Here is a 144179-nt window from a genome sequence, read left to right as displayed (position 1 = left end):
TCAGTGGTTGAGTGCCCCTGAGTTTAAATCCTGGTAACCCCCTGCAAAAAAAGAAAAGATATTCAAATGGAAATGCTCATTAAGTAGTGGATACGGGTAATATGGGTAAAATGGATACAGTTGTATGCCATTTTACCCATATTGTCATCAACAATAGTTGGCATGCACCATGATGATTCCATAGGATTATAATGGAGCCAAAAATTTCCTATCATCTACTGACATCTTAGCTTTTGTAATGTCATAGCACAATGCATTACTCACTTTTGTGTCAATGTCTATATAAATCAACCCAGTGCACTGCCAGTCATATAAAAGTCTAGCACATGCAATTATGTACAGTATGTAATAATTGAAAATGATAATAAAAAAACAGGCAACTGGCTACTATTAAACTTTTTATCATTATTTTAGAGTGTAGTCAACTTATAAAAATATTTTACTATAAAAGAGTATACCATGAACACCAGCAGCAGCCTCATACATTTTATGTATACTATATCTCTTGATTGATATATTATTCTCTTCTTTGATATAATCTTATATAGCCTAGTTTATAATGAACCTAGTACCAAATAGGTAGTGGTAGGCTATATCATCTATATTTGTATTAATACACACTACAACATTCATAGAAGGACAAAATTGTGCAACGATGTATTTCTCAGATCATAATCCTATTAATAAATAACATAAAACTGTACAGAATTCAAGGGAGAAATCAGAGCCATAAAATTAATGTACATATATTACTTCAAATATGTTAGGAAACTTCAATATAAAAAGTGCCTAAGGATGCATAAAGCATAGTAGGTACTCACCCCTATCCAAAGCAACCTCATCATCTACTTGGGGAATTTCTTCCCTGTAGGAAAGACATGTAGTCTTTGATCCCATTTCCTGGACTCCTAAGATCCATAAATGAGAAGTAGTTGTTTGGATTCCATTTACTATTCAGGCTCTTTTTATTTTTATTTGATCTCCAATGTGTCTAGGGCCATCCCACAGGCCACTGATAATAATGGAAGTTACACAGTGGAGCCTTTGCCAGCCAGGACAGTAAGCAAATAAGAACCCCAAGTTTCATGTAGAAAGTTTCATTGGTAAAGCATGTGTTAAATTCACAATGTTCAAATTCCAAATCACAAAGCAGCATTTTTCAAAAGAAACTATTGTCCTGAGAAACAGTTACATTTTTCATTCTGTGTGCTCCCTCCTTGACTTTTACGAACCCCTAGTCATTCTGGGTTTCTTACATGGTGGTTATATTTATAGCTTGAACACAGCCCTTTCAGAAAACATGTCATTTGGGAGAAAATCAGCCCTAGTAACAAGATACTACTTACCAGAACTCTAGGTGCAAAGCTATTCCCAAGAAAGAAATGTATAGGCCTTTGTTGAGAGGAAGATTTGCTGTATTAAAAAAAAAAAAGAAAAAGAAAAAGAAAGAAAGAAAATACATGTCTCCCCTATCCAAGCTCCAAATGAAGCAAAAACACCTCTCTTCCTCCCACCCACTTCCCCCTAGAGCAGGTTATTATTAATCTCAAGAAACTGAGTAGGTGAGTATATATAATCCATGTTCAGAATTTACAGCATATACCCAAATTCCATATATTTCAATTTAAAAAGAATCTTCAGAAATATAATTCTTGTCAGTCAGCTACTAACTGCCTCCACATTGTTCTAAACACAAGTGGTTGAAGCTTTTATTTTTCTTGGCCTATATTGACTCTTTTGCACTAAAGTGTTTTACCTCTACTGAGAAATGACAAATGATGCTATTTAAGAAAGGCTTGCCATCTAGCTGGATGTGGTGGTGCATTAACCTAGCAACTCAGGAGACTAAGGCAGGAGAATTACAAGTTCAAAACCAGCCTCAGCAACTTAGCCAGGTCCTTAGCAACTTAATGAGACCCTGTCTCAAAATAAAAAATAAAAGGGAGTAGGGATATGGCTGAGTAGTTAGGCAATCCTGGGTTCAATTCCCAGTAATAAATAAATAAATAAATAGAAAGGCTTGAGATCTAAAATCAGATTTACTTAAGCAGAAATGATAGATAATTAGATGGGTAACCAGGTGATTGATAGATAGATAGATAGATAGATAGATAGATAGATAGATAGATAGATAGATAGATATAGATATAGATAGATCAACCTTGTATGAAATCTTTGGGTGTTGTGTGAATCAGCCATATCAAGGATGTCTTTCCTTTTTTCCAATCTAACATTGAATCCACATATAATGGAATCAATTAAATTTTTATGAGACACAAAATACTGAAAAACACAAAGACACTGTAAGGTAAGGAAAATTTTCATTATCTTCTATAAAAAATTTAAACTGAAATAAAAGCACAATCTATTAACCTTATGTCACAGCTCCCATATTCTCTATGATCAAGACCAGTGACAACTTGCAGTGTGCAGAAAGCAGCACAGAATATTAGATAGGCTATTGACTGTGGGACTTTTGGCAAGTCACCTAAATGGAGCCTTTTTTTGCCACCTCTAAATGAAGTGATAATTCCTACCAGGGAAACTATTTGTCACATAGTAAATACTCCTAAATGGGAGCCATTATTATTTATCATTGTTATAATTATTATATATCTTAATTTCTTATTAATATAATTTATTAAACTATATCACATTATTTATTACATAGTCAGTTTATTGCAGGATTAAAAAAAGATGTTCATTGTCAGGAGCCCTTTAAATGCATTACTCAGTAATTAATAAATAGTCTAGGGTGTTTTCTATCAAAATGTCCCAACAAACCTCAAAAAAGTTGATCAGATCATTAGATGTCAAATAACTGTGTTCTATCAAGTTGCTATACTTGCTTACATATTTTATTTTTTAATCTGAAGATGGTTGCATCTTTTGCATACTGGTAATTTATAATGAGAACTAGGGATTTTTTAAAAATAATTTATTTAATTGGATTAATTATACAGAATTATATCAAAAAGTATAAAACTATAATTTGTACTAAACCATTACACAAACAATGTTCTAATGGAGGTGTACCTAAAATGCTGAAGCAGATATTCCATGACAAGAAAAGGAAATACCAACATTTGCAAATGTTCATGTATCCATCTATTTTTTTTTCTGCTTCTGCTTCAACTATACCTAAACTACCCAAGTGTTAGTCAACTTTTCATCATTGTGATCAAAAACCTGACAAGAACAACTTAGAGGAGAAAAATAAAGTTTATGTGGGGCTAATGGATTTAGAGGCTCGGTCCATGGTCAGCCAACTCCATCACTGTGGGGCCGAGGTGAGGCAGAACATCATGGCAAAGGGGCATGGTGGTATTTTTAAATTTAAGAGAATTCATCAGATAGGTTACATGGCAAAGAGAGCTCACATGGCAAAGGCCTTCAGCAAGGAAAGAGGGATTAGGGGATTGTGTTTGGTGAATGTGTGAGGAATGGACATCATTTCTTGAATAAACTAGACAGAGCTCTCTAACCACTATGTAGTCAAGAGAAAAATATTAATTACATCATTGGTGGATGAGACTCAAGTGGAGCTTCTTTTCTTACAATATAGAGAAAGGAGAAAAACTAACACAGGAACTTCAGCTTATGAGAGAGCTCTTCAACCTAGGGAACACTATTCGGAAAAGGCAGGAATTTTAAAGAAATAATTTATTGATCCTCAAGATCTATATATTCTGTCCAAAGCTACATATTCTATATATTCTTCCTTCGGAATCATTGAGGTACAGGTTCTTCTCTTTTTACTCTTCCTTTCACGCTCACCTGCCTTCCATGTAACAAATGAGTCACAGCTTTCACATGGTCATTGCCTTCCAAAAGGTAAACCTTACATAGCTGCAAAGGAATAATTTAATTATTCCATTAATCGAGGTTCCATAGTCAATCCTCCAAACCACATAATTTGGTATATTAAGTTTAACAATTATATGTGAAATTTTGTAATATGTTTATATTGTTTTGATCAAGTGTGTGTTCATAACAATAATGTTTATTCAAGATAGGGTGTTATGGTTTAGATACTAGGTGTCCCTCAAAAATCTCGTGTGAGATGATTGGGTTATGAGAGCCTTGACCAATTAGTGAATTTATCCACTGATGGGGATTAACTGAGTGGTAACTGAAGGTGAATAGGGTGTGGCTGGAGGAGGTGGGTCATTGGGGGCTTGCCTTTAGGGTATATATTTTATACTTGGTGAGTGGAGTCTTTCTCTGCTTTCATCATGTGAGCTGCTTTCCTCTCTGCCACACTCTTCTGCCATGATATTCTGCTTCACCTTGAATCTCAAGGAATGGAGTCAGCTATCTATGGGCTGAGACCTCTGAAACTATGAGACCCCAATAAACTTTTTCTCCTCTAAAATTGTTCTTGTTGAGTATGTAGTCACAGTAGCAAAAAAGCAGACTAAAACATGGGAGGAAAGCTTAATATTTAAAGCCTTTGGATATATGAAAAAATTCAATTTATAAATAATTTTTGTTATAAACAAGTATGATAGGGTGACCACTAATAGTCCTTCAAGCACAAAAGTATATTACATTATACTTTTGTATAAAATTACCAGTTCAAGGAGAAAGAACAACGTGAATTTCCAACTGATTATATTGTCTCTTTCACTCTCTAGTCAGCTTTGCATCACTGTGTCCAAAGTATCTGACACGAACAACTTACACGAGAGAAAGTTTATTTGGCTCATGACGTCAGAGCTTCAATCTGTGGTAGACTGACTCCATTGCTCTGGTCCAAAAATAAGGCAGCATATCATAGAGGAAGGATGTGGTAGAGGGCATCAAGGAAGCAGAGAGATGGAATTACAAGGCAGATGCACCCTTCCAGCACATACCCCGAGCCACCCAATGCCTCCAGCCACACCCCACTGGCCTCTGGTTATTGCCAGTTCATTCGAACTGGGTTGGACTGATTAGGTTTCAGCACTCATAATACAATCTCTTTGCTTCTAAATGCTCTTATATTAACACAATAGATTTGAGAGGATGCCTCATATCCAAACCATACATGCATACATACACACATACACAAACACGCATGCATTACATGCACACATACACACACTTTTCATGTAAATATATAATTTGATGAATGATTATCAAACTACTCATGACTTTTTTGTATTGCTTTGAATACACTTTTTAAAAATGATGGAAATTTTTATTTTTGATGCCAATATGTATAACATACTAGAAATTACATGCTATTTTAAAAATATCTCAGTTGGTTATGAAAAATTATAAATATCTATTTAAAATATATGAAGAGGACATGTTATGGTTCGGATATGAAATGTCCCTCAAAGAAGTCTCATGTGCTCAAACAAGAGGCTTTGGGGATTAATCTATTTGTTGGATTAATCCACTAATAACTGTACGAACTACTGGAAGGTGAGATTTCGTTGGAGGAAGAATGTCACTGGGGAGTGTGCCCTGGAAGGGTTTGGAAGGATTCATCTTCTCTCCAGCCCTTTCCTCTCTTCCTCTCTATCTCTTCCTCACTCTCTGATTTTGTGCAGCCATGAACTGAGCAGCCAGTGTGCACCACACTCTTCCACCATGATGTTCTAACTCACTTCTGGCCCAAAGAAATGGATCTCGCTGATATTGGGCTGAGACCTCTGAAAGTGAAAGCCACATAAACTTTTCCTCCTTTAAGTTTTCCTGGTCAGATATTTCAGCCACAGTCATGAAAATCTTACTAAGACAGTACCATTTATTAATATATATATATATTTCTAGAGATATGTGAGCAACAAAAGAGACCACAGGCTTAGAACTAAAAGGCCTTTGAGGGTACTGGCTACCCCTACCTCTAAAGTAGAAGAAAATAAAGAAAAGAAGCAGCTGTTGCTGGTGAATACACACACACACACACACACACACACACACACACACAGTCTTTCCCTTATTCCCTTTGCCTATCTTCACCAGCTCCACCACTGACACACCTACTTAGCTCCAAGCCTTTTCTTCCCTGGTAAGAACTTCAAATCATGGAACCATAAAGTACTCCAGGACAGTGACCTTTGAGTTTCACCTGGCTTCCACCCTAGACTGAGCCATATACTATAACCAGAGGATGCAGCAAGGAAACTCCCAAGAAAGTGACAGCCAGGTCCTGGAAGGAGCGCCTCTGGATTAAAAGCACAAAGGCTTTTTGAGTGAAGATGGCCTCCGACCACTTCAGAAGTTGAACAATCCCCAGAGACAAGGCTGTAACTGCAGACACTGAACAGCTCCACACATTCAGCCTAAAAGATGAAAGAGTCAGCTTTATAGAAAGAAGCAATGAAACACTTTGTGTGCACTTCCAGGACCTTGTCAGGAAAGAAAGATTTGGGTTCAGTGATAGGGAGTGGGGCTAAGAGCCAGAAGACAGGATGGCATTGCCCCTTGTCCTTTGCTGTTTCATGTTGAAGACCTCTGTGGTTTATGGGCCACACCTATAGATTTTTGTTTTGTGAGCTTTGAAAACCTGCCTTAGAATTGTTGTGACTGTCCTCTTCAATTCTAGTGTCAAAATCACACAGAGAGCTAAGAAAATATTTACTTAATTAAGGTTTAAACATGCATAATTGAGGGGAAAAAATAGCTGGAGATGCTAAAATTTTTTCATGTTGATTTTCCACATTAATCAAATTCTGAAGATAATTACTTAATCTTCCACTTCATTTGCCTGAGTAGATCAGACTGCCTCCACCTGAGGGGAAAACACCAGATCGTGACATTTTCAGGGCCATTTTCAGGCCACAGGATGGCAGATTTAGTTTTGCCAAGGGCAGAAACAATGGGAAGTGTGATCCAAGTGTTTAGTATCACCAAAATATGTCAGTCGCAATGATTTTCTCTCTTCCCCACACATAAATATACACATTTTCACTTGTTTTCCAAGATGTAAATTCACTTCTAATGGTTGGTTGGTTTTTTTCTCCACAAACCATAGACAAGAAAGTAAGCCTTTACAATTTATTTCTGACCCAAGAAAGTCCTCCGAAGTTCCCTTAGATAAATCTTTCTTCATACCTGGGAGCCATGTGCTGTGACTTGGAGAAATGAGCACTCCCTTGGAGTCGGATGACCTCAATTCCAACCCAGCTCTACCATTTATTATTTGTGTGACCTTAGCACCTCCTACACTTTCTCATAAAATGAAGATAGTATCTGCCTCAAGAGGCTTTTAAATAAGAATATAAGTAAAATTGAAGTCAATGTTAATTTTCTTCCTTTCTTTTTGACAACGGAAAGGCATTATCAAAGCATAAAGTGCTTGGCTTTGAATTGGTATCCATTTGAGAGCAGGAGAACAATGTAATGAAATAGAAACAGACAAGTATAAGGACAGATTTGTGGATTCAGCAAAAGGACCAACATTAGAAAAGGCAAAAACCTGCAAATTACATGAAACTAGGTCAATTGTTCAGGAGGTTTCTTTTTTTTCTGGTTATAATCAGCAGTTACAAACTTAAATTGCTTTCATTCATGAATATTAAACCAAATATGTCTAATTTAGCCTACATTGATATCCCAACACAAATAAATGAGTCATATAATGAGTCCCATAAGAATGATAAATTTTTATTTTTATTTTTTTTTTAGGTTTTTTTTTTAAAGAGAGAGTGATAGAGGGAGAGAGAGAGAGAGAATTTTTTAATATTTATTTTTTAGTTATTGGCGGACACAACATCGTTGTTGGTATGTGGTGCTGAGGATCGAACCCGGGCCGCACGCACGCCAGACGAACGCGCTACCGCTTGAGCCACATCCCCAGCCCAAATGATAAATTTTTAAGTGAAAGAAATATCAGAGGGTGATCTTAAGGAACTAATTTTATTTTTTAAAGCAACTAAAGATCATAGGAATGCCCGTTGAAAATATTTTAGGAAATGATGGTGGTGATGGTGTGGTGGTGGTGGTAGTGGTGATGATGATAGTGATAAATAGCTAAGGCTTCCTCACACTGTGTTCCAGGTACTACTAGCTGAGGTCTTCATGTGTTACAGGCATTTATGGGGAAGTTCCACAAGTGTTAATTCCTTTGATTATCGTGACAACCCTACAAAATAGATATCGTGATTACTATCATTCCCACAGTCAAGATGAGAAGTGTAAAGTACAGAAAGTTCCCTCCGAAGGCATGGTGAAGAGTGATGGAGCACCTCTGGATTCTTCATGTTTAATCACTAGCCAGTAATATTTCTGCAAACAGTCTGTGAGAACTAAAGAAACTGGAAATAAAAATAACCAGCCAAAAGAATTATTCCTTCTGACCCGTTTTTCACTCAATGTGCCTAGGTAGTTGTTGGAACCAAAAAGAAGGTGGGAGAAAAGAAGAAGAAGAATGTTCTGTCTAAAATTGACTTTTGACTTTTATTAGTGCAAGTTTAGCTATCCTCTTAGCAGTTTATTGGAAGGACTTATTAACAGAAAAAAATCCTCAGCAGATATTCATGGTTTTTGTTTTTACTAATAAGAAAGACAAAATCAATGAAATACCAGTATAGTTGAGAACTTTTAAAAATGCAGCTACTTTTATTTTTATATGCAGAATAAAAAGGTTAGCATATTATAAAACATATGTTATAATAGGTTCCCATTTACCAAGATGAGACATGGTAATGACATTTTCTATAGGACTCAAACCATGAAAGGGTAGAGATGCCTGCCATGCGTGAAGTCTTGACATCACCATCATCACCATCATCATCACTTTTATTTCAGAACTTGTGAAACAGTAGTTTTGTATGGAACCACATTCTATTTAAGAAAATGAATCCTATTTGTCCCTGGCAAAACAATCATCGATAGTCCATGCCTAAAATTTGACTTGATCATAACATATTCAGCAACAATTTATAAAATCAATTTGCATGATTGTCAAAATTCTACACTAGTACCCAGGAGCCCTATTTAACTTTTGACACCATTCATGCATCTCCAGTGATCACACATGCCTTCGTAGAGAAAATTTTATGTAGAGAAATAAGAAGAAAACTCAAAACAACATAATTTCTGTGTCAGGAAACCAATTCATATCTAATAAAGAATTGCATAACAATGGTAATAACAAAAGCAACAACCAATTATTTAATATAATAAATACTGTTTGAACTTAACCTAGAATTCATAAAGACAGTGCCTTTAGGTCTTGGCCAGATTGAAAATTCTTTCAGGCACTAAATAATTTTGGGTGATTGTCATGTGACTAAGCTTCAGGATGAGACAGAGTTTGTCAGCAGATGGTCTCAGACCTTGTTTTGTAGACTCTATTTCTGTTCTTTCTAATAGAAACTGGATTCTGTGCAGGAGACCAAGGAATGATGGACAGCAGTAAGAATACCAGGTAAAGTGGGACAAAAGGATGGTCAGAAAAAAAAGTATAAGATAACAAAATGAATTCAAGAGTGAAAAGAAAAAAGTGCCTCCAACAATGCCAAATGCCCACCAGTGCATTACCATGGCTCTAAGAGCACCCTGCTTATAACTTTCATGATACCACAACCTTTCCATTATCAGAGCTGCCTTCATGAGGAGAATCGCTATATTCTCAGATTAATATTTATGGTTTCTAAGGCAAATAGTAAGTTCCCATCTTTTAATATATTATATTGTCTCTTCTTTTTCATTAAAACTAACATGCGACAGAGATCAGATCTGATGATGAGGTGATAAAAAATGAAAAATTGTAAATGTCAGGTTCTTAGGTGGCCATAACAGCTTAATGACTGATACCGGTGCAGAAATGTGTACAGATATCATGTGTGCATTAATTAATGTTTTATCAACTGAAAGAATTTTACAAAATTACTTAAAAACAGTAATAAATGAAATTAGTTTTGTTATAAAATGGTTTATTTCTAAAATAGTCTTCGTATTTAAATGTAGATGATACGTATAGTTTCTAAGTCTATATAAGAAGAATATATTTAACAGTTAAAAATCATTATTAAAAAAACATTCTTCAATCATTGGATGATTCTGCCACTCATTCAAAATTTCAAAATATTTTAATGCGATATAATATATATAGTCCCTGCATTCCTTTACAAGATTTCCTTTGATTCTTAATTACAAAGTAAATTCAGTTCCTGTTGTTTATTTGAAGGTAACTATTTAATGAAAATAACTTAAATCTCTGTCTCAGTCAAAAATTTTTACATGATTTACATTGACAATAATTAAGGAAAGTGATCAAAACAAAGGAAAGCAGCTGTAGCATAGAATCTGTGCTGGTGGTTCTATGGTGGACAAAGCAAAAATGCTTGTTGGATCTTAAACAATACAGCCAGATGAAAGGAATATCAAGAGTAAATCTCTATTTTTAGCATTATAAGAAGAACAGAAGTAATTATTTGAAAATAACTTCTAGTCTATAATATGCTACATGCCATTTATGAAAATTTTACATAATACATTATTTCAGCACTATATCCTAAGTTAATATGGAGTTAATTTTACTCCATACCTGGTTCATTAGGTAGTTACTCTATTTCTAATGTGCCCCAGGCTATAAGAGCATTTTTAAATATTCTACTAAGAATGAAAAAGCACTGTCAGTTAATGATGGCACAGCTTTGTTTATAATACACACCCATTTTCAGGAATATGAAATATGCACATCTTTGAATCCATGAAATCTAAAGAAAATCTTAAATGTCTACCTAGTCTTTTCATCAGTCATCTCTCTACAGTGTCCTAGATTTGTTCATTTCCTACACTAAGTGTCAGAATGGTTTGTAGCAAGATTTCTTTACTAAATGCTGAATATTCTCCTCTTTCTGTGATAAACCAACAGAGCCTCTGCAAGGAGTATTCTTAAGGATATTTCTGAGTTTTTCCCATGACTGTTTCTCATGACTATAACACATATCTATACAATTCCTGAGACTGAGGAAATTTGTGGTTTTCTGAAGTGCTTTCTATCAAATGTCTGCTTATCATATTGCTCACCTACTGGACTGTTGTCAAAAAGGAAATGTTAGAGTGACTGATAGAAAGTCAAGAAAGCAAGTAACTTTACTACAAATAAAGGAGGCACCGGGGCTGGGGTCGTGGTTCAGTGGTAGAGTGCTTTGCTTGCACAAATGAGACACTGGATTAGATCCTCAGCATCACATAAAAATAAATAAAATAAAGGTATTTTTAAAAAAAAAAAAAAAAGAATATACTGCAATCCCAGTGGCTCAGAAGGCTGAAGCAGAAGGATCTCAGGTTCAAATCCAGCCTCAAAAAAAAAAAAAAAAAAATGAGGCACTAAGCAACTCATGAGACCCTGTCTCTAAATAAAATACAAATAGGGCTATGGATGTGGCTCAATGTTGAGTGCCCCTGAATTCAATCCCTAGTACAACCGCGCCAGCCCCTGCCAAAACACACACACACACACACACACACACACACACACACACACACACACAGAATATAACAAAGTCTTATATATGCTATTTTATATGTATATTCCCTGCATTCCTTTACAAGATTTCCTTTGATTCTTAATTACAAAGTAAATTTAGTTCCTGTTTATTTGAAGATAACTATTTAATGAAAATAACTTAAATATATGTCTCAGTCAAAAATTTTTACATGATTTACATTAAGTTAGAACAATCAGAGTAGGAAATATGAATTTCCCCAATCCTCAAAATTTACACCAGCTCTTGTAGACAATGATATTACCTGGTTGGAGTAAAAATTCTAGGATTTTCAATACCTTACTATCATCCACTCTGCCTCTATTATGCTAAAGACCCTAGATATATGATGACTACTTGACTGAAAGATTCAATCAGCATTAAAACTTCAGCACGTTCCCAATTACTGCAAAAACAAGTGAAGCAAAGGTCAGTCCCTCAGACACAACAATCCCCTGTCCAAAGGGACAATATTTTGAACTAGAAATGATTTATCCTTGTGTGCATTCGATTTTTCCATTCTGTTTTTTGATTGTTTGTTATGTTTCGTGTTTGTTGGGGGAAAAACACTTTTATTTATGTTGAATGCTTCCAGAAATAATCTCTCTTTCTAAATGGGTATCGAGGGGACTTTGTTATATTCAAAATGACACAAGCAAGCATTGCCTGTTTACAGAAGCACAGGGCATTAATGTCTATATCTTAACTATTTAAAATCTACTTACAAGTGAAAAAACCTACAGAGTTCACTGTGCAGAGTATATTGGCTATTAGAATTTTGATTCCACTGATATTCCAATGGTCCTTTGTTTAAGAGAAAAAAAAAATGGCCATTTGAAATCACAGAAAGTTCAATTCCAGTACCTACCCAGAGACCTGTAAAGTGGCCGATGAGAGAAAATTATGTTTCATAAGGAATACATGCTGCCTCTGAATTCTTTCAGCTCAGTTCTCACATCAAGAAAAATAATCATTAGGGATAAATGCCTACACTGTTTTATTTTTAGCTCTTTTGAGGAGAAACCTATTATTTCCTTCATTCCTTGGATGAGACAGGAAGTATTCTCTTATGTTCTAACATCATAAATAAATCTGCTGATTTTTCAAATTGTGGGAAAACCACTATATTTTATTATAAATGAGGGATGGATTATGAATCATAGAAGTAAAAAAAAAATTATTTCAATTCTTTTAAAACTCTTCTTCAGTTATAAATAAAACCAATGACAACCTACTTCAGCATACAACAACTGGACATGGTCCTGAGACGTCTCTGCCACGGTTGGGGCTAGGGCTTCCTTTTTTATGATTCACTATGGTAGACTGGAGTCAGAGGATATTCTAATTGTCCCAGGTCACTTTCCCACCCCTGTGGTGCGGGGAGAGTTAGCACCAACCAAATTACATGAAATGGGTTTCCCAAAAAGAAATGGGAGAGCTAATACCAGAAAGGATGCTGAGCAGACACATCTTCAGTGAGTTTTGGGGATGCTTGGTTTGTCACTAGGGTATCTTCTACTACGACACTCTTCTGACATCAAGCAATATATTAATATCCCTTCCAATGTCATTACAGTCAGTATACCCTCCATGCATCTCCTAAGATGGGTGGTATATCACAACAACCTAAACATTGAAAGATCATCAGCTTCAACATGATCCCAGTCACAATGTTGGCTTAATATTTATAAATGGTTATCAACTCCTGCTCCATGAAATAGAAACATAGCAATACATTAACTATGATTGACTAATTATTGTTAAATAATAAACATATTAAATCCTGTTTAGATATTTGCCTTAGTTCTTAATTGTTATGCACTCTTACTGTTTCCAGTTTTAGGGAGCTTTATCCTAAGGAAAATATAAAACATCCTTTAGACCAAATGCTGAGGGTGTTTTTAATTTTTGCTCTAGTTAGAAAGATATTTATGGGACATTGAGAATTACTTGACATACCAAAAATCTTCTGAAATTCATACAGACACGCCATTTGCTTGTCTTCTGCAAAAGTTTGCCTAAATGGTTTTATATAGATTAAATATTTAAATAGTTTAACATTAACATTAACATTTAAATATTAAATAGTTTAACAAAAGCTGTTCAAACTATCATTGGTAAATAATGAAATATAAATTAGGAAACACTGAAAATTAACATAATTTCTAAATAGAATTAATTATTTTTAATGGACTGTTTATTTAGAAGTTTAAATCCATTTTATGCAACTCCTTGACTAAATATATTTTTATCTTTGTTATAAGACTATAATAGTTCACTATTTTTCATGTTGATCCAGCTTTTAGGATTATAGTCTGTCTCTACATTTTAAACAATTAAAAATTCCAAATATTTTATTTTATACCTATCTGTTGAGATAGTTTCAGCAGCAAATAAAGAACATCTAACTTAAACTGGCTTGGATACCTAATAATTTGTTGACTTGTCTTCCCAGGATAACAAAGAACAGTGGGTTCTGGCTTGATTTCATTAAGAGATTTCTCTACAATCTTTTACAGGTCAGTGTCGTATTCAGGCTGCAGCATTCTTGTCCTCACATCTGTGTAGGATGACATGTAGAAGATAAATCATTTCCTGGTTTCCCTAAAGAGCAAGAACAACCTTTGCAGAAGTCTTCAGCAAACTTTCATCACAACTGTCTATCCTGAATTGTATCAAATGCCCCGCTGATACACAAACAATTGATAAAAACAAAGAGCTGACCATTTAAACCTCTACAGTTTGGCAGGGAGTCAGGATCTTAGAGTAATAAGCTGCATCAAGTCAGAGTTATGGGAGGGAGAAAGGGACAATGGGTACTAGATAGGCAATCAACTACTGCTGTAGCATGATATTAAAGCAAAATATTTTGCTAAAGAACATGGATGTAATCACATATTTTAGAGAAATGTTCAGATGTTGGCTTTCCCAACATCCTAAATGCTACACTACCCTAATGTGCCATGGGAATCTGCTACAGCCATCATCCTTGCATCCTTGCCAACATTCGGCATAGATCTTCTATCTGGGTAGTATACAAGTGAGGTACAGTCCCCCCATCACCACTTTTTCCATTGATACATTTTGTTTATTTGCACAAAGTACTCTGAATTTGGCCAGTATGGTTCAAAGTCAGGGTATTTCAGAACAATGATCATGCATTTAACTTTTTTGAATTGTAGACAGATTTTTTTTTCACTGTAAGAGTAATGTCATTTAAAATCTTAAAAATCATATTTAAAAATTACTAGTGATTCAACATCTTTAATTTTCCTTTTATTCTCCACTAAGTATATTATAAAACTCTCTACATATTATTAGATAGTGTTTATATCCCTTATTCTTAGTATCTGTATAAAATCATGACAAGAATATGTACATAATGTAATACAATTCACAATATTCAGTTAGAAACAGTAACTCTAAAATATTTGGCTATTTTCTACATTTTTTATTACTTTAATGATTTGAGGAAACTAACTTTGCAACCAGTCCTAAAAATAAGATTAAGAATGAAATACTGAGATATAGTTTTTAAAAATGTACAGAATCTGAATATGAAAAACTATAAAATTCTGATGAAAAAATCAAAGAACTAAACAAATAGAGACAGGAATATTCAATATTGTCAAGATGTCAGTTCTTTCCAACTAAATTTATAGATTGCAATCCAAATCAGAATCCCAGCAAGTTATTTTGTAAATACAAGTATACTGATTCTAAAGTTAATATTGAAAAGCAAAATATCCAGAACACTCAGCTCAGTATTAAAAGAGAAGAACAGTCAGAAGAATGGTGCCACCCAACTTCAAGATTTACTGTAAAGCTATAGCAACCATGAAGACACAAATATATGAATGGGACAGAGTAGAGAATCAAGAAAAAAAAAAAAAGGTCCACCTAAAGAGATTTAACCTATCTTCAAAAAAGAAGCAAAGGTAGTACAATGGAGAAGATAGTTCATTCAACAAAAGGTATTGGGACAACTGGACACACACACACAAAAATATAGACACAGATTTCATGTCCTTCAAAATGGATATTGATAGACTATGTGTGTGGCGGGGAAAGAGAGTATTGGGAATTCTCTGTCCTTTCCATTCAATTTTGCACTGAACCCAAAACTGCTCTAAAAATGGTTTATTAATTATTCAAACATAAGATAATAAGTTATTTGCTCCCATAAGACAGCAATAGCAGTGTGACCGCTTATCTTTCACTTGAATACCATTTTTAAAAACTCTAAATCCAGAAAAAAAGCAAAAAAGCACTTCATGATATCATACAGATAAGGATATATTGATTTTGAATGACAAAAAAAATCAAGAACATCATTTGGAAGGGAAGTGTATTAGGCTATGGATCAGAATATGCACTTCAATACAATGCTAAGGAAATCTCTTAACTTTTCAGATTTAGCCCATCCATGTTTGTCATCCAAGAATAATATGGGAAAAGTAATCACTACCCTCCCTGATGCCAAGAGGTATAGAGATCAAGTTGATAACAACATGTAGTTCTTGAAACTACCTACATTTCTGGTTATAAAAAATAATATATGCCTATTATATATGCTATTCTTATATTCAGGAAAAATATTAAAAAGTAAATATAAGCTACCTATAAAACTACTACTCAGAGATAATTTTGAATATTTCCTTTAATGTTGTTTCTACAATTTGTATTTTTAATAGAATGCAGGTGGAAGTATTAGTATCACAAGTTTTTCTCTCTCCCTTGACCTATTTTTGTAATTCTATACTTTTATCATTCCAGTTGTACACATATGCTTAGTCTGGGTTGCAAGAATTTGGGTTGCAAATTCTTTATTAAATTTGTACTGTGACTGTTCATGAAAGCAGCATGGTAGGATTTGGAATCAGAACTAAAGGCCAATCTTTATTCTACCATTCAATAGTTGTATGACTTTAGATAAATGGGTGAATATCTCTAAACCTCAGTATCCTTGTGTGAAAATGAGTGAATACTGTCAAACCTTCTTGCTTGAGTTACTTTGAATTTTCATGAAAAAATATTTATTAGAAAGTTAACTCACCGGCGGTATAGTGCACTCGCCTGGCATGTGAGGGGCGCTGGGTTTGATCCTTAGCACCACATAAAAAAAATAAATAAATAAAGATGTTGTGTCCACCAAAAACTTAAAAAAAATTAAAATATTCTAAAAAAGAAAGAAAGAAAAGAAAACAGAAAGAAAGTTAATCACTACAGGGCTGGGGATGTGGCTCAAGCGGTAACGCGCTCACCTGGCATGCACGAGTCGCTGGGTTGGATCCTCAGCACCACATTAAAATAAAGATGTTGTGTCCACCGAAAACTGAAAAATAAATACTAAAAATTCCGTCTCTCTCTCTCTCTCTCTCTCTCTCTCTCTCTCTCTCAAAAAAAAAAAAAAAGAAAAGAAAAGAAAGTTAACTCACTACAATGCAAATGTGATCATAGCATCTTTACTTAAAAGTTTGAATGAATGATTCCTCTCTCATTTTGGAATAAAGACCAAAATACTTATGGACACCATTTCCATCCAGCCTTGTCTCCTATGTTCCTCTCCTAGCACTCAACATTCCGTGCACACTAGTTGACATTATTGAGCTCCTTCATTTTCAAATATGAAGTAAGGGAAGAGGTCAATTTACCCATCTTTTCAAAACATTTGCTACCTGAAGGTAAAGCTTACCTCCAAAATGGCCTTTTAGAATATACATCACAACTGTCAAGTCTATTCATGCTATTCTGCAGATACTTAGAAAGATCCTTTGAGCGCCAGAAATATAAAATTAATATCAGTAATCTTGTTATTATGAGTTTATATCTGGCTTTCATAAAACATCATTTGCTTATTTCAAAGCTGTAACTGTTCCTAAATCAACAGGTGTTGAGCCCTGTTTAGCTAATTCAGAGTGGAGTCAACAGCAGACGGAAGAACAGCTTGGCATCTGGCTTTGGCCCTGCTGCAGAATTGCCAAAAGAAGCCCAAGCATCCTACTTCACCTGCCTCTTCTGTTGTCATATGAAAGCCTCATTTTGTGGCTCCAGTAATGCTTGAAATTGGCTGTCTGGTATCACAGAATGCCTGACCCTGACCAGGGGGCAAATGTCAAACCATGCCAGAATGCATGGCTTGGTTTTAAAATGACTAGCCAAATTCATTTCTCAGAAGAAGGGCATTGTGCTGGTTTGGTGCCAACTTATTCTGAAATTAATCCATACTTGATTTAAAAGTTCACTTAGTTATAATTAGGCATTATAAATACTGAAATTATAGAATTGTTCCCCCTACTTCTATCTTATCTTCTCTTTTGTTACTACCATTCATATAAAAATTGAATGAAAACACAAAATATTCAATGTAGTCTGCTTTTGCTGAGCTTATCTTAGATCAAGTTACCTAGAAGAACTTAAAATGTGTATTGTTGAGCAAGTGATCTATTGAGGGAATGTTTTTGAAAAACTGAAGAGCAGACAATAGAGGGGAAGCAGTTGGACAATGGTTTAGTTTCAAAAGTCTCGTCTCAGATTGGTCCCATAGGGAGCAAGGCAACATGAATTGAACTTCACAGGTGATGCCAACCAGAGAGAAAAGGGCTGAGCTGTCACACCTCCGTGGCAGGCAGGCGTTGGCTATGAGCCATTCAGGCACCTCCAGGCTAGTTGACTCCTCTCTATCAAGACTCAATTCCCAGAAAAGGGTGCAGCTGTGAACGCTCAGCAGACAGCAGATACAGAAGCTGGAGATGGAGGCACCAGCCTAGGAGAGAGAACTCAAGCAGGGCATCAAAGATCATGTTCAGTTCACTAGTCACTGAAATTTATCCTCTTAACTCTTGCTATCATAATTATTCCAACGTTATCCTGACCACTGTTCATTGTAAGGAAGCCTATATCCAAGTAAGACCTACCTTTGAGCTCTCAACTAGGTCATACTTATTCTAAACTCATAAAAATGGCAAGAAACTGAGAATTTGAAAAGGATGTAGTTAATTTGTACCTATACAGAGAGCAGATTGTGACCTATAGAAAACATAAAACAAGAGATTAGCCACACTCATTTTTTCCTACACCATTTTATTTTCATTCCCCAGTTGTTACTGCAAAGGGTTATCCTCAGAAAACAAATTAAAAGATAACTTGTCCTTCAAGATTCATAACCTATGATGACAAAACAGTGATTTATCTCACCAGTTGGAATTCAGTAGAATTTGTTTATTTCACAGGAGCCAGCCTGGAATTGCAATCCTGAATATAAACTACAGGACTTCAGATGGCATTTTACTGAAAAATAATTTTATCATTAATGTCCAGTAACTTACAGAGTTTTTAGCTCTGGATTTTCTTTGAGAGCTTTCCAACACCCAACATCTGTTTCCAATGTTCTCTTATACAAATACTCAGAAGCATTTTTTTCCCACTCTTTTACCAGACCGTTTCAGGGCTAAAATAAATGGGCATTTTGGCTGTTACTCTTCGAGTAATGTTTTATTTTATTCAGCATAATATGCAAAGAATGCAAGGACACTAACTGGCCAGCTCCTTTTCAGACACTCTTGATACAACATCATTGCCTGAGGCAACATTGCAAGCATATCATACAGCAGAACTATGTAAGGGAATGAATTAACCACTGAATTGGAGGGGGAGCTAAACTGCTGACGAGTGAAGAAACTGTCTTCATGCCTTCCCTTTTCAAATACACCAGAAACAGAGACATGAATTTCAGTGTCCTTCCTTTGCTTTTTTCCAGACCAAATCCTGGAGAGGGGCCCCTTGATGTTTTCTCATGATCATATTTTTTTTATAATTTTGCAAAAACAATATATTTCACATTCTTTTTCTTAAGACAATTCCCTCATCAAAAAAAATATATAATGATCAATTTTAGGCCCTATTAAGATTTGGATCTGCCAAGCTTACCCATTACCAAAATCACATTTCTTCCACCCAAGTAGCCAAGTTGGGAAGTAATGTGGAACTGATTCTCTAGCCCACCAGAGGTCCACACACCTTCTGAGACAAAGCAGAAGATTCAAAGCCTACCATCATCAATTCATTATCTCTATAATCAAAATCTTCACTTGGAGATGCTTGTCATGAGTACACCCACCACACCTAAGAGAAACAGCACACCGCAAAGCATGGGAATGTGCAGCCTTCCTGGTTTCTTTTGATTTCTCTACCCCATTCACTGTGCATGGGAACATAATGGTCAGGCAAAGGGCCCCCACACATTTATCCAAAGATGCAAGACTGTCTCTGTAATAGTGTATTTGTGGCACCTGAGTTTGCATATGCCATTTAAAATTAAAAGGCCACATTTCAGATTCAATCATAAGGCTGCCAATTGGGGTAGGATTTTTCCTTGCATAAAAATCATTTGGAGGTTGTTTTTCTTTTATGCCAGGCTCTTATTTACTGTAAATTTCCAGTAGTTGGTAATGACCACAGCTGATCAACCTATTTGAAAACTATCCAGCACAGATTCATGCAAATAGATACTAAATAAATACTTGATGATATCAGATGATTTGGGAAAGATTTTCATTAAAGATATTTGACAGGGATAAAATCTTTATGAAAATTCTGGTGATTTGCTCAGAGTCCTGACTGAACCACTTCCAGATTCTGCAGATGAAAATTCCCTCTACTTACACCTACTCCAGGAATTACAGAATACCTCTGAAACCTGAATCCACTCACAGAGTCAGAAAATATGTTTAAAGTATAAGAGGAACTAAAAATGTTTTCTCCTCTAACAGGGAATTAGCAATACTGATTTTGCTCAAAAATTATCCATCAGTGCAAGCTCTTCTTTGCACATTAAATTCTGCTTTTTTGACTATGCATATTCACTTTTTATTTTCAATAAAATCTATTCTAATATTTTAAAACAAAGAAATACATGCTGAGGCTTGGAACAATGAAGTCACTGTAAACAATTGTCATTGCTAGTCAGGTAATGCTTATTCTTATAAAATAATAATGTCCCACTGTTTCTTTTCTCCACCCTAGAATGAGGAATAGGCCTATATTTCCTTAATAACTTTTTCTGAACTCTTTCTTCCCCTTAAGGATAGCTTGGATTTCATTTTGAAGTTCCAATAGTGAAGGCAATATGATTTTATAAAATCAAAGAAGGAGAAACCTGAATTTTGAGTTTCTTTTCCCCACCCTCTGCATTTCTAAAAAGATCTGCTGTTCTGCTTGCACAATCTGAACAGACTTTTCATAGCATAGATCTGTAATCTCCCCCAAAGGCTTGTGTGTTGAAAGTTTGATTCCTAGCCCATGACACTGTTGGGAGGTGATGGAAACTTCAAGGGGTGGTGTATAGTCAGAAGAGTTGAGTGACTGAGGGTATGCCATGATGGGGGTATTTTATGTCTATACTCTGGCATGCTCTTTCTCTGTCTCTCAAACCCCACCCACCATTCCTACTTCAAGACCACCAGGAGGTGAGCGGTTTAGTTCCTCCATCCACCCCATGCTCTTTGCCATGATATTCTCCCTCACCACAAACCCTCAATGATGTGGCCAAGTGATGATGGACTAACACCTTTAAAACTGTGAGCTAAAATAAATCTTTTCTTCTTTAAGTTGATTTTCTTAAGTCATTTTGTCACAATTGATTAACACAAGGCTCCTCCTGAGATGTCCCCCAAAAGCTCATGTGTAAGATAACACAAGAAAGTTTAGTGACAAAATGATTGAGTTTTGAGAGCCTTAACATAATCAGTGAGCTAATCCACTGATATAAATTCATTGGGCAGTAATTGTAGACAGGTAGAGAGTGGTTGGGGAGGTCACTGGGGCTGTACCTTTAAGGTATAATTGTGTCCCTAGTGAGTGGAGCTCTCTGCATCCAAATTGCCATGTCCTGAGCTGCTTTCCTTCTCCATACCTATCTGCCATGATGTTCTGTCTCACCTCTGGCCCAGATTAATGAAGTCCGCTGTCTATGGACGGAGACCTCTGAAACCAGGGGCACCAAATAAATTTTTCCTTTCTTAAATTTTCCTTCTCAGGTCTTCTGGTCACAGCAACAAAAGTTGACTAAGACACTAAGGTTGTTTCCATTTCTTGGCTATTGTGAATAATGCTGCCATGAACATGAGAGTGCATACATCTCTTGGACATATTGGTTTCATTATCTTTACAGATATACCCAGAAAAAGGATTGCTGCATCATATAGTGGTCCTATTTTTAACTTCTTAAAGGACCTCCATACTGATTTCCAGAATGGCTATGGGGATATACATAGCCCCCAATAATGTCATTGCCTATTATTCTAACAAGATACAAAAATGAGAAATTGAGGTATTGTTTTTGTCATGATATCTCAATTTGACCTAAAGTATATGTAAGTGAATTTTAGTAATCAGACTTTTTAATCTATTGTAATCAACTGCTAATTAAGTAGCAAAGGACACCTATTTGGCACCTTTGACCTCTTGGGCACAAAGCTAGGCTAGACAGAAAAATGCCCAGCTCAGCATAGGTCAGTTTCCAGGGAAAGCATCTGCTTACCACTATAATACATATCCCTTACTGTTGCAGAATGGGTCTATCTACAAGTTCAGAAATGCTAAATAAAGGTCAGTTCTTCTTCTCCAGGACTCAGAACTCTGGACAATTATATGTAAAGCAAATGGCACAGAGAGGATGATCAGTCAGACAGTTTCTGGGTTATGACAATCCAAGAGCTTCATAGTAATACTTTGAGGACCAAGTTGTATTTCTCCCCACAGTCCTCAAATCCATGTTAACCCTTCACTGATGACAGATCCAAGTAAGAATATCCTGCAGAAAGTCAAATACTCTAGACTTTGAGGTAGCACTGACACAGAAATACAGGATATCTTCTGTACAAGTGTGTCCAATTTTGAGCTAACAGAGACACTAAAGCATTAGCCAGAAGCTTAATGGGAAAGAGAGCTGTTCATTACTTAAGTTCTCTCCTGAGGAACCCAAAACACTGTTAGGAGTTATATTACCTATAGAGAACATGATTTATGCTGCAATTTAACAGTTCAATGTGAAGATATTTGACTAAGGTTTTCCTATGTAACGCATCAGTACCAAATAACAATGGGAAAGATAACGACAAAAATGTACCGAGAGCTTAGTTTGTGATGGGAACTAGCCTGAGGGCTGCGTACATTTTTTTTGTTTGACCCTTATGACATTTGCATAAGATAACAGAAATACAACTGATCTTGTGACTAGAATATTGAATTAATATCGCCATTTTTCCACTTCTGTATAGAGTGACCCTGTAGAATCTTGTATGACCTTCTTCACCTCTTAGCCTCACTTTTCCAATATAAAAATTGAGTGCCATAAGCTTCTTTCTATATTCCATTAAATTATTATGAAGATCAAAAGAAAATGGAGGAAAGCTTTCTATATAAACTAATAAGTGCACAGGTAAGATTATTATCTGCAAAATAAGATACTAGTTGGGTGCGGTGTCACAAGCCTGTAATCCCAGTGGCTCAGGAGACTGAGACAGGAGGATTGAGAGCTCAAAGCCAGCCTCAGCAATAGCGAGGTGCTAACCAACTCAATGAGACCCTGTCTCTAAATAAAATACAAAATAGGGCCGGGGATGTGGCTCAGTGGTTGAGTGCCCCTGAATTCAATTTCCCGTACCAAAAAAAAAAAAGTATTTATGTAGCCATACTTTGGACATCCTGAGAAAGAAATATTTTAATGCATCATTGTTTGCTTAAATGAGACAGCATTCCTGTTAGTATAAGCCATCAACCTCCCTTAATATAAACCACCAAAATGGAGAATACAGAATCTAGATAGCATATGTGAAGATATCCATGAAGGGGTCTGAGGTTGTGGCTCCATGGTAGAGCACTTGCCTCACACATGTGAGGCACTGGGTTCAATCATCAGCACCACATAAAAATAAAAAGTCTTGTGTCCATCTAAAACAAACAAAAAAATCTATGAAGTATGTAAAAGCTTTCACAAAGGCCAAGAAGTTCTATGAACGCTGCAGGTGGTGAAATTATCTATTCCATCTAGGTTTTATTTTTAATAAGTTCCTTTAAAGATGGCTTTTTATTATGTCCCACAGCTATTTAAAAGGTGTTTTAATAAACACTTCTCTTTTATAGCTGCCAATCTTTTTCATCATCTCCCTATGTCTCACAGAAGTTACCAACATCCACTTGCCATATCTTAAAAGTCTTCATTAACCAGGCTAATTATTTGAGAGTTGGGTCTCTTTTCTACTTCATGTCCTTAATCAATGATTCTGCAGAGAGTTATTTCGTGGTGAAGGGTTTTGTGGGCTGGGCATTTTTCCCCCTCCATTCTGGGTCACATGAGGGCTACTTCTGTGAAATTCAATTAGAACCTTATAATAGTTCTCTATAAATTTTATTACTTCAAAAACAAACGGTAAGATCTTGAAAGGAGCCTACAACTGCTGCAGAGAGTTTATTAACACTTTGTCAGAAAATGTGTTTTTTGTTTTAGGCAGATCAATCAAACCTACTTCAATTGGCAAGTCCCTCAGCTCTCAGTGTGGAAGAACACAGACTTGTCTAGTCCCCTCAAACAGGGTTAAAAACACCCCCATTCTTCACACCCACAACACTATTGAGGAAATTTCCCCTTTCATTTGGAAAAAAAAATGAGTTACCTTTCTTTAGTATAATAATTATCTAGAGACCACAAACAAGTTAGCAAAAAAGAAAAAAAATCAGATTATTTTAGAGTAGGAGCCTTAAGAGAAAGAAAATTCTGTAATTTTAACAAGATTTAAACCTCATTTGCCATACTCTTTAAAAGCAAAGGGGAAGCAAGCTCATCAAATCATTGCAATTATGAACATATTGAAAAACTACCACACACACACACACAAAATTAGGTAATATCAGCATTTAAGATTTATCTCTGAACTCAACAACCTGCTGTTTAATTTTCTGTGATTATGTACAAGAAATAAAGGAGATAATAATTTCATTTAAGAAATGACTATATTTTTAAAACTACAACTTTAAAGAAGCTAGGTAGTAATAACAGCAAGTAAAAGACAAAACAGAATACACACTTAACCTCTACTTCACCAACTTAAAGGTATTTTATTGCCTCTGAGCCCTAATGAGCTCATTCCTTCTGAAATCACTGTAACATCCAACTACAGGTACTTGGGAGTAAAATATTAAGATTGAATGACAACACCCTCTGGGCAGACATAATAACCTGCATGGATGAGAAAGGAGGTTGATAAAGAAATCTGACATGAAGAAGGGATTGGGAACACGGAACCCTCAGATAGTCCTGGAATGTGGGGGAGGGAGTCACTACAGTAGCAATATGGAGACACTGAACAATTATCTTTATGAAATTAAATGCATCATTTTGAACAGCTAGAATTGGTTATGATTATTGGTATATATGTTCCTAATACCCACTAATGGTACTTTGTTTGAGCTTTCTCTTCTTAAATTGTGAACTATTAAAAGAAATACAAGGTCTGTTTCTATTGTGACTAACTCCTTTGGAGCACCTGGTTCAGAGCCCTCACAATGTTCTATAAAATTTATGAATTCATTTGATGGACTAGCTGGCTTAGCAGTATGGGAAAACATTTTTGTTAGTATTTACATGGCAATAAAATCACTAACAATCATTTTCATTTCTATTCACTGTATATGTATGGCCTCTACTTCAAAAAGGTATCACTTTTACTAGCTGAAGAGTATTATTTCTGTCTGCCTCAGGGTCATGCAAATAATAAATGATCACAAAATGAATTTCTCTTTTATATGTTCTTACAATAAATATTTACGTGATGCTTTATAGTTTACAAAGTGCTGTTCTTGTATATTATCCTACTTAATCTTGCTTAATCCCAGAATACATTGTCCAGCTTCTGTTAATTTTTCTCATATCATCCTTGTTTCTATCACTACCCCACATTAACCTTCAAGGGGCAAGAAATTTTTCCAAAGGAAAAAGAATACTCACAAATGTCTTCAATCACAAAATTACAATTCACACTTTAGCTCCACCAGCTAATTTGTAGGTTGTCAAGCTAAATTTAATCCTCTGATCATAAGTACCATTTTTTGTAAGTAAAATTCAGTAAGAACACCATCACAACACCTGAAAATATAGAGCTAAACCATCAGGGGAAAAAAATAAGTGTGCAATGTCTTTGGTAAATCTCTCTGTGTTACTGGATTTTACTGGAATTACCGGTTTTGACTCACAATTAGTCTTTTGCCAAAGTAATTGGATTATGCATTAAAAGAAATTCAAAGTTAAGATCATATTTTGAACTAAGGTTCATAACCTGAGCTGAACCTTTACAAATTTGTTAATAGATCTTTAAGTCACGCATTTGTCCCTATGTCTCTTCCAAATTTTGGTAACCTGTGTGGACGAGCACGTGTGGATGGATGTGTGTATGGACGCGTACGTGTGTACACGTGTGTACATGTGTGTGTGTACTAGCGTGTGTGAGCATGTAGGTGCCCATTTTTAATATTTGAGACCAGTGATCTCACTGCACTCTTAAGATTTAATCAGTCTGAGTCTGTTCCTTTAAGGTTGATCTGAACTGAGTTTCAACAATGAAAGTGTGTTTACATTTGAATGAAGGTTTGCTGATATCTGATGATTTAAATGCAAAGAAAAGACTTTCATAATGGTTACTTCAAATGCACTGGTATGATTGTGTGGAAAACATTGAGGAATCATGCCCATAACACATTGCCATCCATTTAATACTCCAGCTACTCACAAGGTGGTTCTAGCTACAGGTCCAACACTGATGTCATCTATTCATTAAAATGTATGCTGTGGACCCAGCTCTCAAGAATGTTTACAGGCCATATCAGAATTTCTTGGTTGATAATTACCTCGGCCCTCTCTCAGAGGGATTCTAGTATACTATCTAAGATAAAGATCTTGAGTAATATAATCTCAAATAAACTTGAAAGATTCTATTCCAACAAAAACATAATAATAACTTAAAGGAAAATACATAAATACATATGCATATATATATACATATACACAGTATGTATATGTATGTGTATGTATATGTATGTATGCACATATTGATTTGAATGAGTGCTAAGGCAAAATGAGGAGGAAGTACCAATGAAGAACAAGTGATTCTCACTGAAGCATTGAAGAAAGCAAAGAGAGCTTGTAATTTTGTTTTAAAGTTCAAATTTTCTTTGTAGGTGGAGGAAACACTGGAAGTCAGTCCATGAGATGGGAAATGCCTGGCACACTGGAAAATGAGAGTAACTAGGATGGGAGTAGGCTTTGAAGTGGACTGAGGTGCATGGCAGAATGTGATTTTTTTTTCCTCTTTGGTTGAAAATTCTTAGTAATTTGATGAGTTTACGGTCCACTGGGGATTTGCACTGGGTGGGAGGGGGTACAAAGATTCAAAACTGAATTTATATAATACTATAATTTTAATTATACAAATTGAAATCTAGTAAGCTATAGCATGGGACAGAAAGTCAGTCTTACATTTACTAGTAAATGGATGGATCTGGAGACTATCATGATAAGTGAAATAAGCCAATCCCAATGTAGAAGCTAAAGCACAATAAGGGGAGGGGTAAGAATAGAAATTCATTGGATTAGACAAAGGTGAATGAAGAGAAAGGAGAAGGATAGGCATAGGAAAGACAGTGGAATGAACCTGACATAATTTTCCTATGTATGTACATGAAAAGAAAAACTAAGCAAATTCTACCATTGTGTACATCCACAAGAATGGTGTCCTAATTAGAATAAAATACAAATATGCATGTATAATTTTATCAAAATGGATTCTACTGTCATGTATAACTAAAAAGAATCAAAAAATAAACAAAAAAGAAAAGTGAGTCTTAGCAAAGTGATTGGAAGCAATGATGATGACTCTTTCTTTGTGGATTCATGTTCTTAATGATTTTGAAGAATTTCCCTAGGAACACTTAAAACTCAAAATACTGGTTAGGGTAAGAAGTGCTGAAAAGCCACACATGCGCAGAATGAGAACACCCAAACCAAGAGGGAGGGAGAGACTGACTAGCTCTTTTTCACCCCCTCAATACAGAATGGAAGTCTGAAGTAGCCATAACTTAATAGCACTAAGACCCTGAGAAATGAGGCAGAGTGTATGCTGACAGTGGGTGAGCAGAAGCAGACATGGTTTAAAGTCAGTGTTTACTGGGCTACCTTTGGAAAAGAACTACATGTCGCCAATAGTACTACCTTGAGAGTCCTCTACCGAGACAAATTATTCTAATTTACAGCGTAGAGATGAGGAAGGAGACACCATTTCCAGGGTTTATATATCATATATAACTTTTATTTTAGTGGCAGGGTGGAATGGCACATTAGTATGCAATATCATTTCAACCAGTCAAAAAGGCTACTTATTTGTGGTCCTTGGAAGAATTTGTAAGCAACTCCCAAGTCTCTCAGGACAAGGATTTTTGCAGAACCATCCTTAATTGAGCTAGTCACTTTCCTTTCTTCCTTCAACAACCCTCTTCCTTCCTGAAATATTTTCTCTACATGTTCTTGATTTTCTCCTACTTCAATGGTCTTTCTCTCCAAACTACTTGGTGAAATTTCTAAATGGTAGAATGCTCTGATCTCATTTCTTATTCCTCTTTATTTTCTTGATTACAACATCTTTTCATGATTCCAAATTTTCCCTTGGAATTAGAAGTCATGGCATCAGCTGGAGTTATGAAAAACAAAAATCATTGTCCCCATCCTAACCCTACTGAATCAGGAACTCTAAGGTAGGACCTGAAAATTGGTGTTTCAACAAATCAGCCCTCTGCACAATTCTGACTCACACTAACATATGGGAACCACAACTGCTGAGTATCTCAATCACAAATAGCATCATTATATGGTTGTAACCCTTGGATGTCTATCTCTCTTCTGATCCCTCCCCCGGATTCCAGATGGAATACCCAACTGCTAACCTGATATGCCCACTGAGATGACTACCAGTATCTAAAATTTAATATGGCCTAAATAAAAGTCCTGATCATCCACTCTTCACAAGCTTGTCATTCCACTATTTCTCAGTAAATGACACCATAATTTTTTCAGTTGTTCAAACTGTGATTCTTCTCCCTCAACAAATTCATCAGCAAGTTCCATCAACTTTACACCCCAAATATATTCAGGTCTAATTATCTCTATCCCTTCATCTTCACTACTATTACTTTTATTAAAAGCACTATTCAATGGTATAGGAGCAGCAAAGTCAGAAAATGAAACTAGGAAATAGAGATTTTAAGGAAAGAACCAGGGAAAACACACTATCGCAAAATTCAAAGAATAGGAGGTAGAAAGCAACAATCAATAAAAATCTCCAGAAAACTCAAGAAAGAAAAAGACTGCAAAAAAGAAGTTGATGATGCCTGAGAGGAAAATATAGGGTTTAAAAATATAAATTGAATGCATATATCGAGAAATATTTAGAGAAAGAAACAGAAGAAACCAAGGGTTGACGTTGAGTTCAAAAATCAGTGCTAAAGCCAGGCGCAGTGTTACCTACCTGTAATCCCAGTGACTAAGGAGGCTGACACAGGAGCATTGCAAGTTCAATGTCAGCCTCAGCAATTTAGTGAGGCCCTAAGAAACTTAGCAAAATGCTGCCTCAAAAACAAAAGAAAGGGCTGGGGTTGTGGCTCAGTGGTAGAGCACTTGCCCTACCTTGTGTGAGGTACTGGGTTTTATCCTCAGCACCACATAAAATAAAAATGTTGTTTCCACCAAAAACTGAAAAATAAATATTTTTTTTAAAAATTCTCTCTCTCCTCCCTCCCTCTCTCTCTCTCTCAAAATAAATAAATAAATAAATAAATAAAGGCATTCTGTCCATCTACAACTAAAAAAATTTTTTTAAATAAAAAAATAACAGAAAACATAAAGGGCTATGGCTGTGGCTCCATGGTTAAGCACCCCTGAATTCAATCCTGATATCCCTCCCAAAAATATCAGTGCTGAGGACATCTGTCAAGATAGAAGAAATGACTGAGGATTTCAAGAAAGAGATGAAAGTTTGAATAGTCATTGCAAAGAAAGACAAGTACTAAAATAACATAAGAAACAGAAAAAAATAATTTACCCTTACGGAGCACTGCCTTCTGGAATATGTGACCTCCTGTTTCAGGAAAAGTGTCAAATAGAATATTTGTGATCATTTTCTTCATGGTAGATCCCCAGATGGTCAATCTGCCCATGTAGACTATTTAAAAATTGATGTGAATCATCACATGAATTACTTTATTCATTGAGCTTGGCATCAACCACAAAGGAAATTGGGGCACTTGAACTTGTTAACACAGTTTACACCAAAAAATTATATCACAAATAATACAGACTTAGTGCTTAATTACATGAGACTTTCTTGCTTCATTGGTGCCTATTTATTTACCTTGTTGTTGGTAATAACTTACTCTAGCATCATTTCAGAATGATACTTTCTAACTAAATGTAAAATTATATGAGAAAACTACCCTGATCAAAAAAGAAGATTTCCTCATGAGAAGGCAGGAAAAAATTTGCTTATATTGTGCACATATCTATGTACAAGTATAATGTATGAATCTAATATACATGTACATAAGTAGTTTAATGGACTTCTTGGTTGTTAGATTTTAAGAGCATAAGCTGACCCAATAGAAAACTAAATCCACATTGTAGCATACAAACGAGCAACAGAATTTTACTCCATGCTTAAGGATTACTTGACCTCCATCTACAATAGCAAGATAATTGCTTCTTTTTTAAGTTAAACATGTTTTTCTATTTATTTATTTATCTATCTATCTAACTAACATAATTTGAAAGTCTTCTATGTAACCGGCCTTGAGATAGGTGTCAGGCTATGGAGCTGGCACTTGTATCCACGTGGTATACCACAGTCTGAAAGGCAGCAGGAACCAGTACTCTCAGACAACACTGCAGGTGTCACTCTGGATCCAAAGGAGGGGCAGATTAGCCAGATTGGAGGAGCCAGAGATAGAGCTAATTTTTTGAAGGCTGAGAAGAAGTTCTCAAGATGAAAGGACAGGCTACCCTAAATTTGCTATATATATTCTACTCAAAGTGTGGTCTGTGTCCTGGGGCTAGCTATGACTGTTTATGATTCGAGGTGAAATATGAAATACAGAAATCAACAGTACACATTTAGAGATTTTTATAACAATTTCAAAGAGTAATTATAAGTCTGTTGAGTCTAGTAATAAAAAGTTAAGGATTCTATTTGGTATTCATTTGTCTATTTCATTATGTTAGTAATTCATTTTAATTTGTTTTTTAAAAAGTATTGGTCGATGATGATGAGAAACTGGGAGGAAAAAAAGCCCTGAGCTTAAAACTTATGTCCACATATGGGCTGGGGTTGTATGTAGCTCAGTGGTAGAGGGCTTGCCTCGCCTATGTGAGGCACTGTGTTGGATCCTCAGCACCACATAAAAATAAATAAATAAAAATAAAAGATATTGTGTCCATTTGCAGCTAAAAATATTTTTAAAAAACTTATGTCCACATAAATATCTGCAAATGATGTTGATAGTAGCTTTATTCATGACTACTAAAACTTGAAAGCATCCAAGATGTCCTTCAGAAAGTAAATGGAGAAATAAACAGGTACATCCAAACACTGAGATGTTATTCAGTGCTAAGGAGAAATGTGCTAACAGGCTATGAAAAGAAAGATATGGAGAAAATTGAATTGTATATTACTAAGTGAAAGAAGTCAAGAAATCAATACAAAAAGGCCTCATACATTGTACATAATTCCAAATACTTGACATTCTAGAAAAGGCAAAATAATGAGAAAAACATCAGTGGTTTCCAGCAGTTAGCAGGAAGGCAGGGATGAATACGTGGTATACACAGGATTTTTAGGGCACAGAAACTATTCTGTATGTAAGAGTGGATCCATGTAACTAAATATTTGACAAAATTCATAGAACATACAACACCAAGAATGCAAACCAAAAGAAAATTGTGGGCTTTCTGAGATAATGTTGTGTCAGTGAATGCCCATCAATTGTAACAAAGGTACCAATCTATTGCAGGATGCTGATGGTCAGGGAGGTAGTGCATGTGTAGAAATGGGGGCATTGGGTCAATTTCTATATCTTCTTCTCAATTTCACTCTGAACCTAAATGTATCTTATGAACGTACCTTATACTTATGAACCTAAAATTACTCTAAAAAAATAAAGTTTTTTTATAACACTGGTCCTTTACCACAGTTGGTTGGAGAGACACCATTCTAGTCTTATTACTCTTTTATTCCAAAATCCACCGGCTCCTCTCTGACCATCTGAAATATCATGAAAACACCCTGAAAGATCCAAGAAAAAAGAGGGAATGGGGTAATTGTTCACAGCATGCCATGAGGCTTCTTGAAAAACTAATAGTAAAATAACTCAAATATATAGAAATATACAAATCAAAACATGAAATACCATCATAATCCATGTTCCAGAGACAACAAAAATCAACATTACTCTACTGTTTTTATCTTTGGGGGATAGTATTGTGTATACTCACTTGCAAATTTTCTATTTTATTTATCTTGCATGTGCTCCCATGTAATTAGAGAAACACAGTAACTTCATTGAGTTCATATTTATTGAGTGTCTACTACTTGGCAATGTTCTAAATAGTTTACAGCACATTATTTATTTGCTCCCCAAGAAACCCTGTGAAGTAGATATTGTAATTATGCTCACACTAAACAGATGAAAATACTGAGACACAGAAATATAAAGATATTGTGTCCATCTACAGATACAAAATATTAAAAAATATATTAAAAAAACTTATGTCCACATAAATCATCTGCAAATGATGTTCGCTTAAGTTTACACAGCTATTCAGTGGCAGATTCCAGAAAGAAAAATATTATTGATTGCACTTCATTCATTTTATGACTACTTAGCATTCAAATTTTTAAATTTAACAACTTCCATTTTAATAGAAACTTGGACTGTGTTATTTCTTTACTATTAAAAGTAATACAGTAACATGGATGAGACTGAATACTACATGTTCTTCCTTATATGTAGAAGCTAAAAAACTGACTTCACAGAGTACAGAGTATAATAGTGTTTATCAGCGACTAGGAAAGATAGGGAGAGGTTTGTTAATGGATACGGAATTACAATTAATAGGGGAAATATGTCCTAGTGTCTTATAACATAGTCAGGTAGCTCCACTTATAAAAAAACTTATTATGTATTTCAAAAAAGCTGGAAGAGAGCGTTCTGAATGTGCTCACCACAAAAAATAACATATGAGGTGATGGTTATGCTAACTAATTATTATTATACATTGTAAACAGGTATGAAAATATAATGTGCTCTATAAATATGTATACTTATTATGTCAATTAAAAGTAATATTTAAGGGCTGGGGATGTGGCTCAAGCCGTAGCGCGCTCGCTCGCCTGGCATGCGTGTGGCCTGGGTTCGATCCTCAGCACCACATATAAATAAAGATGTTGTGTCTGCCAAAAACTGAAAAATAAATATTAAAATTCTCTCTCTCTCTCTCTCTCTCTCTCTCTCTCTCTCTCTTAAAAATAAAAAAATAATAATAATATTTTAAAATATCCATTACATCTTCTATATAACATTTTATTCACTTAAGTTAGTATTCTATAAAATAAATTCCTAGATGTTGGATACCAAATCAAAATATTTACTATATTTAATTTATAATAGATGTTGAAAAATAGTCCTCTAAAATGATAGCATCAATTGATACCCATGTGTGTTAGTTAACAGTGATTTATCTTTAATGAGCCTCATGTATTATTACTTAACATTATTTTTCAAGTTCAGAATTTAAAATATCTCTTTAAAAATTATAGAGTTTAAAGCAGCATTATTAAGATGTGATTCTTCTCGAGATGGTTGTATATGATATCTGGGCTAGACATCTGAGTCAAATTCTTCTTTCTCATTTCTGCTGAATTTGTTCTGTCTAGGGGAAGAAGTGAATGTAACCTCCCTGAGAAGACCTGGCACTAAGTTATAACCCCCAGGGTTGGCCTGACCTGGACTGGCTCTTAGAATGTACCAACACAACAATCATCCAACTTGCGGCAGTCAACCACCTGTCAGTCCCCCGGTGGCGGGCAGGCAGCTCTAGACTGATAACTCTGCTGAGAGTTACACAGGGAAGAAAACACCCTAAAAGACCACTTGGACAGGCAGTGCTCATTGCTTTTCCTTTTTACTCTCTTCCACCCTGAGTCCAACAAATATTACATTTGCTTGACATTTCTTTACTTGAGATGCTGTTTGCCCTTTAAATAGCATCTTAGCATTTGAGGTCCTCGAGCTGTCTTCTTTCCCTTCTTCCTTGGGCTGACACCTTTCCTGGAAGTTTGTGAAAAGGCTTGACATTCACGAAGTCCAAGGTTTTCTGGTGATACCAAATGAAACAGAAGAGGAAGCCTGATCCTGATCAGCACTGTGCTGTAACGCGGTTTGGCTCAGGTTACAGAACCTGGGCAGCTGTAACAGACAGAGGCTGTGGCCATTTCCTTCTATTTTATGATCATCCCTGTTTCATTACTTTATGCTTTCACTGCCTCCTGGCCTAGCAGCCTGTAGCAGCAGGCTAGAGAGATAAGGCCTTCTGGTAATAAATAAAGTAGAAGGGCAAAACCACAAGAAAGGGGATCTGGGAAATTGTGATGACAAGGCCATATGTTTAGCCTTGGATACGTGCTCTAAGAATAGTTGGGAGCCTTTTCCCTCTCTGAAGAGGACTTCACATTACACTATACCTATCATCCAGACATTCATAAATGCAAGGGCTTCACAGCCAGGGAAAGAGACTCTTTGACAGCACTCATTTCTTGTGACACGTTCTAGAGGACTAAATACAAATGACAGCCACAAGTGCAAGTGGCTTTCACTCAAGATAAAATCTTATGGAGGCCTGGATCGTACTGAGCAAAGAAATTAGAAAAATATCAATTTACTGATGACTAACCATAATAGGATCATCCTCTCTATTTACCTTAGATCTCAAAATCTGTAGATAAAAAAGTTCTGGCAATGGAGTGGTATGAAGAGGTGTGGAGAGAAGAATTCAAATATATTTACTTAATTAAACAATATAACCAACAAAATAAACATGAGAGGAGGAGGAATCCTTGCTAATATACATTATGTTATTTTTGAAACGCATGAGCTTGCATCACATCTGCAGGGAAAAAAAAATTCACATAGTATATGGCACCTAATTTTACTTTTCACTAAAGGCCTTAACTATAAGTATAGATCTAAATTCCATTATTAAGGATATATATTCCCAAAATTGTTTAGTAAATGAGAGACTAATGAAAGAAACATGAAGCCTTCTCCCTATGCACAGGAAAATATTTTTAATACAGATTTAATAATATTAAGAATTTTTTAATATTGTGCAGCTCAATTTTTTCAGATACTTTTTCCTCACCACCTCACTACACTGCTTTTACATGTTCAAGAGAGAAACAAATCAAGGTTGGACAAAAAGCTACAAATGAAAGGAGTGGCCTGGGAAGCATCAGATGTATTTACTAAAGCACGAAAGCTCCCCCTTGTGATATGAAGTAGCCAGCCGGGAGGAAGCAGAGACTTGAGCTGGCTTTCAGGTGTGCATTTGAAATATTACTCAATGGATCTTATTATTGGTTTGTAATTGGTTCAGATATATGTGAGTAATTATAGAACTCCATGAATCTAGATAAAAATAATTAAAAATATAAAACTCCATGAGTCTAGATAAAAATAATGAAAAATAGCTGCAAGCATTTTATAGAAATTATACTAAATTCCAAACAAGTTGAAGATTTAAATGTAATAAATTACATAGTGAAATTTTGAGGGATGATATTAGGACCTTCACCTGGGAAAGACATTCTAAATGGGATATCAAAGTCATAAGTTATAAAAGAAGAAGCTGCTAGATTTTGTAACACAATTCCTATATGTCATCTAACAATATTCCTTAAACTACCTTAAAAGAAAACTAAGAAAAACATAGTTGCAACATGTGTAAAACAGACTGATAGTTAATACACTTACCAAAGAATGAGCTCTTAAAATTTTTTAAGAGACAAAATCCCCATTATGGCTAATAAACACAATAAGATACAACTTCATCAGTAATAAAGAATAAATAAACCAATGAGATAGCATTTTTTTTAAATTTACTGATCATCTGGGATCAGATTTAAAATATGATAATATCCAAGACTAAGTCTATAGAAGTGGTAATAAATTTTTAAAAACTGAAATGTGCATACTGTTTTAACCAGAGATGTAATCTTTATGTCAAGAAATAAATATCAAAAAAATTGCCTATAATAATAAGATATTGTGAGTAATGTTAAGTGTTTGCTATTCCAGATTTGATTTTGATTCGTTTTCACAAGAGAATACCATGCAGCTATATAAAATAACAGTATGATGATGCTGTATGAGTCCATTAAAATAACATATAATTATTAAGTGCAAAGGGCAAATGTGACAGTCTTATTTTCTATGGGGTTTTGTTTGTTTGTTTGTTTGAGCGGGGGATGGGGGTGGTACCAGGGCTTGAACTCAGGGGCATTCAACCATGGCGCCACATTCCCAGCCCTATTTGTATTTTATTTAGAGAGTACCTCACTGAGTTGCTTAGCACCTGGCTTTTGCTGAGGCTGGCTTTGAACTCCAGATCCTCCTGCCTCAGCCTCCAGAGCCATTGAGATTACAGGCATGCACCACCATGCCCAACCATGTTTTCTATGTTTTTAAATATTTTTAAAAATTATCAGCAATTGAAGTTTTAAGGAAAGGTTATCCTGGGCTGGGGTTGTGGCTTAGCAGTAGAGCACTCACCTAGCATGTGCAAGGCCCTGGGTTCAATCCTTAGCACCATATAAAAATAAATAAGTAAAATAAAGGTATTGTATCCTACTACAACTAAAAAATAAATATTAAAAAAAAAAGAAAAGAAAAGTTTTCCTGTTGGAATAGGGAGGGAATTTGAAAAGGGAGAGTGGACAATGAGATTTTCACTTTTTGATAATAGGTTTCTGTTTTCTGAGTTTTATTTAATATGTATATACAACTTTTATAATCATAAAAAGTAGTTTTTCTTATAAGTATAAAATAAAGCAATCCTTAGTTTAGACTTTTTTCACTCACCCTGTTTCTTTAAAGACTTTAGATAATGAACTGGTAAGAGCTAAAGAAATAAAGAGTGAAGGCTTTTAATCTACATTTGACAATTCCTAATCATCATGAAGGATTTGTATTCTAGCAATTGGTCCTGAAAATAGATAACCATAGTGCAAATAAAATTTTAAGATGGAGTAGACTACTGCAATTATTCCCTCAAATTGATCCACTTTATAGATAAAAATTTTGAGTTTGTGAAGATGAAATACATTTGCCAAGTCATAAAAAAATGGGCAGAAAGCCAGAGTGAACACTCAGATACATTCACTCCTGATCAATCTCTCCTTGTGTGACTGAAAACTCACAATTTTGTGACTTTTATTGTATATGAGTTTAGAAACAGAATTTAAGGTAGTTCTCATAATATGCTAGTGTTTCCTTGGACAGTGAAGTAAACAATGAATATTTACTAGTGTTCCCTTATTAGGAAGGACATAACCAAACTATCTATGACCCAAATGTGCCTTTGGTCAAAACAATCACAATGACAATAATAATAGTATCTTACCATTGAGCTATTGCAATGTGCAAACCAGTGTTAAATGCTTTATATACATTCTCTTATTTAATTTTCACAACTTAGAAACTTAGTATTATCTGCATTTTACTGATAAGGAAACCAAGTCTTAGAAGAGTAACCCACTCAAGATCATAGAGCTGATATGACATGCTAGTAACTCCTTGATATATTTTAGTCTAACATTTAAAAATAGAGGACTTTTCATCATTACCTTAAATTGCCTCATAGAGATTGCCAAAGGTTCAAGACACATCACGGTCTTTCTGATAGTAGATTAGAACTAAGCTCCATTCTCATAATGTCCAGCATATTATAATGTGTTACAGGCCACATTGTAATATATTTTCATGCCTCCTTGAAAGAGAGTCCCATAAATAATGTGTTAATCAATAACCAACCTCTACAGTAGACCTAGAAGCAGTGACCCCAAGAAAAAGTGATGAGACTACCAATAAATTACTACATGGCACATATTCAATTATGTTCAGTCACTGATTTAAAATACACAGTAGGTGTAAATCTTTAGAAGATCTCACCTTATTAAATTTTTTTCTATGAATCTCCTTTCTTCTTCATTCATTCTTTTTTATTGCAGTCATTTTACATGTTTCCTCATGACAGAATTTTAATTCTCTCTCATTATGTTTATAATTGTTAAAATCTTAGACTACACTTTTCTTATTTCCCCCATCAATCATATTGTAGTCCGCATGTACCATTCAGTCACTCAATACTTGGACCTATCCCTGGTATAGCAAAGATGAGCATCGAACACAAGCAAGAGAGGGGAACAATTATAGAAATGCTAAACAGGCCAGAATTTAAAGATTTAACCCAATGAATAAACCAGTTGTGGAGTGATGAAGGTAAAGTGCCTGAGTCACCCCTCTCTCTCTCTCTCTCTCTCTCTAAGCTTAGGAGGAGGCATGACAGTGACAGGGACATTCAGCAAAAAGAAAGCCAGGAAGAACTGGAGGCACTTTCAGATCTAGTGCACAAGCATCTCCTTCAGTTTTCTGAGAGCTCTTGTCTTGTTAGTCACCTTTGACCTAGAGAATATGGTGAATGGAACTCAGAAGAAATAAAATAGTATACAACTCACATAGGTCTTGTTTTACACTCAAAGGAAAAAGAGAGAAGTCTTCAAGTCTAATTGATTCACCAGGATAAAAAAAAAAATTAGAAGAGAATGTCAGCTACGACACAATAAGTATCATCCACTTACACTTAATCAGTGTTTTTAACTCTGGGAGGAAGTTGGACTACATAGCCCTGAGTCCAAAGTAGCAGCAAAATGGAACCAAACAGGAGGAGGCAAGTGGTCAGTAGGAGTGAGAGGTAGCTGTGACACCAACACAGGGGACAGCACATGGGACTCCTGTGGCTGAGGGAAGGAAGGAAGGGATGGTGTAAAATGTAATACAGTGTCATTAAGGATCAGCCAGCTGACCTAAACCCAACTGTCTCTCTGACCTTAGCCAGCTGTGTATTTGTCAGAGTGATCTTGGGCATTTCACTGGCATTATCTGAGAGTCAATCATTTTCCTTATGTAAGGGAGTAACAATATTGATCTGGCAAAATAATAATCTGATTAAAATGCCAGGGATAGGTCTTTGGCCTCTAGGAGTATAATCAGATTCAGACTGGGGTTTCCCTGCTGCTCTGGAATCGCCATTTGCATCTAAGGTTGACAGATTGACCAAATAAAAATACAGCATCGAATAAAAATATAGAAAGGCCAGTTCCTTCTTTAGTATAAGCATGTCTTATACAATATCTGGGACATAGTTATCTTTAAAATTGATGCTTGTTTATCCAAAATTCAAGTTTGCTCCACAATTATTTTCTGTCAATCCCCCAAGTTGCATTTAAAGGAAGACTTAAACAGGTCACAATATCCAGCCTTTTTTTTGGCGGGGGGTCCATGAGTGGGTACCGAAGATTGAACTCAGAGGCACTCAACCACTGAACGACATCCCCAGCACTGTTTTGTATTTTATTTAGAGGCAGGGTCTCACTGAGTTGCTTAGCACCTCACTTTTGCTGAAGCTGGCTTTGAAATTGTGATCCTCCTGCCTCAGCCTCCCAAGCCACTGGGACTACAGGCATGCACCCCTGTGCCAGGCATATACTGCCTTTTTAAAGCATCTACAAATAATTAAAGGCCAGAAGTCCCATTTTGGGACCCACAAGGAGCAATTTGGCTCTGCTATTCTAACACCCTAGAGAGTTGAGGAAACTCTTAGAGAGAGTGATTTTCACCACCACCCTCAAACCCTGTGGGAACATCTCTTTCTTGGAGTGGGAGGTTGGTCATGTGCTTAGGTGGCTGGCATACCCTCTGGATTTATGAAACTTTTTGTCATGGAGGAGCTGTTTGAGTTTACTATGGGTGAGGAAGCACTTCAGAAGGTAGAGGACAGCCCAGGAAGGGGATTTAGAGAGGTCCTGAGAGGTAAAGCCAGAAACTTGCTTGCATCATATGCAATACAGCAATGAGGCTCCAGGGAGCCTTCTCAAGATCTCACAAGTGAATCTCATATAAAAGACGGTATTTAAACACCAATTACACAGAAAACAGGGATAGCCAGAGAAGCCTCCAACAGACAAGAAAGAACTACATCCAAACCAGGTAAAATGAAAGACGTTGAACTCTTCTACCTCTGACCTCTGATCACACCAGAGAGACTCTGAAGATGCACTCTATAATTACCTCTGATCACACCCGAGAGACTCTGAAGATGGCACAAAGGAAAAGAAGAGTCTACAACTCTTTTCTTCTCTAAGCCCCTCAAGCTGGCTCCTCACAAGTGCTGAGGGAGGGAAGATGAGGCCTAAACTAGATGCAAGATACAAACTAAATTGTTGAGAATGGGCTAATTTTTCCTAATATCTGGAAGAAAACAAAAAGCCTGGGACCTATTCAAAATAACATGAAAGATGACAAGGAAATATAGATTGGACATTTGGTTAAACAGGTTTATGTTTGAAATAGTGATTGAAGAAAAAATAACCATGTTCCATGTTTGCATCCTCACCACATCAGACTCTTCTAGTTGGCACTCTGGCTGCAAAGAGTAGGTAGTCGATTTGGGTGTTTAAAGTCTAAGACCCCCGCTAAGACCAAGAAATCGGCTCTGAAAATGGAGGCTGGTGAGGTAGATTTTAAAGCTACACTGCAATGGGTATATAAGGGCATACATTTAATTACACTGCAATAAAAATCAGAAGTGCCAGGCCTCAGGGAAAGGCTAGTAAAAATGAGATAGAAGCTGATTTCAGTCACCAGGGCTACTGTTGAGATTTGGAGATCCCAAAGCCCAGGGCATCCTGGTAAGACAAAGCAGTGTTAGATTTTGAATTCTGCCCTACAATTTAGTGTCTCTGAAATATGAAGCTGCTCAGGAAAGGGAACATGGAAAAAACATTTCTAAACTGGTGAATGAGAAAACAGCTCTATACTATTGGGGCTGAGATTCATAGCAACAGGTAAAAACAAATTAGTCGCCCAGTGGCCAGAAGTTTACTGACAGCTTCACTGGCGCTCCCTGAATCCCTTAAAACAAAGAATGGGGGCACAGGTGAATGAGGGACCCTCATTGAGGTATCACAGTCTCCTCGCTCATATCACAAAATTACTCCTTCCTTTTAACCTTTACATCTTTTTTGTTTAAATTCTTCCTTTGACTCAGTCCTATTTACACTCTCAGTACATCTCGGCTCTCAATTTTGTATTTTTTCAGGAGTAGTAGCAATAGTAGGTAGCATTTGTCCCCTGGAGAAAGACTAGCTTGTAAAATGAATGAGGAATCATGGTCATTTCCCCTTGCTATTTTTATTATTTGATATGTATTCAAAACTACCAATATATACCTCAAAACACTATATAATACAAATAATCACAGAATCATAGTTTCACTGGTTCATGAAATAAGATTTGCTGATCTTCAGAGGGAGTTTGTCAAGTGAAGTTCAACACTTAAAATACTAAGCCTTGTTGAAATTTTTCTATTTGATTTGTTGAGTTTTTTAATAAAAATGAAAAATCAATAAAATAATCCCAAAGTCCTTCTAAAATACAGCCTATGAAGATGAAATAGCTAAGAAGGGAAAAAGAAAAAACTTTATTCTAATTCAATTTGTAGGAAAAAATGTACCAATTCTCAAACCTATGTTCGATAGGGGCAGAGGCAAGGATCTGGCTATCTTTATGGTAAATGCACAAGAGCTTAGAATAGTTTTACCAATCGCCTGCTACTTGAAGCACCTAAATAAACGAAATACCCTCAATCCAATTTTCCAGGATTGAGGATTATGTGTGGCAGATAGTGTAGACAGAATTCAAAGATGGCCCCAAGATTCTGCCTCCCTATATAATCCCCACTCCTTGAGTGTGAGCCAGACTCTGAATATGATAAGAGTTTCTCCCATGATTGGTCTATTTTATGGGACACAATTGGCTTTAAGAAAGGGACCTGACTTAATCAGGTTATCCCTTAATAATAATAATAAATTGGGTTCTTCCTGATAAAAGAGATGTGTGAGAGGAATGGAGGTCTGGGAAGAATTGCAACAGGGGAAATTTTCCAATGCTGACCTTGAACAAAGGGTGGGTCACATGGTGACTAAAATTTCAATGAACTGAACTCCACTAACATCTGAATAAGAATAGCAGTGGATTCTTCCTCCAGAACCTCCAGAAACACAGTAGGAAGCCAAGCCAACAACGTGCTTTTTGCTTGTGAGACCCTGAGCAGAGGAAGACCCAATTAACCCAGCCTGGACTTCTGACCTACAGAACTGCAGTCAGCAACATTGCTATTTTAAGCCTCCGAGATTATGGTAATTGTGATGCAGCATAGAAAACTAATACAGGGGACAGTGGTTATCACTTAAAATTGATTTGACAAAAGTAGATGAAAGTGGAATTAACCTAAGAAGAAAAGTCAAAGGATATCAGAACTCTCTCTAGTCATAAGGAGAACAACAGACAAAGCCAAATGGAGGTATACACTACCAAATACCTAAACTGTACTCCTAAAAACTCCCAAAGTCATGAAAAACAAGGAAGAACTATCACAGACCATGGGAGACTAAAAAGACATATGACTAAATGTGATTTCACATCCTGAATGGGATTTTGGGGCAGAAAAAGAACATTAGTGGACAGGCTAAATAATGTCTAGAGTTTAGCTTTAAAATAAATAACTAAATAAATTAATGGAATCTGTAAAACATTATCAAGTATATAATGTAAGTGAATTTAGTAGTTATAAAATGAAACTTAAATATATATTTAACTTAGTTTATCCTAAATGATGTTGTCTTGGTCATACATCAATTTGATAAAATAAGACAAATATAAAGTTTATCATCACTATGTTACTAAATGTACTTTGGATTTAAAAAATAAAAATGAGTGTGTCGTGAAAAAAAAAAAAAGTACAGCTCTGGCATACGGTTCTTTTCTTCAGGGCCTCAATGTGTCCCCAAGGTCAATCCAATGTAAAAATAAGAAATGTAATATCCATATCCTAAGGTTTTTTATATGATTCCATTGCTAACAAAGGTCGGCAATAGTCAGAAGATTATAAGATGTCACCCTCTAATCTGAGCTTCTGATACTTAAGAGATCACTGGAGAACCCACAAGTTTAAAGATTCTCTTCCAGAATGTTTAATGTGCTTTTTAAAGGTGAACTCAAAGATTTACCTGCAGAGGGGATAGAGATCAGGCCCAGGGTCCCGCAGCAGCCTGCATGACACTATTAACATCAAATGCAAGATATTCCTTATACTGCTTTAATTATCAATGCTAATAGGAGAAGCACAGGGCAATAAATTCAGAATTTAGTTGGCAAAGGAAAGCTAGTTTTCATGTTTCATTTTTAAAGACATTATATTCCTATTTAACTTTAAGTGTCCTTGCATGTTCTTTCAGACTACTTCTTGCTATATTCTACAAAGCTTTGACTGAAGCCAGGAAAAGAAGAAGTAGAAGATGACTGGGTTTTAACATTTTTTAATCTTCCATTATTTACTGTCAACCCTCGTATTGAGATTACAGAGTGTGGGTATACTGCCTTAAGATGGTAAGCATTTTATTTGATTTTTTGAACTGTTATTTGTCCATTTGAGTATGTGTACATAACATTAAGTTTATAAGGCATTTCGGATGCTTTTTTTTTTCCTTTGCATTTTACTCAAATCAAGCCTCCCAAGAGTTAGAAAGTATAGAAATCACTATTCCTTATAAACAAACAGAGAAATTAAGTTTGGGACAAATAGACTACAAATGGATTTGAATTCTGACATTGTGACCGCTGGTCCAAGACTGCTTTGTGAATAAATGTGCTTTTGGCTACTTTCCATTTCCCTCTTTGCCACCCACAGCTATATTCAGTAGGGACTACATGTCTTTTCTGAGACCCAGCTACTTAAGTTCTCCACAGTGAAAGCCTTTCTGCTACCATGGCTGACTACCTGGGACCTCTTACCACTCCTCTCCATTGACTCAACAAAACTTCAAAATCCTGCTTGAACTATGTTCCACTACTGGTAAAGCCTTCTGATTTGTTCCAGGTAAGGCCAAACTTACGGATGGTTGGGGAGCCACTTGACCATGGACCTCACACAAAGGGGCCCAAGTTTAAACTTGGGCACTGTCTCTGAATGAGGTTATGTGGACAATCAACAGAGACACTCCCATAAAAATTTAAACCCCAATTCCCAATTGCATGACCTATGTATAGAGTACCAACACATTTGTATCTTTATAAGTCCTATAATTACCATTTGAATTACACAATTACACTGCATTGTATTTGAACTATAAACTTGTTTAAAATGAACATTTGTAAATCACTACCCTTTTTTTCAGAAAAACCAGAAACACAAGAAAGAGAAACGTTAATAAAGTGAACTTTAGCAGAAGAGCAAGTGCAAGCTCTTCGTGCAAACATTTTGCATCTAAAATAATGTGAGTTGTCTTCTAGCCCTTCTCAAACACCCCTATCCTCAGCCAATTCATTCACTGTGTTCATTGGCCCACATGCTCTGTTCCCGCCAAGACAATCTCCAGGGATTCTCCACTAACTTTTCTCATCCATCTTATGCCTACATCCCTTCCAGTTTGTGTCACCTCCTAAGGAATCCCTTAAAGTTCTTTCTTGCATGAACATTTTGTCAGAAGGATAAACAATTACATATGCAATTATGTATAAAATTATGTGTACAATTACTCACAATTATGAGTACAATTGTGTGCATGAAAAACATGATGGCCAACATATACTTAGAAAAAGCAATAAAACTAAGACCTTAATAACTTTTCTAGAAATTCATACATGTTTTATTCAGAAAACTATTTTTCCATTTCTGCTGTTTGTCCTTTCATATCCAGCACTGTTTTTCTTTCTCTGGAAATCAACTGCAGCCATCACAGGTTGAGATTTCATTTGCATTTATCATGAATAAAGGTACATTTCCATTCCCTCCCACTGTTTGTAACTGCAAACATTGTACTATTTTTAATTCTAAGTAATTTGTTTTTCTCTTTTTAATGAAGGAGTCATGCTAACGGTCCTGATTTGAAAGTTTTCCTTTTTGAGGAGCTATTGCAATGAAAATTGACTCCAGTCCTTCTACCTAGAGTTAAAATTAAAAACAAGTGTCTAGACACAAATCCAAATGTCCATATAAGAAACATATAAGTCCATATTCCTACCTTATACCTCTATCTCTCTAAAAACCCGCCCCCCAACAACCTTCCCTCTGTTTTGTTTTCACATGATTTTGTTTGTAAGGAAAGACAGTATGCTTTATATAGGAAGATTTTGCTGCTTTTGTTTTTGTTTTTGTTTTTGTTTTAATCTAAGAAGCTGGAGGAGAAGGTCAAGATCATAAGAGGACAAGTTGGCACAGTCACATGTGGCCAAAGGTAATGCACACTGGGTAGGCCAAATAGAAATTTTTCTGTAAATGGAAAGACTAATTTAGTAAGCCAAATTTTCCCCAGTGCCTGATGTAAGCTCATGAGAGTCCCATGGAAGCAGTAGGGAAATAATTCTCCTTTTTTTTCAGTGATGAGGAAATTAACGCCCAAGAAGGTTTATGACTCAAGTGGCAATCTGTATTCCCAGCCCAGTTTTCCCTCTCTTGGACTAACCTGCCAGAAGTCAAGAAATCTAACAAAGATTTAAGCATTCAAAATATTAAAAATCATTCTAAGTGATTATTGAATCAGTTCACTACCACCTGGATTATTGTACTATATTTAGTGGTGGCAGAAAATCAAAAAGACAGAGAAACCAAAATGTCGGCCAAACAAAAGGATGAGCAGTCACTGATTGCACACCCATGTCATATTTAGAAGCTCAGAAGCCAAGCAATAAGCAAGCATGTACCTTAGGCTAGAAGCAGTAGCAACAACACACATTCGAAGATTATATAAAGGGCAAGATACTCAGAGTCTGCATTGTTCAGCACAAAGAATCCCCAAAAGCTTCAGAGACATGTCCTTTTAATGAGAAACAATAGTTTGCCTCCAGATGCTCCTCTCATTATGAACACTTTCGCACCAGAAAGAGGCACAAAAAGGGGCTATGAGCCCAGTACTTTGAAAATAAAGGCCTCTGTGGAGAAATGTACCTATTAATATAAATGATTCTGAATAGATTCAGCTTCTGCTCCAAACTGTCAATTAACAGCAATAAAAATAATATTTCTATATCATTAAAAAACAAAAATACAAGACATCAAGCATATCCAGAGACACCTAATTTTCTACTGTGATCATATTGCACGAATATAAAAACAAAACATATTCCCTTAAAAATACTGACATTTCTTAGTTTTACACTAAAAACAAAACAGCTGACATTATTCATATTTGCAGCTGTTTTTACTATTGAACAGAAGTACTCTAAATACTACATTTCCATTTAGTAATAGAAATCAGAATATGAGCTTCATAGTAAAATTGTCATAAAAGAAACCTGAGTAAATGAACTAATGATATCACACTGAACTGGCAGTTTCTCTTTTCATACTGATTTGAAGAAATGGCAGTTTAATTGATACTTATCTATGAAATCAAAATCAAGACAAATATGTAATTATGATACAGTATCATCAAGCTATAATACTATCAAAGAATTTAGAGTCAGATTGCATGAATTTAAATCTCAGTTCTAATACTCCTTGGCTTCATGACCTTGACATGTGATCCCACCTCCCTAAACCTTGGCTTCTTCAGCTGTGAAGTGGGCATAGTACAAAGGTGTTCATCATGGAGTTGTTATATGGAGTAAATGACATAATCCACATGAAGACCTAACACAGACTGGGACATTTAATATACTCTCAATACATTAACTATTTTTATTAGCACCTATAATTCAAAGGCATTTTAGGAGAATTTGAGAATTGTCATCCAAGAATTTTACAAGTAATTTTACATTAGGGAATTGCAGTAGGTATTTTAAATATGTCTATAATATCAAAAAAATCAAATTCACTGTCTAAGCTATTTTTCCATAGAGGTGCATTAATGCAAATTAGACAGAATGACTTTTCCCAGTTATAATTGGGCTGAAATGAGGTGGAAGGAACAGAAAGACAATTAACTTTAGCTTTTTTTTTTTTTTTAATCTCCAGTAGTTCGGAGTAGGTTTTAGTGCCTGATGGTTGTAGGCTGTCAATGCTGCCAGCCGAAATTATTCAGAGACCTTCAAGGGGCTTTGTTTATCTCATTTTTCAATTAACCTCTGCGTTTTAACTTCATCATAATGCCTATGCCAATTCACACCAAAGAAGAAATAAAAAATCCCTGTTTGCTGTCATTATTTCTTTGCTTCACAAATCAAGTTTTATTTCTCCTCTTAATGCATGTATGTAGGATGTAAATTTCAGGTTGCAAGAGACCAGCAAAGTGGCAAATGATTTAATATAAATGAAGTTTTCATATTAACCTTTCCCCCTTTCTTTTCTTTTCCTTGATTCATCATGTAAGGGGACAGCAAAATTCAGCACTGCTGAGAGCAAAGATCAAAGTATTACTGAAGGCTGGGATTTTGTTATCACCTTAGTTTGAGATTCCAGGCCTACATGGGTACAGGTGTGACAAGAGACCAGAGTCTATTTCTTCTTTGTAGAGAGTCAATGTCACAGACGTAAAGCTCTTTCAAATACATCTTAATACAACTAAACCACCTTGTCCTGGTTTTTATTAAGTCAGGACCAAGAACAAATAGGTTTTAGATAAGCACATCCACCACGATTTTCACATGATTTGAAATAGCTTTGAGATTTTAATCCTTGAACTGATAAAATTCCATCCACACAATTAAAATTCTTTTTATAAAGTACCAATTGGTGTAGATAATGCACACCATTTTTAATTTTACTGTCTGGGGAATTTAAAAAATATAAAATTTGGAATGTTTTCTACATTTAAAATCTTTTTTATTTTTTTTAGTATATATGACAGTATAGTGTATTTTGACTTATTATATATACATGGATCATAACTTCCCATTCTTGTGGTTGTACATGATGAAGAGTTTCACTGGTTGTGTATTCATATACAAGCATAGGAAAGTTAAGTCCAATTCATTCTACTGTCTTCTTTAGAAGCACAAAATAAGCTTTAAAATGAATAAGACATGGTAGCAGGTGTTATGTAGTCTTTGGGTAATTTAGCCATTTGAAAGCACTGAAGAAAATGCATAAACCACAGGATAAAGTTGCTTTTCACTAGAGTACCAGTGTCAACATTGTCTTGGTTTGCAAGGACCACTAAAACAAATAGCACAAAGTGTCTTCAACAACAACAACAACAACAAAATATATATATATATATATATATATTTTTTTTTTTTTTTTTTTTTTTTTTTTTTGCTGTTCTGATGACTGGGTGCCACAGTCTTGGCTGGGCACAAGATCACGAGCCACTCACAGCTTTGTAGATTCAAACAGCAATTCTTTATTCCCGAACTCACACCAGCCTCTACACAAACACGTTCTGGGGAAATCCAAGTTCTACCCGCACAATTCATGTCCCAAATACTTTCTCCATTCCACGAGAACTCAACGGGAACTCAGGCAACAGGAACACCCTATTCCCAGCAGCAATAACCTTAAACCTGGAACTTCTCTAAAACCAGATTGTCTTAAACCGGGAATGCCTTAAACTTGTCTTAAACCGGGAACGCCCTAAACCCAAGGAGCGGGATACTTCCTCAAACCTGCAGGATACACCTTAAACCTGGATCCACCCTCGTCCTTGAGCAGGGTTACCTTTCTCAAACACACATACAAGGTCACAGTGGATTTCCAAGGCAAGTCCATTTAACATGGGGTACGCTGGCAAGGAAATTTCGATGCATCATTCCTACTTGGCAATGGCCCTCAGCAACTGGGAAGTCCCACAATCTGGGTGCTGAAAGATTCAGTACCTAGTGAAGGTTTTCCTGCTTGCAGAAAGATCTCTTTTTCTTTCTCTTTCTTTCCCTTTCCATTTCCATATCTCTTTTCTTTCTCTTCCTTTCAATACATTAACTACTTTTGGTTAATAGTTAAAATATTTGTTACCATCAGGAGAGTCTCCTCATCCCCATGGCCTAGTCCAACCTAGTTACTTCTTCTTGCGGTTTAGGTATGAGGTATCCCCAAAAAGCTATCTGTGAGACAATGAAAAAAAGTTTTCAAGGTGAATGACTGGGTTACAGTATCTGTAATCTAAACTGTGAATTGATCCCCTCATTAACTGAGTGGCAAACTGTAGGCAGGTAGGGTGTGGCTGGAGGAGGTGAGTCATTGGGGTCATACTTTGGGGTCTATATTTTGTCCCTGGCTGGTGGAGCACTCTCTCTGCTTCAGTGCTGTGTTCCCAGTTGCTTTCTTGTGCTACTCTCTTCTGCCATGACATTCTGCCTCATCTCAGGTCCCAAGGAATGAAATCCGATGTCTATGGACTGAGACCTCTGAAAACAAGAAATAAACTTTTTCTTCTCTAATTGTTCTTGTAGGGTCTTTTGATCACAGAGTTGAAAAAGCTGACTCAAACACCCTTCAAAGGCCCACTCCAAGTGACATCACATTTGGACATCAACATATGAATTTGGAGGATGCAAGCATCCAGTCCATAACAAACAGAAAAAAATAAGTGTTAATGGAAATCTTTAGATAATGAGTCTATTCAATAAAATGCTCTCTAGAAGCTCTACTTATGAGGGAAGCCATGTGAATATAATCCAATGAGTGAAAATAGAAATTTGAGTTTCTGACATGACCAAGTAGGTGTGGTCAGACAAGAACCACTCATTTCTTTTGAGAATAAATATTTGTGGGACTAAGAAATTTCTTAATTATTGGAAAATCTTTTTTTTCGTTTCTCCAAATTGGTGACTGAAATAAAGATTTAATTCATATTTCCATTGACCCAATACATTAGGCAACCTTGGCATCCTTGTGAACCAGCCCTAAGTCCTGACAAAAGATGATCATGTCTCTATATTAGAAGTAAATAAAAATGTCTAAGTTCATTGCAATGTTTTTTTTCTTTCAAGACTCCAAATTGAAATCATATTTCAATATTTTGTCACTGCATATACCATTAAAGTAAGAGTTAGTTGGACTTTATCACTTTTCATCAGTCAGGAACAGCTTTTGATCCTTATAGGCCTGGGGTAGATCTGAAGTAGATGTGTAACCTACCAAATAAACCTCTCTATATCCTATTATTCCTATGAGTCAGGCAAAAAAGAATTTGATGTCTAGTTCTTTAAAATGAAAAAAAAAGAATCACTTAAAAATCATAAGTAAAAAAAATATATTTCCTTTCCAGGGAAAAAAGAACTACTAAAAATTAAAAGCATAATTATAATAAAGAAATACTGCAATGCTCAGATACTTTTTAAACTAAAAAATGTTGAAAACAAAATATTAATTTAGAAAAATGTTCTGCACCTGAAGATAGTAAGGCTATGGATTTTACACTTTTAAAGGATTTTGAATTGTAAAGGCAGTAGCCCCAAGGAATTTAATGTAGTACTCTCTTTCATCTTTCTGGTATTAACAAATTTTTCCGAACTTACACAATCAAACTTTTAACTGGGATATAGTAAGAAAGACTTGCCAGTTTCTATGAAAGTTTTAGCACATAATGATTTTACCAAGTTTCCATTTGCTCAGGACACATTGGCTTCCAAAGGACAATGAATTGTGACCTCTTCATTAGAGATCTCACTGTCAAGATCACTGGGCTCAGAGATAGAACCCACAAAGTCTGTTAAAGGAGAGGAAAACTAAAATACTCAAAGACAGTCCAGCTGACATCAGATATTTCAGCATGGACAGTCATCCTTCCATCTCAAAAACAAAGAATAAGAAAAAACACATGAAAGTTTATGTTATGTTCTAGAAATATAAATATCAATCATTGACATAATCAATGTAATCTTTTGATTTTATTGATGCATATAAAGTTGGCATTCACATATAAATATTTTATGCTTCCAAGTGTTGGTATACAAAAACTTCAGATATATATATATGTATACATATGTGCATAATATATATATGCATTATATATATACACACACCAAACTGAAATCACATTTTAATATTTTGTGTTATAATATACAGATATATAAAACACTGCAGTGTGTATATACATATATAACACACACTAACTAATACTTTGCATGTATTTGCATGTATTCTTGTGTTTATACACTGAGAATTAAATTAGAAGTTGAAAAACAAGTGTTCTTTGCTTCAGAAAATATTTCACATTGAACAAAGCCAAAACTCTAAATACTCTATAATTCAAATATAATTTTTTTTAGTTTGGAAGAAAGTATTTTTATTAATAATTTATATTTTCTAATTCTTTCTATGTATGAGTTTGAGTTTTTCAATAATAGTATTTCTATTGGTAAATACAATGGTTTGTATTAAATCTCTTTTAATTTTTCCTTTTTACCATCTTTACAAAAATCCTCATTAAAATGAGCCTCATGGGCTAGGAGTGAGCTCAGTGCTAAAATACTTATGTAGCATTCATGAGACCCTGGGTTCAACACTGGCACTGCAAAATATAAATAAGTAAAATAACACGAGGCTCATTTTCCAATCACAATGGTGAGGCATGAAAGAAGATGAAAAGTGGGTCTGAGAATTAAAGGTGTGATGTCATGAAAATTTTTAATAGGTCTTCTGAAAGTATTGTATCATTGCCTTCTAAAACTCTGCTTAACATATACCAACAGCAATTTATCAAGCCCAAGTCTATATAAGAATTATCAGAATTTTAAAAGGGGGGTGGTAAAATTTATCAGGCTCGTCACCATAAATGAGTAAAGTAAATTCTTATAAAACTTTTTTGGAATTAAAATATAATGTTTATGAAGGATACCATTATAACTATACAGGTTAATTTTATTATTATCCAAAACCACAAATGAAACAGATACAATTCTCCTCTGAACTCTGCTGTAACAAAGAAACAAGAAAAATCGCTGGTGACATTAGTTAAGAAGAATATTTTTCTACTTAGTGCCATTGAATTTTTTTCAAGTGATTAACTTCCATAATTTTTGTTTCTCCCAATTTTACTAAACCATATTTTTAAATGATTTAAAAGCCAGTCAATAGGAAATGGCTCATGCATATATATAAATCAATAGCAAATCTGGTATTGCAAACAGGTAAGTAAATCTTCACAATACTGTGAACATACTCAAGGGCTTTGTAGACCTCCCCGGCCCAAAAAAAAAAAAAAATTGAGCTCATCAGCAAAGGACAAGACACTTCAAGAGACATGTGAAAAGTAAAAGGACTCCACTCAAGAAAAGGTAATAATAGAATTCTCAGGAGAGTGGCATGTGTCATCCAATCTGCGATGCTCTCAGGGATACAACATGCACTTATAATATGTACTGTTTAGGATATTTTTTAAATGTAGCCAATCAGAGTTGTAAAATAGCTTGGTAATATATATTTCTATTTCATAAATAGAGATGGTTGTTTAAAGATCTTACAGATTTAAAGCTATTTGTATTTCAAAAAGCAGAAATTACAAACAACAAAGCCTAAGGGGTCAGCAAGGACTGAGGATGTATATTTCTGTTTGGGGGTGAAGAATAGAATAAAATACCCCGAGAATTTGAAGGTGCAGTTAAAAGGTAAAATGAGTGATTTGGATAATTAGGCATACTGGGAGGCATTACAGGGGTAGAAAGTGGAGAAGGCAGAGGATGATGATGTGACCTCAAGGGTCTCTCTCATTGGGATTTGGGGACTAATGGTCTTTCTGTACCAGGCCAGGCTGGAATGTCTGGCCTAAGTTTAAGAATCCTCACAGTATTTCAAGAGCCTGAAATTATAGAGCCCAGCATCAGCTAAAATACAAGAGAAAATCATCCTGTCTCAATTTGTGTTTGGGAATCTGTCTGTGGTCTTTATTAGGATCTCAAAGAAAATATCATAGTGGGAAGCTAGGGAAATTGAATATCCCTAGGTGTGGAGATTCATTCGTATGTTAAATTTTTAGGTAAACAGTATGTTAAAGTGTTCACAATAAAATCTTTTCTCTTTAATATTCATTCAAAGTCTGCACTGACCTTAAAGTAGAATTAAATACAGCACAACTGTCCTGAGAAAATTAATCATTTCTTTATCACTAGTCAGGAATTACTTTCCCAAATGTCAACTCTTGCCCTCTAATAATTCACTCTACCTTCCATGGATCCTGGTTGGATGCCTAAGCCCTCTCTGTGACCTCAGCAGGATGAGTTGGCTACAGTGCAGGCTGTCCTTGAAGACCACCTGGGAGCCTCAGATTGTGCCCAGTGTGGCAGCCTGTCAGAAACGGGCCACTGCCAGCGCGGAGCAGGGAACACCTGTGCCTCACAGTCTGCACTGGCCACTCTTCCACAATCAAATGTCTTTTAAGGTACAGGTCAAGTCTTTCCCCATTGTAATTTAGCTACTGTTATTTCTCAGCTCGTCTCTGTATCATTGGGGTAAGTACTTTGGAAATGAGTAAAGGATGTCAGACATTTGGGGATGAGTAAAGTTTCCTTTAGTTCCCAAAATGTCATTTATATAATTAGGATTTTATTCTCTGCCCCTACAACCACCTGAAATACTCTACTTGTAAAATTGCCCCAACACACACACACCATGTAAAGAGATAACTTATCTTGTTCCATATCTGGTACAATAGAGTTAACTGAGACTCGTTAACTATTTCCAAAGTATTGTCAAGTTTTCAGTTTGTGTTTGGCACTGTGCTGGATGCTAGAATTAAAGGCGAAAGGCATGATCCCTGCCTTCGAGTACCTCACACTCTGAAGAGGAAGGCTAAGCACAACTTTGAACATTTAATAAAATTTACAGCAGTTGTGGAAATGCTAATGTCTATGAAGTTTCTTTCTCAAATCACAATTTTTGAAGATCTTTCAAGTAAGATCTTCCATCTATTAACAGAAATAGAGTTCATAAATGCTTTGATTTTTCCTAAATCTCATACAAAACTCAGCTTCCTCACTTTCCTGATTAATTTTACCACTTGCTGTTTCGCTTAATATGACATCCATATATCAGTTTTCAAAATATATGGAAATTGTTTCTTACTTTAGAAATATTTTAAGATTTTCCTTTACATTCTGACTTTGAGTTAATGTAAAGAAAAGATCACATTTTTCGTAACTTTTTTGCGCAGTTGGGACCTCAGTAAACGTCCACTGTTCAGTGCTGCTAGATAGTCCAGTTTTACCAACTGTGGCAACATTCAGAAAGAAGCTGGTGTGTTTTAATCCTACATCTTTATTAGAATGGCTAAGAGAAAGAAACCTGACTGGAATTGTGGTCATTTTCATGCTTATCAAATGAAGGTATATTTACTCCTTTAAAAAATGGGAAAGCTCATAATCTAGATTATTTTTGGTTATTACTCAAGTGATATAAATAAATCATAATGTTTGGAACCAAATCACTTTAACTTCAAAATTTCCTTTTTATCTATAAAAGCAGAGGTTTTGAGTAAGGTATAGTGCTATTTTTATTTATATTTTCACCAAAATTCAATTGTATTTTAAAAATATGATTAGTTATCCTTGAGGTTTTTATAAGACAATTATGACCATTCACAGTGTTTTAATATATTACCCCTGAGGAAGTTATTGAATTTCAACTACTACCAATGTAAGAAAAAGAAAATTATTTTATCAAAAAAATGACATTTGATGAACAGTTTATAATTAACTAGAAAATAGTGTAAAAACAACTTATTAGTTGGCCATGGTGACACATGTCTGTAATCCCAGCTAATTAGGAGACCTTTAAGGCAGGAGGATAAAAGTATGAGGCCAGCCTGGGTAACTTAGATTTTTTGTCTCAAAATAAAACAAAATATATCTATTTTAAAAGGGCTGAGAATGTAACTCAATGGTAAAGCACCTCACAATACCACACACACACACACACACACACACACACAAATACACACAAAAAAAATTGATGAGCATTTGCAAAGTAATTGTAGCCAATTTTTAAAATTAATAATGAGCATATTAAGATACCTGAACAGTACTTTTGGTGTAGCTCAGTGGTAGAGATCTTGTTTAGCATGTGTGAGGCCCTGTGTTCAATTCACAGCACAGAGAAAGAGAAAGAGAGGGAGACAGGCAGGCAGAGCAACATGTGAAAAACTGGACCAAAGGCTTAGATTTTTAAATTTTGTTCCACCACTTATTGATAGTAATACTTAAATGTCATTTAAATCTTTTTGTATTTCAGTACTTTCATCCATAATATGAGGCTGATAATATTTATGAACAGGATCTTTCTAAGAGTTTAAGAATAATAGAAACATTTATTGGACTCTTATTATCTAACGTATTATAACACTTTTATTAAATGCATTAACATAATCCTTGCAATTATCCTAAACTGTAACTTTTATTATTGATGTATCCATGATACAGATAAGGAATTGCAAGGCCTTGAAAAGTTAAGTGGCCCAACTCAGGATGCCAAGGGCTCTCATGGGAGAGGATTACAGAATCACAGTCACAAGATCTATTCAGTATGCAAAACAAGGGACTGAAATCAGCTTAACTGGCTTCTCAATCACCAATAAAATGATCTTAGATGAATGATAGCTTATTTTTCCCCAGGGAAGAGTGTTTTCACAAAGCATACTCCCCTCTCCCTTTTTGCTGACCGCAATCACAAAGCATGTATGTTTATAGTAGACCGATAGACCTCTCTGTGTGCCTACATACATATTCTACTCTTCTCTCAGCCCTAGAGATTTGTCCTCATCTTCTAAAGTTCTTTTAAAGCAAATCCAGAAAATAATATAAAATTGAGCAAAAAGAATAAGTGACAAAGAATAAGAGTTCCCCTTGTATTTGCAATGTTGAACTTAACTTATTCTGAGTTCCCAGACACTGAATCCTGTATTCACTTCTTTTCTATCAACTCTCAAGAATAGATAGCATTTGCCTTCCTGAATATTTCTCCTGGTCTTTTCTGAGCTGTAATACTCTTTTGCCCCTGTACCTTAATAATTTGATTTCCTTGAGAAGTATGGAGTAATGAGAATTATTAGTGTAAAAGATAAAAATTTTGACAGTCCCAGTCCCAGGTCAGTTGTCATAAAAGATGCTAAATCAAAACTAATATGTCCATATATAAATCATAAAGAATAAGTGAAGAAATAGTAGTTTATTCATTACACATATCCTATTTTGGAATTTCTTTTGGAAATTTTTGAAAAATCCCAGAAATACACTTACAATATATGCTGATTTACTGTTCTAAATCTTTTTATCTATTCTGGTTTCTTCTTTGGGTAGATTATACTTGATTCTCAAAAATAATGTTTATGTATCCAGAGTATTACTTTTAAAGATCAGAAAGTGCATTGAGACTACTTTTTCTAGCACCAGGATGAAAAGAAGAAAATCATGACTATTAGACAGACACCTCATAACTCCCCACAAAAACCCAGTGAAAAACTACAGAAGTACAAAAGGAACTTAGCAATAATCTGCCTGTATCAGTTTTACACAAAGAGAATATATTCATATAATAATATAGAATAGTAACAGAAAAGAGAAACATAATAGCTTCAGTAGTATATTTTGCTATTCAAAACCTATGATCAAGAGCTGTAAATAATTATTTATAAGTAATTTTAAAAGAAAATATATATTACAAATGATATAAAAATAGATGTAACTATAATGCTAATAGTTATTCCTTGATAGTCTTTCTCTTAAAAATATTCTGATTAGGGCAGCTAAAAACTAATCCCCTTTCACTGATCTTGGCAAAGGATTTTTAGCAAGTAATTCTATTTAAATTACTACACAGAATTAATCCTTTCCATTGCTTAAAGCAAAAAAAGAAACCAGAGAAAAACAAAGACTATAAACTGGGGTTGAGATAGTTACACTGAATTCTTTCTTTCTTAATTGAAAAAATTGTATGAGACATTTTGTATAATAAGTAAATCCTTCCTCACATTCATTTTGCTTTTTTCTCAGGAAATAAAAGCTATGTACTCCAAGGTGGGTTTAAAATATTGGTCACGTGAATGAGTGAAAATATATGAGCATTTCCAAAAATATATAAAACCAAGATTCCTATATCAACCAAAATTGAAAATAAGATAAAAATATTCTTCTTTTCTGATTCAGGAGAAATCCTCAATTTTTCCTACTTCTACAAGTTTGATAAAATTTAGCTTGTGTAATGCTGCCTACAGGCTGATTGATCATATGTTACTTTTTTCAACTCTAAAATTAGTTTAAAAACAATGAAAAAAGAATAATCAATCATAGAACTCTCATAGTCAAGAATGGTGGTTATTGACATATCTGGTGAGAAAAATAGGTGAAAGGATGGAGAAGAGGCAAAGAGTGTACATGTATATGCATATCTTTAAGGAAGTTTTGTCATAATATTTCTGCCTAAAAACCATTGGTCCAAAATGAGTTAGAAAGCCTCTAAGAGCAAGATAAACTAGGAAGTTCATTCTATATTGGGGTATGCTAAGCCCCAAACTGAGAGCTCTGTTACAGAAGAAGCAGATATCAAGAGGTACACTGACCCTTTGGCCACCTATGAATTGTCTCTTCTCATAAATGAAATATAGTTTGCCCTGCTCTAGGAGACCCAAAACCGAAGTCCTACCAATTTTCAGAATCTGACTCAAACGCTAGTTCAACTGGGTGGTAAAATGCAGCAAGTCTGGGTATGATAATTCATGGTCTGACATCTTACACAATTTAATACAAAGTATTTGCCCATCATGATATCTAATGTTGAAGTAGGAATAAGATTTCTTCATTGGAAAAAGAAGGAAATTCTAAGTGCACAGCCATTACTAGTCTTTGACAATCATTGAGCCCTCTGGCCAAGAATTATGAAGATTCCCTTCTCTGAATCAGACTAACTTCTCTGAATAGACTATCTAGTAAATCCTGGTAAACCTGGATTTGTTCTCTGGGGGCAACTTCCTTGCCCATCATGTTGCCCTCAATTCCACCCTTCAATTTATCCTTGCCATAGTACACCCCATGCTCACATGTAAGGAAGGTAATCAAGTTTGCCCTTTGGGGTGGATGCATAGATTTCATAGCCTGCTTCCTACTAATACAGCTTAGTGTGTCTGAAGGGCTGCATTAGATATTGATTATATGCTTTTGTGTCCTGTCGTCTTGGCTGGGATAGAGATGTGCAGTGGTCAGCTTTTGTAATTCTCTCAAAGAGTATTCACTTTCTAATCTATTTACAAGTACAAACAATTAAAATTAAAAATATTGTCTAGGTATAGTTTTTAAACCTAAAGAATTTGGTTTTTAAATTACTAGACTCTAGTTTTTCCCATTCCCTCTCTCTTTTATTGCCAGACCATGAGGTCACTGCCTTCAGAACATTTGCAAAGTAGATGTATTAGTTGGCTTGCGCTGTTATAACAAAATACCATACACTTAGTGGTTCAAATAACAGAAATTTATTTTCTCAAAGTATAGAGGCTGAAAGTCCAAGATCAAGATCAGCATTAATCTCTGGGTGGGGCCTCTTTTTTTGGCTTGCAGATGGCTATTTATGCTGCATCCTCACATCTGTGCACACATGGAAGGAGAGCTCCAGGACCTTTGATGCTTCTTATAAGTATACTGATTCTATCAGATTGGAATCCTACCCTATTGACTTTATTTAACTTTGACTACCTTTTGAAAAGTCCTAAAGTCAAATACAGTTATACTGGAGTGATGGTTGCAATAGCCAAATTGGGGACTTGGGAGGAGAATTTCACTCCATTACAGTGAGCGTGAGGGAAAAGGCAGGGCCTTTATCTGATCTTCACCACCAACTTTGCTCTTAATAGCTTAGAAATAGTTTTCCTGTTAAAGTTGCTGTCATGTCTTAAAGAAGCAGCTGACTATTTTAACCATGGAATGTTTTAAGTATGCATTCCAGCTAGAGGCTGAGATGGTTGAACTTAGTTTAGCAATATTTTCTTCATCACTTCTTGTGGCCTAGCCAATTTGACTCTAAGTGAATATCTTAATACTTTAACCTTATCAAAAGCAACAGAAACAAAAGCCCAGCACTTTGAATTACTCTTACCATTCTCCCTAAAGCTGATCATCAGCAGGCAAAAGCACTGCCTTCCCAGGACCCTTGAGGATGGTTTTCCCACTGTTTGTAGTGACATAATATGGGACATCAGCTTTTCAACTTGCAATGATGATTTATTACCTGGCTGCTTAGACTTATCTAAGACTATCTGTTAATTGCAACATCCCATTTCTAAGAAAAAAAAATTGAATTAAACTTAAATTCAACAAGTGAATAATAATAATAATAATAACAATAATAATAATAATAATAATAAACAATGTGACAGTTAATTTCTTTCTCATTTAAACTCCAGTGTGTGGCTGGTATCTGGTCCAGGACTGGTCAGGTAATCTTCAGGGTCTAAGACCCAGAATCCTATGTCACTGGTTTCATTGTTCTAGATTCCTTTTATTGACACCTGAAGTACATAATACCTCCTTATCACAGTGGTCAGAAAGCCGATGATTATACTTTCCAGACTCTCTAGCAGCTAGGTTTCTAGATATAATATTGATTGGGCCAGTAAGGGGCATTCACAATTAATCTGGAAAGTGGAAGAGAGATAGAGGTCATCTTCTCACAACAGCAGATACTGGTGGCCCGCAAGCAATTTTCAACAGATGTGTTTGAAGAAGCAATATTTTAAACACTATTCTGTAGTGGTACGAGGTATTCAAGCTGATTTCAAAGGGGACAAGAGCAGCAGCATTCTCCTGACCTCTCTGCCTCACAGGTATAATGATTTGACCTTAAAACCGGTGTCCTGTAGCAGATCTCTGGTTTCTTTTCTGCTGGACCTTCTGATAATTTTTTGATTTCCTCTATTAAATTTGTTTCTTCTTTGGCTACTTGGTGTGATTTCTGTCTGCCAGTCTAAATCTAGAGGATATACCTCCTGTATTGTCTTCATCCACATGTCCTAAGCTGAAGTCCACTCATCAGTCCAATATCTTATCTTTCCATATGCAAAAAGATTGTAGTAGAGAGCAAGCGATTGCTCTCAAGAGCATGATCTGGAAGCAGCACACATCACTTCCCCTAACACTGCATGCAGCATAGTCAGTACAAAGCTGCAAGAAGTCCAGCAGGTACACACCACCAGGACAAACACATGGTCAAACAATTCTCAGGGAATTTATTTGCTAAAGGAGAATGGGATATTATAATACAAGTTAGAAGTCTCTTCCCCAAATCCCCTTAAGACATTACCCACTTTTCAGCATCAAAGCAATCATGTTCATTAATTAAGGAAGAGGAAAATGCTAAAAAAGAGAATAAAGGGGTACAGCCAGATCAGAGGATGTTAAGTGTTGCCATTTCAAAAGTAGCCAACCATGGACCAGAAACAGGAAAAGGTCACTTTGTCATAACTTTAATTCCATCAGCAAAGCTGACCTAAATTATTGAATTCCTTTCCTCCCATTCTGGTCCATTGAGATCTCCTACAGCTTTCCACACACATGTCCAGGTGACATTTCATAAAGTAAAAGCATTTCAGCTCTCTGCTTTGTTTTAGAGCCGTCTTTTTTTTTTTCCCTATATGTTCCAAGAGCACAAATTCACCAAAGTCTTTGTTTAGAGAAAAAAAAATCAGAACCATACACATTCAGGTATTTTATTTTCTTAAGAAATTTTTATTATGACCCTTAGTGATGACCTTTATGATTTTGTGTGCATAGCCTCCCGTCTCAAATGGTTCTGTTCAAAAGAGTCAGGCCCCAATTAAGACACATTTTCTTTGCTTCAAAGAAAGTGGTGGCATTTTCAAAGCTTTAAGCTTAGTACCTTAAAGAGTTTGGACAGAGAGCAGCACTTGAATCCTATAATTATACTGTGTTTTAGAGCATGGATTATGACAGGTGTGCAAGCAGGACCAAGTAATGAGAGAGTTGGCAAAACAGTTGAATGTTCACATAATTCACTGGTCAAAAGCTAATCATCAACAGTAATAACAACGGGTCTTTAGGAGAACCAGAGCTTCAATCTGGCTCCAAGTAATTTTTCCAATCGGAATTTCAGGCACGTCTTAAACAGCTGCAATGTTTTATCCAATCTTTTAGCTTTCAATTCTCCCAGAAAAAGTCTCCCATAAAATTCTTCCAAATTTCTAACCATGGAACAGATAATTTTACAGACCACCTTGTTCAGTCTCCCACTCAGGAGGGAATTTACCTCTGGTCGCTTGTCTACATAGCTTGGTGAGCCCTCAATAAATGGTGCCCCAGCCTGCTATCTGTAAAACTAGACGAATAGAACCCACTTCAAAGTTTATTAAGAAGGCTCCTTAGTTACTTTCTATAGTACCCTTTGAATAATGGCTGAAAAGTATTAAATATCAAACAGATGTTTACTAAATCAAAGCCACCTACTCAATAGAAACTGTGGAGCCATGGGAGTCCAGCACCCTTTAAGGAGCTCTTCTTAGAAAAAAAAAAAATCTTCCTCTGAGGCTCTAGGTTGGTTTTCACCTCTTCCTTATCAGCAGCTCAGGCTTTCTTCCCCTTCAATGCTCCTCGTGTCAACCACTGCGCACACTATTTATATTCTTTTAACAGCAAAATTAAACTTGGATTCAAATGTACAGAAAATCTTGACAAGGAAAATAAACAGTTGATGTGCTCCTAAAAGAATATAGAAGGCTCTGTTAGTTCTCTTTTCATAGTTTCTCACAGAAGATCAGTCTAGACGTAGAACATGTCACTTCTCAGTTCAAATCCACTCTGGGTAAAAGCTAAAGTCCTTATAAGACCCAATAAAATAAATATGGCCCCTTCATACCTCTGACTTCTCTCACTAGCCTCCACTTCCCACCACACCCCACCCCATCCATTCCACTCACACCGTCCAAAAAGTGGGGCACTTCTGTCACTCCAACATAGCAATCCCACTCTCACCTGAAGATATTTGCTTTTGCCCTTTCCTCACCTTGAGCACCTTCCTGCTTGGCACTCCTGTATCTGACTGGTGCACTCCCTCGATTTCTTCATCTTTTTGCTTATAGTCTGTAAGTCAATATGCCCATATAGTCAAAATGCCCAGATGCCAAGCCCCAGTGGTACTGATCCTTCTTTGACAAATCAGATTTTCTTCTACAATTATCATCATTGTACATATTACATATGATACTGGTTTATTTATATCTTCATTCTCTGCACAATCATCCCTGCCCTGACCACAGGCTGTGACTTGTTATGAGGACAATGTGATATCATCTATTTAAAATATTTAGAACTGTGTCCAGTGTACAATAGATAATCAGCTTTACTTCTATTATTGTTGCTATTATTATTAATAAAAGTCAAAATAGCCAGGGAGTGCTTTAGAGTGTCAAGAAGATTCAAACTGGGCTTCATTGTCTGTGGAAAATTTAGGTCGGCAGATTTAAAATGCAAAAACATGAAAGTACTCAAAACACAGACCAGATAGGAGAAAATGGACGTTGTACGCAGATGACAACCATTGCTTTCCTCCCACAGAGGGACTCACTTTCCTTCTGAAATGGTTGACACTGGATATATGTTAAGACTTCCAATAGCAAATAATCTCTGATTTTGGTTATGACAATAGGAAAGAAAATGAACAGATTTTTGTGATGGAAGGAGGGTCTCCAACATTCAAAATAGTATCTCTGTTCACCAAGAGGAAACTGCCTGTTGAGTTTTAGAGGTTCAAAGTACAGAAAAATACTTGTGACAGTGACCCCTCGTATGTTGCCATGTGTGCAGCAACCAGGGAGGTTGCTGGTAAGTAATAGGCTTTCTCACTTTTCATTGTCTTATGAGTCACAGTGCTAGTTCTTTTAAACATTGGGTAGTGCTGAGCATCCCCAAGTAGCAACCTCCAAAGAATGAGTTCAGAAACTGTCTCTAGGTGATTCAAGAATAACCCATGCTGCAGGCATGGTGGCACATGCCTGTAATCCCACTCGCTCCAGAGGCTGAAGTAGGAGGATCACGAGTTCAAAGCCAGCCTCAGCAAAAGCAAGGCACTAAGCAACTCAGTGAGACCCTGTCTCTAAATAAAATACAAAATAGAGCTGAGTTGTAGCTTAGTGGTTGAGTGCCCCTGAGTTCAATCCCCGATACCCAAAAAAAAATTTTTAAAAAAAGAATGACCCATTCTATTTATTCAACAAATGTTCCCTTTAGTACCAATAAAGTTCCTATTAGGGTTCCAGGTATGTGAACCCACATATCAGTGAACAAAACCAAATGTCTACCTTCCCTGAGCTACAATTTAGCATCTTTCATAATTCTGCTTTTTAATCAAGATATAATTGGCAAAGAATGACTAACTTACTTACAAACTAAAGTGACCAAAAGAATTAAGAATAGAGTTACAGAATTAAAACTCCATTTAGTTTGGCAAATATGTTTAAAACTGTTTTTAACTAACGGTAAAAGAGAAAAGTATGGACAAAATCAGAATGTTTTTCATATGCCTCAGTTATTTAAGAGCTATTTCCTTATTTAAAGAATCTCATAGACTCTTTGTCTTAGGAAACATTAAGGTAGATTAAAATAACTTGACTATCATTTGATGGCCTCAAATAGCAACAAAATAATAAATAAAATTCAAAAGTTGTAATTTTTATTTTATCTTAAAAGATAAATTGAGGAAAAAAGATAACTCTCCATTTTGTTTTATAAGTAATTATGCAGTAATAACTTTGGGGATACACTTGTCTCTGTACCTTTTAGATATTTAGTATAATTTTAGAATAGTGTGAATACTCAAGTAAATAATCTCTTATATTATTCTGTCTCATGCAAATCTATCACCCATATTCTAATTATTTCCACATGTTTCTTTTATTACTGAAATACACAGAACAATAGGAATCAATAGTCTATCCATATGTGCAGTATTGTAAGCATCTGGTTTATCAGATGTGTAAGATGAACTTTACTTAGACATACAATTCATAGATTTTAAGACTGATTCTTTAGTGATTACTTTCTAAATATTTGTTAGTTTTTTTTTAATTTAACCTTTTCCTGAAAGCACTCAAACCCTTTGGTAACTATAAACTATTCCTACATGATGCTGTAACAACCTCAAAATTTGAATGCATACTGTCTTGTGCTCTCAGGCTACCAAGGTGTGTCCTGGTCTGGTGGAAGCACAAGCTCAGGCAAGTCAAGAAGCCTGTGATCTGCCAACATCCCATAGGCCAAAGCAAAGAGTACGAAATGCACTCTGCCCACCTCCAGGTTATCAAGGAAAACAGTAAAGTTCTGTGGAAAAGATTACAGATACAGAAAGAGGTAAAGAGCCAGGTGCAGTGGCGCACACACCTGTAATGCCAGGGGCTGGGGAAGCTGAGATAGGAGGATCCAGAGTTCAAAGACAGCCTCAGCAATGGCGAGGCACTAAGCAACTCAGTGAGACCTTGTCTCTAAATAAAATACAAAATAGGGCTGGGGATGTGACTTGGTGGTCGAGTGCCCCTGAGTTCAATCACCAGTACAAAAGAAAAAAGAAAAAGAAAGAAAGAGACGAAGAGCTGCAGTCAATTCAGCCTAATAAGATTCAATCTAGAACATAGTATGCATAGGATGAAATAAGCATTGGCTCCATTTGTACAAGTTCCAGAATCCCCATATGACCATAGCCTCAACAATCTAAAAAAAAATATTTGCAATGATGAGAGCTGAGTAAGAGAAGAAATGTATATATTTCTATAAATTTATCAAAATTAGAAATATATTTTCACGTGTAATGACAGTTCATACTTTTCCAAATAAACTCTTTGCTCCTCAGAGCTACAGATTTTATTATTGTTATAAATCAATGTGACCACATGGTGGTGATGAAAAGAAAACCATAACACTGACTGTTTAATATGGACCAAGGTATTAATATGCTTTTTCTTGCTACTAACACATTACAAAGAAATTTATTTTTTTCTTACATACTGGTCCAAGTTGAGGGGTTCTATCTGTTGATGTCTTTCTTGCTGGCAAATCCCCAAGATAGTGCAGGGCACCATATGACAAGATACAGGAAACGTGGAGGAGGGAGGTTAAAATATCCAATGTCACTTTCAAAAGTAGTTCCTTGAACTTCTGTTTTACACTTAGTTTGACAGTATAACCAGAACCAAAACAGTTTTAAAATGCCTTCTATGCAATCTCTCTTTGAACCAGTGGCATTCTCTATTCAACATCCTGAGTTAACTTTTTAAAACTGAATTTAGATTGAGTTTTTTTAAGAAGCCAAAATATTTCAGTGCTAATTCTGATCACAAAGTAATAGAGCATATATCTTTATGAAACTGGAAAAGATAATCCAAAAGAAATACTTCCTTGACAGATTATCATAAGCATGCCACTTATTTAAATATATGAATTATGCTGAATTTATTTACAAATATATTACATGAAAATAAAAGAATTTGACTCTCTCTTACTTGGCTTAAAAAAACAAAGAAAGATTTATTGAAGGAAATCAAGAATCTCTCAAAATCAATGAGGAGATTAAAGAAACAGCCCAACAACTGAGCAGGAATCAGATACAGCCAAATGACTAACAAAAGCCATGGCAGAGTCAGCCACTGCCTCCCGCTCTGTGCGGCTTGCTCCCTGCCAGTGACCTGCCATCACTAAAACTGTTCCTGTTGGCATTTGTGCCACTGGAATCCCTGATGATGCAACTGAAAACTAGCGTTCTCTCCACGTGCCTCTTGCTCCTGATTGTGGTTGAGATGTGAGCATCCATTTAGCTAAGCAAGGGAAAGCCAGCAAAGTGGGAGATTTCTTTCTCCCTTGGATCTGGAAAGGTAGGCAAGACCTGGACAGGGGAAAAAATATATATATACATTTTTATACGTATGCCCTCTCCTTCAGTCATCTTTCTCATATCCTTCAAATTCTATTTTCTGTAATTCAGACAAATCCATACCACATTCATCTGATCAAGGTCCTTTTCTACACACGGATTTCAGTAATCTGTGAACTGAATCCCACAGAAAGTCTGATGACACAATAAAATAACAACCCCACATCAGATTGATGAGGAAAACTTAAGGCCAAGTGGTTAGATTTCTTTTTGCAAATAAGTACTTTAAGCTGGTTTCATTTTCTCAAGAAAACAACAAGAATGCTCTCTTCTATCCACCTAGTGACTATTATTTCCATTGCAATCATCAGACTACTTTTACTTACACTTTCTATGCACTTATCACTGCATTACATGCCTCAAAAACATAATCATTCTGTCTTCTTAAAACCACTGAAAGCCATGTGTTTTCATCCACATTTCACACCAAGAAACAGGCAAGGAGGTAAAGTGTTTTGCCTAATAGTCCCAAGTCTGTCTGACCCACAGCCTAATTACATCTCTATCATTATATTGAGTCTTATCAAAAGGAATTTCAAAGTGAGAGCCATTTGAAAGAAAATTCAAAGGAGACGTAAGAGTAAGAAACTACTCCTATTTACTCTATTCTTTCCACACCCCTAGGAATACATTAATATGTTTTGAACTCTATTATCTATTATATATTAGGTAATTTGATGTATCTTTTGATGACGATTGTGATAAGCAAAAGTTTCAGTTGGAGAAAATCAATGAAAAAAGAAAGAAATTATAAATATTTGATCTCTACTGCTGCTTTCAGTTGGGCATTTTATTTCTAAAATCCTAGTGGCAATGGTCACATGTTTAGCAGATACATTAGGTACTACTGATAGATACAAAGCATTTTCCTCCCCAGACACCTCATCTGAATTTAGGTTGGTATTCCTTACTGAAAATGAATTACGTCAGCAATAAGAAAACCTTCTTTTCTGAACAAAGAGAAGCATGAATTGACATATTTTTCTGCGAACTAATCAGTACATACATACATAGGTGAATAAACTCACAAGCCAAGTACTAATAGCACCTTGTAATTAATTATTAAATATTTTTAGCCCAAGTATGCAAAAATAGTTTAGCAACAAGTTTGTTAATCCAGGAAGTAGCCCATTAAGATATTATGACTTTGTTCCTCATTTAAAGTCTAAAGAGGATGAAATTTTGAGACAAAGGCTCAAAAAGAAAATTCTTCATAGATTAAACACATTTCACTTTGGTATATCACTATGTATCTTGTGACCTGTATAGTCCATTTGGAAACAAGATCAACACCGTAACACTGTTAGTAATGCACAAACAAAAACCTGAGAATCCAAATCAAGTCACTGTCCTGGAGAGCCATACTTATATTGCTTCCCTCAACTTCTTAAAGTGAAATGCAAAGACCTCTCTTATTCCCAATGAAACAAATTCAGTGAATTTTTCCATGAAGAAATGTGTATTTATATTTCTAACAAAGACCATAAAGTTACAAGAAAGATCAGACATCTGTTCATCAACTTAGAATATATGTAAGACAGAAAGAGGCCACAAGAAATGCTTTGTTAACAGAATATATCTCTTTGTTCAACAGTCCTTTACCGATTTAGCCAAATGGTGAATCTATTGGTTGGATGACAAACAATTCTTTCTCAAAGCCATCTGCTCCTATGAGTCAATCCTGTGGGAAAGAGTTTATACTAAATTTGTCACCTTATTTCCAGGTCAACAGAGTAGCAAAGGTAGAATTCCAAATCTTTTGCTTATTCTAATACAAAAATTAGTATAGTCCAGCAAGTAAGTTTGAAAAGTTTGGTAACCTTGGGCCCAGAAAACCTAATCAGTAGTCTTACTGTCATAGCACCAACAGGCACCTTTCCTAACAAGGAAATCTTTCCTATTGCCTACAGCTTTATTTGCCTAGGATTAGCCTTTAAGTGAATTCACTTCTCTCTTCCATCTGCAATAGATAAGTAGATTAAAAAGACTAGATGTTTTGTTACAATGCAACAACACTATAAAAGGTGTATTCATGAAAATTCTTTTGAGAAGCAGTTACTAGTGCCCACTGCAAATAATTCAAAGTCATGAAGGGACTTTATTACAGGGTTCCTAGGGCATTTTACAGAACAACCAAGTCAAGAAAATACCAGAGGTGAATTTGGACCCCAGGAACTCTTGGAACCAGGGGCTTACATATCATGAGGACTCCTCTGTTTCTATCAGCTCTGTTTCTACCATAGCTTCATTCTTCTTTACTACAGTAGACCTGCTTTATTTATAGAGTGGGAAAATGGCTACCAACAGCTCTTGACTTGCATATAAAATATTTTCACTTTTTAACATTTCCCAAAACAGCATGTTCTTTATAATTATGGACAGTCATTGTGTAGTAACTGGCTTATTCATGTATATGATGGTCAAACAGTACTTGTAATATAGTTATTGTTGACAGTTCCTATGTTCTAAAGCATGAAGACCAAGAGTCCACAGCAGACTAAACGCAGATGCTTAAGATACTCACAGAAAACTCTCAAAAAGTGTTATATTTCCTTTGCTTATAATGATGTAGAATGATGATATATGGAAAGCAAAGCAGATATCAACAACTCCATCAAAGAGCAATTCAAAACAGTTTAATTCCAGAGTGGAAACAATTATTAGGAATACTTTAACCAATTTCTTTCACTTACATATTCTTCTTTGTATATGCAGAAGAGTAATAAATGATTTTTAAAACCTTTGTAAAATAAGACTAAATGCATGTTTCATTAGCAGCATTTATTTCTTGGTGGTAAATAAAATAGTGGTGCAGATTACAAACAATGGCATTGTACATTTGATGAAATACAAATTACAACTCTGTCTCTGGACAAATACACATCTATCTTCTGCAGGAAGCCATCGTATCTCAGGTACCTATTCCTGGACTAAACACCAGGGGTCAGGGAACAAGTCAGAATTGAAGAGCACAACTTGGATGAAGGTGTCGCCAAGAGTAAGGAAGGCCGAGGTGTTGGGCAAACAGTCCCATGAAGATCTCTGAACTTTTCTTTTGTGATTAACTCTTCAATATTGGCTAGATGTATATCACTTCTAAAACAAGAAACTGCAAAACCGAATTCAGGTTTTGGCCATTTTAATGAGGCTCTATATAATCTAACTAAATCAGCCATTTGACCCTCTAAACATTATCAGGATGCACTCCATAAACCTCAGTATCAAGAGCAACTTTTCTTCTTTTCTACATTTTGCTTACAGTAAAGATATTCCCTGAAGTTCATTTTTATAATTACATTGTTATCCCTGTTTAATTGAATTCTGTATTATATCTTTTATCCAATCAGAAACTGGCATATTATGGATTCATACATAGTCATGAATAAAGATATCATTCTAAGCATAAAGAGTATTTAATAAAATATGGATGAGCGCTATATTTTAATTACTGAGTTTTATGTAAGGTCAGTTTTAATTTTAGAGAACAATTCATTTGATTCATCCAAATAAGTAATATATTTTGCTTATTATTTCTTACCAACTCATCTATTGCATCAATCTCCTCTGTCCATAAAGTATAAGTGAGCAAATGTAACATTAAATCATTTAAAATGTTAAATATATTTATGTATATATAATTATAAATATTTTACTGCAATACTATATTATATATTTTCATATAAGATTTATGTGATAAAGGAATTATGTTATAAACATATGAAATGGTTTCCTGGAGTACATTAGGTTTTTGAGAAAAGTATTTATAAGGAGCTATGACTGAGAACTAAAATGAACCCACATAGAAAATTTTTTCTATAATAATCACTACTTATTTTTTTTAGGTTCCTACCCATACTCATTGAATTGCATTTTAATTTTTAGAAAGAGACAAGCATATTAATGGATATATATTGAAAACTGTACCATAAAAATCACATATGACAGAAAAATCCTAGTTCTAATTTTAAATATTCTGAACATTCAGAAATAATGAAAAATACACTCATGAACTTACCACCTGGAATTAGTTCTTGACAATATGTTACCGTATTTGCTTCTCTCTTTTAAGAAAGAAGGATGAATCTTCTTTGGTGGGGACATATTTTACACAAAGCTTAAGTGACAGCAAATAATTTTCAGTATTTAGAAACTTAAATTATATTCAGAATGTATGCAAAATGTTAAAACAGTGTCTTTTCTAATGTTTATTTTCCCAAGCTGGTTTTAAAAATGTTGTGTTTTTTTTTTCCAAAAGAGTATTTGCATTTGAATCCAATTTATTTCTAAAAGTAGAGTCAGAAGAGAGTTCTACCTAAGAAAGTGAAAGTATCTAGTGCTTGACTGAAAATAACTTTTCCCAAGACATTCAGGATAATGAGCATAGCATATTGTTTTATTGCAATGGGGTAAGTTATTTATTCAGAGGTTAAATTCTTATTCTATTTGGTAGTGAGTGCAGTTTGTGTGACAGATCCTCGTAGCTTACTCAGGACTTTAGAATGGGGACAAGGGTGATAATGATGACAGCCACATTGGTAAATAGTGCCAAGAGTTTATAATATAAAATAAGGTTGTGGAGAAGAATTCAGTTTCATTATATTATGAATAAGCAGATATTATAATGTGTTGTTCACAAAACATTCTATCATACTTTGGCCTTTTATAGATGTTTTAGGCTTGATTTTACAAGTTTTGTTGGTAATTTTTAGTACCAATTACTTATTAAAATTCACAAATTATCTAAGACTATAAAGTTTATTGGTAGAGGTAATCACTATCTCTGAGCTTAACAATTATGGAATATTTTTTATTCTCAATAAAATGTTCATATTCCTGAAAAAAAAAATTAAAGTCATTCTTACCTTCAATCCTTTCTTCCTTGAAGTAATCCCTAACTTAACATTGTATTTTTTTTCATGCATACTACACTTTTACCATAAATGTATGTAAGATATTTTAAATATTTATTTTAAATAGTTTCAAAAACATATTTTATCATATGTATCATTTTACAATTTACTGTTCCCAGTCAGCTTTATCCTTTTAAGATTTATTCTTAAAAATTAGTACAACTACTATGGAAACCAGCATGGAGGTTCCTCAAAAGAATGAGAATGGGACCACCATATAACCTGGCTATATCATTCCTTAGAATTTTCCCAGAAGAATTAAAGTGAGCACACTATAGAAATGCATGCAAAACCATCTTTATCACAGACTAATTCATGATACATAAGTAATGGAACTAGCCTAGGCATATATCAGGAGATGAATGGATGAAGAAAATGTGGTACAAATACACAAAGGAATTTTATTCAGCCATAAAAAAAGAATGAAATTATGTCATTAGCAGGAAAATTAATGGAACTAGAGATCAGCATGTTGAGCGAAATAAGCCAGACGCAGAAAGTCATGCCTTATGTGTGCTCTCTCAAATGTGGAAGCTAGAGAGAAAAAAAGATGTTAAAACAGGGGGTGGGATTTATGAAAATATAAGGGAGACCACTAGAGCAGAGAATGGGGATGAGGGGGGGAGAAGAAAATGGAAGTACTACAGAATGAAATTTATCAATTTACGTTATTTGCATGTACAAATATATCACAAAGAATCCCACTATTATATATAATCATAATATACCAATAAAAAAGATTTATCCATCTTGATACCTAAGATAATATCGTGCATTGCACTTTCATTTTCATGCCTTCAATGATTTCTTGATTTTCTGATTTTTATCGACTGCACAGATTTTATTAAGTGAATTGCAAATCACTAATGAGCCACTTAATCTCTGGGGACAGTAGTATTTAGTTTGTGAAAGTGCACTATTTAAAAGCAACAAGATATTTTTGCTTACCCTGTTTTTCTAAAAGTCACTTTGTGGGTTCACCTGACTTGTTTCTAGAGATGAAAACTTCTCTTTCAGTGGCTATATTTCACTAGTAAAAGCAGATTCTATTTGAATTACTAAAGTAAAAAAAATTTTCTCTGTGAGCTAGAGTTCAGATACTAGTCTTTCAATTTGTAATAGTTGCATGTGAATTGGAAAATGAAGTCATGAAGGTCAACTGCCGAGTTCTCAAATAAAAGTGCAGAGGAACCAGAGACGGTATGAAAGAGAAAATATAAGATTAAGAGGAAAAAAATGTATACAAAGAAAGCATTCCGGTTACTCACTCTGATTTGGGGTCAGCATTCAAATCATGTCCATTTTGCCCTGGGTCATTTTTCCCTTATCTACAACTAAGGCATCATTTCAGATTGCCCTGTGCTGCCTCTTCCTTTATCACTTCAAAGGCTGAACACTTCCAGCAAATTCTTCAGTTCTCTCCCCTCCTTGCTCTTTGTAAAACTTCCTGTACATGTCCTTTGTATTTCATATTTGTAAAGGAAATCCAGTCCCAATTAAAGTTGCTTTTACTCTGTAATAATGTTCCTTTAACAGTTTTCTTTCTTTCTTTTAAATAAAAGTAAGATCCATTCTGACTGGAGTTTTTAGATTCCATCTTGCTAAAAGATAGGGATGGTTGAAATGAAATCAAAAACTCCTCTTGAGTAATATGATGTCATTTCTGAAGCTGACCAGATATTAAACCATCTATCAACAGGAAGATTAAATGAATCATTAATAGAAGTAACATTTTTATATCAATCAAGGATGAAAAATTAAAGTTTAATAGCTACCTAAAGACTTTTCCCAAAAAAAAACAAGTTATTCATTAAATTGCTGACTTGGACATATAGTATGCACATTTATGTGAAATTTGAAAGTATTCTTTTACCAAGTCAACATGTCTCATCTTTGTAGAGTTCTTAATTGACTACAACAAGTTTTCAAATTATAACCCATCCTTAGAAACATCAGATGACATAAGTGGAAAGGATACTCTTAATAATTTATGAGTTAATTGATTTTACTCAAAGCTAGAAGCCTTACAGGTCACTGAGTAAGTGCAAGAATTAGTGCTGAAACTTAGGGCTGCTAACAACTGGTAAACAATGTGAAGATTTTTTTCCCACAGTCTTTTCATATTATTTGTTATGTCATCTGTTTTGTTTTGTTTCATAAAAAAAGTACCACAAAACTGGACGGCTTAAACAAGAGAAATTTATTTTCTCACAGTTCTAGAAGCTGGAAGTCCAGGATCTGGGTTTTGGAGGACTTGTTTTATTCTGAGACCTTTTTCATTGGCTTGTAGATAGCCCTTTGACCTCATATGGTCTTCCCTCTGGGTGTATTTGTACTGTGTTTCCTCTTCTCTTAAGAATACCAGTCATATGGATTTAGGGATCATCCGAATTATCATTCATAATAATTAATTTAATTATTCTTTAAAGACTCCATCACTAAATGCAATCACATTCTGAGGTTTAAGGGGTTAGAACAACAAATGAATGTGGGGGGACAAAATTTAGCCCATAACAACATCATTGCCAAATTTCAGAATTAAAATAACTTGTTCAGTTTCCACCATGTTTGCTTAATAATTTCATTTTTCAACTTTTTATAGTCTTCATACATATTTCATAATTCTTACATAGTGTTATATTTTTTAATAAATAATCCATGAGAAACGTACATTACTTTCTCATTTTCCAGCTGCATCTGCAAAGTCTAGCAATTTACCTGTTCAATTTCATGAATCCAATTGAATTGATTGAATGAAAATCAGTTGGGTTATATACACACACACAGTTTCCCTTGGTACCCACAAGGGATATTCCAGAACCTCCTATGTATACCAAAAGCTGTGAACGCTTAAGTCTCTCATATGAAATGGCATAATATTTGCAAATGATCTATGCACATCCTCTCACATGTGATAAATGTGGATAAGTCATCTTTAGAATCATCTGTATCATAACTAATACAATGTGAATTCCATGTAAATAGTTATGATGCTGTATTGTTTAGTCAATAATGACAAGAAAAATGTCTGAACATGTTCAATACAGATGCAACATTTTTCGAATATTTTCAACCCATGGCTGGATGAATCTAAGAACATAGAAACTATGGATAAAGGGATATATATATATATGTACACACATATTTGTATATTTTTTATCACTTCAGTTATCAATATTTGAATTTATATTCTTCCAAATGTTGCCTCAAAAACTAAGAGTAATGATTTATACCCCATAGACTCTCAACAAATGTTGTTAAATGAGTAAGTGAATGAAATCTCATATAAGTCAGTAGATACTTTAAATGATGAAAGAAGTATTAAGCACGGTGCATCTTTTTGAAGTTGATAATAATTAGGCAAGTTATTTAATAAGACGAATACTTCCCTATAGAAGAAGGCACATTTAGATGTTTTTCTCTTACTTGACTCCAGCTATTCAAAAACATTTTATTATCGGTTAAACTTGTCTTATAGAATCAGCTACAAGAAGTTCATTTTTCCAACCAGTTCACTCACATTTACAAAGGAAGTATTATCTCTCTTGGACAAGCAATAAAACCAGCAGACAGTGGAACAGCAGCAGGAGACACTCTTTGGAGATAATATGTGGTTTATGTAAGACAGATGGAAACTGATTAATTTTAATACTATACCACGGCAGGGCAGTGTGGTCATTGCAGACTTCCCACGAACATAGCCCTTTTCCGAATTTCTCAATTATCCACATTAATTCAGTTTTAAGAGATAAACAGCAATCTTCTATTTCTTGTTTTGAAAACAACCTTATACTTGAAATACTAAAAATTTAACATAAAATCACAATTTTAGGTGCTTGAAAATGTACTGATTTATTTCCAAACAACTCGTTATTGAATCTCACTATAATCTTCAAGGTGTATGTAATTTTGTTTATTTCTTTCATAGAAAGGTATTAAAGCTAAACAACATTAAGCCTACATGTCATGTTATTCGAATCATGGCTGTTTCTCTAAAAAGCCCAGGGTCTCTCAAAATCATGGCTGGATCCACTGTTGTGGCCAGCATGTGAACTGCATGAGCACTCACTAGCAGTATCACAAATTCTCCAGCTGTCCTACACTATGAAAATAAGGAGGTTCTTACTGTGGGGAGTTTTCTCCACTAAAATGAGCTGAGCTCTCTAAGACCCAGGCAAAACCATCAGAGTTAATCCTAAAAGAGCTCAAAAACCCAAAGATATGCTCAACACCTCCATCTGCTCCAACACCCACCAAGACTGGGACTATTTAGCAACATCATCCCTCTCACATTGTCTTCTTTCTTTGCCACTACAGGTTGATCCCCATGTTTACTTTACCTGGATTTTACACTATCTATTGTTGAGGCAAGTATAAGAAGAAGCCCTTAGAACTTGAATTTCCTGGATCTTTTGTCTGATATTTGGGGGTCATATCCTTGCAAAAACATGGGGTGCTATTCATTCTCTTCCCAGTCAAAAAATGCATATTCACAAGTATACTGGAAACTTTAAATAAATTCAGTGAGAAAGCCAGAACAATCCCTTTTGGCCTCAGAATAACTTTATATGGGTCATGTTTAAATGCTTCTTAGAATCATTATGAATCTTGGACGTCAAGAAATAAAGTGGTGGGATAGGAAAGGTAGCAGAATACAACAATTACTAATTGGGCATTATGTAAAATTGTGGATGTATAACCGACGTGATTCTGCAATCTGCATTTGGGGTAAAATTGGGAGTTCATAACCCACTTCAATCTAATGTATGAAATATGATATGTCAAGAGCTTTGTAATGTTGTGAACAACCAATAAAAATAAATAAATAAATAAATAAATAAATAAATAAATAAATAAATAAAGTGGTTCAATCTGGAGGGACAGTACACATGTGCTTGTTGGTAGAATAGTCCAGACAATTAAGGGCTTTAGAGCTAAATAAATAAATTTACCTCATAAAGAGTTTTTCTGTTAATAGGCCATTAGGAAATTCTGAAGTCAAGTTCTTTCACAGTAAAAAGATGAATACATACAGTTCACCTTATATCTCAGTATCCAATATCCATGTGAAAAATAATGATGAAATACTGTTTCAGCTCAAATTTCCACTATTCAATTGGTTTATATTGTATAGTTTAGAACATCTAAGTTGTTAGTCTGTAGGTAAATATAAACTTTTAAATATATTAAACAGCACAAAGTTCATTCTAAAGTTTAACATTCCTTAAAATACCATTAAACCTTAAGTTTTAAAAGCATAGAAACATTCACCAATAATAAAATCAGGAAAATATTGACTTCCGTTTTGTAAAAATTATAAAAAATACTCAAAAAATCATAACAGTACCTACAATAACACCAAGGACATAAAAATACAATTCTTGGCAGAAATAAACTTTTATACCTACATTTCGATATAAAGTTTAGTTCAAGATCATTTACTCTTAGATGAACAGACACTTCTCTTTTCAAAGTAAATTTTTCTGTTAAGGTGGCATATTTCTTAAGAATAGTACAAGAGAACTAAAATTCTTGAGAGATGCATTGGGGGATTTAAGCTACATGATTGTGTCTGCAGATCCATATCTAGAAGGGTTTCTAAATGCTTTTTTTTTTTTTGCAGTGTACCCTTCTTTAAAAAGAGTCACTAGAAATAAAGAAATAGTTATAGGTAGGAATATACACAATATGAATTGTACGTGACAGAAAGGCCACCAAAAGGTAAGACAGAGCAATGGGTCACTTGGAAAGAAATCTCACCATATACAGATTTGCTACTTGTAGAATCCATTTCCCCAAATCTTTAGAGCCTTGAGCTGTATCAGATTTCATTCATGTGAGTTCATTTTGATTGACTCTTAGAAAAAAAAATGTAGGTTCTTTCATTCCAGTGGAACAAACAATGCTTGTAATTAAAATATTCAACTTTGTCTTTAAAAAGAAGCTATGAGTCTGTGGAGTCAAAGCAGTTTATTGCTTGCTCAAAGGTGATTGTTTTGGACACTACTGAATTTAAGGACACTACTGTATCCTTAGAGTCTACTAGAATCCAATCTCCAGAAGATCAGAACTTTGTCTGTCTTAGTCATTAAGATAAACCTAGCACCCAGAATCAACTGTCCCAGATAGTAATGACTAAATACTGGGATAATTTAACATCTCTAAGCATAAGTTTATTCATGTACAAAACAAACCAACTTCAAAGAAGGAATGTAAGTATGACAAAGTATCTGACCAATGTAACTACTCCATAGTGCTATCATATAACAAAAAACAAGGCTTTTCTTAGATATGCATTTAAACACATTTTCTCTCTCCCTCCCTCTCCTCCTGCCCTCCTTAATAGTAAGATCTCATAAAGTGTTTATCCTCCTTCTTAAATTAATTCCTTATTATCATTTTAAGAAAGTTATAGTCTATCCCAGATAGTCATAGATCTCTCCTAGTCTCTCTACCTCAGATTTTTTTGCCTCTTTAAGCTTAAATTTCTTACTGTCTTAAGAATACTGCTAGTGAATAGCAAGAAGCTACATCTCTCTGCAAAACAAAAAGTCTCTAGTACATTTTCTTCTATTATATTATTTTTTTAACTTAAGGTCTTTCCTTCCCAAATTCACCTTTATTAGGAACCTTGGATGAAAATGCAAAGCTCACATTTTTCCCTCTGCTAAATAAATACCATGGATTTTTCAGTGGGTATTATTAAATTTATATGTTTCCTAGAAATTTTTCCATACTAAATTTAATTGTAAGTCTTGCCTTCATAAATAGAAAATAGATTTTCTTAGGCTGAGGAAATATATTAACAATTATTTTTTAGGTCTCAAGTATAATTTCTGCTGCTAATAATCAAATCATAGAATCTTTAAAATAAAAGAGATGAAATCAGCCATTTATAGTAATGATGATCAAAGAGACCTGGGTGCCCTTAGGAAAGCAGAAATGAACTGAAGTTGCAACTAAGAATATGTCTAGAATATGTATATACAAGTACAGTTGCATTTTAATTTTAATTTTTTTTTAAAAAAAGAATTCTCAAGATAGCCTTTCTGAAAGATATTTCCACATCTTCCATTGAAGTATATGTGTAATATTTTGGGGTCTAGTGGCCCCAAAGCACAGAGCATCTTGACCCATTTACTTGGGACTCAATATCACACAACCCATTCTCCTGATCCTATCTCAGGTTCACTGAACAAACTTCTAGTCATAATTGGACTGCATAATTGGACTGAGAAAATTTGCCACAGAGAGAAAATGTATTGATCAACAAACATGATTTCTGGATTCTCTTGATAATTCAGTTCTCAATATAAATTAATAAATTAGTTTTTATTTTGGTTTTGATTTATCCATCTCTATTATTTTATTCTGTGCAAGTCTGCCTCCTGGCACAGATTTGTTCTTGGTCAGTTGACAAACAATATTTTTAAGCCTGTCATGCCAGGGCCAGACTCAGGAGTGGTTGAATTCTCTATGGTAACCTGACCTAAGTGTGTGCTTTTCCAATCAAGAAATTAATGGCCTGGTCATTTTATGTCCAATCTGTTATTTTTTTTCCTCTCTTCCATCTCTATGGCTTTGACTAAGCATATATCTCTATGCCTGCTTTTGAGTGCAAAGTTTCCGAGCAGTGTGATCATGCACAGAGTTATGCTCATAGGTTACATGTATCAATGCTTTTAGGGAGGACAGCTGTGAAGATGGGCTACAATGCCCTGGCCAGTTACTACTAGCCATGTGCTGCCTCTTTCATGCATCCCAGTATACTATGTTATTATTTTTCTATCACTTGAAAAAATATTGGGAAGTACTTACTTAGACACTGTTCAATCACTTAGTAGATCCACATTGTTTTCATCATTCAATAAGAAACACACTATGACCTTCAAGTCATTCACAAATTTTCTCTTTTCCACTCACCCAACCTACCTCTAGCCAAAATATAGGCATATAACCCATCCTTGTTGGTTAGCCATATTATATCCTGAATATACATTCATTTTCTCCCTAACTGTGATCCTCAGATCAAGTGACTTTCCACTATGAATAACTGCTTTACTTCTGGCAACACTTAATTTGAGAAAGTTTCTAATGAAACTAAACCAGAAGTTACTTTACAGCATAAGTAACCAGCTTGATTGTAAGTTGTACCCCAACATCCATTATCTTATACTTAAAAAATGAGAAATGTTTATGTAGGTACCCCTCCCCCAAACAAAAATCACATCACTACATCTTCTGACCATTGGAGTTTGAGTAACAGTAATGTTTTACTTATTAAAAATTAAGTCTACCTTAAGGGATAACCTCTCTCCCTTTGCCCTTCCCCACTAATCCCCTGCCAATGACCAAACAAAAGATCAAGGGTGGCACTAATGATGTTTAAAGAAAAAAACAAGCTGTTTGTGCAGCCAAAGTGGACAGGAATATGGAGTAATTATCCAGTGAGTTTAGATTAAAGTTTCAATTAGTCCATGCTCTGAGAGGTCAACTCTAGTTTATTATGCAGGTACTCCAGTCCCTGGTTCATCAATCTGGGTGAACCAGAGAACAGGGATTTAGAAGTAGTGCTGGAAATGAAGAACAGGCTGGTGAAAAACATAGTTAGATAACAAAGTTGTGCACCCAGAAGAAAAGAAAAACATTTCAGAAGAACAATTCATTTCAGAAGAGGACTCTTGATGCTCTCTTTCCTTTCTTTGGTGAATCTTTTATTTGCTTGCTTATTCTTCTATCTCCATTTCCCCTGCCACACACACCCTACCCAAGTTTATGTAACCCATAAGCTGATAGCAACATACAATCAGCATGGTTTAAAGTGAATTATATATAAGTAACTCATTTTTATTACAATAACTCAAAGAAGTAACTGTAGCATTATCCCCATTCTAAAAAAGAGAAAACAGCACATAAAATGGACATATCTTCTCCCAAGTCCCATGGTCAGTAAACTTCATAGACAGTACTTGAATGTAGAAAGCTTAACCACAAAGTTCATCTTTCTCATCATTACACTTTTCACCTTAAGGTTAGCAACTTGTCATGTGATATCCATACCCCTCTCCATACCAAAAGAAATAGGAGAGAAATCATAGCCACCCACATAGGGATTTAGAAATTTCTAGGTCAGTGTTTGTTTCTTAAAATTGAGACTGTCATAGCTGCTTCTTTATGTCTTCTTGTTCTTCTTACTTGAAAGTTTTTCAAGTTAACTCAATGGTCCAATCCATACTTCTTAATGAAACACAATATTCCATTGAAAGGATGTACTATGATCTATTTGGCCATTACTCTATTCACAAGCACTCACTTTGTTTCCAGTTTGTTCCCACTACAAATATTCCTGCAATAAATCTCTTGTTTATAAATCCTATGCATCCATGCTTTTATTTCTGTGGGCTCGATTCCCAGGAACAGGTCTGCTGATTAAGGGTATGTGCATCTCTATATTTAGGAGACAGTTTCAGACTGTGGTCTGAGTCACATTTCACCAGCAGTATGTAAGAGCCCCCTGTCTCCATCTCCTCATCAGAGTAGATGGAATTGTTCTTTTTAAATGGCACCAATCTAATTGGTATAAGTGATATTTCACTGTTACTTTAAGTTGCATTTTCTAAGTAGTGAACTTTAGATCCTTGACAAATGTGATTAGTCATTTAGATTTGTTCTTCTGTCAATTAACAGAGTTAAATCTTTGTGTACATTTTTAAAAGAGATGTTATGGTTTGTATATGAGGTATCTCCCAAAAGCTCCTGTTAATGCAAAAAAAAAATTAGAGGTGGAATTATTAGAGTGTGAGAACTGTAATCTAAACAGTCCATCCTAGTTTGAATAGACTGAGTGGTAACTACAGTCAGGTGGGGCATGGCTGGAGGAAGTGGGTCTCTGGGGATGTGTCCTGGAAGGGCAGTTCTTCCTGCCATCCCTTTGTTACCCTCTCTCACAGCTTCCCTTCTGGGTGCCCTTTCCCCATGTTGTTCTGCCTTGCCTAGGGCCTAGAGCAATGGAGTCAGCCATCTATGGACTAAGACCTCTGAAACAATGAGCCCTAAGTAAACTTTTCCTCCTCTAAGTGGTTCTTGTAGGATGTTTTTTGGTCTCAGATCTGAGAAAGTTAACTAAAATAAAGTATGTTTTTATTATTCAGGGTTCTGTTTATTACTTCAAAATTCCATTCATGACAGATATTAATCTTTTTTTTTCCTCTCATTTGAATTTCATCTTTTGGGGGGAGGAGGCAGTGCTGAAATTGAATCTAGGATCTCACACATTCCAGGCAAGTGCTCTGGTGCTGGGCTTTACCTCCAGCCTATTCTAAGATTTTTAATGTTTATTTTTTACTTTTTAAGCAGTTGAAGTCTTTGTATAAATGGGAGGTACACTTCTAATCTCATTCTCTCCAAAATGGATAGCCAATTGTTCCAGAATCCTTTGTTAAGTAAAATGTTTTCCAATTGAACTGAATCTGTCATATACTAAATTCTTGTTATTTTGTAGGATATTTCTGGATCATATTCTGCTTCATTGATCTATATTTATCTTTCTGTGCCAAATAACACTGGGATTACCAATTATCTGAAGACTACATCAGTAGGAAAAGGAAATAAGCAGCAATTTGTGCAAAGTAGTACAAAGAAAGATAAAGCAAAAGCAGTAGTACAAAAATATAAATAAACAAACAAAATCAGGTAGAAATATACCTGAAAATCAGAAGTACATCTGTTGTGGAACTAAATATGAATATTTTATTTCAAACTTTGCCACTATTGTCACCAGCATAGCTAGCAACAAATTATCAAATCACTGGGAGAACAACACTGAAGTAATGAATTGTTCTATACTGTCAATAGAAGAGAATATTTTCAAAAGAACATGGTTTCCTGACTTATATAAATATTAAGGCTAACTTTATGTAATTCTGAAAAAAAATCAACATCACAGTAAAGCTAAATTTTCTTGTTTAAACTGGAGATATTAGAACAATGTCATTTTTATAATATACTCTGAAGTTACTGAAGTTAACACTGTGTTATCTCAAGTATGTTAATAGGCAGCTTTCAACTAAGTGACAACTGCTAAGATTTTTGTGATGTCATTCTTTAAGCTGGGGGATACTGTAGGTGAAGTCAAATAAATGACAGCTGCTCAGGCTACCATTGTAGTCCTGCTGCCTTCTCAGCAGCTGTAACAAAGAGATGGATGAGTTTCAACAATCAGAAAATGGCTTAACCACTAAAACGTGCTTCTCCTCTTGCTGTTTTTGTTTCCTGTGGAATGGCTTAGGTTCTATACTCTGCCATCTTTCCAAACGTGTGAAATACTATGGTAGATGAAATTTTATTTTTCCTCCTGTGGATTCGAGATAGTGTGTCATTGTCATCAGCATTTTAGAGTGTTATCTTGGGTACAGCACATTGTTTCAAGTGAAGTTGTGTGAACAAGCATAAAAACAATACCTATACAGTTCAGGTACATTTGGTTCACCTGCACTCAACCTATAGTACTTTGGCAATGTCAGTCTTATGCAAGTAAAGCTTTCCTTCAGTAAACTCAGGGTCTACAGAACACGTACCCTTTACTTAGTAAAATGGTTCATTAACAATACAGAAAAAAAAAAAGTGGAATAATAGGCATTCCTGTCATTCCTCTGCATCTCATCGTGATTTCAGTTGGAGATTAAATTGCCTGATGTCCTCACTTTAATAATTGCTGAGGCTGACTTTTATGAGGCTATCATGAAGTATGCTTCATGCTTTCAAGGGAGTGTCATTTAAAAGACAGAAAATTAGATGCTATGCCTAAGTAACTGCTAATAATTAATTAAAATGAGTTTCAGTTAGTGAGTTCTTTAACATCCCATCCCTGCCTAAAAATGTTAATGAGTGAATCAACAGGCATTATTTGAGGCATTGTGGTATTGATACATATACAACTAATGATCAACATTATATGTCTCTTACTCTATGTTTAGTTAAAAAAAAAAAACATAATCAAAAACATCTACTTCATGCAGAGGAGATGCTATCTATGCTTCTATCACCCTAATGGTGTGAAAATGTAATGATGTTTTCCTACAAAGGAAAACCTCTTTTCTTTGATGTTTGAGCTTAGCTTCCATTACCACAGCCTCAGTAAGCTGAGAAGAAAACATACATTACCCACACTATCAAAGAGGCCACGACCATGCTGCTGACAAGCATATACCTAATTTCGAGATTTAAAATGATGTGTCTGCTTTTGGTTTTCTAGTGATAATTCTTTCCTAAAACAATACAAGCAGCACTACCTAAAAACAGCAGATGCAATACCTTATTATTTAATAAAAGCATCCACAAAGACGGAGATAGAAATCACAAAAATGCTCAGTCTAAATGATAAGTCTCTGTACTCTGTTTCTTTGTGATTTTCCTTTATTATGGACATCTAATTTAATATAAACTTTTTCAAATTGTTTGCATAAACATGAGACTCCCATTATTTTGAGAAACACAAATTAAAATAAAGCTTAAGTGATTACTGGCTAAGATTTTCTCATAGATGCTATGGTTTTTCATAACTAAAAGGTAGTATTTCAAATAAAAACAGTCTCTGAAAAATCACTCTTTCATACACATACATATACACAAAACATTCACTCAAACACACACTGATCATGGTTAAAAAAGAATATTATTTTGTGAGGTTGTTATGAGTATTAAATTAGACAACACATTGAAAAAAACTTCATTCAGCATTACGTAAACAATAGATTGTAGTATTATTGGTTTTGAAGATAAGGACAAATATAAAGTGAAGGTCTTGGGCTTGTAATATATTGTGGAAATCAGAGTAAACAAAGAGAAAAACAAAGAAGAAACTTGGATCATGTTCAAAGAAACAAGGAAACAAAGAAAAAGAGCAATAATGAGTAAAAGAGAAGAAGAAGTAAATGTGGAACTGGGTTCCATACTGGGTTGTGGCAGTGGGGACTCTTCCAATCAAACTCATTTGGGCTCCTTAGACCAGAAGATTTTTCATTCCTGAAAAATCTTAATATTTGTAACAGTGATCCTGACCAGACATTTTGGCAGAGCCCCCAAACAGAATTACTTATTAAAGCAGTTGAATAAACCTCCCCAGGAACTCAGGTAGATTAGTGTCTTCAGCTCTCCAGTGGACATTAGAATTCTAGGCACCCTAAATGAATTCTAGCTATAGAAGGCCACATTGTATGGATTCTTATTGAGGGCAGTAGATAGAAAGAAAAAGCTAACTGCTCTTTCAAGCTGATAGCATAGATTGGATGCTCAGGAGATGGGATTGACCTGATTCTGGGAGTACAAGCTGCCTTGCTGAGAACTCAAAATTTTTGGCAGGACAAGTCTTGCCAAAACTTCTAGACTGCTCTTCTGTCATGCAGACACAAAGCTCTCAGAATCATGTAAATTCCCTAAGGCTCCACAAAATAGGTCCAATCCATTAACTGGAGTAACTTTTGTCCAAATAAGACACTCCAGCTAAACCATGGTCCAAATCTATTTCTACCAATACTTCCTGAGATATTTGAACATCTTACTAACATATATGACTATAGGGATAAAAATTTTTATTTGCATAGAGAAGTAGAATGTGAACAACAAACAGAATTAAATCAGCCTCTGTATTTTATATTGATATCATCCCAAACCCACAAAATTACCAAAAATTCATATTGGCTAAACTTGTGGATTTCTAACAAATGTCCAGCTTTTTCATTTTGGATATAAATCATGGCAAGTTAACAGGAAAATTGTTCCCATGTATTAATATTTTCCCAATTATTAAGCAAAAGTTTGGAAAATATGAGCTATGAATATTTGGATGCATGGCAAAGCAGTAAGACAATTTTAGTATGTCTCCATAGCCTAGTCTACTTGGGTAACCAGTTGTAATATTCACATAACTTGTCCAAAATTAGTGTTAATGTTATAGCATAAACATACCTGATACCTCCTTAAATATCCAAAGTGAAAAATGTACACCAAAGTGAGGAGGGGGTCAGTCGTTGAAGGCTAAGACTCATAAAGTTCCTTGACTTCAATGGTTTTCTATCAATAGAAAAATAATGTGGCTGCACATTTCAGAATGAAAATTTTCTATCCCTCAAGAAAGATTTTTTGGAATGTAACCAAGAATATTAAAAACTAAGATACGTAATTATTTAAGATAATGACTGGTGCCAGCAAAGAAACAGTCACCTCCTGAAGGAGACCAAAGTGAATGCAAAGTGGACCAAAGTCAGTGGTCCCAGAAAAGTATCAACAACTAGATCATAGAGAGGTAAGATGACTTCAGGTTCTCACTGGGTATGGTGAATGGGTCCTGTGGGTTTACTATCTATATGCCATCTGTATGTAATACCTCACACTTACAAGAAATAAGTGTGATATCAGACATTCAGTTGTGTTCACCTGTACTAATCTCATTTTGTGGTGATGTGCAGTGCCCTATACATTCATATCTACTCCTAAACTCTTAGAGGAATGTTACACAATTCAAGTACCACCTATTACAAATATTTCAGGACAAAGATTAGGCAACCTCTTTGGCCATATTGTTATCAATAATATTGAATATAGTCTATATCCCCAAAGCATAAGAATCTATAATATTAAGCATATTTAAGAAAAGAACATTTGGAGAACAAAAAGTGGAGATTAAAGCCATAATAGCAGTAATCCAAAACTCTATAGAAGGAATGTCTAAGAAAGAAGGATGTAAAGACAGAAATGGAAAATATTACAGAAAGTGAATATTAAAGGAACAAACTATATTACTTTAAGAAATGAGGAAATTTTACATATATCATCAGAATAGAGTAAATTTATGAACAGAATAATTAAAGAAAATTTCAAGTACTAATAGACATGAACTTCCAAATTAAAAATGGTCACTAAGCACCTAGAATAATGGATATAAAGGACACTGTCAAAGATACAGCCTTTTGACATTTTACAACACTAAAAACACAGAATCCCTTGAGAAAATGTCTTAATAGCAAGACTGAAAGCTAAAAGATAAAAGGAGAAATAGTTTTAAAATTTCAACAGAAATATTTCCAGCCAGAATGTGATACCCTATCAAAATATCAGTCAAGTGTTAGAGTAGAATAAAGACATTTTCTGCTATGTTAAAAAATATTCTACATATATGTGGTAGAATATAAGCAAGATACCTGTAGAACAAAAAAGAGCAAATCTGCCCAGGAAGCAAGACTTCTAACCCAACAGAGGCAAAAGTTAATATTTGTTCCTAACAGAGATCCAAAGATGAACCCAGATTTACATGAGACAAAAGATTCCAAGTGAGAAATCGCTAATAAGATAAAAGTGTTAGAATCTCTCGTGATTTTCAACATACTGAGAGAATATTTACGCACCTAGAGAAGAAAGAGTTTAATCAATGATAAATACAAAGATAAGCACACAAAAAATAATAATTATTAACTCCAGTTAAATGGGAAATTGTGTCAGAGAGAAGAGGAAACATATACTACATGGGTCAGTTACAAATACAAATGACTTGATCATTTAATGTAAATCCTGAAAATTGATCTGAACCAAACCAACATATAACTACAGCAGATAACTCAGCAAGTGTTACAATACTAACATTGAAAATTTGGGGGTTTAACACTTTTCTGTGCACTCGTGTGTGTGTGCTTTGGTCAGTGCTGTTGCTGTGAGACAGAAATGAAGTTTCATTTTCCAAAACACTCCATTATTTGGCCATAGAGCAGGAAACAAAAAATATTTTAAAAGTAAAAACTAATAGCATCACGAAGAGCAAGAAATAAGAGAGGGAGGTATCAGTACTGGCAGGGACTGCCTAACAGGTTTAATTTGAATCAAAACTATTTCACATGTTACTTATAAAAATAAAAATGCTTTTAAAAGCAATCAAGTTAGGCTCACTGTAGTCCCCATCAACTCAAACCCAAGACTCTTGACCAAGGAAGGGGAGATTTCTGCCCCTCCATTAGTCCTACTTAACTAAAAATAGATGCTTTATTTAGCAGGTGACAATCTTTGATTCTGTGCTCTTCAGAGTGAAACAAAACAAAATTTTGATTTTATACTCTTAACATTATACCTAGTCTTAGCATTATATTTTTGAACTGATTTATGATCATTGTAATATTTCCCTTTTAATATTTCATAACTGGAAGCAAGTGTTACAATACTAACATTGAAAATTTGAGGGTTTAACACTTTGTGTCATATTTACTAAAAACAAATCTGAAAACTTTTATTTTCTATTAGTTTAGAATCTCTTTATATATTTATTCTTATGCCCAGTTTCCCAGATCTTCAGCATAGTGTGTGAGTATTCAAGATTTTTGAGAGCTGCAGCTAAATCAGATTTGAAATATTAATTCACATTCTGGCTACAATTGATTTAATTGTCTTACAGTCAATATTTCTTCTATATTGTTTTGTTTATCTTTTGTTTTCATTTGATCACTCATTCAATTATTGAAGCCCAAAAAATGATAGCTACTAAAGCCCTTTTGTGTATTAACTCCTCAAATTGATTTTGATTTCTTATATAAAGATAATGTGTTACATTTGTTTTGAACTTTCTCATACAGTGTTCAGACTATAGTAAATCCACAAAATTTCCTTAAATAAATAAGCTTTCTCTTCTTCCATTTTGATTTGGATAACACTAGGGTATGATATAATATATGATATGATATGAGCTAAAAATCATTGGGACTATTCCATTCTACTTTATTTTACTAAATAAGCAGTTCTACTGGTCAAATGCAAAGTTAGTAACAATTCTACTAAATATCCCAAATGGATAAAAACAACTTACATAGCCACAATTCTATTACTTTGAATTAATATGCATTACAAGTGAAATATTCTTCCTATCCCACTTACTAAATTGTAGCCAGTGTTGGTGGATTGCCATTGTTGCCATTTAAAATATTAACCCAACTTCAAGTTATTCTTAAATGACACACACAATCCAAACCACATGCAAAGTTAAATAGGCATTAGCAACAAAGCTAAGCTTCATAAAAACAAATATGTGAATGTGACATAAATATTAATTCAGTCTTACAAAGACAGCAGATTTGAGAGGGCACATGACAGGAACTTCTATAGGCATTGGATGTATTGACAAAGGAGAATTAGGAAATGAAAAAAAAAAACTTCCTCATGGCTGATGGATACAGCAAATTTTCTTTTCCTCTCTATTCTGATGATCTTTTATAAAACACATAGCTTACTTTTACTTACAAAATTACTAATGCCAAATCTTTAAGCTCTACGTACTTTTCCCCAGATATGCATGGTTCATCAAACTTTGGCCATCCATTGGGACAGTGAGGATCCAATGTAACCATAAACCAGGAAGGTCCCCATTAATTACTTAAATACCACAGTCCAATCAGACCCTGAAGACCAATTGCAGCAAAAAGCAGATGTCAGAGTAGATCAAGCTAAATATCTACTCAGAAGGGGAGAGAAGTCAATAATCTGGTTATTAATTATATAAATTTATTTATACAAGTACTTTATCTCAAAAGTTGCTTTTGTAATAAGTCTTTAAGTATTTTATTGGTGCATTAAAAGTATACATAATAGTAGGATTCATTATGCCATATTCATACATACACATAACTTAATTTGATTAATCTCATTCCTCAGTTCCTTCACTTTCCACCCCCCAATTCATTTGCTCTACTATACTGATTTCCCTTTTATTATTGTTACCATTATTTAAATTCATGTGTTATAATTATAGACTGCAGGATTCATTGTGACTGATATAAGTTGCTTTTGATCTGGCACTAACATCGAACTTTTCATTCCTTTAAGAAAATAAACTATGTTCAGAGCCAAGCATTATAGGAAATCCAAACATCTACAAAATACAGCTCTCCCAAAAATTTAACATATAAAGGAAGATATGAGACAAATTTCTGAAATTGAATTTAGACCATACAAGAGAACATCATAGAAATATTTAGATAATTTGCCACAGGAGTTTCAACAAAGAATGAAACTCATATTGGTGAACTCAACATTTTTAGGACCTATAACTTGGATCATTTATATATTCAAATACTTTTTTTTGTAATGCTGACATCTTTTGACTAGTAAATTAGAAAAACTGAAAAAAGAATGACTATCAAAACAAGATGAAAGACTTATTTTTTCCTTTTTTTAAAAAATAGATATCACTTTGATGTTATTTGTGAAATGCCTCAAAATAACATGTTATTTTACTTAACATTTTTTTGTTGTTTACCAAAAGGAGAGTGAAACTAATAATTGATAAAAAATAAAGATATTTCTATTCAATTCAAAAGCCCTGAGATTTGTTATTCTAATAAATCTCTGCTTCAAAATGAACATACATCAGAGCTTACAGCTCTGAGAGCCTATTTTGGAAAATAGGTTAGTCTGATATGATATTCAGACATTTGAAAGGGTTTTTTCCCCTTAATAACGTATTATTTGGCATTATATTCATTCTCTTTATGTGAAATTTGACCCAAATTTGCTTTCCTATTTGTATAAAATTCTTTTGATATTTCACTTGAAAGAAAGAAGATAATGACAGAGGAAAGTAGAATCCTTTCCACAATAAACAAGCTAGAGACTGGCATCTTTTGATTCTGCTTTATGATGTGCAAATCTTGATTATTCAGGTTTTATTTTAAAGTACAGAACTCCAAAGCCATGACAGATATTAAAACTAATTATTCAGTTTGCAAACTGACTAAATAAGAAAATATACAGTATTATTCCTTAAATTAGTATAAAATACTTTGAAGAAAGAAAGAAAAGAAAAATACTTAATTGGCCAGGATTTGGTAATAATACCTCTTAAGACAACAAAGAAGAGATAATTATTCTCACAGAGAGCTCTAGGGTGCTTAAATTTTAAACTGTTGGGAATAACATTTCTGCTTCACATTGGATAGTGTTTTAAAATACAACATTTCCTTCTAATTTGCTAAGAAAAGGTACTGTTTCTGTGCCCTTTAAATTTGCTTCATTAAAATCCATTTGCCTTAAAGGTGATTCAGTATCAGAAAATCTATTCATATACTATACATAGGACAGGCTAAAATGTCTATCAAAATAAAAGCTCTTGTAGAATTTTAACAGTCACAAGAGAACAATGCCCACTGTTACCACTATTATTAAATTTTTTTCTGAAAATACTGATCAAAGAAAGAAAAGAACTAAGAGAAATAAACATATTGAAATAGAAAAGATAAAATGATATGACTTGCCGATGAACATTTATATGCCCAGCAAGTCTCAGAAATCAACACAAAACTATAATAACTAAGGAAATCATATAAAATCAATATAGTTTATAAAATTAAAACTGAAATTATCACTTTTCTAAGTATAATCAATGAACAGCTAGAAAATATGAAAGAAAATATCTCTTAATAACAAAACAAGATATCTAAAATAAATATAAATTAACTTTTTAAATATAAAGAAATTATGTAAAGAAAATATATAAACTTTATTGAAATATAATAGAATTTTATTCATGTAGTTATACTCAAACTTTTTAAAGTTTAATATATACTAACAGGACTACTTTTTAATTTGTTATATATGACAGCAGAATGCATCACTATTAATATTACACATATAGAGCAAAATTTTTCATATCTCTGGTTGTATACAAAGTAGATTCACACCATTTGTGTCTTCATACATGTACTTAGGGTAATGATGTCCATCTCATTCCACTGGACTTTCCTACCCTCATGCCCCCTCCCTTCCCCTTCCTGCCCTTTGCCCTATCTAGTGTTCATTTAACTTCCCATGCCCTCCCAACCACATTATGAATCAGCATCCTTAAATCTGAGAAAACATTCAGCATTTGGTTTTTTGGAATTGGCTTACTTCACTTAGCATTATATTCTCGGACTATATCCATTTATCTGCAAATACCATAATTTTATTCTCTTTTAATGCTGAATAATATTCCATTGTGTATATATACCACATTGTCTTTATTCCTTCATTTAGGTTGGTTCCATAGTTTAGCTACAGTGAATTGTGCTGCTATAAACATTGATGTGGCTGTGTCCCTGTCATATGCTGTTTTTAAGTCCTTTGGACATAGACAGAGGAGTGGGATGGCTGGGTCAAGCTGTGGTTCCATTCTAAGTTTTTTAAGGAATTTCCATATCGATTTCCATAATGGTTGCACCAATTTGCAGTCCCACCAGCAATGTAAGAGTGTGCCCTTTCCCCCACATCCTTGCCGACACTTATTTTTGTTGTATTCATAATAGCTGCCATTCTGACGAGAATGAGATGAAATATTAGATTAGTTTTGCTTTTCATTTCTCTAATTGATAGAGATGATGAACATCTTTTCATGTATTTGTTGATTGCTTGTATATCTTCTCCTGAGAAGTGTCTGTTCAGTACCTTGGCCCATTTATTGATTGGGTTATTTATTTCTTTGGAGTTAAGATTGAGTTCTTTATATACCCTAGAGATTAGTGCTCTATCTGATGTGCACGTGGTTAAAATTTGTTTTCAAATTGTAGCCTCTCTATTCACCTCACTGATTGTTTTCTTTTCCTGAGAAGAAGCTTTATAGTTTCTGTAATTATATGGGTTAGTCTCTGTGTCCTCTGTTCTGTACCATTGGTCTATAAGTCTATTTTGGTGCCAATCCATGTCATTTTTGTTACTATTGCTCTGTAGTATAGTGTAAGGTCTGGTGTAGTGACGCCATCTGCTTCACTCTTCTTGCTAAGGATTGCTTTAGCTATTCTGGGTATCTTATTTTTCCAGATGAATTTCATGATTGCTTTTTCTATTTCTATGAGGAATGTCATTGGAATTTTGTTTGGAATTGCATTAAATCTGTATAGTGCTTTTCGTAATATGGTCATTTTGACAATATTAATTCTGCTTACCCAAGAACAAAGTAGACCTTTCCATCTTCTAAGGTTTTCTTTAATTTCTTTCTTTAGCATTCTGTAATTTTCATTGTAGAGGGCTTTCACCTTTTTCATTGATTCCCAAGTATTTTTTTTTTGAGACTATGGTAAATGGGTTAGTTTTCCTCCTTTCCCTTTCAGGGGATTTGCCACTGATATACATAAATGCCTTTGATTTATGGGTATTGATTTTATATCCTGCTACTTTGCTAAATTCATTTACTAGTCCTAGAAGTTTTCTGATGGAATTTTTTGGGTCTTCTAGGTATAGAATCATGTCATTCCAAATACTGTCAATTTGAATTATTTTTTTCCTATGTGTATTCCTTTAATTTCTTTCATCTGTCTATTTGCTCTGGCCAGTGTTTCAAGAACTATGTTAAATAGAAGTGGTGAAAGAGGGCATCCGTGTCTTATTCCAGTTCTTAGAGGGAATTCTTTCAATTTTTCTCCATTTAGAATGATGTTGGTCTGGGGCTTAGCATAGATAGCTTTTATGATGTTGAGAGATGTTTCTGTTATCCCTAGTTTTTCTAGTATTTTGAACAGGAAGGGTCCTGTATTTTGTCAAATGCTTTCTCTGTATCTATTGAGTTTATCATATGGTTCTTATCTTTAAGTCTATTGATGTGATTTATTGATTTTCATATGTTGAAACCAACATTGCATCCCTGGCATAAACTCCACTTGACCGTGGTGCACTATCTTTTTTATATGTTCTTGTATTATATTTGCCAGAATTTTATTGAGAATTTTTGCATCTATGTTTATTAGAGATATTGATCTGAAGTTTTCTTTCTTTCATGTGTCTTTGCCTGGTTTTGGAATCAGGATGATACTGGCCTCATAGAATGAGTATGGATGTGCTGACTCTTTTTCTACTTTATAGAATAATTTGAGGAGTATTGGTATTAGTTCTTCTTTAAAGGTCTTGTAGAACTCTGCTGTGTATCCATCCAGTCCTGGGCTTTTCTTGATTGGTAGGCTTCTGATGGCATCTTCTATTTCATCACTTGAAATTGATCTATTTAAACTGTGTGCTTCATCCTGATTCAGTTTGGGAAAATCATAGGACTCTAGAAATTAGTTGATGACTTCAATATTTTCTATTTTATTGGATTACAAGTTTTCAAAATAATTTCTAATTATCTTCTGTATTTCTGTAGTGTCTGTTGTGATATTTCCTTTTTCATCACATATGTTAGTATTTTTTTCTCTCTTCTCCTCTTCATTAGCATGGCTAAGGATCTGTCAGTTTTACTTATTTTTTCAAAGAACCAACTTTTTGTTCTGTCAATTTTTCAATTGTTTCTTTTGTTTCAATTTCATTGATTTTAGCTCTGATTTCTAATTTCATTCCATTATGATCTGATAGAATGCAGGGTAGTATCTCTACTTTTTTATATTTGTTAAGAGTTGCTCTGTGGCATAATATATCGTCTATTTTAGAGAAGGATCCATGTGCTGTATTCAATTGTTGAAAGATGAATGTTCTATATATGTCAGTTAAGTATACATTACTGATTGTATTATTGAGTTCTATAGTTTCCTTGCTCAGTGTTTGTTTGGAACATCAAACTATCCAGTGGTGAAAAGAGGTGTGTTAAAGTCACCAGAATTATTGTGTTGTGGTCTATTTGACTCTTGAACTTGAGAAGAGTTTGTTTGATGAATGTAGATGCTCCATCATTTGGGGCATATATATCTATAACTGTTATGTCTTGTTGATACATGTTTCTCTTAAGCAGTATGAAATGTCCTTTTTTATCCCTTTTGATTAACTTTGGATTGAAGCCTGCTTTATTTGATATGAGGATGGAAAGCCATGCTTGCTTCCGCAGTCCATGTGAGTGGTACGATTTTTCCAAACTTTCACCTTCAGCCTGTGGATATCTTTTCCTATGAGATAAGTCTCTTGAAGGGAGCATATTATTGGGTCTTTTTTTTTTTTTTCAATCTAATTTGCCAGTCTATGTCTTTTGATTGGTGGCGGGATGGACTTGGGCCTACCCTGGGCCCTAGCTCCCACATAGTTCAGTGAGACTGATCTGGGCTGGGCCTGAGCCCCAGCGAGAGTCTGCCAGTGGGTGCTCCTGTGGAGCTCTCCTGGTGGTAGGATGGACCCGGGCCTACCCTGGGCCCTGGATCCCATGCAAGTCAGTGAGGCAGATTCAGGATTATTTTTTAATCTTTAAATAATAGTTCTAAATTTTATTTAAGAAAAACAATATGAGAATCTACAAAATATCTAAAATTAATGAGGAGTGCTAGTCCTACCAGATATTAAAATATATTTTGAACTTATAATAATTTTATTTATATAATAGGTAAATATTTGACAAATTACAAAGAATGTATATCTAAATAATATGAAAATATTGTTGGAACTAAAATGGTTTTCAAGTAAGAGGAAGGAAATTATTTAGTAAATTATATTAAGGCAATTGGTTTGTTATTTGAAAAAAAATAAATAAATTTAGATCTCTTCTTTATTCCATTCACCCAAATAATGAATAAATGCATTAAAGAGCAAAAATATCATCAAAAGTAAAAAGATTAAATGGAAAATATTTTTATAATTTTTATAGGCAGTAATAAACAAAACAAAATTCAGAGGTCAGGAAGAAATGAATTAATATATTTGAATTCATTCAACCTTTCTATAGGATGAAAAATAGAAAGTCTAATAACAAATGAGGGAAATTTTTAATATTTTTTTTAAAAAATATTATCCTATGCCAATCCATAAAAATGTTAAATGAACAAAATTAAAATAAAACAAAACAAAAAAGAAGAAAACTAAACTACCCAATTAGGAATAAATAGAAAGTCATAAAAAAAAAACATTTTCTTTTTGGAGGGGGAAGGATGAGGAGGGTACCAGGGATTGAACTAAGGGGCACTCAACCACTGAGCCACATACTCATCCCTATTTTGTATTTTATTTAGAGACAGGGTCTCACTGAGTTATTTAGTGCCTCGCCATTGCTGAGGCTGGCTTTGAACTCATGATCCTCCTCTCTCAGTTTTCCCATCTGCTGAGATTACAGGCCTGCACCACACTCACAACTATAAAAAACATTTTCAATTTCACTTCTACTTTTATCCTTTTATTTTTTAAATAGAGCTTTATACTTACACATAGTAGAGGGGTCATCCCAACAAAATCATGCATGGAATTCAATTTCAGTTCACAATCCCCCCTTTTTCCTCCCCCTTTCACTCCTTTTCTCCCTGTCCTCTAGCATTCTCCTCCCTCTACCCTGTTAGATTTCCATTCACACATTTATTTATTCATAATCTTTTTACTTATACATAAAGGTGAAATTCATTCTGTATATTTTTATATGCACATAACATGATTTTTCAAAAATTCATTCCACATTGCTCCCCCTTCCCTCCCTCCACGATGACTCTCCATCTCCTTCTATACTACTGATATTTCCTATATTTTTGAGTAATCATAGCCTTCTCTCCCCCTTTCCTTTATTTTTATTTAGCTTCTGTATATGAGAGAAACCATATGACCTTTGAGTTGCTGAATCTGAGTTGTTTCACTTAGCATGATCCTCTCCATTTCCATTCATATACCAGCAAATGCCAAAATTTCATTTTTCTTAACAGTTGAGGAGAACTCCATTGTGTATGTATATACCACAATTTCTTAATCCATTTATCAGAGAGGCAGCTTGGTTGAAACCATAATTTACCTATTGTGAATTGTGCTGGTATAAACATTGATATGGCTATATCACTATATTATGCTAATTTTAGTGCTTTGGGGGAAATACCAGAGTGGAATAGCTAGATCATATGGTGGGTGGTTCCATCTATAGTTTTTTGAGGAATCTCCATACTGCTTTCCAGAGTGATTGTACTAGTCTGTAGTCCCACCAACCATGTACAATTATACATTTTCTCCCACACTCTTGACAGCATTTATTGTTTATATTCTTGATCATTGCCATTCTGACTACAGTGAGATAAAATCTGAGTGTTGTTTTGATTTTTCCCCCTCAATGTGAAAGATATTGAATATTTTTTCATATATTTATTGGCCATCTGTGTTTCTTCTTTTGAGAAGTTTTGTTTAGATTTTTTGCCCATTCATTAATTGGGTGTTTGGGGGATTTATTTCTTTGTTTTGCTTTGGTGGTGTTGCCTTTTTGAGTTCTTTATATATTCTGGGTACTGATCCTTTATTAGGGGAGTAGCTGGCAAGATTTTATCCTGTTCTGTAAGTTCTCTTTTTATGCTCTTAATCCATTTCCTTTGCTGTCCAGAAGTTTTTTTTAATTTGATGGCATCCCATTTATTGATTCTTCATCTTATCTCTTGTGCTTTGGGTGGTCTTGTTAAGGAAGTCACTGACAGCACCAATATATTGGAGTGTTGACCTTATGTTTTCTTCTAGCAGTTTCAAGATTTCTGGTCTAATTTTTAAGCCTTTGACCTGAATCAATTTGACTCTATGCGGGTGAGAGAAAGAAAGAAATCTAGTTTCATTTTTTACATGTAGTTCTCTCAGTACCATTTGCTCAAAAGATTACCTTTTCTCCAAAATAAATTTTTGACACCATTGTCAAATATCAGATGGCTGTAAGTACATGAGGCTTTCTCTGTGACTTCTGTCCTGTTTCATTGGTCTTCATCTCTATTTTGATGCCACTACCATGCTGTATTTGTTACGATAGCTCTATGGAATAATTTCAGATGGGGTATTGTGATGCCTCCTGCATCTCTTTTCTGGCTGAGCTTTGCTTTGGCTATTCTGAGTCTCTTATTCTTCCAAATGAATTTGAGAATTGTTTTTTCTGAATTTATGAAGAATGTCATTGGTGTTTTGATGAGGACTGCAATAAATCTATATATTGCTTTTTGTAGTATGTCCTTTTTGGCTATATTAATTCTGCCCATCCAAGAACATGGGAGATCTTTCCATGTTCTAGGATCTTCTTCAATTTCTTTATTCAATCAATGTTCTATAATTTTAATTGAAGGGCTCTTTTACCCCGTTGGTTAGATTAATTTCCATGTTATTTGATTTTGTTTTGAGGTTTTGTGAATGGAATGGTTTTTCTGATTTCTTCATTGACCGAATCACTGTAGGAATATAGGAACTCTATTGATTTATGGGTGTTGATCTTGTATCCTGCTACTTTGCTAAACTCATTTATAAACTCTAGAAGTCTTCTGGTGGAATTTTTGGGGTCTTCCAAGTTCAAGATCATGTCATCAGCAAACAGAGATTGTGTGACTTTTTCTTTTCCTATTTGTATCCCTTTGATTTTCCTTATCAACCTGGCTAATGTTTTGAGGACTACATTGAACAGAACAATAAAAGTGGACAGCCTTGTCTTATTTCTGATTTTAGAGGAAATGTTTTTACTTTTACTTCTTTCGGTATGATTATTAACTTTTGTGTTTGTGATAAACAGCCTTTATGATGTTAATGTAAGTTCCTTCCATCCCTAGCTTCTCCAGAATGTTTAACATGAATGGGTGATAGATTTTATCAAAGGCCTTTTCCACATCTATTGAGATGATTATGTGATTCTTGTCCTTAATTCTGTTAAAGTGGTGAATTACATTTATTGATTTGTGTGTGTTGAACCAATCTTGCATTCCTGAATAAAACCCACTTGGTCATGATGTATTATCTTCCTGATGTATTTGGGGTGGGGGGCAGGGAGGAATTACGGAAGATTGAACATATGAACTTAGACCACTGAGCCACATCTCCAGCCCCATTTTGGATTTTATTTAGAGACAGAGTCTCACTGAGTTGCTTAGTGCCTCACTGTTGCTGAGGCTGGCTTTGAACTCATGATCCTCCTAATTCAGCCTCCTAAACCACTGGGATTACAGGCATGTGCCACCATGCCTGGATCTTGATGTATTTTTTAATGCAGTTTGAAAATATTTTATTAAGGATTTTTGCATCTATGTTCATCTAGGTTATTGTTCTGTAGTTCTCTTTCCTTGATTTACCTTTGTCTGGTTTTGGTATTAGGATTATACTGGCTTCGTAGAATATGTTCCTCCCTTTCAATTTCATGGAATAATTTGGGAAAACTGGTGTTAGTTCCTCTTCAAAGTTCTGGTAGAAATCAGCTGAGAATCCATCTGGTTCTAGTCTTTTCCTTTTGGAAAGGTTTGTAATTGCTTTTTCAATTTCATTATTTGGTTTTGGTTTGTTTGGATTTTCTCTATCTTCCTGATTCAATATGGGCAAGTCATATGTGTCCAGAAATTTATCAATGTCTTCTGGATATTCCAGTGGATTGGAGTATAAATTTTCAAAACACTTTCTGATTGTCTTCTGGATTTCAAAAGTGTCTGTGATGAATTCTCTTTCAGTCACTAATTTTGTTGTTTTGTGTCTTCTCTTTCTTTTGGTTAGTTTGGTTAAGGTTTTATCAATATTATCTTTCAAAGAACCAAGTCTTCTTTGCATTGATCTTGTGTATTGTTTTTTTTTTAATTCCCAATTTCATTAATTTGGGCTCTGATCTTAATTATTTTCTATCTTCTACTGATTTTGGAATTAGTTTTTTATTCTTTTTCTAAGGCCTTAAGGTGGAGCATAAGTTTATTTATTTGGAATCTATATTTTTTTTTAATGTAAGCACTTAGTGCTATAAATTTTCCTCTTAGGACTGCCTGCATAATGTCCCAGAGATTCTGATATATTGTATTTTAGTGCTCATTGGTTTCTAAGAATTTCTTGATTTCTACTCTCATTTCTTCTTTGATCCATTCTTCATTTAGGAGATTATTTGTTCAATCTCCATGTGTTTATGCAGTTTCTATTATTTTTCTTGCTGTTAAATTCTACTTTCATCTCATTATGATCTGATAGGATACATGGAATTATATAGATTACTTTGTACCTGCTAGGATTTACTTTGTGACCTAGAATATGGACTATTTTGTAAAAACTTCCATGAGCTGCTGGGAAGAAGGCAAATTCAGCTGCTTTGGTGTGAAATAATCTATAAATGTCTGTTAGGTCCATTTGATTTACAGTTTTATTTAGATTGAAAATATTTTTATTGGCTTTATGCTTTGATGACCTATTAGCAATAAGGGTGTGTTGAAATTATCCAGCATTATTGTTTTGGAGTCTACCTGAGATTTGATGTCATGGAGTGTTTTTTTATGTAACTGGGTACACTGATATTTGGAGCATAAATATTTACTATCATTATATCCTCTTGTTGGATTGTTCCTTTACCAGGATGTAGTGGCCTTCTTTGTCTCTTCTGATTAATATATGCTTGAAATCTACTTTGTCAGAGGATAGATACTCCAGCTTGTTTGCAGAGTCTGTTGACATGAAATATTTTTTTCCATTCTTTTTTCTTCATCCTGTGGGATCTTCATGTAGAAAATGAGTCTCTGTAAGCAGCATATAGTGAGATCTTGTTTTTGATCCATTCTCCTAATCTATTTCTTTTACTTGGGGAGTTGATATGCTTTACATTCAGTGTTAGCATGTTTGTGGTTTCCTGCCAATTTCATTTTTTGCTATATTTAGTACTGTTTTGATTTTCATTTAGTATATTATTATTCCATTGTGGCTCTATTTGGGAATTTGGAGTTTGTTTTTCAATTCTTCTGTGTGCATTTTATCTTTGATTAATCTTCATAGTGCTGGCCTAGTGGTCATGAATACTTTTAGTTTATTCTTGTCGTAGATAGTTTTTTATATCCCCCTCAAATTTGAAACTGAGCTTTGATGGGTACAGTATCCTTGGCTGGCAGTTGTTTACTTTATGACTTGGAAGATCTCATTCCAGGTTCTCCTTGATATTAGGGAATGAGTAGAGAAGTCTGAATAAGCCTAATTGGTTTACCTCTAAATGTGTTTTCATTTTTCTATGTTGCAGTTTTTAATATTATAAGAGAACATAGGAGTATGTTCTCTTGGGTATTTTGATTATTATGTGTCTTGGAGAACTTCTTGTTTGATTGGGTCTATTTGGGAATCCTGTATATCTCCTGTATATGGCTATCTATCTCATTTCTGATAGGGGAAAAGTTTTGTGTAACTATCTCATTTAAAATATTCTTAATGTCTTTAGCTTATATCTTCATGTTCTCTTCTATCCCAGTGATGCTAATATTTGGTCCCTTGATGTAGTCCCAGAGTCTTTATATATTTTGATCATGTTCTATAACTTTTTATTTTTATTGTTATCTAGGTACTCAAGTTCATTTCTCTATCTTCAAGGCCTAAAGTTCTGTCTTCAAGGCTGAAGTTCCATTTTCTACACAACCTTGTATGTTAGGAATACTTTCAAAGGAATTTTTAATTTGACTGTCTTTATTTCTAAAAGTTGTGAGTAATTTCCTTTTGATGTTTCTAATTCCTTATTGAAGTGATCTTTCATCTCCTGTATTTTCTTGCTTAATTTATAGCTTAGGTCTTCTTAGTTCATTGAACATTTTAATAATCAGTTTCTTACAATTTCTTACAATTTTTCTCTGGATTTTGTCCCAGTAGTGGGATCTTGTTCTAGGGAATTCTGCATTTGAGGGGATTCTTTTTATCTGTTTTCTCATGTTTTCAGAGTCTTAGATTTGCTCATGGATTAAGATGGGTTCCCATTCCTATTTTTTACATATGACCTTTTTTGATATTTTATTTGTTCTAGAATTTCTGTTTTTGATATATAAGATGTCAATGGGTAGGGCCTGAAATCCTTTTCTGATTATTCCTCCTTGTATCCTGGTTGTTAGTTTGGTGGGGTTTTTTTTTTTGTCTCCTCAATTTTTGAGTTGGAGTAATGTTAAGAAGTCAGGTGAGGCTATATCATGTTTGGGGTGAGATTCACTGTTGCCCAGTTAAGATGTGAGTACATCTCAGCAGCTGGATCTGCACTCTGTATCTCAAAGTGTCCCAATCTCTTTCCAGCCCCTCTTAGAGGGAGGGGAAGCCAGTTTTGCCCCTAGTGTCATCAAGGGATGTACAGCATTAAAATAAATGTTCAGTGTCTATTTTGACATCTATAATACTAATTGCCACTTCTACAGAAATGGTGGGGTTAGCATTTAATAACAGTACCAACAAAAAACCATAAACTAGATCAGATATTCAACGGCAGGTGTTGCCTATATTGACCACATAAAAATAATCACAACTTGAATGGGTTATGAATTACATAAACTACATAATTTATATTACTTCATGGTATTATAGTTTCTTAAGTAAAAGAAAATAGGGTAGTAGCCAAGAGAAACATTTAAAGTGTTTGAAAAGTGATCAGAAGAGAGGCAGGAGATAGGGAGCAGGTGTCAATTGTAAAGAGAAGGAAAAATAAATTAGCTGACAGCAATGAAAAAAAGAAAGAACGAGAGGAAGGGGGAACAGGAAATTTTGAATGCTGGAGGTGGGGGTGTGAAAAAGGAGAGAGAAGGGATCCCAGAACCTAGGTATGAACAAACCAGCAAACTCCAACTCTCATATAATTGTACCTCACCCAAGTGTAATCTAAGCTAAATAATGAACACATTAATAGGTCTCTCCTATTAATGCATAAGTTATATGAATAGAATAGACATATATATATTCAAATTATCCACACAGTGAGAGAATACACAACCACAAACATGCATATATACAAAAGCACGCATAATAAAAAGTGAAGAATAGTGCAATAAAGTGTTTAAAAAACTTGAAAAAAAAAATTTAATAGGAGTAAAAAATGAGACTATGGAAGGAAAAAAAAGAAACAAGGAGAAAAAAGAGAAAAATCTTTATGAGAGCCAGAGGGTTGTTTCTGATGTGGTGGTCAAATCTGTTGGCAGAGATGGATTTTCAGTTTTCATATTTATTTTTGGCTCTGTATTTTCAGCCACTGTCCTTATGTTCCTCACCTAGCTGCTAGCAGGGTGTAGCTCTCAGCTTCCAATCTCCCAGTGTTGGTTGGGATAGCCTGCAGAGTACTGACGAATTGTGTGATCCTGAGGCAGGGGTGAGGTGGAATTTTACATTCCAGTTTCCAGTTGCAGGGGTTTGGCCTTTGGTGACTTTTGGAACCCTGCAGGTGAGTACTGGAGATGGGGTTGACAGCCCCTACGAGTATGGAGCTCCCTCTCTCTGCTGGGCTTCTGGAAAAGTCCACTTTGGGGCATAAGGACCAAGCCTGCACAGGTTTAACCTTCACGGATATGATGGGTTTTACCGGGTACCCGCCCTGAAATGAAGTTGTCATTGTGTGGCAGAAGTGAGTGTCCTCGTAACAGCTCTTCTAAGGTGCCAGCCATTATGGGATTTTTCTCCCTTGGGATCCAGAGGCTAAACGGCCCTATGTGCCTGTTTCAGTCTCTCTGGTTCAGTCACCATCTAGGAACGTTTTTGGAGGTTGCCATTGACTTCCTTTTGAGTCCCCATCCTGCCCCTGCTCCCTGTTCACATCTGTGCAGACTCCAGGGGACAGCTTTCAGCACCTGGCCTGCTCACAGAGGGCTTCAGCCCCCACAGAACACCTCCACCCCAGCAGAGCGCTGCAGATTGGTTTTCACTGAAAGGGCTTAGCCTCCCAAGTCTGTGTCCAGAATAATCAGCATTCCCTGGAAACCACAGATGTTTCTTTATTTTTAAAATAAGTTTTAAAATAAAATTTCTTTACCCTCTGGTCATGCATCTCTAGTCTGTGCTCCCTGCTCCGGCTGCTAGAGGCTGGAGCTGGCGCTTCTCTGAGGTATTATTATGCTCGAGTTACCGACTTGCTCTAGCTCTCTGAACTTTTTTCTTTTTTTTTTTTTTAATTCGGTATTATATTTCAGTGAGGTTCCTTTTTTATTCACCTCAATGAGGAATATTCTTCCAACTTTGTTAGTGAGCTGAGGAACTGCTGGGCTGTGCTTCCGTTCTCCACTCTGCCATCTTGTGTCTATTTTTTTTTTTTTTTAAACTTAACCCCTCCAATATCCTCAGGGGATTTTATTTAGAGACAGGTCTTGCTAAATTGCTTAGGACCTCACTAAGCTGCTGAGGCTGCCTTTGAACTTGCAATCCTCCTGCCTCAGCTTCTCAAGCCACAGGGACACAGGTTGGTGATAGTATTTTAATTTTAATTTTGACAGGCACATAATATTGGTGCATAATTGTGGAGTACAGTGATGGTTTGATTCGTGTGCACATTTTGTAATAATAAATCAGGATAATTAGCATAGCCATCAACTTAAACATTTAGCAGTTCTTTGTGGTGAGACCTTTCAAAATCCTCTCATAGTTATTTTGAAATGTACAGTGCGTTATTGTTAACTATCACCACCTTACAGTACAAGGAAACACCAGAATGTAATTTTTAATCACATGCTTTGCTATATAAATAACGAAAGAATATTTGAGCATGAACAGTACAAAACTACTAAATCTTTCATAGAAACAATTTTATGAAAATATTTTTATATATTAAAATGTAAACACTAGTTTAAGAGCCTATTATTCACCACCACCACCACCAAAATTGTCCCAAATTTGAGTAATATTTATTCTACCGGAGGCTTTTATATAGTCTGGGAAAATACAGAGGGCCATTATCCTAGTCAACAGGAACTATGAGACATGCAGATTTCCCAGGGAGAGTTACTTGCAGATGCTTAATCTCCTAACTCATTGCTCTATCACCCCAATATAAAATGTTTATTCTAAAATAAACAAACAAAATTTTTAATAAATAAAGCTCTTCTATGTTTCATAACTCAAAAAGTTATCAAAATATAGACAAATTTACATTTTTAAATTCATAGGTTAAAACTATTCTTGCCAATTTTGCTGCTACACAGTAGAGATTTTCAAAAAAATTATTTCAGTTTTGCAATTTCATATCATTCAGAATGTTTTGCAAATGGAATCCATTTATCTATGTGTGTCTAACATTATTTAAATTTGAGAAAGTAAATACAAAAGAAGTATCCAAAGGAAGAGAGATTTACTTACTTTTTATTATTATTTAACTACAGTTCTCTCTCCTCTCCTTCAAACTTTCTGCTTTATCTGGGGATTTCCAAATTGTGAGAAAAGAAGGAAAAATCAATAAATACAGATTATTTTTCAACAACTGTCTTAGTGATATTTTAGTTCCACCTTTTAAATAACATTTCTAACAAGAAAATATACTAATCTGAAATTATTATTGAGGAGATTTTATACACAGAGAGAGATTCTCAAAAGAGGAGGAAAAAATATAATTCTAGAACCCAGTTACTTATCACCTTTTCCATTTCACATGGAAAACTACAGAAGGGAGATGCTCTTTAAAGTCAGCATAACTGACCAAAAGACAGGGGATCTCTTGTTGGTAGGTTCCTGTAATAAAGAATTGAAATTAGCTTTTTTATTTCATATTTGGAAAAGAAAAACAAAATCATGGGTTTGATGTTTTCTTCACTTTCCAGGCCTGAGTGTCCCAGGGGCAAAAGGATTATTGCAGTATTTACACAAGTCAGTAGAACTAAATCCTGCCCAAACAAAGATTTAGAGGAGTTAATAGTTATTTCTTAAAAACTCTAACTCTTCAGTAGCTCTTAAATTTTAGAAAACCAAGTTTGTAAATAACATTGAAAATGGTATAAATAACCTTATATAACACTGATTATTGATGTACCATGACAAAGTATTTACTTCTCTCTCAGAGAAGGGTGAATTTTATTGGCAAAGCAAGGAAAAAAGGCTCCCAACTGGATATGTCCAAATACATTAGACAGGAATCATATGTATTGGACATCAAAGGCTTGTGGCCCAGATTGAGCACTGTTACCCTAACAATCAAAAATAATGTGTTTCTATCAGCACAGAGTTAGAACAATTAAGATCATACTATAAATTCTATCTAAAAACACAACAAAGAAAGAACTCATTCCCAAACCTATCTGGTGTATTTCTCAAAGGATTTTCATCAATAAACTAAACATAGGTGTTTGACAATCATAAATCAGAAACTGATCTGCTTTGGATTTTTCTTTTACCTTTTAATCCCATCACCTCTCCTGAATCTACCTCTCCTGTGCTTACTCACTCTTCATTCTGAGCTCAAGCTTCCTCTCTCCCTCCTTCACCGCCTCCCCCCTCCCCTCTACACTGTCTTGCCTGAAGACAACCCAGTTTTTTCTTTCCTGAAAATGTGGTCTCTAAGTCACTTACTGTGACTGTCTTCCTGATACACTCCCAAAGCAACCATAATTGTCACAACCTCCCAGTCCTTCTTTTCTTTCTAAACATTCCAAGACTATTAAAAAAAAAAAAAAAAAAAGAACTGTAGCAGGTATTAGATAGTAGGCCATGCCCCTTTTCACTCAGTGAAACTTTTCATGAGTTCTCAGTCTTTTCTGAACTTGTCTATGTTAACTATTTTGAAATTCATCTTTTGAAATAATCTCACTCTCCCTAGCTTTAGTTGTGTATATGACTTGTTTCCTTAAGTAGGTTATAAGCATCTTTAACTAGCACAATGCCAAGGAAGTGTAAGTACTTGAAAACTATATTAGTTTGGTTTTTTTACCTCTGTGATTATTTTCTTCCTTGTCAACCCTGGTGTAACTCTGGTAAGTTTGGCCATTTAGCTAGATTGATAGTTTCCAAATTGTGCTTCAAAGAACCCCTCAGAAGGCTGGGGCTGTAGCTCAATAGTAGGGCACTTACCTCAAGTGTGTGAGGCACTGGGTTTGATCCTTGGCACAACATAAAAATATTGTGTCCATTTACAATTAAAAAAAATATATTTTAAAAAAACCTTCAGAAATTAAAGAAAAAAAAGAGAGCCACAGGATTTAGGCTGTTGTCCTCATCTGTGTCAAAACAAAACAAGTAACAAAAATTATGGATGACTAACATTGATAACCAATTTATAAGGTGACTAAATCACAGGACAGAGATGCCAGCCTCTCGGAACTCCTCACTTCCAGTAGGGAAATAGGGGTAAAAATGTAAGATAATATAGGTGAACTAAATGAATTAGCAAAACCTGGGTAATTTTGCATGTGAAAACTTGGGGAGACTTAAAATCATCTTTAATTGCCTTTAAATTTGAAGATTTCACTAAAGCAGAACATCCATGAATACCTGTTGACTAATGATACACCTTCCTTTTTTCCCATCTAAGAGTCCCTGATTGTTACCTTTCCGTTATGGATGCATCAGAGATTTTTTTAATGAAATTCGTAGATTTGCTTAATGAAGGAAATTAAAATCTGGCTTTAATATCATGTAGTAATTAAATCTCAGCCTGTTTAAATTAAAACAAACAAATCATAGATTACAATCTGTGGAATTCTTAAGTTCTTAGCCAATGATTGTAATTATCTAAAATTACTATCGTTTTCCGTTCCAACAGTTTGTATTTACTTTGTTATGCCTTTTCTTGATACATGAATTTCTTCTACCAGTTAGCTTCTCACTCTAGATGATACTACTAGCCAAAATAGGGGACATAGCTCTGTTCACCACAGAGCTTAGCATAGTGTCTAATACGTAGTAAACATTCAGTAATTACAGATCTGTTGAATGGATGAGAAATTTAATGAATTAAAGTCTGAAAATAACCTTTATTAATGTTAGTAGCTTCCAACTACAGACTAGTCATGTTCAAACTGCCTCTATTTAAGATCTGTCTTGTAATTTTTTCTACCATATTTCAGACACTCTTACTTCTCCAAGGAAGACAGAGTAAGACACTGATAATAATAAGCATGAACTTCATGTAGTGCTGAACACACATCTACACTCTAACACATGAACTTAAAAAATTATCAATCAAATGTCTATGATTTGTAGATGTAGTCTCCTTACTTGCCTTTGAGGATTATTGTGCATATTAAATTTATAATACATATGAAAATTCACATCATAGCACTGTCCATACAATGTTGTACATCAATAAGTGTTGTACTTGGTTCTCTCTGCAGCACACCTATTTGTTTCTGCTTCACCTGGATCTGATACCTGCAAAAAAATTGAATTCCAGCCAAAAGAGCTTTGCTTCTGGAATCCAGTTCCTCCACCCCAACCAACGTTCAACATAGTGCCCTTACCACCTCCCTGACCAACGGTGATCTCATTCACTCTGCTGGCAGAGGAATTTAGAACATAGGAACCAGGAAATTTTATTCTCACTACTTCTTTCATTTCCTCAAAACTTCTGAAGGAAAAACCAAGCATACGAGCACCAGATCTTAAGTTCTTTGTATTTAATCAAAGAATGCATTATAAGGGTAATAGGAAATTTTATCTAATTAACACTATTTTCTCTAAAACAGACTTTTAAAGTTAGCGGCTTAAATTTCCTCCTTGGGTTTTATTACCTTTTGAAAACAAAGTAATTTGAAATCTTAGTACCCATAACTATTTCATTGAACATTTCTTCAAAATCTTAAGTAACTCAATTTCAGCATAAAGTATTAATTAGCAATTTATTCCTTCTCAATGTCATTAGTGACCTTTATTCAGAGGTTGTTGAGGTAATTCTGTGATGTAACCAAATTAAATTTCAACCTGAGATAAGGGCAATTATTTTAAATCAGGTCTTTTAATATTGGCTAAATGGGTACTTGTTCAACTTATGTAGTAACTTATTTGCCCACAGAGAGTTAACAACTGTTGTTTTATTTTGGATGATCATCATGCTTAAGAATTTTCTATATAATCCAGTCAAACGTATGCTCACTTACCAGCAAATAGTGGGGGAGTCACTGCCTATTCCCACAACATAATATTTAATTCCACTTTTAGATAAAAGTAGCTCCGTTTTGTCCAATGAGATCTTCTGAATTAGTTTTTTCCTGGATTTGCTTGCCTCCCTTCCCTTTGCCTTTGTTGCTTTCATTTTTCCATCTATTCTCTATTACTAACTATACCCTTTATCTACAAATTTCATTCACTATATCATTAAGCCTATTCTAGGATGATTTTTCTCTAGCTCTCTCCTTTATGTTAATTTCTTAATTACTTGTTTCCCTAAAGAGAAAACACAGGAATAATTTTTACCAAACTGGGATTATCATGGTAATATGCCATAGTTTATAGACACCCTAGCCAGATGCTCCAAAGAAAGGCATTAAACCACTCAAAATTCTATAACAACATTCAATGATTCATTTATTCATAAACTAAAATATTTAACATTTCAATGAAAATAAAATGACAGACTTTCCATCATTCTATCTAGTCCAGAAAATAAGAATGAAAGTCTTTGATTTTTAATAAAACTAAGATGATTTTTTGTTGCACTCTTCTATAGTTATAGAATTATTTCAGGAAACCTATTACTCCAAAAATGACTAGATAAATACACTTTGGTGAAAAGTCTTGCTGCTCAGTCTTAGTTCTCTAAGGATGTAAACACAGCAGTTTGCTGTCATTTCACTTAGCTGGATTTAATTCTACTTTTTTACTCCACATGTATTTATTGGGCACATACTGTGTTCTGGACACTAAAAATTTGAGTAATACTTTGGTGAAAAGTCAGAGTTGTTTCTGTTCATGTCTTATACTCTTATAAACTCTAAAAAGTGAAAGCATAAGAAGATTTGAGAGAGTAAGACTAAGGGTCTTGGTTTAGATTGGGGTGTCTGGAAAGTCATTAGTGAGTAGGACTTGTGAAAATCAAATGAGATAATAGGTGCAAAGTTCACCTCCCAATTATTGGATCAACATGCCTCAAGTGACTATCTTCCACGGGGGAAACCTGTAGAAAAGTGGGGAGCTGTTACCGCAGGAGGAGGACCTCGGACATGTCATGGTGTTAACCAGATATGGTGTGGGTCTGGAAATGGAGTGACATCACCACACACTGGCGGCTACACAGGTGTTTGAAATAACCTCCCTTCACTGCAACATGGAGGACACCAGTCCACAAAAATACCACACTGCTTTTGCATCACCTATGAGGCAGCACTTTCTCTAAAAAACAGTTCCAAAATTAGAAAACCCAGAATCTACCCAGAAGTTTCACAGTACTAAACTGAAGTGCCACTGACATGTTTGTCCACTGCTCACAAGGAAAGGATAAGAATCTCAGTGAATGAGTTCTCAGGTTATTAGAAGATGTGAGATAAATCGAGGAACATTGGAGAAGTTACAAAGTGGGGAATCCTAGTTCATGTGCTATAGAAAATCATTGCTCATATTAGAGAGGCCAGTGGTGTAATATACACCATGAGTTTCCAAGTTTTCTCAGACTCTGTTGGTCATCTCTTATTGTCCTGAAATCTCAGGGGACTAATGTGGATTCATGAGTAAAGGACTTGGAAGGTACGGTGCTGACAAGATTTCCAAGTAATTTAGATTTTTTTTTAGCCACATTTAAAAAACCCTGTTATAGAGAAAGCTATGCAAATTTTACCCCTGGACTAACCAGGTGAAGAATCTTACATGACCTATGAAATTTATTTTATCTTTGGTTACAAATTGATAAAAAAATTTGAACTTCAAATATTGCATTTTGAAACTGATAAATTGGTAAAAGGTTTGTAGGGATTTAATTCTGACTTTTTATTTCACCTTGATATTTTCTTCTTTTGTCAGATGATTTCCAGAAACACAAGACAACAGGAGTGTAAGGTCTAGAAAGCGAAACAGTTGATTTGGTTTGGGTTTTTTGTTTGTTTTGTTTTGTTTTGTTGTTTTCTGGTGTTTTTTTTTTTTTTTGGATGTCCCTCAATATTTTCTTCAATAACTTGTGTAAGTAAAATTCTTGTTAAACAAATATTTAAACCAGATTTAAATACAAAGCCAATTACTGCCAGTTACAGTTACATTGCCTCCTCACACAAGTTAAAAGTTCTTTGGGGTTCCTAAGAAATGAGCGACCTTACTTTTAGCTTCATTTTCACAAAACAATTTACTCTTCGGGCTGTCAAGTTCATAAAATGAATAGCCTCCCTTCTTCAATTTTATTCTGGAACACTCTTGGCCATTTCTCTTCTTTGCTTGTCCGGGACTTCTTCTTATTTTGTTTTACTCTCTTATCCTTAGCAAAGCATCACCAAACAAAGGACAAAATAAGGGCAATGAAACAATTGTGCAATGACTTTTATTTCACAGCTCTGCTCATCTGCTGCACAAATAGCAGAACCCGTGGTTAATCACCGCATACCTCGGTTCCCAGGGCACTCGTGGAGCGTCCCATATGGTCTGTTCAAAACGAGGACTCACACATATATCAAACACAAATTATGCAAAGAAATGTGATCATACAGTGGAACCAAGTCATAAGAGAAAAATACCTGTTCAACAAAAACAGAAACCTACTTAATAAACACTCCACATTTCTGGTTCCCAAGGCAAAGCAATAATGTGCACACTATATAAATCTTCATCCTAACATTAGCGAGGATAATCTCTCCGACATACTCAACTGGAAGTTTTCATCTCCATTCATCCAGGCCAAAGGAGAAAAGTTTAATTGATTATTTCCATCTTCTTGTTCTTTAATGTTGCAGGCTTTTCAAGTCTCGCTGACTTGGTCACTTAGTAAAGTTGTAAAGTATTTTTTTCCAAAAAATTTCATCTCTTAACTTTTAGTCTGTCCCTTTTCCTCTTAGCTTAAATAGATTTTTCTTAGCTTTAGGATGGGTAACCATATGTTATGGTTTGCATGTGAGGTATCCCCCAAAAGTTCACCTGTGAGACAATGCAAGAAGGTTCAGAGGAGAAATGATTGGGTTATAAAAGTCTTAACCCAATCAGTGAATTAATCCCTTGATAGGAATTAACTGAGTGGTAATTGAAGTGGTAGGTTATGGCTGGAGGAGGTGGGAATCATGGCGTGGCTTTGAGGTATATATTTATATCTGACAAGTGGAGACTCTCTCTGCTTTCTGATCACCATGTGAGCTGCTTCCCTCCACCACTTTCTCCCACCATGATATTCAGCCTTGCCTCAAGCCCTGGGATATGGAGCCAGCCATCTATGGACTAAAACCTCTGAAACCATGAGCCCTCAAATAAACTTTTCCTCTCTATAGTTGTTCTGCTCAGATCCTTTAGTCACAGCAGCAAAAAAGCTAACTAAAACATGATATAAACTAGAGCACTTTTGAAAATGGAAAGAGGCACTAAACAGAAAAGACACTACAACAACAAATGAAAATAGAGACTGTTCTGGGCAGACTGAGAGATGTAGTCACAGTCATCTTTTCTACGGCTTTGATTTTTGACTAACAAAAATCTTTTTCACTTACTTTTAAGGTTGGTCCAAAGTCCAAGGTTACATAAGCCGAAAACCATTTTAACTGCTGATCCTACTGCAACCAATTTCATATTCCACATGAAAGGCAACTGACAAAGGCAGAAAAATATCAGTTTTCAGGAGCTTCATCCAGTAACAAGAAAGCATAGAGAAGGAAAGGGGAAAAATTCTTTTGGGTATAATTATATGCAGGTACCCTAAGAATGGAGAAAGAGTGAAAGCAAGTGATTAATCGCATCAATTCATAGGTATTAATATTCCCATTTTTAATAAATCAGAGACCCACACATCAATGATGAATGTGTGAATTACTTTAACTATTTTTGAAAAGTAACCTACAATATCTATTCAAAAATTTAAAACACCTATCTAGGAAACCTACTTTGAATAACATCTTCAAAAACTTAAACCACCAGTACATAATGGCGTATGTATGAGGACGTTGTCGCAACATTGTTTTTAAAAGCAAAAAGAAGTAATCAGAAATCACATCAATGAACAATTATCAAGAATATAAGTAATGGGCTGGGGTTGTGTGGTTCAGTGGTAGAGTGCTTGCCTAGCACACATGAGGCACTGGGTTCCATCACCAGCACTACATGAATAAAAAACAAAAACAAAATAAAGGTATTATGTCCATCTACAACTAAAAATGTTTTTTTAAAAAAAGAATACAAGTAGCAATAAATGTTAGCAAGGATTTAGGGGAAAAGGTACACTCATAGATTGCTGATGGGACTGAAAATTGATGCAACCACTCTGGAAAGTAGTATGGAGATTCCTCAAAAAAACTAGAAATGAAGCCACCATTTGACCCAGCTATCTTACTCCTCAGCATATCTACAAAGGACTTAAAATCAGCATACTATAGTAACATGGCCACATCAATGTTTATAGTAGCTCAATCCACAATAGCTAAACTATAGAATCAATCTAGGTGTCCTTCAACAGATGAATGGATAAAGAAAATGTGGTATATATACACAATGGAATATTTCACAGCCACATAGAAGAATAGAATTATGGCATTTGCCAGTAAATGGATGGAACTGGAGAGTATCATAATAAGTGAGATAAGACAACCCCAAAAAACCAAGGGCCAAATGCTCTCTCTGATATGTGGATGCTAACACACAATAAGGGGATTGGGGTGATAGAAAAATAGAAGTTCATTGTATTGGACAAAGGAAAATGAAGGGAAGTGATGGGGGGATGGGAATAGGAAAGACAGTAGACTGAATCAGACAAAACTTTCCGATGTTCATACATAAATACACAACTAGTGTAAGTCCACATCTTGTCCAACCACAAGAAGGGTATTCTAATTAGAATAAGTTATACTCCACGTATACATGGTATGTCAAAATACATTCTGCTGTAATATATAACTAAAAAGAACAAATAGAAAAGACAGAAGAATAATAAATATAACCTGATCTTACTATTTTGAAAAGAGGAATACCCCTATGTGTAATGTATAGATGATTTACTTTATTCATTCAATCTGCTCTATGAGTATATTGATGTGTACTTGAAGGAGCATCTGAATTAAATCAGGATGATGGTACTGACCAGGGAAGGGTAAAGATAACAGTTCTCTGTGCACCTTCAAACTTTTTTGACAGGTTATAAAAGGTATGTGACTTTCACATATCCAATTAAGAAAGGAACTGTGCATTTTACACATGCAGAAACAAAAACTCATTATTCTTGAGTAACTAAATGAATGAACCTCCTGACACTAGGAGGAGTCAGTTTGAGCTCAGATTCAAGCCCAACTCCAAAGCACCATGGCAACAAGTCTCCAGGAGAAACTATTGCCTTTAGAACAATTTACTGTTCAGCAATCCAGGAGTTCATTCAGGAGGAAACAAACTTAGAAGGAAAAGGAAAGACATATGAAGTAAGTTAGCCTTTCCCACTTCAAGAATAACAATGCAAAGCTAACATCCAATGCCATAGGCTCTTAGATGTTCTTGTTCACTCAGGCTCATTTGAGATTCTTTCATCATTTTGCCAACTGTGGTCCTGATTTTCCTAATCTTATAAGCTCTCTGAAAGGTATTCTTCCACAGAATCTAACAACTCAAAAGCTGTGCAAAGGGCAAATAAACAAGGTTTCCCTAGGGTTGTAACCAAGGCCATCTCTGGACATACACACACACACACACTCACCACACTCACACTCACTCCCCCCCCCTCTATTGAAGTCTAGCATTAACAGTGGACATTGTATCAATCCCACAATTATCAGTGGAGTCACAAACCATACTCTTCTCACAGGTATAAAAGTTATAAAACCAGACTAGGAGTTTGTCAACAGATGAATAGATAAAGAAAATGAGGTCCATGTACATGGTGGAGCTTTGTTCAGCAATAAAGAGCCAGATTATATTGTTTCCAGGAGAAAGGATGGAACTGGATAGCATCACAGTAAGCTTATTAAGGGAAAGACAAGGGTTTGTAGGTTTCACATATGTGAAAACTAGAGAGAAAAATGAAAAGTAAAGGGTTTCATTAAATAGAAGGGAGACCGAGAAAGAGGATGAGAGGGAGGGAGCAGGGGATAGTAAGGCTAGGTACTAGGGAACAAAACTGATCAAAGTATGCTATGTGCTTGGAGGAATATGCCACAATGGAACCCACTATTCTATACAATTATTATGCAGCAATAAACAATAGTTATTCTATCAGGAGACTCCAGGAGAAGTGATAGGCCAAGAACTGAACAGAACACAGAGCAAGTGCTGCTTGAGCCAAAGAACAGGGCTGAGGGAGAAGGGCACCCAGAATAAGAAGAGATCATGAGCTCTTGATCCAAAACTACAAGCAAAGCATCATCAGGTCTCAGGAGCACAAGAACTAGGAATTGGAAAGTCTTTGGACCAAGCCTGTCCCATCCCCTCAGGGGTGTCTTCCTGGCTGTCTTCGCCCTAGAATTTTGTGCAGGCTGTTCTTGGCTCTCTCAGCAAGCCTCTTAGTCAGCTCACTTTGTGCAGTTTTCAAGAAAGCTTCAGAGCTCCATCATTTATCGTGGCCTCCAGCTCCAGCAACCTCCTTTGTTAATTCAAATTTTCATGGATAAACAATCTGATTGGCTTATCACAGCTGGTTTAGTAAAAGCACTTTTTAAAAAAACATTTGCACTTATAGCGTGTCATAGCCCCTGGTCAGCATGTGAAATTGTTGTCCAAAAACTGATTGCTCTGACCCAATTCCATGTGGACCACAAACATAAGTGGACACCGTGGATACAAAAACACCTAATAGATAGACCTGTCTGGCCTAATAATAGGACAATATGCTTAACAGGCACATATCAAAGGTTTATTTGAATTGTAGAGAAAAAAGGTTTATTTGGGGGCTCACAATTTCAAAGTCCATAGAAGACCCCAGCTCCATTCCTCGGGGCTCAAGTGAGGCAGAATATCATGGTGGAAGTCTGTGGGCGAGGGAAGTGATTCACATAATGATCAGAGAGCAGAGAGAGACTCCACTCAATACAAAATATATACTCCAAAGCCATAACCCACCTCTTCCAGCCACACCTTACCTGCCTATAGACACTGTCTCACAAATGAGCTTTCGGTGGACACCTCAGAACGAAACTATAACAATTTGCAAGTCATTTGGAACTTAGAACTTTTTTGCCTCAGGCAAAAGTCTCATAAGGGAGAGGAATAAGCATCAATTGTTTATTTTTCTAAGCAGAGTGATAGGACTTTAAATTCATTTTCTAATTTTGTTTCATTCATTCACTAATCCTCTAAGCAAATTACTATCTCTACAGTGGTCTAGGCATTATAGTTAGTCTCCAAACATAGCTATCAATATCTCATTAAAAATGAAATATATATTCACAACATCTAAAATAGGATGGATGATGTTCCAGTAGGGTCTGTTAATAGCACATTCTCTGCCCCTCCCCCCCACCCCGCCCCAGCGGGAGTGATAACTACATCTCCTACCTCTTCTGGTATCTTTTGTCTAGAAATAGGGCAGGTCTCACTGGAGGCCATAAGCGATGGGAGGCCCATGGCCTGTGAGAACAGATCTGGAGTAAAGCACAGACCTGAGAAGCAGGCAGTTGGCAAAAGTGAACAGTTATTTCAATTTTTAAAAAATAAAAAAGCATTTATGAGGGCTTAGGAAGAGGACAGGGCAATAAGAAATAAAGTTTGTACTGGTTTTTTTCCCCCCCCCCCTAAAGCTTCTGTATTTTTATCCTACTTCTCACTATTTCTAATGTCTTAAGAAATTGTTGAGTGTGAAGATTGGGCAGCTGCGAGAGCTTGACAGGTACAGACTGCCACAAACCTGGAAGGTGCTCCATCTGTGAACGAGTCACAAAGGGAGAGGGGCAAGCTGATGGGAGAACTCCACTGACCCTCTCTGGAGGACCCATTTGTAAATGCAAGGACATTCATAAGTCAGTCGTATGTAAGTCAGGGACGGTGTGTAATTGGATCGTATAATATGACATTCATCCCTGACTCTTTTCCCCTCACCTAGTCTCCTGGTTTTATATCCTACTTTGATGTGAGATAATATGGTTGTACATGAGTGACTTGAGTTAAAAAATAGATGCATAAAATTCTCTCAAGCTAGATACTCAGCAACTTAAATTGTGAGGCACACTTTAGCCAGAGACAATTTCATAGAGAAGAGAAATGTGGCACTGTATTACACAAATGGAAAACAGCCTTTATTCCCTTATTAAATTTTCAAGGAGTTGCATGGAGATTTAACCACAAAGCTCACATTATTTAGAGGATTTAATTATTGTTTGTTTCTTTCCTACATTTTCTGTCTTCAAATAAAAGCATATTTCATTACATGGTGAGCGTTAATGCTTTTAAGAAGGTTCAGGGGAGGGCGGGAAATCAGCTTCACACAAAAACAAAACCATATTCCTTATTATCTACACAAATTAAGAAAAGCCATGTTGCTGTAGGATTGGACAGAAAAGAGGAGGAAAGTGTTCATGTGGCATCTTTTCAGGTTAATTTTTAGCAGCCAGGCCTCTTACATTTTGGAATTCGGGAGTGCCAAGGCTGATCACAGAGTGAAAGACACCACAGGCCTTGAAGCAGTGGTGCCTATGTACAAGGTGCTCCAGAACCATCCAGGGAGACTTTATAAAGCAAAGATTACCCAGGTCTCAATCCAGACACTTTTGAAGGCAGCCCCTGGAAATTTTACCTTGAAAAGTACTTTCCTTGAAATCATTTGCAGCTTATAGGTACTAGTCAGCCACTACATACATATGAATAAATACACACACACACACACACACACACAAACTCAAATACACACTATATTTTAGAAAAATCATTGCCTTGAAGCAGCTTTTTTTCCCCCTCAAAATATGAGCCCTTTACTACAGCTTGAGTATCCCTAATTCAAAGTACCTGAAATGAGAAGTGTTTTTGATTTTGGATTTTCAAATTAGGAATGCTCAATTTGCAGCTCTGAAGCAGAACCACGTGGCATGTTGGTAAAAAGTGCAGATTTTGAGATCAACTGGGTCAGACTCTCTGGGAGGTAAGATGCAGGATCCTTGCCTCTTAAGGAGCACTCCTGTTAAGTCTCTTCCTATTGAAGTTTAAGAACCCCTGCCCCAGAGGCTTTCAGCTAGAAATAGAATAGTATCTATTTTTCTTCTCTACCCCATTGTTAATTTTTTTCTTAACAGAAAGTATCCCCTTTTTTTATTTTAACTGTTCAATTAATAACAAAAGAAAGAAATCTCTTCAACATATCCCCACCCAACTTGAGATTTTGCTAGATGTGTCCAGAAACCTGAGGAAGTTCTGCACTGGGAAGCTGACTTCTGTTCATTTTTCTTTATCAATCCTTTCTTCATTCATGAGGAAGTAGGACTTAACAGGTGACTCTCAGTGAGCTGGATCTTGGGGTTGTAAGGCCTCCTCAAGTACTAGCTACCACACAGCAGCCCCTACCTGCCCCACTTGTATTCTGTGTATTGATTAGTTCTTACTACTAGCATATTAACAGAAGTGGCAAGTGTCTCTTCCAGGTCAGGGACTTGAAAAGCCAGGCATTCCTTGCCAGTACCCCTCTCACCATCTTCCAGAGCCACAAGTAAAAACACTCAGGTTCTCAAAACCATCAGGTAGAAGGCGGCTGATTATGGACAAGGAAGATCTCATCAGGTTGTTAACAAGCAAAAGAATGTATTTTTACGGAGCTAATCTACTAAAAGTTTGGGATTGATTACCTATAGCAAATAATACTATCTTGCCAGATATCTGGTTTATTCTACTTTTAAATGTAAACAAAGTTAATTCAAAATAAGCATTTTCTCATATTTTAGACTTAGTTTCTCAGTCTGAAGTCCAATTCCTTTAAATAACAGTTCTGTAGTTTTACAGAAATCATTTCACTTCTTTCTGATGGAGTGCTAAAAAATTTCTGAGGCCTGATTAATTAGAATATACATCTTCCTTTTTAGCAAAGAGAGAACATTAGGTAATCTGTTAATACCTATTAAATGCAAATGATTATTTTCTTATTAAAGCACAAATCCTTTGTTACTGGAACTGCCAACCCAAAGAATTGCAAATTTTAATAAGGACTTAGACTCCCCACAAGCAATTCAGTCATTCTTCTGCAGATTACACGCATGTGTGGTGCTTTAAAGTCTACATTCTAGTACCTATAGGTACTATATACTTTCTTCAAAAAACAAATACATGTTTCATTACATAGCAGCAATAGGGAAAATATTCATTAGGAAATCACAGAAAATGGGAATTATTTCTTCAGTACTGTCCCCAAAATACATTGAAAATAGATAATGTTCACTTCTTAAATTAGGAAACCAACAAATACATTTGAAATTATAATTTTTTTGAAATAAAATTTTTATTTCATGTTTAGAAAAGGGTGTCTTTACCTTTGGCAAATCAACATTGAGTCTGTAAAACATGACACCCTCTCATAATGCCATGCATCTCACTCACAGTAATTCTTTCTTATTAACTGCTTGGGTACAATTTATTTTCCTCTCAGGCTACAACGGTGCGTGCAAGTGCAGCACACTCTGGCTGGAGCTGATAAGCCAGCCCACAGCAGCAGCACTGCTGGCCTGATGAGATTTGTAAGAAGACAATATTCCATTGGCTCGGAAAACTATGCTGTATATCAAACCTATCAAAAATTATATCTACAAACAATGCCTTGATGCATTTGCCAACTCTCACAGAAAGCTCTCTGGTGTTCTTCTGAAAATATAGCTTTATTTTTTTTCTATTGTAGTGAAGACATACAGACTACTTTTTTTTTCAAGATCCTTGCTTTTGTTTACATTTTTTCAATAAGCATGGTAGTCTAAGGGAACATTTTTAAATCTTGACTTTGAAATAGACATTGCTATAGTTTCAAGAAGAGGATGGATTACCCATCCTTGGGGTTAGGACAGTTTATTTCATAGAAGAGTAATAAAGAAAGCAAGCAAGAGCCAAGAGAGAAATACATCACAATCCCACCAGCTGAAATTCACACACAAAAAAAGTTTTCCAATGCTTTTTAAATGAAATGGCTATCACTAAAAATGGCAAATGCTCTCTGCCTGAAAAAATTTACTTCCTTCTCTTAGAGCAACTATTTAATATTTACATTGTTTTAGCATCACATGCTTGGTTGTTTCAAAGGCATTTTAACCTGATATATTATCAGAATCTTTGTTTCAAAAAAGTTGATGACATTAAGGAAATAATTATTTTAAAGACCACTTTAGGAATCTAAATACATGATGCAATAAATATATTCACTTAATGTACATATTGTATAATTTAAAGGAAAATGAGCTACAAAGATAAGATTATATTTAGATAATGCTTTGCAGTTCACATTTTCCAAAATGCTGTGAAGTGATTATGACTAGTACTAGAACTAACTTCCAATGCCAATTGGCTGTCATTTATTGAATGTTTGCTGAATAATCTATGCTTCAGATACATTACCTCATTTAATTCACATAACAAGCATGAGATTTTATAGCAGGTGATATTCCATTGGGGCAGACCAACCCCTGCTATATGTCAAGCCTATCTAAAAAAATTTAAAACAATACTTTCTTCCCAACTTTCACTCATAAAAATTTATCTACTGTATGCTGAATTATAGGTTCGTTTTTTTCTTTATTAAGAAAAGCAAAAGTAAGCAGACAACTACGTGTTTTGAGCACCATCAATGCATGTACTATTTTGAAAGCAATGCATGTATCAGCAGTCTGTTCCTTTTCATTGTATTATAGCTATATAAATATGAAAAAAATAACACATGGAAAATGTAAGTAACTTGCCCAAAGATACACATACAAAAACTAGTAGGGCTGGAATTTAAAAGCATGTCTGATTCTAATGCTCGTGTTTCTTCAGCTAAGATTGAAAAATAAAAGAAACAAATTGAACAGAAAAACAGGTTTTCTGAAACCATTAAGTGTACTGAATGTATTATCATTGAAAGGAATGTAGGTGGAACACAGCTACTTCAAACGCAGAAATTCAATAGTACTCAAGAAGGAAAGCAGTTCTTCTTGAAAATTCTAAGTAACAATGCTACTTTGCGTTTTTATTTTAGAAAGAATAAACTTTCCAGTAATTTAAGTGTGATTTTATTCCTTCACTATGTTTCATTCGAATGTTTAAAAGGTATTCAGTATGAGATCCATATGGTGGTTTTTAAGTATGTTGTATGTCTCTACTTTAGAAAAACAAAACCTGAGAGTTAAACAAAGTAGCAAATTTACACACAACACTTGATCAGTGAGGTGAATAGGTAACATCAACATACCTTTTATATAATCAGAGATATGATAAATTATGATATATTGGTGTATTAAGAATTGTAATGCAAAAATAAAAAAATAAATATTTTTAAAGTAAGTAAGTAAATAAATAAATGCTATTAGTGGGGGGGGGGAGGAAAGCAGAAGATTAGTTTAAAGCAATTTTAACCAGCTTAATTCAGCAACCAATTGTTCAGCAAGGGCTACACCTCTCTGGCTGCTTTCTGTTCCCCCATGGAATCTACGAACCACAAGCCAAGAAGCTGCTACTCAGGGTTGGTGGTGGGTGCTCTCCAGAGAACAGCCACACAGCTTTCCTGGGAAGAGAAGCAACCACTGCAGAGTGGCACAGCACCAGTTTCCCTCTGAATTATTAGGCAATTTTTTTATCATTGTGACCAAAAGACCTGACAGCGGTGGAAGAGGGAAAGTTTATGTTGGCTCATGGTATCAGAGATCTCAGTCCCTAGTGTCCAACTCTGTAGCTTTGAGCAGAAGTGAGACAGAACATCATGGCAGAGGGCCATGGTAGAAGAAAGCAGCTCAGGACATAACTCCCAGGGAGCAGAGAGAGAACTCCACTCCCTAGGGACAAAATATCAACCCCCAAAGCACATAGTGCTTGCTCTAGTCATATCCTAGCTGTCATCACCCAGCTAATCTATAACAGTGAATTAACCCACCAATTAAGTTATAATTCTCATAATCTTATCATTTCACCTCTGAAAATTCTTACATTATCTTACATGAGTTTTTGAGAACACCTCATATCCAAACCATAACACCCTGTCACCCTCTTTTCTGCTAATATTGAGCCTCTCCCTTTCATGGTAGTCTTTCCTTTCCAGTAATAGCTTGAAAGTTGCTTTTTAAAATTGTCCCATCATTTTTTTATGCCAAGTTTATTTTTATTAACATGTCCTACAGAATCTGCAAATTTCATATTCTCCCATAGTTTCTTCTTCTCATCTTTTGTATACACCCTTTTAAAATCTAGATTTTTGTAGCCACAGTGGGATGTTGAAATGTTTCCCTTGTTGCCATCTGACTGGGATAAGTGTGATTGTGCTGTTGGAATATTGCTTTTTAGACCCTTCTTTCCCTCATGCATCTTGAATCACCTTTCCTCTAAGTCCTCAGAGTTTAGACACAGGTAGCAAAGCAAGTTCAATAGACCATCTTCAATCAAAGGAGAAATGAGGTGTCAACCAGTTATCTGGGAATGGTAGAGACAGACGGAATCCATTTATTGTAAAGGTACACTGAGCAGAAAAATCTCAGAACCTGAAAAAAATTTTGTTTATTTTATGAATTTGCTACTTAGGGAAATTTCTTGTTATAATTGTACATAATTTAGATGTAAACAAATTAAACATACTTTGCTCTAATTATAACCACCTGTAAAATCAGGAAAATAGTGCTTACTGAAGGAACCCTGCCAATTCATGCCCTGCACCCACCCCAGAACACAGAAACATTTTGCAAGAAGGCAACTCCCAAGCAAGTTGATTAAATGACCTATTACCAGTCTCTCAGGGACATTGCCTTCCTTAATGCTCCAGTGGCTCCTTGAAAAGAAATGTTCCCATTGTCATAAAAGAGCAGATTTTTAGTCCCAATAACATAACCAACAGATGTCTCCAAAATCCTAAGGCAACTAGGATGGTGGCAATTTGTGGTATTTTCCCATCCCTTATGGTGCGTTGAAAATATCTGTGCAACCACCTGGTTCTTACCTTTTGTGCATGCAATCAAAGCTGTTTCATAACAGAGCCAAATTAAACAACAAAGGGGCTCCAAGGACTCGGAAGTTTGTCTTGTAAGTGACATCTTTCAGAATAATAGAAAGGTGAATCTTAAGAGCTTAAAAGAGTATATTTAGACTCTTAAGCTGGGTGTCCTTTGTTGCAAATTAACTTGCCTTGTGTTAGTCAAAGTTTTCTATAAATGCTTACATGAAAGGAAAATAACCCATAAGTTATTACTCCGTGTTCTATCAAAATATCTTTATGCTATGATCACAATATCCACATTTCATATCCATTACCTCATTTAATCCTCACAGCCTTACACTGAAGGAGTGCTTATCTTTATTTCACAGATAAGTAAACCAAAATAGTCACTCTCAGAAAATGAAAAAGCCATTTTCATTATTCAGAGCCACAGCTGTCTGATGCCTAAGCCCATGCTTGCTCCACCTCCACATGCTGCCTCTACTAAGCAGAGTCAGAGAAAATCTGAAGTGCTTAAAAAGTACTCACCATCTTTCTTTGTAAGTTTGTTTTTTAAAATTTAGGGATTCGATAATAAAACATCAGTAAAGAACTCTGGTGTCTACCAGCCTTTATATTTCAATATATTGGATGCTGAACCATATTGTTCACAAAACAATATGAAGTATAAATTACTCATTTACATGGAGAAGAAAATTTTTTGAAAAGCAAAAATCACTTTAAGCTGCATTTTTATTCCCAAAGGAAAGCCTTTTGCTTTAACTTCTAAAGCAGGTCCAGATGTAAGTACCATTTTGCCAACATGTCTACACAGAAAGATCACAAAAAGAGGATAACCTACATTCTTCACTGGTTCCTATGCTAATTTTAGCCTTTTGTATAAAAAGCTTTGCTGAACAGTTGTGCCAAGTGTGTGGCGGTGTTGTGATATAACCTTTAGGCCATACAGAACTCAGCCAAAGTTACTGAAATAATTTGATTCAACAGAATTTGGATTTGGTCCCTTCATAAATAAAGAAGATCTAAGAAAAGAAAAAAAGAACCTGGTCATTTTAAAGTAGGGAAACAATTGCTAAACCACAGGCAGCCAGAATCTAATTTTACATCATAAAAGATAGTGATGCTGGTGTACCTTTTCCAAGTGTACTTCAATACGATGTAAAACTTTCTAGCTACAGATACCATTATTATAGAATTAGTCCATAGAATTGTGTCTTGGGCTCCCCTCCTTTCCTTTGCCTTACTCTGTATGTTTTTGTTCCCATTGTCATTAAAGAGCAGATTTTTAGTCCCAATAACATAACCTGTCAGTTCCATAGGAATATTCCACAGACTAACAACTGAACGTTTCAGAAATCTTGAGCAGCTCCACACTATCCCAGCAGAATTTCAAACAGGTAATGAGGGTATTAAAGTGAGTTCATTGTTTTGCTTTCCAAACCTATATTCCTCTGTGCTCCCTTTTTTGCTTTCTGCACCATCAGTTATGCAAGATGCCACCTTTGGATTACTTGGACTTATTTTTTTATCCTTTACTTGTCACAAGCAAACACTCTACTCATGAAATACTCTTGAGTCTGTCTCCATGCCCTCTGTTCCCTCTATCTATCCTTCCTACTGCCATACGTGTATTTCAGGTTCTCACTAACTCTCATCTAAATTTGAAGTCACCTCTTTTTTTAATAAGTTTTTTTTTTAGTTGTAGATGGACACAATATCTTTATTTTATTTATTTATTTTTACATGGTGCTGAGGATAGAACCCAGTGCCTCCCATGTGCAAGGCAAGCGCTCTCTACCACTGAGCTACAACCCCAGCCCCTGAAGTCACCTCTTGATTATTTTTCTAATCTTCTCTCAATCCACTAATATCCATTTTACAAATTATTGTCATTCCCTTCAAAACCTTTCAAATACTGACAAGAAAACAAAACAATTGATCCTGATTTCTAATTACTGCAAACATTGAAGCATTATAACAGCTAACTACAGGAAAAACTGAAATGATGAAGTTTAGCATTCAAGTTTCCAAAATTTCAATTGCTTTATATTAAATAACGTTGTAAAGTAGGTCAGATCATTCAGTAACTTGGGGAGATACTTGGCAGCAACCTCTTGTGGCACATCAGGAGGCCACCCTTCTCAGAATTACACATGTCACCATATTACTGAGGTTTTTACAGTTAAAGCAAATAACTTCTAGATATTGCTACAAAAAATTTTGCAGGAACACACCATGTTCACTTTACTTTACTCTCTCAAGAGACTCTTGATTTTTCAGATGGAAAATCCAAATGCTAGACCAAATTCAAAACTGCTTATTGAGGAAACTCCCAACTTCACCTGCTCGCAAACCATCCATGCATTTAATACACGTATTGTATTTTCTGAGTGTCTCTTATGTGCCCACACTCTTCTAGACACCAGCAATGCATCAGAAAACAAGATACACAATGTCACACAATGTGGGACATAGGTCTCATAGGTTAGTAGGAAGGAAAAAAATAAATAAATAAACTGATTGTATAATACATAAGGCTATGAAAAGTACAGTGGAGGAAATAGGACAAGGAAATTCTGAGTGCCAAGAAAAAAAGAGTGATTTTTTTTGAGAATTTTTTAATATTTTTTTTTTTTAGTTTTCGGTGGACACAACATCTTTATTTTATTTTTATGTGGTACTGAGGATTGAACCCAGCGCCCCACACATGCCAGGCGAGCACACTACCGCTTGAGCCACATCCCCAGCCCAAGAGTGGCTATTTTACTGGATGGGTTGGGCTTACTTCAGCAGCAATTTGATGGGAGTAAAGAATGAATCCTGCATCATATCTATTTCCTGGAAATGCTGTAGCAAATTGCTACAAACTGGGTGACTCCAAATCATACACATTTCTTTTCTCACGATTCTGGAGACCAGAAGTCTGAAACTGATGGGCCATACTGCCTCCCAAGGCTCTAAGTCCAACCCCTCCTTGCCTCTTCCAGTTTCAGGTGGTTCCTGGTGTTCCTAAGCTTGTGGCAATCTCTCCCTTCATCTATACGTGGACTCCTTTCTAGGTCTCTCTGGGTCCTCTCAGAAGAAAACTAGTTATTCTAAAGTTAGTAGTTTGAGATCTTTACCTAATTACATCTATAAAGACTCTACTTCTAAATAAGGTTACACTTTCAGGTTCTGGATTAAGCTGAATTTTGGTCAAACACTATTAAACCAACAACAGGCATATATGGGAATCTGGGGAAAGAGTGTTTCAGGCCAGAAAATAGTGCAATGATTATGAGGTAGCAATGTACTTGGACTATCTAAGGAATGGCAAAGTGGATGGTGTAACTGGGACAAAATAAATAAAGTGGAGAGTGGCAAAAGATGATGTCAGACACAAAGGTGCCAAAAAATATGCACTGGAGAAAAGTGGATATCTATATGTAGAAAAATGAAACTAGATCCCTATCTGTCACCCTGCATAAAGGTCAACTCAAAATGGACCCAAGTCCTAGGAATTAAGTCAGAAATGCCACAACTCCTGTAAGAAAACAGGAGAAACACTTCAACACATAGGTACATTCAATGATTTTCTGATAACACTCCTATAACTTGGGAAATAATACCAAGAATTAATAAATGGGATAGAATAAAGTTAAAAAGCTTCTACACAGCAAAGCAAACCATTAATAGCATGAAGAGACAGCCTAAAGAATGGAAGAAAACCTTTGCCAGCTACTCTTCTGACAGAGGATTAATATCCAGATTATGTAAAGAAATAATAATAATAATAACCCATTCAATTTATTTAGCATAGTGTTCTCATACCAGGGACCCAAGTTCCTTCTGCCTCATGCTTCACAATAAAGAGTGTTCCCTTCAAAGTCTGAGAGGGTCACTCAAGCTTCAGCCATAACATACAGGTTTGATTCAGCACATTGACAGGAAGGTTGGAGAAGAAATGTCCCTTTCTTTTAAAAGGTGATTGCTAAACATTGTACTTACCACTAATTTTCATCCCTATTATTATCTTCCCATAATATTTCACTGGTTATTTGGCCACCCAGATGGAAATCACATTTTCCACCCTTCTTTGTAACTATATGTCATAATATAACTAAGCTCGTCCCTAGGGATGAAAATAAGTAGTAAGCACGATTTTTAGCAATTGCCTTTTTAAATAAAGGGACATTTCTTCTCCAACCTTCCTGTCTATGCGCTGAATCAAACCTGTATCTTATGGCTGAAGCTTGAGTGACCCTCTCAGACTCTGAAGGGAACACTCTTTATTGTGAAGCATGAGGTAGAAGGAGCTTGGGTCCCTGGTATGAGAACACTATACTAAAGCTGAACCATCTCCATCTGGACTCTTTAGCATGTAAGAAAAACAAAAACTCTTATCTTGTCTAAAGTTCTATTGTTTGGGATTTTCTATCAAAAATAGCAATAAATGCTAGGCATGGTGCAGCTCAGAAGACGGAAGCAGGAGGATTGCAAGTATAAAGCCAGCCTCAGCAACTTAGCAAGGCCCTAAGCAAAGTGAGACATTATCTCAAATTTTTAAAAAATGAAAAAGGGGTCTTGGGTTGTGGGTCAGTAGTTAAACACCCCAGGGTTCAATTCCTAGTACCAAAAACAAAACAAAACAAATAAAAAATAGCAACACCTAAGCCTATGTGATACAGGGAGAAATACCTATTACAATTCCATTTCAATAACCCAAATAACCCATGTGAGAGAAGACAATGGTTTGGATTAGGTGATAGCAGCATAAGGTGGTAAAGTATATGCAGACAACAAAAAATTTTCAAAGTAGAATGACAAATATTTACTAGTGGGCTGGACTTGATATCTATCATAACGAAAAGGGATAAGTGTATTTCCAAGACTATTGGCCTGAGCAAACAGAAGAAGGGAAATTCTACTCACTGGGATGGGAATGAGAGGGAGATCAAGTTTGTGTTACTAGAACAGATTTAAGAATGAGGTGAAAGTGTGTGCAGTTTTTAAAAATCTCATCATAAAGAGAAACTGAGAAAGCAGGCAGTACCTAGAGGAACATATGGTATAAATAAGTTATTTTTGTTTTTGTTGTTGTTGTTTTGGTTTTGATATGGGATGTTTTTATGCTCATAGATATGATCTCATATCCTTATGGTAATGAGGGTACAGGAGAGAGTGAGGATAATACTGAAGTAGTATTCTTGATTAGATCAGAGGGAATGGGATCTAATACAAACATAGAGGGATTGACCTTAAGTACTTATTATCCTACTATCAGGAAAAGCAAAATAAGTACACAGCACTGGAGGTCAACATATCCATGTGGGTTTGATGATATACAGATGCTCTCTTTGGATGGCTTCCATTTCCCTAGTAAATTAAGGAGAGTCATCAGAGGTTCATGAAAGAGAATGTTGAAGTTTTTGAAAGTAGAGAAGATCTGAAGTAGTTAGTATCTTGCAAAGAGAGAATTTGGATGAAATAAGAAAAAGTACTGAGGGGAGGGGGGATAGTAGAAGATAGGAAAAGCAGCAGAATACAACATACACTAGTATGGCAGTATGTAAAAAAGTGGATGTGTAAACGATGTGAATCTGCAATATGTATACGGGGTAAAAATGGGAGTTCATAATCCATTTGAATCAAATGCATGAAATATGATATGTCAAGAGCTTTGTAATGTTTTGAACAACTAATAAAAAAATAAAGAAAAAGTACTAGTATGGCAGTTAAAAGCTGCAGATCAAGAATTTTAAATGAGATGATTCAGAAGGGTTGTGCATCCAGCCACATTCAGCTATGAAGATAAAGGTAACAAAATCAGCAAATCAAAGGATAGAAGTAGAACTTGGGATTTTACAGGCAAATATGACAAAATGAAAAAGGAGTAGGAGAAATGAAGGGGTACAAAAGTGGAAACCAGAAGGTCCAAAATGGGTGAGAATGGATGCAGAGCTTCGAGCAGGGTGATTGTTTACTTCACTCAAAACCAGATGAAAATGGATTAAAAGTGCAAAAATTTTATTGGGGAAATGTCTTTGTGAAAGGAATAGGACTAGGAGAGAGCCAGGAGAACATCTGACTATGAAAATAAAATTAAAGCAACAGAAAGTTGGATGTAATCATCCTAGACTATCACAACCTTCCATCTCTATCTGGACTGTTCCATGTGTAGGGAAGGTGCACCAAACCACCTGAGGGCCCCTGAGCCAAAACTGGCAGACAAAGGAGTTATGTGTGTCCCAGGAATGGATCTGCCCTACAGTGTCCACTACTAAGTCATTGGCGTCAGCACAAATGCAGCCACCAAAGTTCTAAGTCAGTTTGCTCCTTGTAGAAGGAGTGGACTAGGAGGTGTAGGAGGCGGTCTACAAGGTTCAGCCTCATACCAACAGAAAGAGACAGTTAAACAGCAACTATGGGTCTCAGTACATGAACAAAATTTTTGGAACTAGATCACAGAGATGAGTAGCTGAGGGAAGAAACAAGATCACTGAAGAAGGAAAAATCAAGAAGACAAGGACATTAAAGAGATCTTCTGCTTAGAATATTGAACCCACCAAAAATTATGGATAGCATAACAACCACAAACACATAAATTGAAATCTTCAAAGAATTAAGGGAAGCAACTTGGAATCTCCATAATAGCATGTAAGGGGAACAAGTGAGAATTGTAATCTGATGGTGTAAGTTTTAAAGCTATGGTTCCTTAGAGAAGGTAGAAAATCTTGATAACAACTATGGAAAGTAAGTAGTATATCTAAACACTTTCCAGTCCAGGGATTCAAAGAGAATGTGAAAGAAAGCATTCACCCATCTAGATGGATGAAAGCTAAATATTGTTGTTTTTTAAATTTTTTTAGTTGTTGATAGACCTTTATTTTATTCGTTTATTTACGGTGCTGAGAATTGATCCCAGTGCCTCACACATGCAAGGCAAGTGCTTTACCACTGAACCACAACCCCAGCCCTGAAAAATTAAAATTCTTGATATCTGATTTTAACCATTAGCAAATGATAATAATAATAAAAGTGAAAGAGGTAGATAAGATATTAAGTTTAAAACTTTGGTATTTTTGCTTTTGTCAAACTTATTATATGGGGGCAGATAGATGGATTTTCAAACGTGAATAAATTGGAGAGATGAAACTAAGCTGAAGAGCTACACAGAGCCATACAGGGATGAGAATTCACGTAATAGTCACAGGGGAGCTCTGGGTTTCATGTGGTGACTGATGTAAATGAGGATCCAGGCCTTGATGCTGGTGATATTTGTTTGGCAGATTTTGGTAGTGAAGACCTTTTCTAAATAGTCTGATTCTGTTCTTAGGTGAGATTAGGTGACCACAGTTTACATTCTTTAAACCTAATAAAATCAACTTTTTTAGAGTCTGTATTTCATGTTTTTAAAAACGTGTAAAGCTTTTATATAGACTATAAAGAGTTAAGAATGTTTAGAGCAAACACAGAGAGAGAGAGAGAGAGAGAGAGAGAGAGAGAGAGAGAGAGAGAGAGAGAGAAGTACAAGGATTATGGCAAAAATAAATAAATAATTAAAAGCTAGGCTTACATTCAATCAAATATAAAATATTAGTAGTTAGGGGACTAAACACTCTTGTTAAAAGGCAGAGTTGTCAAGCCATACAGAGGCAATAGCTGTATCTTTATATAAAGACACTAGACTGAAAGTAAACAGGTAAGAAAAGATATACCATGCAAATTGCAAGCATTAGGAGATTGGAGTTCCTATAGTATTATCAGATAAAACAGACTTTAAGGCAAAGAGTATTACTAGAGATAAAGACAGACAATTCATAATGGTAAATGGGAGATTTCATCAGTTAATTTCCCACTTAAGGCCCATGTCTCTCAAGAAATCCCATAACTAGCTATTGTCTGGCCAAGGCTCAATGAAACTGAGAATAGCTCTGTTCACAGAACTACAGAGTTACATCATCTTCAATTCTCCTTTCCTCTTATGTACCTGTCCATTAAGCCCCACTCAAATACCATCTACCTCTTCGGGACTTATTATTCATTGCATTTTATTTTAATTAGCACTATATCTTCCAGCAGATTGGTGATCAAGTCCTTGCCATCAGTTCTCCTTGAAGAAACTCTTGTTAATCCATCATTCACAACACATTGCCAGACCTGTTTTATACCTGATTATTTTGTGGAAAAACTAATGAAAGTAGTTTCTCAATTTCTTTGTACTGCTCCTTATATTCTACAAGTATCTGAATTTTCCTTTCTGTATCAGTCCTTCCCTACTATCACAGAAGATAAAATACATGTCTATACTGCACCCAATTAAGAAGAGAAACAGAATACCTTCATATGTCCATACAAATGATATTAGATCGCAATTCCAGAGGGAGTTACATACTATCAGAATGGAATTCCTTTTCTTGGAAAGTTGGAAATTTTTTCTATAAATGTGTTCCTTCTGTTTGATTATTTGCAGCTACAAAATGCTAGTAGACTGCTTTGTAGAAGAATCACCTCAAAAGATAAATGTGGCAAGCCTCCTTCTGCTGTGCCTAACAAAAGAGTTGCTGAAAGATAACTGTCCGCCCTGGGAAGAAGGTGAAAATATATCTCCAAATTCTTATTTTGGATCAAACCAAATTGTAACAAACTATAGAAGAACAAAAACATCAAAGGAAAATTATCAGAATAGAATGCTGTCAGCTGCTATCCTCAGACCAGAACACATCCATAGAAGATGAATAGATAAAGTTTTACTTTGCTACAATTTCAAAAAAGTGGATTTTACTGTATTAAAGCTATCAAATGAGAAATTTTTCTTTGTTGCATTACTAGTTTCAAATCAGTGTGTGTGTGTGTGTGTGTGTGTGTGTGTGAGCATGCGCACATGTGCATACTTCTCTTTTAAAAGCATAACATTGGTGATCAGGATATATGTACAATTATCCTTACTTTGCTCTCCACCATAATTTTTCTTATGAAAACAAAAATTTCAAGATCTGTTGTTCGCTAAAACTCTGTAGGATTTTACTTAATATCAGCCCCAATATTTCTAGTTTCATTGCAGGAAATAAAGTTTCAAAGAACAATCTATCCTGTTTGGAGCCATACACAGACAGTTAGAATTAAAATGGCAATGTCTTTGAGACTAAGAAAAAAGATTTTGCCCTTTAAGATTATCTGCATCATTTCAAAATTGGCAGTTCAAAACAAAGAAAAATTTGTGTTAAGGGAAATGATGTAGATTTAGCTACTAAAAATCCATTCATTTTGGTCACTTTCCTCATCAACTTAACAAGTCCTGCAGCAATCCACATTGATCAGGGTTAAATTAATAAATCAACTAGGTTCCAATCTATTTATTTCATCAATATAGCCAAAAGGAGAGTAAAAGAAAAGAAAAATAAAACGTAGCTTCTGTTTCATTCCTTTGTTTTCACTTGTGATGGAGACTGACACTAGTATGGCAGTATGTATAAATGTGGCTGTATAAGCAATATGATCCTGCAGTTTGTACACATGGGAAAAATAAGAATTCATACCCCATTTAAATCAAATGTATGATATATGATATGTCAAGATCATTGGAATGTTTTGAGCAACTAATTAAAAAAATTTAAAAAAATTATAAAAAGAAATTGCCAACTATATTTAAGTGCTATTTTGAAAAATAAATTTAATTTTTACAACTAAAAAAATGAACTTCTTTTATAAAGAAAGGAAACGGTTGTGAGCTGCCACTCACCCCATGGTCCATGACATAAAGGAATCTACTAGCAATTGAGATACTGTTTATGTGGATCATTATCCTCCCCTTATTAACCAAAGAACCCTCCTCCAATCCACTATGGCAAGCACAGTAAAACAAGTCCCTTCAACCTAAAAAGAATAGAAGTGGTTCATTGTAGAGGCTGCAGTGAAACCAACATATTAGCTTGATGATTTTATTCTTAAACAACAAGAAAATTAGCATTTCTTGCACAGTTTCTGCATATTAATTCTCAAGACATTCACACACACACACACACACACACACACACACACACACACACACACACCTTTAAAGTATTCTACTTGCTCAGAGAATGAACGTGGACATATTTCTATTCCCAGATTCTGAGGAATACTGTCCACTCTTCATCCACTTTTTATTCATTCTAAAATATAAAAGTTTGTTCAACAAATGTTCTCAGAGTGTCTATCATATGTCAGACATTGGAAAAGGAGTAGGATCTATTAATGGTATTCTGTAGTTCTGTAGAAGTGTGGGCACTTGGCGATCTCCCTTTTCCTTCATTACCTTTACTGTGCATGTGAGGAATCTCAGCTTCCACTCTGCCCTTCTTGGGCCTTTATGTGAAGTATGCCCCCAAATTAAGCACAAATTCAACCCACAAGTTGAGATTGTAATTGGATTTTTGTCAGAAGATAGTAAAGAAATTATATTACATCACAGAAAAAAATTTTTTTAAAATTCTCCCACCACCGCATCAAGCCCTGCTACTTCTATGTCCACTTCCCAACTAGATGCCCCAAATTCTCCAGCTAAAAGGAATACTCTACTGATTAAAACAAATGCCCCATCACATTCCAAACAACCATGATTAATGAAGCCCAAGTCTTTTGCCAAACCATAAACAAGGGGTGTTTCCATGTCCTTAAAAGCCTTCAATTCATATTTATGTGTATCTTGATTTATTTACATTTGTTATAAATATAATTATATGTTATAGAAATGTGATATAAATAAAGATAGATATGTGCCTATCTCCTATATCTACATCATATTCTTTTCATTTGAATTCTGGCCACTAAACTAATGGCTCATACAGTCTTTGTTTACCATACCATTTACCTGAGTTCATGCACCTATGATCATAAATTCCCAATCTAGGAAAAAAAAAAAGCCACAACTGAATTCATGATACACAGTGTATATCCAAGCTATAAACAGTCCTGGTTCTGCTTTGTTGCTCAGCCTAAACTTGCTTCAAAACAGAAGTCCAAGTTGGACATTGAAATCAAAATTTTTTCCATTACGTAAATGCTATACAGCCTTCTGTCTACATAACTATTCTTGCCTAAATATACCCATTCTTCCTATAACCACTCCCTTTCTCAACCCCAAACCTAAATATAATTCCCCAAATGCATATTCAAAACATTTTCTGAGCTCTTAGGTACAAATTAAAGAGAAATAAAAGTGGAACAATTAAGTGAGATAAAGTAGGAACATGCTACATATACATAAGCCGTTTGCCTCACTTTTTCAAGTCATAAAGTTGTATATATAATGTTCATAAGAAACAGAAAAGTCCTCAATAAGTGTTAACTGCTATTTTTTGTGTTTGTTGTTGTAAATATTATATCTATTTGTTCCTCTGTCAAGTAAGAGAAAAGGAAGCCAAATCAAGTTAGTCTTTAAAATTACAGACTTGCTCTACAAACAAACAGGAGGGAGAGGGACTATCCTTGCCAAGGACAAGTTTTAATTGATGATGGCTGCAGCACTAATGAGGCTGCCTCCCATCGATATGGCTCCTGCTCCAAAGTACCCCTCAGAGGGACAGCCATAGAGGCAGACAGAAATGACCCACTCTGTTGCCAGAACCTCCATGTGGAAGCATCAATAAACAGCGCTGCACTGAACCTCCTGTCTTAAAGTCCATGTTGTCAGCTCACACCATGCTTAGGGAATCAGACTCTCCAGGGAAATAACAGTTAATGAAATAAATAGAGAGGAAGTAAATGCTATCCTATGGTGGTTCTTGTGATAGATGAACAGCGTACTATTAGGAAAAACTAGTGATACATAAAACATGTTATTCAAGTCTCAAGAAAAATAAAATTTTCAATGGCAAATTTAACAGTTTTAAGCAAATAACATTTCTACATAGTTTAAATTTTATCTGTGAGCAAGGTATGTAGAACATAGACACTCGCTTCTGTAAAAGAGGTAAGACACTTAAAAGTTTTGAACTTGAGTAGAAAAAGAAGAAATTCATCCAGAGTAAATATTGACTATCCAGATGTGAAATGAAAAGTTTTTTTGTTTCTCTAATATCTAGGTTGGTAATTTGAAATCTTCGCCTTATTAAAATTTAATAGTTGAAATTGAATTTACCCTGTGCCATGGTATACCAAACACTTCAGGTGAATGGCTTCATTTTTGTCACAACATTATGAGTAGTTGCAATTATCAGAATTTTCCAAGTGAGGAAATTGAGGTATTTCCCAAGGTCACATAGCTAACACTAGATGAAACTGGGATTCCACTTGTATGGTCTGGTTCCTAAACCTCTAAATTTACTTGCCTTCCTTTAATTTTTCTCATCAAATAGAACTCAGCAAATAAGTTCATGTCTACTTAGGAGTAGAAGGTCAAACATTTAGAGACAATTTTCTTCCACATTGTCAAATTAAATCTACACAAGTCAGCACATATTTCAATACTGCACAATTTTACAGCATTTTTTATATCACTGTTCCCATCACTCCAAATCCACCATTAAGACCTATCATTTCTACCTCCCAAATATCATGAATCTATTCCCTATGGCTGATGCTTCATTCTTAGCGAATGTTACCCTCTTCCTGGCTTATGGCAATAGCCTCCCAATTTGCCACCTATCTTGCCATTTGTGTTTCCCTAAAACTCCTTAAATGTGTAGTCTCTACACTACAGGCTGATTTTCACAAAATTTAAATCAGATCATATTCCTCCCATGCTTAAAGCCCTTCAGTGACTTTACACTGCTCTTAGAATAAAATTTAAACTTTTTCACAAAGCCCTTCTCCATCTGGTTGCTACCTTCTTATTCAATCTCATCTCACACAACTCTCCCCATTGGGTTTTAGCCACTCTTCTTCTTTCTGTTCTTTTATAGCAAGCTCTGTAAGCCTCAAGCCTTTGTACTTACTTGTCCTGAGAACAGTCTTCCTCTGGACACCTTCATGCATCTCATCATGCCTCCATCTCATCATTAAGGCTCAGCTGAATGTCACAACCCAAAAAACACTTTCCTTGACTCCTTATCTAAAGTATTTCACACATGCACAATGTCCTCTTGCCTTGCCCTTTACCATCAATCAGAGCCCACTGTATTTCCATTAAAGCATTTACCAGTATGAGCAGCCATTATCGGCTTTCTCCATTAACATGTAAGTCCAAGAGGAGGGACGACCACTTTCTTATCTGTTGATGTGTCCCAGGCCCAAAAGAACATTTGACACATAGTAGAAGCTCAATAAACACTTTTTAATAAATTAGTGAACTCTCAAACTTCTTGTTCTTATGCTTTTTACTTTTCCAGTTTTACTGAGGTATGATTTACAAATTCAAAAACTGTATATGCTTAGGTGTACAATGTGGTGTTTTGATATAAGTATACTTTGTGTAATGATTTCCATAATCAAGCTAGACAGTATATCTATCCTCACAAATTTCCCCCCTTCATGTGTGTGTGTATATAAAATTTAAAATCAAATTTAAAATTTAAAATCAAATCTTAGCAAATTTTATATATACAATATATTATTACTAACTATAGACACCATGCTATACATTATTAGGTCCTCAGAACTTATTCACTACATAACTGAAAGTTTGTAGACTTTGATCAACATCTCCCCATTTCTTCCACCATTTATCTCTTGGCAACTACTGTTCTCCTCTCAGTCTCCCACTGTGACATTGTTCATAATATCCAAAATGTGGAAACAGCATAATTATTCACAGACCTATCAATAGATAAAATGACTATAGTATTTAAATATATAAGAGCATATTACTCAGCTTTAAAAGGAGAGGAAATCCTGCCATTTACAATTGTGCAGGTGAAATTGGAGGACACAAAGATAAATGAAATAAGCCAGACACAGAAGGATAAATATTGCATGATATCATTATATTTTGAATCTGCTGCCTTTTAAATCTAACTGTAGAAATTCCTCTTCAATATTCAGAAAATCAAGGGACTAAAGAATATCAGTCAGACTTTAAGAAAGTCCGCTCGCATAAACATATACATCAAAAACAGCTGAAAATGTTGCCATAATATATATGCCACCAATTGTAATCATAAATCTAATCAAAAGAACAGCAAAAAATGGCATAATTCTTTTTAAAAGTCATAAATTTAACATCACAAATTCTAAATAGTTTAAAGTTGGGAAGAAAGGTGGAAAATTTTTAAAAGATCAACCTCTTCTTGCATATCTACATGTTTCTTTTTTAAAAAACTAAACTAATAGACTAAGAAAATTACAAATTCTACTTTGTTTTCATATCATTTTTAAAGAAACTTTTTTCTACCTCCTTAGGAAAGGTATAAACATTCTCAACAAATCACAACCAACAAGATGATTTCAGTATATGTCAGACAAGTGGGTACATTTTTTGGTTACCTGTGTCTGCAAATATTTTCCTTGGCCTGTAGGCAAAAGTATTGTCTATCTCAAAAAGATTGGAAGGAAACCATATTTTTAAGGAATAAAGACCTTAAGGAATATGTTAAAGCATGAATATATTGTAAGAAGAGAGCTCAATGAAAAATATAAAGCAAAGTGGTCAAAGTAATACTCAGATTTCAAGGTCTAGGATATCTTCCATGAGAACCATCAGTTGATATTTCCTGCCTCAATGATTACAGCATGTAGCCTAAGATTGCTCTGGATTTTTCCTTAATACAACATTCATTGATTTCCTGCTATGTGCAAAGCAAAATTTGTGAAGTTGAATAATGTTGAAATATGATTCCTACTCTTTAACTGATTAGAGTCTACCAAATTAAGCACACACAATCAACTAATGGTTCACTATCTCCTCCTCATAGGCAACAGGTTCCAACTGCTTCAACAGATTCAAACATCAGTTTCTTCAGAGTGATGCTGCATTTCTGTATTTCTAGGATACTTTCACTATGGAATGATAAAATGTAACTACTTTATTAATTTATTCTATCTCACCTGCACACTGCAATTCATTTCAGATATACAGCAGCATGATATCTGTGATGAACAATGAGAATTTATACACTGAAGTATGTGAACCAAAAGCAAGTACTTCTGACTTGATTCGAAGGTCCTGACTCAGCCAAAACTCAGGGACTTGTGCACAAGTGCAGATGACAGAATCATGCCCTCAGGAAGTCAGAGTGCCTCAAAGTGCTAAATCCAGCTAGCAGTTGCAATATCATCTACTGCCCATCTATCACATTACCTGACTTTATGAGATAAACCTGAACAGAATTTCCGTTTTAACATCAATTTAATGGAAAACTGAATGATTTCTTAAAAGCACTAATGTCAAAAATACTGGAGGTTGGAAACTGACTCTTATTCATTAAAGGATAAATATTGAGTGTCTATTGTATATCTTTCTTGTGCTAGGCACCTGATGCTTTTTTTAATTAGATAACATTTGTACACCATTTACCTAAGTTATGTCCACACAGACAAATATATGCCAAAGAGAAGTCTGCAATATAATAAATGACTTAATAAAATTTTATACCACTCTACAAGGAATAGTTCACCTGCCTTCTAATTTTGTTTAATAAAAAATTGTAATAGTCAGTGGGCTACAGTAAACTGGAGACACAAAGTTCGTTTTTAAATTTAAGAAAATATGGTGTCTGTTACCTTTACCTTTTATGAGTTGCCAGCTCTCCCGTATTTGGCAAGACAAATAGAATTACATACTGTGAGTGACTCAGAACAGAACTTCACTATCAATCATCTGCCTGGCTCTGCACAAATTCTGTAGGGCATTCAGGACATTTTGCTGCCTATGAATATTTTAGACAAGAAGAATCCCTGAAAGCTTCCTGATGGATTAATACAAAAAAAGGAGGACGTTTCCATGTTTTATAGCTATTTGCTAAAGTACTACAGCCATTACTATACTCCAATGAAAGACTGCCTCTTTAAACAGAAAGAAGCAGCAGTGTAAAATAGTTCTGGCTCTCTTTATCATATGCTGATTTCAAAGTAATGATATATAATATATAAATATTGCATGTACTCTTCTGCAGAAAATGAAATGCTGTATTGGTGCCAGAACTTTTACACCTAGCAATAATTGTGGAAAAAAGTGTGGGGGGAGAGATATAAATCTATGCTAACCACTTAATAATAGTTTACTCATATACCTTTTTAGTTTTACCAATGAAATAAAATGCAATTAATTAGCTTCTTTATCATTTTACTGTGGAATTCACACTTACGAATAAACAGCAGAGCATCACACTCAATAGCAGTTCACAACTTCTCAAACAAAACTTACAGGGTTTTTTTTAAGGTAACAAAATTCAGAAAGCACACGCTGAAAGAAAAAAAAGAACAAAGAAAAATTCAGTTGTTGGTCCACTATTGATATTTTCAAGTATTTCACACCAGCTTTTAATGTATTCTTATATGCAGTGTTCTATCTTAGCTTTCCTTCAATATATAAACATTTCTAATATTATAAGATCTTCATAAACATTTTAATGGCTTCATAACTATCCATGAATAATATTTAACAAAAATAATAATAATAATATTTAACAAAACTGACACAATACTTGATCATTACCAGATATTTAGAAGGGTTTTTACTCTTATAAATATTATTTAGCATTATTATTTTTACATGCTTATCTTATCTTTGATTACTTGAACTTTTTTATTTCTAAATTAATCAATATCTCTTCCAACCATAAATGGTGGAAGATGCACACAACTGGGGTTTTTTTTTTTTTTTTTGCTTGTTTTTTTAAGCACCTTTTCTATTACCTTAAGGACAATACGTAGAAAATTCACATGTATAGAGAGACTAAATTAATGACTACCAATTATAACATGCTCTGCAGATTACCAACATTGTCATGATTGCCCTAGGATTATTATAATTGTTATCTCACTTTTCAAATTAATAAATTATGGGTAAATGAGTTTAAGTGCCCTACTCAAGTAGAGGCAGTTAGTAAGCCATAGGGCTGGTATTTGACCTCCATTTTTTTTTCTTTTTTTTTTACTTTTTTTTAACTCCACAGACCCCCTCCCTCTCCTTTCATCACATCTCCCTGCTCAGGAAGATTGGGAGGGTGGGGGTGGACTCTAATTGTTCTGAGCAATAAAATTAAATCTTAAAATTCAGTTTATTAAGTACATGATTCATGTCTGAAGTTGATTTTTTTTTTTGCAATCTAAAAAAGTATTAAACAGATTACTTACCCATATTCACACACATTTGTTAAGGACTCAAATGAACTGATTTAATAACAACTCCAATAAGAAAAATGCAGTACAAAAAATGTTTTATATAGTTTGAAAGAGATTGTCTAATTACAATCTACATGCCCACATACCACATTCCCACATGACTTTGCACAAGGTCTATCACATACTCAGCTCTAAAAATAGTGGTTAAGGTATGATTATGATTTGGGTTTTGCTCAGAATGCACTAGAATGAGAGCAATGAATAACTTTAAAAAATTAATTTAGACTCCTTGCTAATAATGGAAATCAATTATATGTATGTGAAGAGAAAAATCTTAAATTTGAAAATAAATGGTAATTCATGACAAAATAAAAAGTGGCAAAGAAAATGGTATCAGAGTAAGTTTCAGCAAGAAAAATTGAATCAGTCAGGGTTCAACCAGGAAACTGATCTGCCATGAGTTATGGACTAGGGACTTATTACAGGAGTCAGGACTTAGGGAAAGGGCTGGGCAGATGGAGGTCCAGAAGGGGAAGCTGGATGATTAGTGAGAATAACCAGCCAACCAGTCTAAGAAGCCAAGAACATCCAGCCACTGAAATGGGCAATAAAAGGAAGGCTCATGAGAGGTCAGTAGAAATGCAACTACCATTTCAGTGAGTTCATGTAGAGTCTGGGGCTGAGCTTGAAGCTACTGTGACTCATCTGGGTTGTCAGTCAAGAAGAAAGGCTGCATACACAGCAAGGACCAGCTGGCTGCTGGCATCTCTGCATCTGTCTCTTGGCACATCTAATCATGCCAGCCCTCTAGAGAGATGGTTACTGCTTCACTTCTGCCTTCCAGATCTTACTCAAGGCCCTTTTGAGTCAATGGTCTCCTAAAACTACACAGGGAGGAATATTCTAATACATATGGCTCCCCAAATGACTAACATAGTACAAGCCACCACAGGAGTATGGATTAAATGGACAGGCAGCAAGCATTTCAACACAGCATTCCTTTTCTAACAGTTCTTGTAATCATAGAAAAAAATATGTGGTGGGGGGCTATAGCTCAGTGGTAGAATGTATGCCTAGTATTTGTGAGGCCCTGAGTCCAGTCCCCAGCACCTGCCCCTACGGTAAAAAAAAAAAAAAGAAAAGAAAGAAAAAATGTTAAGATACTTCTATAAGGGAATATTGAAAAATTAGCAGAGAAAAAAAGTGAAAAGCTTTCTTTTCATACCATACTTAAAAGGAAATGAACAAATAAAATTGTCTACATTTGCATGTTTGAAGGAGAAATGATCTACTGATTACTCATCTCATTTTAATAAGAAATTGTTTCCTCATTAATTATCACCATCATTAAATAAGATTCACTTGGAATCTTTGTTATTTTTTCTTTATAGTTTCCAAAAGTAATGCGGGACGTTTCGATTTTCTTTGTTCAAATTCGTGAAGGAAAAATAAAATTTAAAAGGTCCAAAATATTAAAAAGGAAGAAGGCAAAAGAAATACTAAATGATTGCACTCCATCAATCTGAATGAGACTGATGGAATGTGAAATAAGTTCTAGGACAAAAATGTGTCATGGAACAATAGGAAATGTCAAAAGTTATTTATCTGTTTAGCATTAAAAGGCACAGGTAGAAAAGGAGAAATGGAAAAAAAAAAGGTTTCCGTTAAATGAAGTATCTAAAATATTCTGGGCACTGAAATGTACTCTACATCCCCCAAATAATAAATACAAGGCCTTTGTTGCTTTGAAAAAAAATGCATTGTACTCTAAAGAACAAATGATAATGGTAATTATAGAATTTCACAGTGAAGTTAGTTTACAAAATTAAATTTAAGTGATACATAATAATCTAGTAATAGATGGTCTACATGGACCAAAAGGAAGGGGATTTTTGAATCTGAATTACTCTCATTCGTTATTAAAACAATTTTAAAATTCCATTCAAAATCAGTTATTTGTTATTTCTTATATGCTCCCACTACATGAGGTGCTAAATGTACAAAAATGAATAAGAGCTTTGTAAGTGGAAATCTGCCACTTGTGTTAGAACTCTGGTGTCTGAGTTCATTTCCTTTTTTGTTGGAGCAGGGAGTCTTCCCTTTATTATCTTGGCGAAAGGGCAAAAGCTTCTTCCCTCAGAGAAGCTGAAAATATTAGCCCTCAGACACACAGTCACTCTGGCAGCTAGAGAAAAGCTCAGGCTCTGGCAATCAATACATTGATGGCAACTCTCATTCACACTATCTGCTGACTTCATGAGGGAAACTGCAAGGCCTCAGTGGACACACAAATGACATGGGATTACAGTTGCAGTAAAGCCGAGCATTTGGCACTGAAGAGGTAGCACCACATGTGACACCTGGTGTTCTGCCACCGCTGCGGTTCTGAGGCATAATTTGGGGCTTTGTTCCTCGAAATAGTTCCTCATGCCTAGTGCACCAGCTTTCCCTTAAACCTGGGAGATACCCAAAATCTTTTCAGTAAACTCCTTTTAGCTTAATTGCAGTCAGCATCTGCTGCCTGAAACTAAGAATGTTGAGTGATATAATGCTTCCCAGCCTCAAAGAGTTCACAGTCTCAAAAAAAAAAAATACCAACAGCTGGGTATAGTGGCACATGCCTGTAATCCCAGCAGCTCAAGAGGCTGAGGCAGGAGGATCATAAGTTCAAAGCCAGCCTCAGAAACTTAGGGAGACCCTGTCTCAAAATAAAATTAAAAAATTAAAAAGGCTGTGGATGTGCTCAGTGGTTAAATGCTCCTTGATTATATCCCCAGTGTGAAAATAAATAGATAGATAGATAGATAGATAGATAGATAGATAGATAGATAGATAGATTAAACACATAAAGATATAAACACTGATATGCATATAATTTCCAGTCAATATCTCTGCTATGTGATCTCAAAGTTACTTCAAACTTAGCAGGTCCAAAACTAAACCTCACACTGGGTCCTGTGCCAATTTATTCTTTGATTGGCACCCTCTACCAGTTGTTTAGGAAATAAATCAGTAAATTTGAAATTGCCTTCTTCCTTACTCTCAATATCCAACATATCACCAAGTCTTGTCAATCTTGCCTCCTTCATATCTCTGTAATTATGCACTTCTCTCCAGCTTGATCAGCACCTCCCAAGTCCAAGCTTCCATGATCTCTCTCTCTCTCTCACTGGACTACAAAATTAATAGCCTCCTAATAAATGACCTAATTCTGGCTTCCTTCCAAACCACTGTTGACAAAGCAAACCATTAAGTCCCAAGTTTTTAATTAAACATAATAATTATTTCAAAGTTACCATAAATGGTATATTTATTACTCAATTTCAGTTTATATTAGTGTTACACATCTGGGATGACAGAACAAAATGGGTTTTAAAAATCATATCAAATCATATCACTCAACTGCTCAAACTTTTCAATACTTCAAGTTTGTATGCTCTGACCCCTGCGTGTCTTTCCACTCTGATTTCTGGCCATCTCGTGCCCTAGTGCTTGCATCCCAAATATACTAGCTTTCTTTCCTGTCCTTATTACCCATTGTTTTCCCTGGAAGGAGATATCATTAATTTCTACTCAGATTTCAAATTTTTGTCCAACTATCAGAGCCTCAATGAAGTCTGCTGGAATGTTAGACTGTATCCTGTCTTCTTGTTATAAACAATCTTTGTGGGGGGGGGGGGCAGGGGTGTACCAGGAATTGAACCCAGGGGCACTCAACCAATGAGCCACATCCCCAGCCCCATTTTTTAATTTTATTTAGAGACAGGGTCTTACTGAGTTGATTAGTGTCTCACCATTGCTGAGGCTGGCTTTGAACTCATTATCCTCCTGCCTCAACCTTCTGATTCCCTGTACTTTTATTCATAACTCTTAGCACAGTTTGCAATTTATTTATGTGGTTACTTACTATTTGGCTGTCCGCTAGAGCCTAAGTTCCACAAGGGCCAAGAATGGTTGTATTCACCTTTGTGGGGCCAGTGCCTAGCATAGTGAAAACATACTAAAAACACTATTTGATGAATGGAAGAATGAATTATGTAAAAGCAAGAAACAGATCAATTCATTCTAGTAGACAGGGAGACAAATGAGAGTAAGGATTTGCAGAAACTGTGATTCTGATGTTAAGGAGTAACTGAGAATCTCACAGGCAGAAAATCACTGTGTCATCATGCACTCACCCTTGATGCTGTTCACCCTCATATTCATAGAGGTATTCAAGGGCAAAATGCACAATGAATTCATGTTGGAATTCCATAGTTTTCTTTAAATCCTTTACAATGATAAAATAATTGTATTCTTTTAAAATTTCTAAAGACATGGCCACACACAAAATCAAAATGAGCATCATTATGATCCAAAAATGGAACAGAAAAACAGAGTAGTAACTAGGTAGCAACTAGAGCTCAATTGCATCACAGTCCCCCAAAAGGCAGACACCCCTGGTTAGCAGAGACTAAAGGTTCCCAGGAATATCCAAGGCTCACTCTGTAGAAACAGACATTGAAGGAGGACTCCTCACTGCCACAGAATCCTGGAATTTCCCAGACCTACTGTCAGTAGTATGTGCTGACGAATGTTTAAAAGCCATCTTACCTGAAGGGCAATGAAAGCAAGAATATACACACTCAAAAGTTCATTATAACTTTATTCACATAAAGAATGTACAGAAATTTATAAGTAAAACATACAATACTCTTTATTGTAAATTCCATATAGCCAATTGATTCTCACAGAACGCTTTCATTGATTTTTTGTTGAACTCTTCTATCCCTAGATAACCTATAGTTAAAACTGACAAACTAGTATAACAACAATATTGATTCTGTGTTGGCATTTCCGTTAACATAAGTAGGATAAAATGATGAAGATATATTATAGAAGTTTATTTATTCATTATTGAAATTAAGGACTTCTTTGAAAATAGTTTAGAATACTGGAAGAATATTTCTTAATTTTTTGTACTATTCACTGTTCAATGACCATAAACAGAACACAATTCTAAATTTAATCTGCCACACTGATATTTTCTTCATCACTATTTAAGTCTGGATAATCAACAAACAATAAAAGAAGTCCTAATTTATAGAGTTTATTAATTTCTGTGAGAAAATACTTCCACCAAGGCCAGTTGCAAACTATCAGCAAAATCACCTGAACAAAATGTTGGGGAAGGTGCACAGTATCATGTCATTGTATGGTATTTCCACCCTATCAAAGAAATAGTAGACATTAGCAACCTGAAAGCATAGATAAATAAACTGAAGTGAGCAGGAAGTGGTATCTTGAAGATTTATTATCTTAGTTTTTAATATATTTATAAGTTCATAGAACAATTTTTAATATTTCTGTGTTTAATGACTAACTTACAATAATCTCTTTACACTTCAGCAGTTGACTCTTGCCAGACAATGAAAGAAGGATCCAGCAAATCAGGGGCACCACCTGAATGAAGTCTCTGTGTGCTTGCACATTATAAAGAAGAGACAACTCTCCTGGTTGGAGTGACACAATGTCAACACTGTATTTTTTCATATAACATTGAAATACTAGCATCAATACTGGGCCTTTTTGTTCACAATTTATTAAAATTTTTAAATGACTGCAAAAATTTTAACTCATTTTAAATATTTAAAATATAATTTTTTAGTGAGGCATGGGAGTGAACACTT

The sequence above is a fragment of the Ictidomys tridecemlineatus genome, chromosome 2 (genome assembly GCF_052094955.1).
Source record: "Ictidomys tridecemlineatus isolate mIctTri1 chromosome 2, mIctTri1.hap1, whole genome shotgun sequence".
Taxonomy (NCBI): Eukaryota; Metazoa; Chordata; class Mammalia; order Rodentia; family Sciuridae; genus Ictidomys; species Ictidomys tridecemlineatus.
Note: the sequence above shows the minus strand (reverse complement) of the source record.